The sequence below is a fragment of the Diplotaxodon limnothrissa genome, linkage group LG3, assembly GCF_057381915.1.
Source record: "Diplotaxodon limnothrissa isolate DT_005_m linkage group LG3, D_limnothrissa_male_GT1.1, whole genome shotgun sequence".
NCBI lineage: Eukaryota > Metazoa > Chordata > Actinopteri > Cichliformes > Cichlidae > Diplotaxodon > Diplotaxodon limnothrissa.
In genome coordinates this window covers 50758105-50890364 of record NC_140598.1, presented here as the reverse complement: position 1 = coordinate 50890364, position 132260 = coordinate 50758105, and the positions used below count along the sequence as shown (strand labels likewise).

At 40.9% G+C, this 132260-nt stretch overlaps 16 protein-coding genes and 1 long non-coding RNA gene across 18 annotated transcripts in view; 10 read left to right on the top strand and 7 right to left on the bottom strand.

Annotated features, from left to right (window-relative positions):
* The first annotated feature begins 3164 nt into the window (after positions 1-3164).
* Positions 3165-9589, top strand: LOC146636492 (uncharacterized protein C17orf114). The gene is made up of 3 exons (XM_085350849.1): positions 3165-3311; positions 8254-8349; positions 8437-9589. The coding sequence occupies exons 2-3, from the start codon at positions 8265-8267 to the stop codon at positions 8607-8609; spliced, it is 258 nt and encodes an 85-aa protein (XP_085206975.1). The 5' UTR covers positions 3165-3311; positions 8254-8264; the 3' UTR covers positions 8610-9589.
* Positions 9590-10567: 978 nt separating this feature from the next.
* On the bottom strand, positions 10568-15769 carry mettl3 (methyltransferase like 3). Its single transcript, XM_085350848.1, has 11 exons — positions 15580-15769; positions 14234-14424; positions 13677-14141; positions 13389-13564; positions 12505-12718; positions 12203-12390; positions 11392-11430; positions 11201-11309; positions 10970-11035; positions 10775-10887; positions 10568-10693 (listed from the first exon to the last, which is right to left on the bottom strand). Exons 1-11 carry the CDS (start codon positions 15680-15682, stop codon positions 10573-10575), a joined length of 1785 nt encoding a protein of 594 aa, XP_085206974.1. The 5' UTR covers positions 15683-15769; the 3' UTR covers positions 10568-10572.
* A 367-nt stretch (positions 15770-16136) lies between these two features.
* On the top strand, positions 16137-24248 carry ttc5 (tetratricopeptide repeat domain 5). The gene is made up of 9 exons (XM_085350847.1): positions 16137-16288; positions 18047-18179; positions 18277-18488; positions 22183-22333; positions 22426-22517; positions 22638-22841; positions 23474-23688; positions 23803-23947; positions 24034-24248. The coding sequence occupies exons 1-9, from the start codon at positions 16226-16228 to the stop codon at positions 24151-24153; spliced, it is 1335 nt and encodes a 444-aa protein (XP_085206973.1). The 5' UTR covers positions 16137-16225; the 3' UTR covers positions 24154-24248.
* Positions 24249-25688: 1440 nt separating this feature from the next.
* ccnb1ip1 (cyclin B1 interacting protein 1) lies at positions 25689-29449 on the bottom strand. The gene is made up of 4 exons (XM_085350846.1): positions 29153-29449; positions 28584-28730; positions 28220-28406; positions 25689-25855 (listed from the first exon to the last, which is right to left on the bottom strand). Exons 1-4 carry the CDS (start codon positions 29447-29449, stop codon positions 25689-25691), a joined length of 798 nt encoding a protein of 265 aa, XP_085206972.1.
* A 3578-nt stretch (positions 29450-33027) lies between these two features.
* LOC146636488 (uncharacterized) lies at positions 33028-38367 on the top strand. Its single transcript, XM_085350844.1, has 3 exons — positions 33028-33103; positions 34762-38063; positions 38155-38367. Exons 1-3 carry the CDS (start codon positions 33028-33030, stop codon positions 38365-38367), a joined length of 3591 nt encoding a protein of 1196 aa, XP_085206970.1.
* Positions 38368-43815: 5448 nt separating this feature from the next.
* Positions 43816-53303, top strand: slc7a7 (solute carrier family 7 member 7). Its single transcript, XM_085350845.1, has 9 exons — positions 43816-44308; positions 46865-46990; positions 47254-47398; positions 51395-51518; positions 51602-51705; positions 51800-51896; positions 51996-52145; positions 52782-52965; positions 53071-53303. The coding sequence occupies exons 1-9, from the start codon at positions 43816-43818 to the stop codon at positions 53142-53144; spliced, it is 1497 nt and encodes a 498-aa protein (XP_085206971.1). The 3' UTR covers positions 53145-53303.
* A 468-nt stretch (positions 53304-53771) lies between these two features.
* Positions 53772-59774, bottom strand: oxa1l (OXA1L mitochondrial inner membrane protein). 2 transcript variants are annotated; one of them, XM_085350843.1, is made up of 11 exons: positions 59663-59774; positions 58471-58664; positions 57869-57964; positions 57501-57777; positions 57199-57342; positions 57017-57102; positions 56291-56455; positions 56085-56189; positions 55836-55998; positions 55626-55706; positions 53772-53999 (listed from the first exon to the last, which is right to left on the bottom strand). In XM_085350843.1, the coding sequence occupies exons 1-11, from the start codon at positions 59727-59729 to the stop codon at positions 53875-53877; spliced, it is 1503 nt and encodes a 500-aa protein (XP_085206969.1). In that variant the 5' UTR covers positions 59730-59774; the 3' UTR covers positions 53772-53874. The 2 variants fall into 2 exon arrangements, with proteins under 2 accessions (XP_085206969.1, XP_085206968.1); XM_085350842.1 differs by having other exon boundaries at positions 58471-58605.
* Positions 59775-64816: 5042 nt separating this feature from the next.
* LOC146636485 (uncharacterized) lies at positions 64817-66699 on the bottom strand. Its single transcript, XM_085350841.1, has one exon. It carries the CDS (start codon positions 66377-66379, stop codon positions 64817-64819), a length of 1563 nt encoding a protein of 520 aa, XP_085206967.1. The 5' UTR covers positions 66380-66699.
* Positions 66700-72163: 5464 nt separating this feature from the next.
* LOC146636484 (uncharacterized) lies at positions 72164-72828 on the top strand. Its single transcript, XM_085350840.1, has 2 exons — positions 72164-72296; positions 72695-72828. The coding sequence occupies exons 1-2, from the start codon at positions 72164-72166 to the stop codon at positions 72826-72828; spliced, it is 267 nt and encodes an 88-aa protein (XP_085206966.1).
* Positions 72829-75220: 2392 nt separating this feature from the next.
* Positions 75221-76777, bottom strand: LOC146636483 (uncharacterized). The gene is made up of 4 exons (XM_085350839.1): positions 76621-76777; positions 76428-76528; positions 75768-75920; positions 75221-75682 (listed from the first exon to the last, which is right to left on the bottom strand). The coding sequence occupies exons 1-4, from the start codon at positions 76775-76777 to the stop codon at positions 75221-75223; spliced, it is 873 nt and encodes a 290-aa protein (XP_085206965.1).
* A 7913-nt stretch (positions 76778-84690) lies between these two features.
* Positions 84691-90910, top strand: LOC146636482 (ubiquitin carboxyl-terminal hydrolase 47). Its single transcript, XM_085350838.1, has 11 exons — positions 84691-84763; positions 85338-85440; positions 87959-88071; positions 88170-88240; positions 88311-88436; positions 89176-89271; positions 89359-89487; positions 89974-90102; positions 90212-90249; positions 90547-90578; positions 90663-90910. The coding sequence occupies exons 1-11, from the start codon at positions 84691-84693 to the stop codon at positions 90908-90910; spliced, it is 1158 nt and encodes a 385-aa protein (XP_085206964.1).
* Positions 90911-95483: 4573 nt separating this feature from the next.
* Positions 95484-98952, top strand: LOC146636481 (E3 ubiquitin-protein ligase DDB_G0292642-like). Its single transcript, XM_085350837.1, has 5 exons — positions 95484-95503; positions 95845-95939; positions 96103-96203; positions 98239-98394; positions 98497-98952. The coding sequence occupies exons 1-5, from the start codon at positions 95484-95486 to the stop codon at positions 98950-98952; spliced, it is 828 nt and encodes a 275-aa protein (XP_085206963.1).
* Positions 98953-103773: 4821 nt separating this feature from the next.
* LOC146636480 (E3 ubiquitin-protein ligase DDB_G0292642-like) lies at positions 103774-108500 on the top strand. Its single transcript, XM_085350836.1, has 4 exons — positions 103774-103864; positions 104055-104155; positions 107807-107962; positions 108045-108500. The coding sequence occupies exons 1-4, from the start codon at positions 103774-103776 to the stop codon at positions 108498-108500; spliced, it is 804 nt and encodes a 267-aa protein (XP_085206962.1).
* Positions 108501-111615: 3115 nt separating this feature from the next.
* LOC146636479 (uncharacterized) lies at positions 111616-114385 on the top strand. Its single transcript, XM_085350835.1, has 5 exons — positions 111616-111653; positions 112539-112633; positions 112749-112849; positions 113704-113859; positions 113930-114385. The coding sequence occupies exons 1-5, from the start codon at positions 111616-111618 to the stop codon at positions 114383-114385; spliced, it is 846 nt and encodes a 281-aa protein (XP_085206961.1).
* A 1315-nt stretch (positions 114386-115700) lies between these two features.
* LOC146636478 (uncharacterized) lies at positions 115701-116418 on the bottom strand. Its single transcript, XR_014905478.1, has 2 exons — positions 116314-116418; positions 115701-115890 (listed from the first exon to the last, which is right to left on the bottom strand). It is a non-coding gene; the product is annotated as an uncharacterized LOC146636478 (long non-coding RNA).
* A 7369-nt stretch (positions 116419-123787) lies between these two features.
* LOC146636477 (uncharacterized) lies at positions 123788-125673 on the top strand. The gene is made up of 5 exons (XM_085350834.1): positions 123788-123940; positions 124224-124315; positions 124500-124600; positions 124996-125151; positions 125248-125673. Exons 1-5 carry the CDS (start codon positions 123792-123794, stop codon positions 125671-125673), a joined length of 924 nt encoding a protein of 307 aa, XP_085206960.1. The 5' UTR covers positions 123788-123791.
* Positions 125674-130495: 4822 nt separating this feature from the next.
* The window catches only part of LOC146636476 (uncharacterized), a 2067-nt gene continuing 302 nt past the window's right edge, over positions 130496-132260 (bottom strand). The window contains exons 2-5 of the mRNA XM_085350833.1: positions 131750-131955; positions 131419-131510; positions 130976-131120; positions 130496-130750 (exon numbers count right to left, since the gene is read on the bottom strand). Of these exons, the coding sequence (XP_085206959.1) occupies positions 130620-130750; positions 130976-131120; positions 131419-131510; positions 131750-131861 (480 nt within the window). The 5' untranslated portion in view covers positions 131862-131955 and the 3' untranslated portion in view covers positions 130496-130619. The remainder of the gene's footprint in view (positions 130751-130975; positions 131121-131418; positions 131511-131749; positions 131956-132260) is intronic.

Genomic DNA, 132260 nt, shown 5'->3' with positions numbered 1-132260 from the left:
GGGGCAAAAAAAAAAGGATAAAAAAAAACAGGACATAACTGTATAATTCAAGCAAGCATGAATGTTTTTCTTATATTTTCACTCAACTAGAGAAAATACTGAATGACACTCATTGTTTTCCAGTAACAACAGCTTTATGTTTGCCTACTGGTGGTGGTCAGAGGGCCCGGTGGCGCCTGTGTCCGGCAGCCTCGCCTCTGTCAGTGCGCCCCAGGGCAGCTGTGGCTACAATGTAGCTTGCCATCGCCAGTGTGTGAATGTGTGTGTGAATGGGTGAATGACTGAATGTAGTGTAAAGCGCTTTGGGGTCCTATGGACTAGAAAAGCGCTATACAAATGCAGGCCATTTACCATTTACCGACACTAGGGGTGCAAAATTAGGTTGACCAATGACACTTCTTTCTGTGAATAAGCTTCTTGTCAGTCATATGGTGAGGCATAATCTTATTTATCCTTCTTTTTGACTCTAAGGAGATCACCATTTACAAAATCAACATCCTGTTGTATACAGTAACACTTGAAATGACCCATTTAGCCCAGGAAAAAGGTTGCGCATCAAGAGAGCTGAAGTGCTGTTTTCCATAGTCGCCTGCACAACAGGATGCATCTCTGCAGCGTGAGGACTTTCCCCTTTGCTGATTAGAAGGCTTTTACGCACACTTCTGTCGCCGCCCTTTCCATTCAAGTCCTCCTTTCAGCCACTGGTTGTGTCAATAGTACGACAGTGCTTCGTCTTGCTCCTCAGGTAACCCCCCCCTCTCAGCTGACAGGGCCTGATATCATAAATGTACTTGAGGCCAGTGGGACAGTGGGTGTGGTTTAGCTCCTGACATCTGAAGCTGCTCGTGGACTCACAGGAAGCGACACACTGTTGTCTCGTAATCATATTCAGGCCACCAGCAGACTGGCAGGGACACTTGTCACCTTACAAGGATAGGAAAGAGTGTGTGAACGCACAGAGGTGACATTGCAGAGGGATCACTTCGGTGCAAGTTTAGAATCTGCTGAACAAAAAAAGAAAATGGAGTTTTTAAGCTATTAAAATGTCATTAACTCCACTAAGAACAGCAAATCAGAGCAAATACTTGCCTGGCTGATACATCTGTTTAAGCATGTCTGATTTAACATGATAGTTCTGGTCTGCTGACCTGCTGTTAATCATTCACAGGGCAGATTTAAAATTAGAGAGAATGTCCCACTGAGGCACGTCTGTCCTTCACCCACATCCACAGGTGTAAATCTGTAAGCGTGAGTGTGCAGCTGCCATTAAGACCACAATGCAGACTTTAACTCATGGAGACAGACTGTTAAAGAGCAGCTTCACTGTCAGCCCAAAATACAGATTTGGCTCATTTAAGTCTTCAATCCATTCCAGGTGTTTTTGACAATCAGTGCTCTAAAATAAGAGTAAGAAGACAATTGGAAAGTGTTGAAAACACTCAGATACTCAGAATCAATCAGCAAACGTCACCCACTTAACCATTAGAAACCTCTGGTGCTTTGAGCTCAATGTAGCAGATGATGTTAAGGTTGAAGTCCCACTAAGGTGACTGGTTTTATAAACCCTAAAGGTTTATATGAAAATAGAAATGCTCTTCAAAATAACTGCATGATTTCCAGTAAAAAACAACGTAATTTATAGTCCTCTAATGAACTATTAAGGCATTGTACTGAACAAAGTTGAATTATGTGTAATTCCTCATTCACAGTGGAAGAACAAGTTTTAGAAAGCATGCCTCTTGTTTCACTAACTACTTCCTGGGTGATTTCTGGGCAGCGGGCTCAGACTCACTCTAAGAACTCATCTGGGTAAATTTCCAAATCACTGCAGCCAGAGTACTGCCTTTGATAAGCCTTAAATAGAAGCCAGGAAAAAAAGCATGTAGCGAGATTCACGCTGTCCATTTGTTCCTACCTGATATACAGCTGGTCATTCTTGTTCAGGAGTGACAACAAAACTGTTTGCAAAGTTATATAAAAATCATTTTTAGCTGCTTGTGCTGGCACAGACTTTAAATGTGTGCAACAAAATCTGAGCTGGCTGCAACTGTTTCCACGTGACTCATTTGGACTGGTGACGAGGTATAAACATCTGGCCAAGCCTTTATTCCCTGAAATCACTATTTACCTGTATCTAAAGGGCAAAATCCACGGTCTTTATTACTGTGCAGACTCTCGGGAAGACCTTAACAATATATATTGTGAATGTTTTGGGGGCATGAACAAAGAGACGTGATTCCTGCCATTAGATTATAGATTGTAGAAGGTACAGAAAGAAAAACCGACTGTAGGCGTGTGAAAAATGAGCCAATAGCAAAATGTGTTCTGAAGCTGAAGCTGACGTTTTGTTTTGGCATAAATAATCAGTTTCATCTTGAGTAGGAAACTAAGTGTGACTTAAGGTGAATCAATTTTTTTATGGTTTGCAATGATTTTAAGCCTTCTGGAGCCAGGTACCCCTTACACAAGGACCCCGACATAAGTGATTTCTCACTATCTGTTGGAAATTTTAGTTTTTCAATGATAACGCTGGTGCAAGCGATCGACATCATTTGTTGGCAATGTAAATATGCACAGAAGTCAACTAACAGTCCAGGACTTTTAGGATCCCCAGCCCCAATCAGAGAACCATAAATCTCATGCCTTGTTTACAGACCTAATATTAAAGGAAATGTCATTTTGTGCAACAACATGGGTTGGCTACAGTATGGTGATGGTAACAAAACATAACCGTACAAAATATAAATAAAGAAAGAAAAGCGGTGATGCTCTCTCTATGGATCAGTATAGAATAAATAGAAAAACCTGACTCCCGGATGTCAAACGATATCAAGGATCACATCATGATCATAGTTTGAGAGAGTCAAAATCATCTTAACTCACTTGTCATTTTGCACCTGTTATTTCGTTTTTCCTACACAAGCGGCTATTTATGCTTTATCCACATCAACACGTGCAGATGGAGGCACAACAAGCAGGAAGCACTGCACAAGCCTACAGTACGTGCATTAAGGAGGGGTTAGCCGGGAGGGAGAGTGTACAGGAGGAACGCACAAGAAAGGAGGGAGGGTGAGAGAAAGCAGGCGTGTCCATTCAGCATGCTCCGGGGATTAGCTATTTAAAGTGCGGCGACTGCGCGCCACTGAAACCATTCCACGGTGCCAATAAGGACGCGGATCTCAGGACGTGCAGGACGAGGCAGCGCAGCAAGGACACAGAGTGAAGCACATTTTAATGAGGGGACGCAGATAAAGAGTGAATAGACGCGTAGACAGCGAGAAGAAAATCAGCAGTATCCAGTATTTCATCGGGTAAGTAATCAAACTAACCCTCAATTCAACCATGACTGAAAGGTTGTATCAAGTTGTATTGTAAAAACTTGCTTGAGTGCATCTCGGTTTTTTTTTTTTAATGTTCTGTTAAAGCTTCACGTAGGTCATGATTTATTGTTCGAATAAATAGATAACCTCGTATGTGATCTTCTCTTATCAAACAGCTTAAGTGTGAGAAGAGGAGGTGTGTGTTTGTGGGAGGGTGCCTGATTATGACACTGTCTGGCAACGCATGGAAGACACTATTACTGACAACAGCCTGCCACACTCGATTATTTACGCGTGAATAAGTCACCGATTCTTCTTCTTATCTTTCTTCTGCGTTAATTAGCAGCAAGATTTATGGTCCAATAATGCGATTTATAAGCATGTTTAACCTCATGCTACCAACTTTAACACATTTCAATAGCCTAGACAAGGAGGAAACGCCACCGCCCCTTTCGCACAGCTTAAAGTTGTTCAAGGAGACAGAGACACGAGTGATGCGCGCAGTGCTCCAGATGAAAGCTCAGATTAGCCCGTCTGGCGTAGTCCGAGCATTTCATTCAAACTTCCACCTGTACGCGCGCACAGGACTCCACCTCACACACTCTGTACCTGTAGCATAGGCACAAGGAGATTTAACAATCCGGTTAGGGAACTTCTTTAAATAACAAGTTCAGGCATGGGAAAGCGTTAAGTGTCGTGAAAGTTGTTTATGATTCATAAAAAGCATAAACCAGTAATGAAAAGACGTTTCTCGTTGTACAAGTGCTAGCATGTAAGAGGAAGATTGTTTACAACACTGGATTTCTTACAAATTTCAACTTAACTTAGAGTACCAAGTTATTATCTTTATTTTTTTTGTTATTTTCTTAGAAGTTTGAGTTACTAAGTCCAAAAAATTGAGATAACAATCCAACATTTTGGCTATTTTATTTATTTATTTATTTATTTATTTATTTATTGTAGTGGCAAAAATAAACAGCCATAAAACATGTTAGAGGAAATTAAAAACAGAAATCATCAAAGATTTCTTTTTTCTTTTTTGTAAGAAAAAACCTCTTATTTGAAATATAGTTCAACAGTTACATAAATGTTACATCAAAAAGAGGACTTGTTTCATAAAGGTGCAGCATCAGCGTCTCATAGACACTGAAATAAAACATGTTGAGTTATTAGCTGGCTAGCATGTTGACGTGACATGAGATTTTCCATCTATTTGGTGTAATCATGCAAGTTAATTTTATGAAAAATATATTTTGCAGTGTTTAAGAATTAGTTCAAATATGACATTTAGATCGAGTACTAGGCCCACTGCACTTTTCAACAGGAGCCGCTCGGGCATAGAAACCCATGAAGCTCCCAGCTGATAGTTTAGTGCTGATGTTAATGCCAGAGAAAGTTTTGGAAGTTTATTGACCCCACTTTGTAACTTTACGTGGTTTGACACTCCCTGGCTGAGTTGCTGTGGCTCTAAAATGCTTCCACTTTGCAAAAACACAACATATGTTTTTAAATGTGGAATATCTAGAATGGAAGAAATTTCACAAATTGATATTTTATAGTGGTAACACCCATGCTCAAATCCATCTGGATGAGATTAATTTGAGCATCTTTACATTCCTTTGTTTGATTTATGAGCAGCTGAATAGCTGACAGATTTCTGTGGAGTTAAAAACAACTTGTCTCGTGAATACAGAGAGAAGTAGAGGTTTAAAATGAGCGGGCCTATCACTGCCTGATCCGTCTTTTCTTTGAATATTCAAGGGAAGGTGTTCTAAAAGCTGTTTTATCCTCCATCTCTGATGAATATGAATAAAAGCTGACTGCATGCTGCTACGAATGCACACAGAGACATCTGCAGGTAGACGTGCACAGGGTGTGCGTCATCCAGTCTGGAAAGTCTGTATGGAGCTTTGTGGCAGGCAGACTGGCCTTTTTAACTTTTATTTTTATTTTTTTTAAATAAAACTCCTGGGACTGACTGGAAAAGGTCAGGCCCAGTCCCAGCTGAGTGGAAGTGTGGGAAGATCGTTATCATGTTCCTGCATGAAAATGTGCTTTGAAGAGTGCAGACAGAGAGGATCGGTGGCATTTGTGGAGGGTACAAAATATATGAAGGGATCAGATTTAATTTAGCTTCATAATTATTCTGTTATGTTTCGTCAACGACACACACTCACACGCACATGCACAGACATGTGCTTTAAATGATGTGACACAATACTGGCATAGATTGTGAGCCAGAAGCCGCTCGCTAATGTTTCTCGGAGGGATTGCGCAACCTTCAGCTTCACCAGCAAAGCGGCGCTAATTGAACAAGTAAAACTGCATTATTTAGGAGCGGCATGTTAACCACATAAGCTGCCTGCAGGCTGAACTCTCCGCTGTGACAAACAGGCATGGGATCCTAACAGTCACAAACCCTTTCCCCACTTTTCCTCATCACTCCTATCCTCCTTTTGTGACTGTAAGCCTTTTTTTTAAAAATAATTTATGATGATGTTTTTCTTAGTCGCCTTCCTTTTCTGCTCTTTCTCATCCCATCCTCAGCCTTCTTTATTTTGTCCTTTTCCTTAAGTGCTTTTCCTCTTGCCCCCTCCCTTCTTTGTGTGTGTGTCTGTGTGTGCCATCTGAGGTTGTTTTTCTTTTTCATGCTCCCAGGCCTACTGTGTGCTGCCAGACCCCCACAGCCAACCAAGATCTGTGCCCAAAATTCCTCACTACTGACCAGCCCTTCATATTGTGTGCGCATTTGTGTGTGTGTATGAAACTGGTTCAAACTCTGTACTGTCCCTGTTCCCGTGCTATACTGTGATTTCCCAGAACCTCTAAATTGACCTAAACATAATGGAGTCACTGTGCGTGTAGATGGCATAAGGTTTCAGAGCCACACCTGACTGAAATGCAGATGGGAGGAGTATCGGATAGTTGGAAATAGAGGAGGAAAAAACGCTTGTACTGTGAGAATTTGTCAAGAAACAGGGTGGCTGTGAAATTAGTGTCAGAGTTTCACACTTAGTGGACACATACCTCCCCCATTGGCTTGTCTGTGACGGGGTGTAGCAGCTCTGAGACCGTGGGTATGTGCGAGCTGTCACGTCTGCCTCACTGAGTCAGGCAGCACGACCAGTCAGCAGTAAATAGTTGTCGGGGCGGGGGTTTTGGGGGGTTGTATATTTACCCAGGATTGCCTTTCTTTATGTTGCAATCACAGTTTACAGTTTGCGATCAGATATCTAAACGTGCCTCTGGGATGAATAAACGGTGAATTATCAAACTAAAAGAGGTTTCCCCATCAGAGTGACGAGGTTTACTTCAGACAGAGGTGGGAGGATTAGGATCAAACCTGCTCTGATCATAAATATTGTGACTAACTGGCTGAAGGTTTAATTCCAATAAAAAAAAAACACACCCAAATGCAAATAAGGAGCTGATTATTACTGTATCCCTTTAAACGAATTGTGGGGTTGGGCACTCATGTCATAATGAGGATGTCAATGTACACTTTAAGCCCTGCATGACTGTTTAAAAAGGTGTACATCATATAAGAGATATCATATATAACCATATTTAATGAAAAAAAAGCTCAGCATTTAAAAAATAATATTGATAAATTCAGCTTTTCATCTTTAGCCAACCATGACAAAACAATTATACTGCAGGTCTCTGGACACTGAAGTCTGAAGCTCCCTGTCCATCCATCATCGATCCTACAAAGACATCACACCCGGAGAAAATCGTGCCTGCTTTGTGTCACATCTTGCATCCTTTTTGCTTCACTTTGTGGGTTTTTGTGTGCAAATATTTGCAGTTGTGCAACCCTTAAACATCAATTTTTTCCCTTCTTCTGCTTTTGTCAATTTGTAAAGACCCCAAAGGGAAGTAAAACATCTACCAGTGCAGATGCCAGTTATTCATTCCATACTTCACTGTTGCCCTTCAATTGTACCTCAAAAGAATTACTGTAATCATTACTGATAGGAAATCTTGCTAAGTGGTTAGATGGTATTATTCCTTTATGTATTTTATCTGAAAGTGCAGTAAATATCTCCTCAGTTTCCAGTTTGTCTGGTAACAGTTAAATGTGAACATTTATTAGACTGGCATGTGAGGAATGAGCGCTTGCACTTCTCTGCACAGCTACAATAGAAACTGTCAACGTCCATCAGCTCCTTCTGCTCTATTTCACCTGACCTATTTCTTAACCTGATTAGCCTAAAATAAATACCTTTTTTCTTTCTAAGCAGCTACAGCTCTGTGCCGTCACGTGACCCTTTATCTCCCCGCTGCAGAAAGGCGGACAGTCCGCAGGGAAATCATGAATTTGACAGACATGTCTGGGTCGAGCTCTGCAGATAGGTCGAGGTTGAGCAGCTGTTTTTTTTTTTTTTTTTTTAAAGTTTGATTTTTGCTCTTCAATATCAGTTAAAACAACAGATTTAGAGGCAAATTTGAGAAACTGAAGTTTTTGCTGATATGAGATATGAGGCTGTCAGCTGTGACGTGCCTACATCAGACGACCTCTGTGTAAAATGTCTTTGCTTGTCAAAAGAGAGCTTATCATTCGCCCTGGCTGCTGTAGTGCACTGACGTCCTGTTCCAGGATTAGACGGCGTGGAGGGTGGTGGTGATGGAGTGGTAAATAGTGACTGAGTGGTTGGTTGCTGGGCCGCCGTGCCATTCGGTGATACTGTCAGCTTACATTAAGCGGTCGCGCTGGTGAAGCGCAGCATCATAATTCCATTAAACGGTGACCTGGTGAGGAGGGCTGCTGTGGCTGTGATGAGGCGGCTTAAGTGCGAGCTGTGGAAGAAGTGTTGTCACGATGGTTTAACTCGGCTTACTTCATATTTGAGAGAAAGCTCGTGGAAGATTTGCGTACTTTCCAATCAGCTCACTTATATTTATGTCTTTCTTCACTTCTTTCTCTCCTCAGGCATCTCTATCATGGGTGTGAAGATGTTACAGTGCTTTCCCTTCTACAGACGCTGCAAAGAGCGCTGCAAGAGCAGGCAGTGCCCGCCCCCTCCAGGTGAGCACCACCTCCTGTATATTCCAACTGTATGAGAAAATCAAATGCAGAACAAACCGCTTGACTCTCTATCTGCCACCCATACAGTGCCTGTGGAGGAGATGAAGCCACGTCTGTCCTCTACGACATCCTGGGGCAGTGACAGCGAAGGAACAGGAAGCATCAATCGGGGTTCCCAGATCTATTTCTCCACCAAGGCCCGGCTTTCTTTCAGACACCAGCTGGACAGCAACATCAATGCAGTGGATGCCACCTACTGAGGAAGACCCAGGGCTTCATAGGACTTGAATGGACTCAGTTTTCCATCGCCGGTTTATGCTTGGAGCCCGATAGTAGAGCAAACACATTTTGACGCCACCTTTAAATGGGAATGGCGGTAGAGTTGCGGAACCACAGTTTGTCTTTTAACTGCTTGTTCCTCGCTGCTCGCACACAACTGCTAATGATTCGTCAGATTCAAAGGACAGAGGGAAAAGGACTGGGATGAGACGGCGCTCAGAAGTCAGACGAGTAGATCCGCTGCCCAATCGGGCATACTGATGAGGGCGAGGACAATGTAGAGAGTTGTTTACAGCGTTCACTACCAATAAGTGCATTACTTTGTCTTCTGTTTGGAAGGTGTTTTTTTTTTTTTACTGTTTCTTTTATATTTCTTTTTTTTTTTTGACTACCTTTGTAGAAAAAGATCAATTTGCTGATTAGATCATGGCTGGAGTTAATTAAGGCTGTTTCACAAAGCAAGAGGAGGAAGATAGCATTGAGTGTGATGAAGTGTGTGACTATCTAAACCTCATCATTAAGTCATCATCGTGAAGTAACTTTCTAATCCTGCTCTGTGACACAGAACCCTGCTAGTTTAAAGTGAGATAATAAAACAGAAAATGGTTTGCTGTTTTATAAAAGACATTAACTGTAAAAACATGAGGTGGGACTGTGTGCAACATCTGCTGACCAGGTCTGAGCCTGTTTAACAGCAGTGTTGTTAATAGTTAATATTCATCTGTGAGATCTACGGTGGCCCTGATACTTCAGAAAGGCTTGCTGAAATCCAGTTGTGTTGTGCACCACAGGGCAACCGTATGAAATAAGCCGAGCTACACAGCAGCTTATTTCTGATAGGTATTTTGTTAGTCTTGCTTGATTCTGATCAATATTTTTAATTAGAAAAAAAGACGCTCTGGCTGTGTTTTTAAATTGCACGTTTTTTTGTTTTTTTTTTTTGTAAGAAAACCTTTCTGTATTTGCCCAAATTGAAAAACTATGACTGTTAAATGCTGATCAAAAAAAAAAAAAGACTAATGATCACTTGTTCAAATCCAGAGTATGTCAAAAATATCTTCATTCTAAACTAAGCAAATATAAAATAAGTTGTAACAAAATGTCTCCGGTGTGTTTTTTTTTTGGGCTGGGGGATATATTGCTTGACAATGTTGTGAAGACACAAGGATACCAAATATTGGCATTTTCTAAAAACTAAATTCAAATACTCCAGGAATGCTACAAACAAGAGGGCTCCTCTCGTGCACGACCATCTGCAAAAAACATCACCCAAGAAAACTCGCGGTTCAACACTGGACACTGACCTTAACAAAGCTGCTTCCTAACTCAGAATAAGCTCAGGCACATGAGCTCAACTCGACTGGCTGCCTATTGTTTGTTTTCTGGTTATATTACTATGGAACAGGAAGTTTACTGAGTGCAAGTCTAATAGTTAAATGTGAATTTCTGTTTGTGTAGACAGCAGCAGATGTGATTTTTGATGATTTATCACAGTTAATTGGAGTGTTATCAGAAACAAATTGCAAATAACTTCCAACTTGTGGACTGATATCAGACGTGCTCGCTCTTATAGCAACATTTATGGCAGGTTTTAGTGACGGTCTGCTTGACAGTCTCATTTTGCAGGAAAAAAAATAAAGTGAGATAACTTTATGTTACTGGATGAAACAGATGACAAACTTTTAGCTTTGAGGACACAATTTGTTGTTGAAAAAATGTGATAAGTTGCATGTTTTATCGCAAAATACTAAAAATAGCAATAATATGGTATCGTGTGGAGGCCCGGCGATGCGATCATTATGGATAATGTGCAGAGAAGCCGTGAAAAGTACACAGGCAAGATGGAGACGGGGCATCTAGTGGACAATATTTATTAAAAAAATGTTTACAGGTATAAAAAAAATAAAACAGTTTGAAAACAAACTTCTTCAGAGTTGTGAGCAGTTATGATGACTGGATGTTTTTGGGTTTGGAGATGACGCCGTCTGGATAACGTTTCTTAAACCGAGCCACGACCTCGGGATCCAACAGATGAATGCCGTCCAGCTGGTTCCCGAGAGTTATCCTGGACAGGAAATGACACAGACATTGTGAGGTGTGTAGAGCAGCTCGCTGGTCTCTAAATTAAAGCATGATGGTATGTTACCAGTTAGGCTGGACATTGTGGGGTCGACCAAAGAGCTCAATCTTCCTGGTGCCGGGTGAGAGTCTCTCTATCATGCCGTAGATCTCGTCTGGCTTGTGACTCGTGGAGCGGACCTGAGAGCGCACAGACATGACTCAGGCTGAAGGAATTATGGGTAATGACACCACGTATAACAGAGGATTTACAGCTGTTTACCTCTGCCACGATGACATCACAGTCCAAACCCCTGTTGAACCCCTGCGGGTTTCCTTTTACACCAACCTGAAGGCAAACACGTTTAGAATGAGACAACACAGGTTCAGCTATTTCAGCTACTGGACGGTTAAGAACGACAAAAGCAAAAAGTTGCTGAAGGTTAAATTCCTCGAGCCCGAACCCCAACGGGACCGTCCTCACAGTATAACACTGAGATTGGTTCAAACCTACCAGGCAGTGCTCCTTCCCGTGGTTCAGCCAATGACCCGTCCTGCCGGTGCGGATGATTCTCTGGAGCTGGTTGGTTTTCACCCAAATGATTTCATCCACACGCTCATAACTGAGAGAGGAGAATAAAGGCTGAATGATTAAAAAATAAGGGGAAAAATATGACACGATGTTGACAGAAAGGCAAAACTTACCCCCAAAGGCTGAGGCACTCTCTGCCCAGCTCCATAGCCCTGAAACAGGAAGAGAACGTTGAGTCTGAATACCATTTCTAAGAATAATGTTTAGGATTGGGGGAAATATCAGTTGTCAGACATGTAGTTACCTTCTTTGGGTAAATAATTAACCTGAATAGCAGCACAAAGTAGTGCCAGCTTCCTGTCGTGCTGAAGCTGAGTGAAGAGCTGTACGCAAACACTGACCGGGCTTCTCATCATTTATGACGAGTGAATGTAAAACTGTAGAGATCTGGCACCGTGCGGCCGATGTCATATTAACGAGAACAGAGAAGCATTGTGCAAGTTCCCTGTTCGATAGATTTATTTGCTAAGCCAATGCAAACTAAGCCACCAGGTTTTCCCCATCACCGCCACATGTTAATGTTGGGCATATGTGCACTGCTCACTTAAACACCTTGTTCCCAGCTAAAAGTCTACTTCTTTAGAGCCTTGCTGAATGACGACATGCCCCATTTCTTTACCCAGTCTTTCATTCTGTCAATGACTGTCTGTTGCCCAAGCTTCTATCTATCTATCGATCTATTTATCTAATCTAGACTTTAAAACGTTTATATTAAATTGTAGTGAACTAGGTGAAGTCTCATCTTAAGGGAAAGCGTTTCATAGGAAAAAAAGCAGCCATTATTCTCTAGAAGTTTAACTTAAACAGGCTGAGGGGCGTTAATTTGTAGATCAAATGAAACATTCAGCTATGAGTTAAATGTTGACATAAAGTGGTCAGCTGTCCTGCTAACTGAGCCAGATTTCTGGACTTCTTTTTAGTTACCTGCCAGTGACCCAGAGGAAGAGGAAGCCGTCATCCTGCAGGATGGGGATGTTCAGTTTTCTCATCTCGTCATCAGTCAGAGTACCGTAGGGCAGCTCCATGTGGATGTCCCAGGGAGGGTCAGCCATCACTACGGCGAACTTACCCAGGATGGACACGTCCAGGTAGCGGATATCACAGCAGATCCACTGAGTACCAAAGCACATAAATCACACTATTTTACGATTTTAAAAGACATTATGACACACGAATGCGTCCAGTCTCATAGGCTTCTTTTAAATCATCCCCATCCTCCTCCTCACCTGTGAAGGGAAGAGTTTGCCCACATTGCTGTCGGCGTCCCCTGCGTGGAGACCAAGCTCTGTGGTCCCCGCCTGGGGCCCCAGCAGGTTCCCCTCGGTCTCCGGGGGGCTGTCGATCTCATAGTGGACGTACTTACAGGTGTCCATGTGGAAACAGGTGTTGAGGAAGGAGCAGTCGCCGAGGCTCTCGTCTGTGTGCTTGTTGATGATGCGACTGTATGACAAAACATAAAGTTAACATCACAAAGTAAAAAAAAATTGACACCTAAATTGCATTTAGGTGTCAGACCTTGTGAAGCAAATACAGACCGAAAGTGTAACTTGGTGCATGGCTGGTTAATGCAAGGTTTAAGCTGTTAAATGCTCACATGAACATAATAGTGGGCACATGAACATAATAGTGGGCACTATTATGTTCATGTGAACACTATTATGTTCACATGAACATAATAGTGGCTTTTTATGTAGGACAGTTTTCCAAACTTTATGTATTAGAAAACTTAAAATGATGCAAAATAAAACTTCTGGTGCAGCACATTAGACACATGTATGAGCAGGACACTCTCAAAACGTGGTGTGTCTCATATTTATATCAAACAGTATTTAGCATAATCACAGTGCCACCTGGAGGCCAAAGAGAGTATTACTCAAACACTTATGGATGTTTGCTATACTTGAAAAACAAAGCAATTAATGGGTAAATGTACTTAGCAGGTCAGCTAGAATTTCCCATATTTATGATACGCTCTTTTCTAGCTGTAGCACAGCAGCCTGTATTCTCGTGATTTGGACAATCCAGGACTGTCAGGGAAATAAACTTTCAGTCTTGTTAGTTACAGTTACTTGTCTGTAACAGTGTCAGACTTTGTGAAGCAAATACAGACCGAAAGTGTAACTTGGTGCATGGCTGAGGCGTGTCTCCAGCGCGAACACATTCTTCTTTGGTCCCGTGATCGCAGAACTCTTGGACCTGAGCTCGGCCGCGGGATCTGAACTTTTCCACGATGGACTGCTCCTTGGCTGTGCTGGCGTTCAGCAGCTCCAGAATCTCTCGGCTTAACTGGATGCGAAAGAGAGTCACGTGATAACTGCAGCAGTAACGAAACGCCGATTTTTAATCAGTTACAAAAGAAACAAAAACAGCAACAACAACAATAAAAACTCTCTGTTACCTTCTTGCTCTGCTGCTCCTTGGTGGACTGTTGGTTCAGGAGGCTTTCGATCTCCATGTCCAAATGAGACGACTGGCTTTTACTGCTCCTGCCCTTCTTCTCCGTCCCGCTCCCTGACGCCGAAGGCCCCGGCTCTGAGGAGGAGGCTGGCGTCAGCGATGTGGTTGACGAGTGAGGAGGAGAAGCAGAGCTCTGAAGCAAGGGCGAGAAGCCTGCAGCCCTTTTGCTGTGCATTTGGTCTTCTGCTTTTCTCTTGACTCCAGTTCTCTGGGCTCCAGCTACAGATCCAATCATAGCCCAAAGTTTTGTGTGGTCCACAGCTATGACCACCGTGGGGGTTGATGTGGAGGAGGAAGTTGTAGAAGAAGAAGGAGCCGAGGTGGGCTCTCGGACCTCGATGAGCTCCTGAGCAGAGAATTTAAGCAGCAGGCTCTGGATGCAGCCGTGACTAACGGCTGTTTCTGACTGTGACGAGAAGCAAACAAAACAGAGATGTCAAAAATAAACCCACATCACTGAGTTCAAGGATAACACGAGCACCGGAGACAAAAACTCACACTGTTGAGTTCATTTGTGATGGAAAGGGAGTCTGTTGGCAGTGTGAGACTCAGATCAGACAGATATCCCAGCAGCCTCTTCTCCAGTTCAGGGTCTGGTGGTTTTTCTGTTTCCTCCTGCGAGGTGGACGGAGCTGCTGGGGCAGGGCTGTCACTCCTGACTGTGGTACCGTCTGTGCTGCCACCACCATCTGAGGGGACAACAAAGGATGAAGCATCAAGTTCAGAGAAAATTGTCAATATTTCCCATTTTAAATTCCTGAAACGTTTCATAACTTTCAGATAAAAAGGTTAAGTAATTATAAAAATAGTTGTTTAATTTAATGGTACAAGAATCATCCTTTGTTGTTGTTTGTTACTCCTTTTTGTTTTGAGGAATTAGGGAAATCTTCATAGTGAAACAGCAGAACTGCTTTAAAGTTTTTCAGCTTATATCAATTACTGCCATCGGTAAATGTCCAGCGCTTGTACTGTTGATATACACTGCTACATCCCCAGCATGGCATCAAAGCAAATGAGCTTAGGCAGCTTTATAGCAAATTACTACAACTGCTGGATACTCTGAGCTAAATTTACTGGTTATCTGTAACAGAATACCTGACTGATCAATAATATAGATAGTAATGTCTTTGTTGCATCACATTTAGCAAGAATGAACACAGTATTTTGTTAGTGTCCAACAACAACCGAGTAAAACCCCACCTTCATTTGATAAAACTCAGGTCCCCTTTTGCCAGCGAAGGCAAATTCGCTCAATTAAATCAGCTACTAAATGAATGGACTGGAGCGCATTTCTGTGCTTTTCAAGATTTACCGAACACTTCAATCACATCTAAACACAATCATTTTATCCTATACACGTTAAGCGCTTCGAATCCGATTTAAAACCCCCAATTAACTTAATACACCATCAAAGCAAAAGACAAGAGACAAGAGTGCAGACAGGATGGAGAGGCTGGCGTGTGTGCAGTGAACTAACTTTGATCTCAGCTGAGAGGGGACCCACTGATGTTTATTTACATCTTGCCACACCGTCAGTGACACCAGTGATATGGTTGAAAGGTGTAGTTCAGACATAGTAATAACTATATTACGTTCTTTAATTAAACCAATCACAGAATTAAACCCCCCCCCCCTTCTTTCCTTGTTTCTAGTAAGCTTTTCTAATTGTAATTTGGCGCTTAGAGCACCAGAGGGAAACGATATCGCCATAACACGGCAGCTTACACAGTCTAGATGGAGCGCTGCAGACCTGAGTTAAGATACGTAAAGTTAAATATATGGGGGGAACTACCCCTTTGGTATCAATACCAGCGTTAGCTTGGCACTGCCCGGCCTGAACCTACCGGCGGACATCTGAGCCGGGTCTTTCCGCCGTCGCTGCAGCCTCTCCCGCAGAGAGTCCAGCTGCTTCTTGTGCGCCTGGATGTTGCTCCATGTGTCCGACATGACGAGCTGGACTCAGCTGCAGGAAAAACACCAATACTGGCCTCACCGAGCACCGAGTGTCCGGGAAACTAAACAAAAGTTGAATCCAGTCCACCCTTGGAGGGAAGCGGGTACGGTGCAACACAAAAACGTGTGTCGGGTAGCACACGGGTTGATTGGGATTAAACGTTCCGCTTTCGTAGTGATTTGTCGTGGTTTTAGGATTGAGGGTATATGATGTAAAATATAATACATATATATCTCAGTCTACGAAAGTGGCATGTTGGTAGCTAAATCAGTCATCACGTTAAACTTCATCTGTTAATTTTCCAGGCGGATTCGTTTTCAGTACGGACTACTTCAATTTCCGGCGTCGCCGAAATTAAAAGCCCGTTTCCTCTGTGCTGAAACAGACTACACTCGCGATGCTTCCTTAAAGTAATTACCTTTCTGTGGCAGCAGACATACCGTATAGACTAATATCTAATAGTTATTAAGTAACTTGGCGCATTTTGTTCCAGCTCGCTGTCAGATTTTGCTGCTGTTCCATGGTCTAACGCAAAGATGGCGGAAGAGGAGAAGAGTGGTGAGGCTGTGGAAAACAAAGACGAGCTGCAGATTATGAAGGTAACTCTTCTCAGCGGAATCACACATTTATTCAAATGCTCCGACTGTCTCCAGCCTTTGTGCCCGGCTAGCTTCCCGTGAGGACGGTGTCATGTGTTGCTTCCTTGGAGTCTCCAGAAACAACAGCTGGCTGCAGCTGTCACGCCGAAGAACAGATTTTTTTTGTAGTAGCTTTAAGGTTTTCTGCTATGTCAGGTGCAGGAGTGCCACACTTACCCTTCTGTAGCTAGATTGGCCACAGATGTTTCACACCACAGCTTTAAACCACCAGATAACGGGCTGATATTCGCGCTTTGCTTTGATCTGTGCGCTTCTTGCTGAGTCACCACATTGTCAGGGTGCCTCTGGTTTAGTGCACCAAGGATGAGGAGTGCAGCTGTACTGATTTGTTCTCTGCAGGCCCTTCGATGGTTCGTGCCTTATAATGTTACAAAAACGAACTATTTCAATACCAATATTTCACTCTGGGAGTACTGTGTAGCAGACGTTCACTTAGGAGCGAAGTATGGTTAACTTAGAAAACGAGAAAAAACTAACAGTGAACATGCAGTAACACAATACCGCACAAAAGTCTTGTACTAATATTTTCAGTGGTCTTGAGCAATAGTTTTCCAGGTTTTATGGAGGTCTTTTGATATTGGCTCCTTTTTCACCCCTTTCCAGTCCAGATCTTATACCTGACCATTTTCATAGGAATGCTTTTGTTTGTTTGTTTAAATGACTCCAAAGTGAAATGTGAATCATCCAAGCCTGAAAATGCTGTCATGTCTACACATAACAAACATGTTGACAAAGAACCAATTTTTAATTGTATCTTTAGGGACTTTTTTTATCAGCAGCTTGTCACAAAAATGCATAATTTCTTCCAACTTCTTTAGTCGTATCTATGGAAAACGCGAAAGATAACAGCTTGACAGACAGAAAACGGTATTTTTGCACAAATGGGCGATTCCCAAAGAGGTATTAGCGTAAAACTATGCTATATCTCATGCATGGTGTGCAGTGTGTCCTTAAGAAAAATAAGGAAACTGAACAAGTGGTGGACGTATAGTAGATGGAACAGTAACTGAAAGTCATGTACTTAAGAAATAGGAAAAATGCGGTATGCCCACATACGTAACAACTGGACTGAAAATCAGTGGCAAAAGGTCTGATGGAGTGATGAACCCAAATTTTACATATGACAGTGTTTTTTGGTCCAAATCATTGTTAGTATGTACTGATGAGAGCCAGTGATGTTGACGATCTTATCAAAATTAGTGAAATTCTGAACACTGATAATACCGTCATATTTTGATCCATGTGGAAAAAGTCTGATGGGCAGTGGCTCCATTGTTTTTCTTCAGGGGTTTAGGATCATCTTCACAGAGAACAGAACAAAAGGCAGCCAGCATCCAAAGAAGAGCTTTGAATGTCATTAAAGAAGCCACAAGAACTATTCCCAAAGACTCCTTTTTTTTGCCTTTGTATACTGTATTTCCATATATGTTTATTAATTTTAATAAATCGCTGTACACCTGTTTTCTAACGTGGTGTAAAGAAATCTGCAGTGGCTACAGACTTTTGCACAGAACATTCGCAAGTGTAGTATAAACTGTTAGTACTAGTTAAATTATTAGTTACTCGGGTAGTTTCACTCCTCAGCAGTATTTGTTGATGTGTTGTTGTGTCTCAGTGTTGTACTACAGGCAGATGTGGTTAAGAGAAATGTGTTTTTGATCTATTTTTATGTCTGTTTCTTGTCTTCTCTCCCGACAGGAGCTGGTGGATGAGCTGTATAAGTTCAGAGATTGTTATTTTGAGACTCACAGTGTGGAGGATGCAGGACGGAAACACAGCGACGTAGCAGAGGAGATGGCACAAACGCTGAAGAAGCTGGAGGAAAAAGAAGGTAAGGGTCTCTTTAAATTTAAAAAAAAAAAAAAAAAAAAAAGTGAGTTAATTTGCAGGCTTTCATTCACAACTGCTCCGTTTACAACTTCCAACAGACGCCTTTAAACACAAAGCCGAGTTCTTGCTGCAAAAGGGACGATGTCTGAACGTGGCTCCAGACTTCAGTGCTGCAGCAGAGGAGTGTCTGTCCCGCGCGGTGAAGCTGCAGCCTGGCCTGGTGGAGGGCTGGAACACGTTAGGGGAGCAGTACTGGAAAAAAGGAGACCTGATCGGTGCCAAAAACTGCTTCACTGGTGCCTTACAGCAGGTAATGATGGAGAAAGGAAGGTTTGTCCTCTTTGGTTTATTGTCTTCTCACATTCCATACCTGCAAACACTCCTGCTTTTACCAGGTTACTCCATTTTTTTTTTTTTCCCCCACAATTTATCCCAGGAATCTCTTGTAATTCAAACTTTATTATGAATAATTGTTATACACATATTAATACATTTTCAGTTTATGTGATATGACCCAAGTTTCCAGTTACTGGTGAAACAATCTCCACATTTCTAATCATTGAACCCAAACCAGGAAACACAAAATCCACTTCAAATTGGTTTGTGTGCAGCTGATCTCTGCTCAGGCAGACAGATCTGTTAGATTATTATATTATATTAGCTCATTATCTCCATAGTTGTTGGTCTGACGCTTTAATCGCAACCATAGTTAGTTATCTGAACAATCTGTTCAGCTCTTTGGACGTGTGTGATGGGTAGTTGTTGACTTTGGTAAAGCTGGAAAGTTTTCAGACTCGTCCATTCACACCACAAGAATCAGTAATACAAAAAAAGACCTTTATATACTTTAGTAAGCAAAGAAAATATTCAATAACTTCACTTTTGTGTTCTGTTTAATCAGAATCAGAATCAGAATCAGAATACTTTATTGATCCCTGGGGGAAATTATTTTTTGTTACAGTGCTCCATTTTAAACCAACATTAAGACAAGACAGACAATACGCTAACTAAGAATAGTACAATATATACATATATATACATACATACATACATAAGTCACTTATAAATAAATAGTTGGAAAAGAAACATGTGTAGCTGTAGCAGCAAACAGTGTGTTAAGTGGATGCGTTGTACAGGGAGATGGCCACAGGCAGGAATGATTTCCTGTGTCGTTCAGTGGTGCATCATGGGTAATCTCAGTCTCTCACTGAACGTGCTCCTGTGACTGACCAACATGTCATGGAGTGGGTGGGAGGTGTTATCCAACATTGTCTTTATCTTGGACAGCATCCGCCTCTCCGACACCACCTTGAGGGAGTCCAGCTCCATCCCCACAACATTGCTGGCCTTACGGATCAGTTTATTAAGTCTGTTGGCATCTGCGACCCTCAGCCTGCTCCCCCAGCATGCAACAGCATAGAGGATCGCACTGGCCACCACAGACTCATAGAAAATCCTCAGCATTTTCTGGCAGATGTTGAAGGACCTCAGTCGCCTCAAAAAATAGAGACGACTCTGGCCCTTCCTGTAAAGTGCTGTGGTGTTTTTAGCCCAGTCCAGTTTATTGTCAATGTGTACTCCAAGGTATTTATAGTCCTCCACAATGTCAACACTGACCCCCTGGATTGAAACAGGGGTCAAGTGTTTCCTGGTCTTCCTGAAGTCCACGATCAGTTCCTTGGTCTTTGCCACGTTGAGCTGCAGATGATTCTGCTCACACCACGTGACAAAGGAGTCGACCACAGCCCAGTACTCTGTCTCATCATCCCTGCTGATGCATCCAACCACCGCAGAGTCATCAGAAAACTTCTGAAGATGGTGGTGTTGAAAGCACTGGAAAAGTCAAAAAACATGACCCTCACAGTGCTCGCCGGCTGGTCCAGATGGGTGTAGACACGATTGAGCAGGTAGATGATGGCGTCCTCTGTTCCGAGACGAGGCTGATAAGCGAACTGAAGGGGATCCAGATGTGGTCTTACTATGGGTCGCAGCTGGTCCAGGATGAGCCTTTCCAGGGTCTTCATGATGTGGGAGGTCAGTGCCACGGGCCTGTAATCCTGGGGGCCACTGGGACGTGGCGTCTTTGGTACAGGGACGAGGCATGATGTCTTCCACATCACCGGGACCCTCTGCAGACTCAGACTCAGCATAAACAGTTTATGAAAGACTCCACACAGCTGGGGGGCACAGGCCTTGAGGACAAGGGGACTCACTCCGTCTGGTCCAGCAGACTTGCCTGAGTGAAGTCTCCTCATTTGCATCTCAACCTGGTATTGAGTGAAGGTGATGGGTGGGGGAGGGGTGTCAGGAATCTCACAGGAGGCAACATGTGAAGAGAGAGGCTGGCACAGTGGTGTGGCTCTGGATTCCAGGCTGACTGCAGGTGAGGTTGTGGGGGTGGGAGCAGACACTGTGGTGTCGAATCTATTGAAAAACAGATTCAACTCGTCGGCTCTATTCTCACCTCCCTATATAATACTGTATAAAAACATAATGCTGTTTGCTAAAAACATGTAGCCATATTGTCAAAAACAAATCTACCACATTTTTAAAATGCCAAACTGTCGTTCAGTTCAGTTTTATTTATATAGTGCCAAATCACTCAAGGCGCTTTATATTAAAGACCCTGCAATAATACAGAGAAAACTCCCAGTCAGACGCTCCCCCTTTGAGCAAGCACTTGGTGACTGAAGGAAACTGTTTCCAGGGCCTAATCCGTGGATCGACTTCCTTCGAGGCGTGGACGTCTATCAGCAGAGAATGTCCCTTAGTCTGTAACACAGTCAAATATATTCTCAAGCAATATTCAAGCATGCCATTCAGCGTGTTAGTACGAGCTCGGGAGCAGCTTGGGAGAACAAGAAAACAGAGACTGCTTCAGATTGTCTTCCCAAATTGACTCAACTTTATTCACAAGTACAACAGTTTATATAGAGGGTAAAATTCATGAGACAGCAGATTTATCAGTTTAAACCAGTACAGACCAAGATAAGGCAGCGTCTTCCTGCCCTTGGGTGAAGAAGCATCCTTTGTGTAGTTTATTAGTTCAGCTACAATTGTGATTATCTCAGCGACATATTTTCAAGGCACAAAACAAAGAGTTCTTACATTAGTGAAATCTGAAACAAACCATTTGGCCTTCAACAGGCGTCTAAAAGATTAAGAAACTAATGTAGCTGAGGGAGTGATCTCTGTGGTATTTCAACCTTGTACCAGCCTGTGATTCTCACACATCAATTCTTGGGTCAAAGAGAAAAATAACTAAAACAAAGGGGCCTTATTGAATGACAGAGTTTTCCTGTATAATGTCACTATAAAACAATATCCAGTAAATGCTACCATGGTACTAAAATACCTGACAGTGGGAAGAAAAAAACTCCCTTTTAACAGGAAGAAACCCCTGGCAGGTCCAGACTGAGGCAGGAGCAGCCATCTGCTGTGACCTGTGGGGGATGAGGGGAGGGAAACTGGATAAAAGTGACACAGTGGAAGAGAGCCAGAGATTAATAATGAAAATTGACTGATACAATAGTGGTGTATAAGCACATTGTGAGTGAAAAGCAGGGATTGAAGAAGAAATGCTCAGTGAATCATGGGAAGTTTAAGCCTAAGCTTATTTCAGCATAACTAAGGGATTGTTCAGGGTCACCTGATCCAGCTATGCTTAACTATAAGCTAATAAACAACAAGTAAGCCAGCAGTCTGTGAGCAAAGAGCTCTAACGGGGCGATGCTGTACTATGAGGTCTTTAAGACGAGAGCCTGATTATTCAAGACTTTGTTTGTGAGGAGCAGGATTTTTAATTCAATTCTGGATAAAACAGACAGCCAATGTGGGAGAAATATGCCTGCTTTCCCAATCCCTATCAGTACTTCCACTGAAGTATTCTGCAACAACATCTGGTGAATTTAAAAGCTATTTCTGAGCATTAATCCAGATAACCTCTCCTATCCTTTCTGTTAGGATTCATTCATGTTAGTATGTTTTGTTTTCCACCTCTGTAGAGCAAGAACAAAGTGTCTCTTCGTAACTTGTCCATGGTGCTGAGGCAGCTGCCCGCGGCTGACAACGACGCTCACGGCAAGCAGGTGCTGGAAAGCGTGGACATGGCCCGGCAGGCCGTGCAGCTGGACGTGAAGGATGGGACGTCCTGGTGTGAGTAGAGTGAAGACAGACTGTGCTGTTTGTTAGAGATGCTAAAGACTGTTGGGGCATTAATTCATGTCGTTCTGCCTTTGTTTTTACAGATATCCTGGGAAATGCCTACGTGTCGCTGTTTTTCACTTGTGGACAGAATCCCCAGCTATCTCAACAAGCTCTAAGTGCCTACACACAATCTGTGAGTACAGACTTAAACGGATACACACCAGAGGGAATACCGATAAATAATAAAATGAATACCGTAAATAAATAATCAACATGCGCATCTGTATTTTATTCCCGTTTTCCTCCTGTGTAGGAGACGGTGGATCGAGCTGCCTCTTGTTACCCAGAGCTGCATTTCAACAGATCCACACTGTTCCAGTACGAGGAGATGTACGGGTCTGCGCTCGCCGGCTACAGTCGAGCCGCCGAGCTCGACCCCGGCTGGAAGGAGCCACCAGAGAGAGAGAAGCAGCTGCTGGAATATTTGGAGAAAGTGACCGAACTCCTACAGAACAAGGTAGGAGACTCTTTACAAAAGTACCGGCATACTGTTTATGTCCTGTTACAAAAACGTACAGAAAAGAAGTCGGTGAAAATCATGCTGTGATTTGGTCGTGCTAAGAGTCTCCAAGGTGGTTTATCAGCCACCACCAGATTTAATATTATCAATGACTAAGTATGCTCTGACATGCTGATGCTGTAAAATACTCGGTAATACTCCAAAATGTTAATGATTGACATGTAATCAGTGGCAGCAAAGCGATATCTGTCTAGAGTAAAAGGGTAATCTAAATGATGTAGCTCTCTACTCCTGACACAAAATAATGGCTACAGAAATCATGTCATTGAGTCAAGTATGGATTTAAAAAAAGAAAAGAAGAGTAGAGTTAACTGAAGTGGTTAAACGTAATTCAAGTATTTTAAGATCACATAATTTCTTTAATGTCATCTTTGTATTACACACGTTGTCTTTATTGTTAGTCGTAGTTATGTGTATGAGTAGCACATGACCTTTGAGCCTGTTTGCTTCCACTGTTATAAATGCTTATCAGAGTGACATACAAGTCAGTTTTTTACCACATGATGGCAGCAAAGAGCACATTTGACTCTAGTTTTTCCCTTAAGCTTCAGTCTGCCTTGTGTGTTCAGGGGAAGGTGAAAGCCCGCCGGTTACGGACGATGCTGTCGAACCTCAACACGTCTGCTTTGGGCCCCTGCTCGTCTCCTCAGTTTCGCTCCCCGGCAGGCCGTGTGGGCAGCCTGGAACCCCGGACACTTTCCTCCCTGACACATGGCCACAATGCTGGGGTGGCCGCTCTGGGGAAGGTGGTGTTCAGCCTGGCCTCTGAGGGTCGCATGGCCTTGTAAGAGAATCTTATTTAACAGTAATGGTCCTTTAATGCACGTGCAGCTTGACTCTGGCTGTAAAAGTGAAGTAATGTAAAATCTTACAATCTTCTTTTTTATTTTTCCTCCAGTACGTTTGGCATGGTGGACAGTGAGGAGACTTGTATAGTGGTGATGGTTTACAACACAGCAGATAGCTGGGGCGTCCTAATAGGAGATTCTGTAGTCATTCCTGAACCTCAAGTTAAACGACACAGTATAACCCATAAAGATAAGGTAAGTGTTGCATTAATGAATGCTGTTTACAATCAACGCAATAATGTCTGACTGAGTATGTGACCTTCTCCTGTCCTCTCTACCAGTCACTTGATTTTAGAAGTATACGAGTGGACTCTCCTCTGCTGCTCATCGTCAACGGCAAGAAGCAAAACGTTAAAAGTCAGATCGCTGCCTCCGTCAGCTACAAGCCTCAGAGCGAGTGAAGCAGACTGAAAGCCCAAGGACCAAGCTTTCTCGTTTTCTCTCTTTGCTGGATTTTGAAGCATTTGTAGCAGTTTTATGCAGATCTGTAAATAGGACACCGTGTTACATTTCTTTGTATTTATAAACCTTTTTTATACTCTGTGGGTGTGGGGCCGAACGTGGGTTATCTGTAAAGGAAAGAACCTGTGACGTGACAGTTGTGACCTCAGTTTAAAAAAAAAAAAAAAAGTGTTTTAAGTGTATTTTTTTTTTTTTTCTTGTATGTTAAAACTAAAGTTCTCAAAAACAAGACATTTTGAGTTGTCCCATAAGTAGTACTTTTTTTTTTTTTGTTTTTTTTTTGTTAAAAGTAGTAATGTAACAAAGCCCTTGGTGAAACTGATGCAACTGAATTAAATTCAGCTGTCATTATGATTTTTAACTTTTTTTTTTTTTTTTAAATTTAAAGTTGTGACATGGCCTGATGATCAACTTTCAGCATGCTGTCTATCCACTGTAACTCATGTCTCCACAAACCAGTTTTTATGGCCTGGCTTGCACTGCTTTGGTTTTGCAGTGAAAAACTCATTCACATCACATCTTGGATCCCAATAAAGAACTGATCACAGCTCAGGTTTAAGGCTTCCTGCTTTGTATAACAGGATGCATACAGTGATGTGAAAATGAAGGTTTTCTACAGGACTACACGATTATGCAGTGACCCAGTCAAAGTCCAGACCTCAATGAACTGAAGCATGGCTATAAAGAAGAGTGGGCCAAAATTCCTCTACTACAACAGGAAAGGCTGATAAAGTCATACAGGAAATGATTACTTCAGATTATTGCTATTAAATTTCCACAGCACTGCATGAAGTGTTTCCAGAAGCAAATCTTTTGTAGCATTATGTAAATTAATAGATACATTTAAATGGTCATGCTGCATGTAGTGGAAAACAGCAGAATCTGATAAACCTGAAAAATCCCATAAAATCTTTGTTCCAAAATAAAGTTTTAAAAATCTCTTCCCCTAAAGTTTTTCTTCTCCCTCATCTCTGATGTTATGAAACTTTGAGGATCCAGTGGTGTTGTGCCTCTTTCTCTAATAAATCCTCCGACTGGCCACCTATACTGTTTCTTAATGATTATTGCAAATCATCAATATTCATTATGTGAATCTGATGACACAGAAATGTGAAATGATCCATTTGTACTTTCTCTTTTAAAGCTTTACAACTCTTCATTACTTTATAATCCTATATTTAAATACAGAAATGAGGAAAAAGTGATTGCACCTGAAAGCTTTTTGTTAAGCGACAGATAAGTGTTAGGTGTAAGACATAACTCTGTGAAAATATGCTTGAGATTTTTATTATTTACTTAGGAATAACATGTAACAAAATATAAAATGAAATCCCACATTTGTTAATACTGTTAAATACATATTTATGGTTTGAACAGGAAATAAACAGTGCACAAAATAAGAGCAAACGTCTCCTGCTAAAGTGAGTACAGCAGAACAGAGGAGAGTAACATGGATAACTGCAGACTGCTGCTCTCAGTGCCTCCTGATGAAGGGCCGGCATTTATCCCTGCCAGGGGAGCTGAACTGGAAGAAGGTCTTTCCTCCATCAGCCTCCAGGACGGACAAGAATCGACTGTCCCCTTCAGGGCCGAGGGACAGGAACGGAGGGCTCCTCTGAGGAGCCGCATGCCGAGCCACCCCTGAGTGACACACAGGAGGTTGATGGATGTCTTTCATTGTTATTCTCACTAAAAATTCCCTTACATAGACATTCAGCTCATTACTCCTGCTGTTCTTTCCTGATGACAAAGTCTTTTTGATAAAAGCCCTGTCTTCTTTCGTTGCCATTAAGCATTATTCTTTTACCCTGATTCCTTCCTCTTCTCATTCATCAACGTGAGCACAATGTGAAAGCTGATTTTATGAAAGCAGAGTCCTTATTTATCTTTGTTTTCTGAACATAAGTGATATTTTACTATGGACTTTAGTAGTTTTTCTGCCAAAAAGCAAACAGCTTTAGTTAAGTGCAGGTAATAGAGGCCATAATGACATCTTCACATTGTTTGTGTACTCAGCCAACAACAAAAACTTACTGCTTCTTACCTAACAACATTTACTAATAATGCCTTTAACATTTAGGCATCATTAGTAAATGTTGTTAGGTAACACTTTTAAAAGGCATATATTATATATATTATTATATCATTATTGTAACTGTCCCTGAGACAGTTAAAATAATGTTGGTTATTTCATGTTTCTGTGATAGATTCATGCTTAATTTAGTTCATTTATTTACAAGATAAGATGATAAAAGTGTAACATTAATTAAAAAAATATGTGATTACAAAATATGGGTTTGTTAAATATGTAAAGTGCTGTAAAGTTTGTATGAGGCAAAGTTTGTAATTGTCACATGACCAGAGTTTGGTTGAGAGCACAACCATGGCATTGTGTAGCTAGCATGGATACATGGCTACAGATGCATCTACAGCCTCAGCGTTAATGTTATTCTGCATGTGGTCCAAGAGGCGCACACGGTATGGTTTCATGTATATTGTTTGTATAATGTTGCATACGTGTTCTACACTGGTAATGAGAGGACATTTTTGTGATATCCATTATTGTGCATTTTTCTGTTCTGCTTGCACAAGACTGTTTATGGACACTGATATGAGAGACTGATAAGCTCAAAACATTTATGTTGTAAACTTTGTGTTTCTTCAGTTTTCACGGTGTCTGAAGACAATAAGAGTGAGAGAGAGAGAGAAATAAATTTCCGAAGACATCAGTATGATGCGTGGCCATTCTTTGTTGGACCCCTGTAGTTATGTATTGTATCATATATTATTAGCCTCGTGAAAAACTGACCTTTGATTGCACAGACCACTACTGTGCAATGATGTGTTTTAACTTGTTATGGTCAAAGTCTGTAAAATCAAGTTAAAACTGAGGGTTATCTTCCAATTTACACACAGTTTAACACTTCAGCAAGGGTTTGGAGATGGATATACAAAGCTACTGCAGTGTTTCCGAACCAGAGTGAGAAACACATCAAGAAATTCAAAGAGAGCCACACAGAGCAAGCCTGGCAGAGATAGGAAACAAAATGTTTAATATAAGTCTCTGGAAAGAAAACTGGTACGAGATGTGGCTAAAGACCTCAGAACAACTCTGAAGACACAAGGGAATGACTTTGCTAAGTCTGGAAATTGAATTTGTTAGTTTAGTTTAGTGCCTGCACAGGAACGGACTGCAAGGTTGCAGACCAAGAAAAACTGAATTTTTGCAGAAGAGACACTTTCAAGACAGAATGAAGTGAGGACAACCTGGAGAATAATTATGGAGACTGGAGGCACTTTCTTTAGCCACAGAGATGCTGCTTATGTTTGGAGAAAGCAGGGAGAGGCATATAACCCAAAGAACACGGTCTACACAATGAAATACGGTTTAGGAAGCATTATGCTTTATGCACGCTTTAGTACGTCCGGAACTGGGAATCTCATCAATGTGGTAGGAATCATGAAGAAAGGACACGTGACGATTCTGAAAGAAAACCTGAAGCAATCAGCAGCAAAACTGGATCTGTATCGCCGATTTGTCTTACAACACGACAACGACCCAAAACATAGTTTGCTCCTGGTCAAGAACGACCCCCAGATAACCAAAGTGAACGTCACTGACTTGCCTGCGCAAAGCATAAGACCAAGGTTCATGCCAGAAGACCAGCAAATCTGGAGAGGTTTTTGAGATGTACCAAAGAAGAATGGGCTGGGACAGCTCAGGACACGTGTGCGAGACTTAATAAAACTAGCACGGTTGGAAAAGCTGTGTTAAAAATTCCCTGCCCTTGGTTAATACTGATAGGGGGGCTAAAATTCTGTCATTTGTGATTAAGTATAAATGCTGCTGTTCATATTTGAAAACAATATTATGGTTTGACCTTTAAAAGTGAAAATAACTAGTCATGTCTGTGTCCATTATCATAAACTAGTTGCCAAGCCTTCATCTCTGTCCAACAATGCACCTTTAAAAACTACAAATGAACAACAATGTGCAGACATTACCGGCATTATTATCAGCGTTGTAGTCTTGATGTCCCATTTGTTGCTCTGTATGTCTTTCTCCAGCACCCACCACCATGCTACGCATCCTCAGAGAGTCGTACAGCCCCTGTAGTTTCTGGTACTGCCGGTTTCTCTGCATCAGCTTCTCAGACACCTCGCTGTAATTCCTCTTGTACTCGTCCATCATCTGGCCATCAGGATACAGAGAAATCTAGTTTTACTCTATGTATGTCTTCAAGATTCACAGTTAAGACGACCACGTGCTCCTTGTAATTTTACATCTTAGCCTTTGAAGCTATTTTACACCAGGTTACAAGTTTAGTGTATTAATGTCTTGTGTGGTGATGAGAGTTGTGTCATTTACTTTCTTCAGGGAGGCGATTTCTCCTTTCAAGGCGGTAAGCTCCAGTTCTCTGCTCTGGTTCTGCTGAGTAAGCACCTTCTCCATCTGCTTCAGCTGTGATTCGGCCCGTGACAGACTGTACTCTTGATAGATACGCTCTTGATGCACCTGCACACACCAACACTTACACGCTACACAAGATCTGACTGACATAAACGGACCATCAGGGTTTATATACGAGGAAGTACACGGCCAGCTGAGCACCTCGGAATCAGCTGATTGTTTACCAACTCACCTTTTTCATCATTTTAATTCTTTAAATAAACAGAATCTCAAATTTAGCATTTAGCATGAGTTAAAAAATAATTAAAAAAGGGGAGGGATCACAGCTAGAAAATTATCCTGGTTTCAAGCGTAGATAAAAAGAGACAACTTACATTCTGTAACTTGTTTTGATCAGATGGGCATGGCATCATTACATATGCTAATGCTACTTTACGAATAAAAAATTAGATTTTTCTGGGATGATGTGGGAGCTTCTCTCACACTTGTCTGCTTTTGTATTGATTGTTCACATGGAGATACTTGACCTGATAGCTCCAGAAGGCCAGAGCACGGGAACTGATGTCCAGCACTATGTCTGGTCGCAGACCTGTCAGCACCATCGCTTTATACTCCTCAGAGGGCGACAGCTCCATCCTCACAATGTCCAGCTTTCCAGACAGTGCAGACGAGCATGCAGGGCAGATGACTGGAGAACAGCTGAACTTCTCAGATCCGTGCTGATCACAGAAAACATGTGAGCACGCTGTGACCCAAGCGAAGGCGCTCAGCTTAGCGCGACACTTTGGGAAATTACACAGGAGGGTGTCATCGCAGATGGACATGCCTTTGTAAAGGACAGTAAAAAGTCATTCAGAGAAAAAAACTACAAAGCAAAAACATGATGTCCAAAGACTAACAATCAAATTTCCATAACACAAGGCCCAATGCGATGCAGGAGTAATTTGGTCTTTGTTTGAACTATTTTAATCACAATCAGACATTATTTTAGAGGTCTACATTTTACTTTAATCTGAAACCTTTGTATTAAAAACAAGGTGGACAATAGTTTTTATTAATACAGCTGCAGCTGGCCTTAACCTACAACATTTTGGTAATTTATAGGAGCTTATTTATTACATGTTTAAATAATTTTGTTCACATATTCCCACAAATTGTTTTTATCAAGTTTTTTGTAGGTACATATTTCATGTACCTACAAAATGTTCATCAAAAGCTAAGCTACAGTAACTGTATGGGGGCTAAAATAACTCTATAGATCCCACGTTGGATAAATGTACTTTTTACAATGGAATAAAGCAAAGGTTATTATTTGTAAACACTGAAACCCTTTTTTATTTAATTTGTAGTGGCTTATAATATATATTTATGAAAAAATAAAACTGTTAAAATACAGTTTTGTTGTATAAAACGTAAAAGCTCCGCTACCCAAAATTGAGCAGCATTATCGACATTAGATGCTAGCACTAGAAGGTTAGCTAGTGAAAGCCTGAGGCACTCTGCACTTGCTAATAACAAGCTCGTTAAAGTGTCATTTCAACCTTTTTTTTCCTTTAGCAGACTATTAAAAAATATATACTTTCGACATTATACACACGGACCTTAACACAACCCTAAAACACTGGTAAAATGGCTAATTTCAAAGACCAAAACCTACCGTTAACTCTTTACTCTGAAGATGACCCCGCAAGTGACATCACTGCTGAAATCTGATTGGCTGATACAGCTCAAGCTCTACCAATCACGATGGCAAAACCTTTAGAATAATTCACAAAGTTAGGGCCAAACTTTTAATGTAAATCTCAAGCAAGATTTGTGTTATTATTATTATTATTATTATTATTATTATTATTATTATTATTATTATTATTACATAAATCCAGTGAAGCCCTACAAACTGTGGTGTGGAAAAATAAACAACAAAATAAATAAAAATTAGGCCTACATGACCACTGGTAGCTACCACACTAAGCTACAGTAAGTTCAATTCTGAATTTGCAGAAGAAGAGGATGACCCCACTCTACTTTCCGGATTCAAATTGTGTGCAGCAAGAATGTTGGAAGTGCCATCTACTTTGCTGTTGTGTGCTTGGAAGGCAGCATCAGTCCCAGAGATGGCAGCAGGATATACAAACTGATTCAGAAGGCAGGAACCATCGTTGGCAACAGGTGGTCACTGAATAAACTGCTCTCCATAGTGGCAAACCCATCTCACCCACTCCACTCCACAGTAGTGAGCTAGCAAAACTCATTCTCTCTCAGACTTGCTCAATCCGCCTGCCGTAAAGAACACTTCAAAGAATTCCTACCTCATTCCTGCCATTCTCTGTAAAACTGTACAAAAAACTGTAGAAAAACTCTTCTTTCTGAGACAGGTGAGCACACCTGTCAGGCATAAGATTCCACACACATAATACATATTATGTATTATACCGTCTTGCAGGTGTCTCTATGTAATAAAGCAGTAATGGAAATAAATATAATATTTCAGTTACTGTACTTCACTGTCTAACGTTATGAAGCCACATAGCACATATATTGGCAAAAACGTATATGTTGTCTTTTTGAATTCATGTTTTTTTTTTGTAGCTGCTTTTGCTGGCACAAGTATTTATGTTTCCAGGCTTCCTTACAAAAGGGACATAAATAAAACAACAACAACAATGATAATGAGAATGTGATCTGGATATCAGTGAGGGAACCATTAATGCCAGAGATGATATATTATGTGCCATCTGTTGCTATCCTGGATTTCAGGAAGGACCATGCTTGTTTCAGCATAATAATAATAATAATAATAATAATAATAATAATAATAATAATAATAATAATAATAATGGTTTTACATGTTATAGTGTCCTAACTTTTCTTTCTTTCTTTCTTTTTCTTTCTTTTCGAAATAGTGCCGTATTTCAAAGTGACGTGAAAAAGCTTGACTAAAGTCCATCATTGTGAGCTTAAACTGTTAAACTCTGAATGGCAGGCATTTCCTCAAAATCAAATACTGCCCATTTTCCCTACACAGCCTCTGAGCGGCCAGTCTATATGCTTTATGTGAGACACCTACTTAAATATGGCCCCCTTCCTCCTCCGCCACCACTTTTTTTCTCCCCCTCTCCTGCTTTTATCCATTTCTCCACGTGGTACAGGAGTAAAGGCAGGGGGTGAAAGAGGGGCATTGTGTTGTGCAGCAGCGGGTCCGGGGGTTCATAGTGAGAGAGGGGAGATGCTCACTCAACTGTGTCCAGCACGCCATTGTCAAAGATTCCCATCTATTCTCTGCCTTTTAAATAGAGCTCCAGTGTAAGATGCTTTTTTTTGGGTGGTGGTGGTGCTGGGGGTGGGTATTATGCGCTCGGTGATAACACACACGAATTACATGCATGCATGTGGAATGGATGTGTGGCCCCACTTGCAAACATTAGCCGCTCGCTGCACTGTTGTTGATAATTGGCCCCGAGGAAATCAAAGGCTACATCTCGCCTTCTCAGCTCAATGCTGGGAAGGCAGATTTTTGACTCACGCTGACGGAAACCACCTGCCAGCTTGACTTCATTATTATGACTAGGATCAAAGTATAGGTGCAGAGCGCACAGGATGATCGAGGCATGGCACCTGATTGCTAAGTTACCTGTTGGATTAGTTTTACGCGTGTTACTGCATCTTAATCAGAGCCATCATCGTCTCTCTCTCTCTCTCTCTCTCTCTCGCACTCACTCTCTTGCTATAATGATTGAAACATTTATCTCGAACAAAAAGGCCACATCTTACGCCCGTTTTAATTTGTTTTTTAGACATCCAACGGGCTTTGACGCCATTGTCGGTTTTTTATTGAAAGTTTATGGCTGCAGCGTGACAGTGTTAAGAAAAATAAAGCTGGGGGGGGGCGAGATAGAGAGAAAAGGAGAACCGGGGAGGCTGTGTGTTGCACGCCATTCAAATGCAAATATCATAGAACAAGGAGTGGTTCTGTGTGCGTGTGTGTATATAGTGTGTATGTGTGACTGTGTGTGCGCTCCCTGTATGTGCATGCAGTGGGGCAGCAGTGGGAGAGGAGGGGCGCAAATTGGACAAGTTTTTTTGGGGGGTAGAAGAGACTTTAGAAAACAGCCACACACACGGCAAGCTTCATGTGACACGGTGCAGCCCGGCGGATTTCCAAACATCACTTTTTCTTTTTGGAACTTTGTTCCATGAAAGACCCGCTCTTTCAAAACTCCCCCTTTCTTCTTCTTCTTCTTCTTCTTCTTCTTCTTCTTCTTTTTCTTTTTTCTTTTTTAAAGCCAAGGACTTGCAGCTTCTTAAATTTGGATGCTCTCGGAAGCTCGTCCAAGTGCGCAAGAAAAAAAAACTGCCATTGAACCGACGGATGCCCCCCTCTCCGTCTGACTCGCCGTGAATCATGTCACGCCGGAAACAGAAGAGACCCCAGCATCTCGTTAACGCGGATCCAGGGGGCCCGAGGCTGCAGTCGCACGGTGAGAAAACATGTTTACGAGTGTTCGTGCGCTTTTTATTTTTGGATTTTTGTGTTTCTTTCTTTCTTTTTGTTAAATCAAAGCGGCATAAGATTGTTATAAACAACATTGCTCACAGGCTACTGGCTGCTTGTGAAATTCACTATAAGAACTTAAATCTTTAAATTCATTTACCAACGCAAAAGTTAGCATTTAAGTCATGAGCGGGTTTTCTTTGATTTCTTTTCTCGAACTTTTGCAAGTTCATGTTTGCATTTGCATTCCGACAAATGCACCTGATTTAACTGACTGAAAAAAAGTCTCACCTCACAATTCTGCTTACTAGTTTAGTGCAATAGATCCCACTTATAAATGAGACCTGGGGCACTTTGGACGGGGCCAATAAACTTGCTCTTGTGGGTAGGATTAACTAACATACATCTGTGGCCATTTTCGTGTGCTGTTCATCCTCTTGGAGACCAACAGGCTGCTCAGCGCTGACTGCTGGAGGGCTTTGATTAGTATGGAGCACTCTCTTACTTCTTCACAATAAGGTGCAATAGGGTGGGGGCGGGGGGCAGTGTTTTTTTTGGGGGGTAAAGATTAATCTTCCACCCTTTCTGTTCTGATCTTCTTTTGCTCTTCATCCATGCTTTTCTTCCTTATGTGCCCCTCTCCCCCTCATTTTTCCACCTTTCTTAATACAGCCCCCCTCCCCTTTCTTTGCTCCTTCTTTCTCACCCTTTAGCCCTATTGACTGTATACTCCTAACACAGGCGGGGGGATTGAAAACATTTCAGAGAATATGGAGGTTTTTGTCACATTATTAGTGGGATATAGCTTCTGATGCATGCACCAGCTCCCCTGGGGCAAACTCTCACAATTAATAGTGGAAGTTTTAGTTTGAGGCTTATCTGCTTGCAGGTTTGCAGGGAAGGAGTTTCGCTTGAGGTACAGTCTTTCATTCCATCACTGTCTCTCCAGGAGGGAGTAGTTAGTTTGTCTCTCCATTGTTGTTACCCTCCCCCTCATTTCTTTTTCTTTTTTACTCTTTCTCACTCCGTGCTCAAGATTTCTGAAAGAATTTGACCCCTGAGTGCCAGAGGTCAGATTAGTTGACCAATCAGAGTGTGTGGACAGTGCCCAGAACCCTTAGCTTGGCCTGACCCCTGACCTCCACTGTGACGTAAGGCGGGGGAGGGTGAATAGGGAGATGAAAGACGTAACCGCTGTAGGGAGTGGGTTAAGAGGGGCTATGGGTTGTCTTGGTGATGCCCATTGTCCTCTAAAATGTGTTGCTATAGCAGCAAGGTGGTCTGTGAGCTTTTTTTTTTGTATGTGTGTGCACAAGATGTTTGAGGAGTTTTACTCTGGAGAGCACAGATTGAGACAAGATATCACAAAGACTCGTGGACGGTTGAGTTTCTTGTTTATTTGCATGTTCAAGGCCACTTTCCAGCAGGAATTTCTTTTGATGTTGTAACTGTATCTTTTGGTATGCACACAGAATTTTTTAAAACTAAATTCATAAACAATAATGGAGGCAAAGGAAAAAACAGAGTTCAGATAAATTCACAAAGCTGTATATTTGGGTTGATATCGGAGCTTTGTCAAATAAACATGCAGGTTTAAAAAAAAAAAAAACCCTCATCATTCTTCTTTTTCTTCTAAATCCTCAGATGACCATCTGGGCTTAAAGTCACCATCCACATCTCTCGGCTCAGAAGTGACCTCATCAGGATCCTCCTCCTCCTCATCCCCCACATCTCTTCAAGACTGCCAGCCGCCTCTGGCCCCTCGCCCATCCCCTGGAGGGCTCCACGCGCCCTCCTTACCCAGCGAGAGCTCACCTCCTCCCCACTGGCCCAGCCACATCGCCCCATTCACAACATCTCTTCCCAACACCCACTCCTCCCTCTCCCCGGACTTCCCTCACCCGTCGCTGTCTTCCCAAACTCACTCACCTCCCCCCCTGGGTCAGACCTCTGGTTCCCACAGCCAAGGGAACTCTCACTCCACCATGACCTCCCCGCAGACTGGAAGTTCAGCCACCACCACTACCTCCACCTCCTCTTCCTCCTCCTCTTCTCAATGTGTTCCACCTCACCGTGAAAGCTCAAGTCCAGGTCAACAGCAGGCCACCAGCTCACCAGGGGAGCAGGGACAGAGCCAGGTCCCTCCCACACTGGCGGTGCTCTTAGAGGAGCTGAGGGTTTTACAACAGCGCCAAATCCACCAGATGCAGATAACAGAAGAGATCTGCAGGCACGTTCTGAGGCTTGGAGGAGCTGTCTTTGGCCAGGACAACAATGCACAAGCCAGCGGAACGGAAAGCAACCTGAAACCTAACGGAGCAGCATCTTCATCCCCAACGCATCCTTCCACTGCCACTCCAGTCACCACAGCCTCGTCACTTTTGACTGGCCTTCCATCAGCTCTCTTCCCCCAACCGGCTGTCTCCAAGTCAGGCGCTTCACACAACAACAGCAGCAGAGCTGCATCTTCCTCTACCTCGTCCTCATTATTATCTTCTTCTTCCTCATCTCTTTCATCCACTATTAGCTCCTCTGTTGCCTCCCTACACCCCTTGTCCCTGTCGCTGGGCCTGCCACCGCGCTACCTCCATGAAAAATCGTCTAACACCTCTTCATTCGCTCACAGTAATGGCGTCAGCTTCCCAACTCCTTCACTTCCTCCCACCAGCCATCCCCAGGACCTCCAGTCCAGCTCCTCTCTTACCTCTGCCTCCTCATCAGGACGCCCTCAGCACATCTGCCGCTTTTGTGGGAAGGTGCTGAGCAGCGACTCGTCCCTGCAGATCCACCTGAGGTCCCACACAGGGGAAAGGCCCTACCAGTGTCCAGTCTGCCTGAGCCGTTTTACAACCAGGGGGAACCTTAAAGCTCATTTCCTGCGACACAGAGAGCAGAACCCAGAGCTGTCGCTCTCCCTGCTGCCTCCAGCGCTGTCAGAGCAAACGCAGGGCGGATCGGCCACAGGGAGCATCCAGAGGAGGCGCAAACGGCGAGCTGATGATGATGAAACATTTAACGCGGTGAAAGGAAGCGTTCCCGGCATCACAGAGAGCATGGCTTTAGGATTCCTGTCCAGTGGCTCGGCTCGGGCCTCGCCTTCCTCCCTACCTCTGCCCCCCTCTGTGGACATGGCTCTGCTGTCCACAGCTCATTCGCTGCTACAGCTGAACAGAGCTTCAGCGGCAGCCGCTGCAAGCGCATCCAGCAGTGTGCTCCCGTCTTCCTCTTCGTCATCTTCGTCCTCTGTGGGCAGCCAGTTTAAAGGAGCAAAGCAGCAGCGCTTTGACGAAAACACTCCTCCTCACTCGAGCCTCCATTCAGCCTCGCCGTACTCCCAGCTGGCTCACCTGCCTAAGATTCTCTTCCCTGGAGGTACCTCCCCTCACCACCTCGCGCTTCTCCGACCACCGGGACACCCATCCACCTCCCACCTCACTTCGCCTCATCAGCTACCTTTCCCTTTCCCACCTTTCCCCAAACCATCTGCCTCCTCCCCCTCCTCATCCTCTCCCACTACCTCTACCTCTGATACATCCAAGTTGCAGCGGCTGGTACAGAAGCTTGAAAAGCAGCCTCACCCAGGTGTCTCCTCCTCTTCTTCTGCCTCTTCGCCCTCCACCTCCTCACACACCACTACTGAAGCCAACGGAGACACCCATGGCCACGACCTGACCACCACCTCCAGTGCCTACCGCAGGGAAATGTTGGCGGCTCTTGGACTGAGTCCTAGTGCTAATGCTGCAGGATCAGAGACAAGCCAGGGTTCGGGCGCTACTAGAACTACCCCATCTCTCCCCGCCGTCCAGGCTGCTAATCAGTGTGGTGTGTGTTTGCGTGTTCTTAGCTGCCCCAGAGCTCTTCGCTTGCACCAGGCCACACATTTGGGAGAGCGCCCGTTCCCTTGTAAGCTTTGTGGTCGTTCCTTCTCAACAAAGGGCAGCCTTAGGGCCCACCTGGCCACTCACCGTGCGAGGCCGCCCAATAGCCGTGCCCTGAACTCCTGCCCGCTGTGCCCACGCAAGTTCACCAATGCCCTGGTTCTTCAGCACCACATCCGCTTGCACCTCGGAGGACAGATTCCGCCCGATGAAGATGTTCCCCCCGAAGATGCTGCAGAAATGGACAGTGGCGTCTTTGATGCTGGTGAGAATGACTCCATTAGCTCCCAATCTAAAACACAGCTCCTTCCTTTGGCCTTAACAACAGGCACCAAGTCTCAAATTGATGCTCTAAGCTCAGGGTCCACTTTTAAGCAATCTGCAGCTAATGACACCACATCTGTGAAGACAGAGGAATCAGAGCGCTCCACGTCCAGTGTTAGCCCACCTCTGACCCATAACCTCACTTCAGCAGGGCCAGAGGACAGCATCCCAGCTGACAGTAGCCTGGTGAATGGCTCCATGTCCTCTGAGGAGGAGACCCACACTGACCTGGGCAGCCCTTTCAAAGCACCCCCAGCTTTGGCAAATGGAGATTCAGAGGGTGACGACGTCCCCCTTTCTCTCTGCATTTCAAAGCCTGGTGCAGAAAATGATCTGCCACACAGAGGCGTTAATCATGATGAAGAGTCCTCGACAGATAAACCCACAATAACTCCTGATAGTAACCCCACTGCAAATCCCGTACCTTCACTCCCCCCTCCCGTCAGCCCCACAGCTATCCCAGAAGCAGATGGGGCCTGTGGCAGTGCACCACATGAGTCACAGGAACGAGATGCTGCCCACAGTAAAGGGAAAAGTGAAACACTCAGAGAGTCTTTGTCTGGGTTGGACACAGAGCTGGAGAAGGACACTCCAGAAAAGCCTTCTGCGGATGCTGAGCCCTCGGTCCCAGCAGCATCAGCACCAACACCAGCACCAACACCACACACACAGCCTCATCGCCCAGAGAAACCCTACAGCTGCTCCCACTGTGGAAAGGCTTACGCTAGCCGGAGCGGACTTAAGGTGAGAGAAGAGATAATAGATAGTGTGATGTAAAAGTTTTTAATTTGAGATTTTGTATCTGTAAATAAATATCATTGTGTCCTGTCAACAGGGTCATATGAAGACCCACCCCGGCGTGCTGACCAGTACCCCCTCCAAGGCTCAAACCAATGACAATGACTTTGCGGAGGATCGTAAAAACGCCGCACAGCAGGATGAAAAGCAGGGATTGCTTAAATCCCCCGAGAAAGGCGACAGCACAGATCCTCTGCCGAACAGCGTCGGCTGTGACGCGGCAGACGAGGCTATGGACACCACCGCGTAGAAAGTTAGTGCTGTTGAATGTCAGTTTTTAAGGGTCCTGACAAGGGAATGTATTTTTCTTTTACTTAATAGAACGAGATTTGTTTCCTAGCGTAATAATAATTCAAATTCATATTTACCTTTTTGTTAGGCAGATAGGTCTGCTGTAGTTTATACTGTAGTATGATTCCAGTGATTTTGTGAATGTAGTGTTTTAGCTATGTATTTTTCTATTTTGGAGACCACGGTGAGGCCTTATTTACACACTTCACAGCATTACCATGAGCTGAATTACTTGTTCTTTTTTGTTATCGTGGTGCTTGTTCAGCACAGACTCTATGATAGCTGATTTTTGTGGTTTTTTTGTTTGTTTTTTTTAAAAAGAAGAGTGTCCAGAATTTTACAAAATGAAGTCAATACCAAAACAGGCCAGATTAGGAATGGCCAGAGTTTGTAAATACAGCTGCGGTTACATTTTAAGACTTCTTATTGTTTCCTACTTTGTTCCTTTTTTTTTTTAATGTGATGCTGCTGAATGCATGTGCCGAGCTACACTGTGAGCTGCACTTTGCCTTGTGCTGCCGAAAAACCTGCTGAAATGATTGAATCCGTGATGCTGTTTGGTCGTAATGCTGCCGGTGACTGTGTGAGTCCCGTACTTAAAACTGTAAGCTACCCCGGCCCTCACAGGGCCCTGTTTGCGTTGTTGTATTGATGGTTGCTGTTATCTGCATTGTGAAACCCGCAACAAGTATGAGCCCCGTCCGTTATAACCGCCCTCCCGCCTCCTCCTTCATCCTCCCTTCTCTCTCAGAGCACTTGAGGGTGTCCTGCTCCTGCACCAACTGTCTGCACTCACTGCATTCCTGCTTTAGCTCAGTTTAGCTTTTTGTATGCTTTGCTCCCCCCTTTGTAAACCCTTTTTTCTTTTTTTTTGTAGCAAAGACAAAAATATGTTCCCATGAGATGTATAAAAGATAAATAAAACAAAAGGCAATGTGAAGAGGAGACCTGTTTGTTGCTCGTCTGGTGGGTTTCGTTTTGTGTGTGTGTGTGTGTGTGTGTGTGTGTGTTGGGGGGGGGGGCATTTTTTTGTCTGGGTTGGGTTTAATCCCGTGTCTCTGTGAAGTCATCTATCTGTTTAAGTATTCTGCTTGCATGACTCTTATTCTGTGTGCACACTGTTGGTCAGTTTTCTCTTGTTTGTTCCAGTTTCTCTGTGTGTCTGGATTGGAGGAGGAGGAGGAGGAAGGTGGGGTCCTTTGTCTGAGACTCTGGGCTAGCTGTCTCCAGATTCTGCTTTTTCTTTTCTTTTTCTTTTTTTGCTCTCGGTGTCTTTTAATATGTTTCAGTTCCCCTGCGCTGTTCATGTGTGTGTGAGTGTGTGTGAAAAGGATAATCGGAGCCTGTATGAGTGTGATTGAGGGTGCAGCTGTAGAGGCTGCCACCTCCCTCCCTATACCCCCCCCTCTCCTGCCTTTCGCTCCCCTTCTCTGTGTCATACTCTCTTTCATACTCACTCCTTTTTTCTTTTAAATTTTCTCTTTCATTTCGCTCCCTCACTCTTTTTGCTCCACCCGTCACCCCTACACTCCCCCGTGTAATGAGCTGACACACAGGAAGCTCTAATCCTCACACAATGCCGGCCCTCGTCCCCCCTCGCACAGTGACTGGGAGCGGGACAGGGGGCAACAGGGACCAACCTGGTCCAGCTGTCCCCAAAATGGCCGCCTTTAATCCCTCTAGTTTTTTTTTTTTTTGCCTGCAGGGGCTCCCTGAAACCATGACAACTGGTAACCAATGAAAAGAATGCCCAGGGCAGGGAGCGGGACAAAGGGGGAGAAAGGAGCCATGTGTGAGAAGTTTGTCCACATGCGTTCATGAGTGACAACGGATGTGTCTCAATCAAAAAAAAAAAAAAAGACAAAAAGAGAGAGAGCGGGAGCGAGAGACAGAAAAGAAGCCATTTAGATAGAAGTGAATATAAAATCCAACAGGTGTGATGCTGGATGTGTTTACAGGCTTTAATCACGCCTCATCACACTCATCAGTGAGCTTTAATCAACCCTCTGTGGGCATCAATCATCTCCAGGGAAAAAGGACAAAAGTTTCTCAAGGGGTCAAAGGTCAGCGTTTAAACCTGTTTAGCCTTGGAGCAATGAGGAATTAGCATCGTTTTAAAAGACAAAGAAACTGATTACTTCACAGTCGCCAGTAATTAATTTGATCTGATTAATTAAAGCTGCCATTCAAGCGAAACATCCTCGAATAAATCCTTAAAAAAAGGCTTATGATTAATTAGTGATTTGATTTTTGAATCGGGACAATAATAGCTGTAAAAATGTGCAACATGAGTCACGTATTTTTAACTTTTTAAATCATTTTTTTGTTCCCCAGGTTGTATTAGTGGGGCAGGAGTTTTGTTTGTTTTGTCTCTTTTTCGCTCAAAATGTTCTCGTTACGCTCTGTAAGTATTCGCCGATGGCCACATCAGACATTTCCTCACAAACAGAGCCGCACAGTTTTACATCATAACTGTGACCGACACACAGGAACAAAGATGAAGTATTTGGATCTTCTGTGAGTTCATTTTGAGCATCTGGTGATTTGATTGTTGAGGCTGATTCTTAATTAACAGTTGTCTGCAGGGACCTGGCTCTTACATCTCCAGGTTAAGTGTTTGCCTGTTAATTAGACATAACAGAGATCAGAAAACGGGTCAGACAAAAGACAAAATGGAAAAAACAAAAATGCATTATGAAAATAAAAACACAAAATTTATGTTGTTTTTGCTTTATACATTTGTTTTTATGTTCAATGCAAACCCTTTTACTTTAGAGACTTTATTTCTTGTAACTGACCTGTAGCAGCCTACCTGTAGTACCTTCACAGCCCACCAGGCGGACCCAACGCACACTTTGGGGAGAATCAAGAGTAAGCAAACAAAGCAAACAACAAAGAAAGAAAGATCAAAATGACCTACTGGTTTTTCTACTTTTCCATAATATCTGCATTATTGAAGGTTCACGTGCGCTTGATGTTTTTTCTCTCGGATCTTTCTCTTTTAAATCATCTTCATTTCAGTCAGAATCAAACCGAGATCACTAGAAACTGATAATTTATCACCATTCAGTTTATTTCATATCCACAAGAGGGCGCAATAGCTTGTGTTTGGTCATCCATCAAACAGCAGAAACACAGAAACGTATGAATTACTTGTTGCTATCAGCAACACTGACGCGACTCTTAATTAAATGTGCATTTAAGCCTCACACAGACACGCATCAGCTAAGTTACGCTATTTCCCTCAGTTTTATAAACCAGTATAACTGTTTTATTACAATATTGCCTGTGTTATAAACAACAACACTGTAATGGGATGTACTTAAAGTGAAGGAGAAAACGCAGGCTAGTCTTACATGAGTGGATAATTACGACCATTGTTCGGATGAGCCTTAAAGTGAACATTTCTAACAGCATTATATCATCAAATTGTCTCCAGATGCATTTGCATAATAGTAATCGTGGAAAAACCCTCAGTCCTCCTTTTATTTCCACTGTCACACTGATCAGAGAAGAGCAGGTAAGCTGCAGATAACACCTGTGTGATGGGCGAGATAATTGAATCACACACCCGTAGGAAAACAATGCTGAGGTGAACTAAAGCCCTCCCACTCTCGCCTTGAACTCGTTTCCTTGGTCGATTAAAAGCGTCGTTGGGAACCAGAAGTGCACAACACCTCAAACGCATCAGCCGAGGAAGGTCGGAGCAAAGCAGAACAAGAGGAAACCGAGCAGCAGCACAGCAGAGAGAGAAGAGGAAGGCGCATGAAGTGGTTTATTTACGACTGTGACGGGGAGGCAGGACAATGAAATAACAGAACAGAGAGTGGATTTTGAAATAATACAGTATTTGCGATCAGACTGTGCTGCAGTGATTTAGAGGACCCCAAGAGGAGCAGAGAGGAGCTGAGGAGCCTCTGGAGAGGGTGAGTGTGTCCCCCCCCCCCCAAACTGCTGCTTGTGTTTCATAATGATTTAAGTAGAAGTGTTAATTCAGGAGAGTTGTTTTATCATGCCTGGCTGCTTTTACGAGTGAGTAATCTGAGATCTTTTACATGAAGAAATAACTAATTAGAAACCCTCTGATGTGTTTCAGATGTTTCCACAGCTGCCTTGAAAACATAATGATACTTTTTATTATCGCTGCTTCATTAATCTGAACTGTTACTTGTGTCCCGTTGCGTAAACAACAGGACTTCCTGTATCCAGGATGTGACCTTAAGTAGCTCAAAAAGAAGCCTACTTATCAGCAGCTTTTGAACTTTGCACTTTCTGTCTGCAAGAGCTTCGCCTCTGAGCTTCTCCGGCATGCTTCACGTCCAATCTGCTGTCCTCCTTCTTTGCAGTGACTCCTTCATCAAGACACGTGCTGCTGCTCCTACTGCTGCTGTTGCCACGAGGTATCTGAACTTCACAGCCTCTCTTACATTCTCCTCACAAAAGCTTCATGCTTCTGTGAGTCTGTGTCTGTGTGTGTTCATATCAGGCTTTCCATGCTTGAGTCTCTCCTGTATCTGAGTTCCTTATTACTTACGAGCTGTATCCAGTTTACGATCTTTGGATCGATATCTTGCATTTATGCTTCTCCGTGTACCTCTACACCTGACGTATACTTATTTATATGCGCTGACTTTATGAAAGAGCCAGAAGCCTGAATGATCAAAGTGTAAATACTGTAAATAACTACACTTTAAATTGGCATTAATGTAGTGAAAACACTGTCATTCAAAACAACACTAGCAGTTCATGATATGTAAAGAGATTGTGTAAAGCCAGATTATTGAACCTGCTGCCTAACGTGTCTGCATCATCATCAAATTGCACACATGCTGACGATAATGAACTTTGGAAAACATGTGACCTGTGGCCGCTGTGCTGACACTGAAACTCTGCATATGCCGGCGTAGGTGGATCTGGGAGTCTAAGTGTGAGTCTTAGTCAGTGATTCTTTCTCTGCTTGTGGTTACCAGCGAGAAGCCGGTGTCTGAGGCACGCAACGTGTTTGCTCCCCTCCCCGTCTCTCTGTAAATACACTCAACCTTAAAAGGCCATTTGGTGTGCGGCCTAATGGCCCTCCAATCCCAAAATCCCGCTCTCGAATCCAACCGTGTCCACACTCGTTGTGCGTTGTCTTTTCTGCATGTTTGTTCTGACATTAGTGCCTCTGGCATGCGAGTGTGTTTTTGTGTGATCGGATCGGGACAACGCGAGTATTTGCTGTGTGTCTGAGTTGTGACAACATCGCTGATATGACCCCTGCGTGTTGCCTTCACAGATGGCGGGAGATAAACGAAGATAGCTCGAGGAGGAATTTTCCAATCTTCATCACACAGCAAGGCCAAACAAACCCTCTTATTTTGTGACTGTTTTCCTTTTTAAAATAAATTAAAACCACCAAACTCGAACAATGGCTTCTCACAGCCTCATCCCGACAGAAGAGCCGTCCAACGGCGGCCCCCCGTCAGAGAAGTCAGATGACTCGCAGGAGTCCATGAAGCTCAAGAAGGAGATCTCCCTCGTGAACGGAGTATGCTTGATCGTGGGGAACATGATCGGCTCGGGGATCTTCGTCTCGCCCAAGGGCGTCCTCATCCACAGCGCTTCTTATGGTCTTTCCCTGGTGGTGTGGACCATCGGCGGGATCTTCTCCGTGTTCGGCGCCCTGTGCTACGCCGAACTGGGGACCACCATCACCAAGTCCGGGGCCTCCTACGCCTACATCCTGGAGGCCTTCGGGGGTTTCATGGCCTTCATCCGCTTGTGGACTTCGCTGCTGATCATCGAGCCCACCAGCCAGGCCGTTATTGCCATCACGTTCTCCAACTACATGGTGCAGCCCATCTTCCCCACCTGCATAGCCCCGTACCTGGCCAACAGGCTGCTGGCTGCTGCTTGCATATGTAAGTACACATCTGGAGACTGAAGATGAGTCAGTGCGTGAGTGCGTGAGTGATATCCAGTGTCAATAATGCCTAATAATCTGTGTTACAGCCGTGGTTTCACATCTATGACAGATCACGTGAGCTGCAGAGACTAGAGAAGTGAAAAATGGTGGCAGTCGGTTAGAGTCAGCAGGTCTACAGCAGAAACACTCACTAACATCTGATTAAAGAGGAACCGATCCACCCTAAAATCATCCATTTGGTAGATTAAGTGGGAGGAAAAGCCACTTTTTACTCAATCTCAGAGCAGTGGCTTTGGAAAACCTGGTATGGGCTCATCACACAAGGACATGAATCACAGCTTTTCCTTTTTCTTCCTGTAAATGTAGAAAGATCAAATCTACCACGAGATAAAGACTACGCAACTGCACACTGAGTCAAAGGTGCAGAGAGAACTTGTTAATATCTTCCAGATAAGCCCTGATAACAAATATATGTCCTCCTTTAAATCCATTGACCCACCTAAAAGGTGGGCGCGCAACACACACACACACACACACACACGCTTGAATGCGTGCACACACACACACACACACACACACACTTTTGTGCCACGCACCAGTAAGCAGAGGACGACAGAGAGGCTGGTAGCTATGAGGTAAAGTCCTCCCTGCAGGGGCACTCTGACCTGACAAGCCTCTCCTCTGATAGCTCAGCCAGCACATGAGTGAAGCGCTTAAACAGCACCACTTCCTTTTAAGTGAAGGCAGTGCAGTAAATGTAAGTGCAGCTGCTGTAATGAAGTCCCTCTGTTTCATATTCACCTTCACCCTATTTCACTCAAGACTAGAAAAGAAAGGTTTTAGACATGGCAGTGCCGAAACTGCTCTGACAAGACAACATGTAAGTTCTGTTTTATAAAAATTATGATAAAACACAAGAACAAACAGCTTGTAGTGCAATGAGGTCATGTGTAGACAGAGAACTGGGATGGGGGTGAATGAGGTCCTGGGTTTGAATCCACCGGCCACCCGGGGCCTTTCTGTGTGGAGTTTGCATGTACCTGTGTGGGGTACAGCATGCTTCCTCCCGTAACCCAAAGATTAGTTTAATTAAACTAACAGACCACATGTACAGATGTGAGTGTGAGCGGTTCCCCGTTTCAGGGCGTACTCCACGGCAGCCGAGGTAGGAGCCATCGTGACCTTGAACTGATTAGCAGAATAAGATAGACAGTTGTGATTTCAGTACCTTAACATGACAGATAAAAACATTCAGATTATAATAAGTGAAAGTTTACATCCTGTGTAATAATTTACTATCGAATGATTTGAGTTGGACTGAGTATTTAAAAGTCTGGTTGGGTCAAAGTGTTTTGCAGTGGAAGAATTTTGACTGATTATCTCAGATGTCGTGTAACTGTATAACTTTATTAATATGCGCGGGCCATGCTTCTATAAAACGTCCAAATTTTGAGTAATTAGGTCATTGTGTGTGCAGTTTTTATCTATTCTTGTCTCTGTGATGTCAAAGTGAGAGGAGACATCTTTAATATGGTCATTTCAGATACATTCAGCTCAGTCCACATCCACGTACTGTTCAAACGTTTTGTTTGTGAGGGGCGGTTATCAGAAGCACGTGAACTCAGGTGTAAAGTCCGCCCAACCCGTACTCAAGGTCATCGTCTGCTAACAGCTACGCAGTCTTCAGCATCTCTGTATCACTGGCCTGCCTGTCTCTCACACCTGATCTCAAACCTCCACCTCTGGGTGGCACAGCCTCCTCCTCCATCACTCATCCTTGATCGCCTCCATCTGAGGCATTGTGCTCTGCTGTGTTTGAACAGGCATCCTGTTATTACCCTCTAGCTGTCAGTGTGGTGGAAGATGATGCATTCCTGTTTTGGTCTGAACTACAGCAATTAATTTACATTCATTAATAAAAAGATTCGCTTTCGCAAAACTGAGTATTACACGCTATCAATGGAGATAGTAATTTTTACGATGTCCCGTGAACTAGGCGGTCCCTTACTGATAAGGTGCCAGAGTCAGAGAGCGTGCGTGAGAGAGATAAGTGACAGAGAGGAGCAGAAAAACATGTTTTCCAACACCATTAATGCTGATCAAGGTGAAGGAGGGCAATAAGGAAGAATGCAGCAGGGACCACTTTACTTATCAGGACCAGAGGCTGTAGGTCAATAAGTGCCAATCGTGACAAATCTCCAACCTCAGGCCGAAACATACAAGCTCATCAGAACAGATCGGTGCTTGTTTAATTATTTCTTCTTTCAAGCTTTTAAACTTGGTCTCACTTCCATGACCGTACATGTGTGTATTTCAGTATGTGTGTGTTATGTGCTGCACTCAGCTGTTTCCTTGTCTGACAAACAACTATCCGGTCTGCTTGAGTCAGCAGCAGTGCTTCCTTAAATCAGCCGCTCTCTCACATGGAAACACGCTGGCACAGACACAAACACACAAACACACACAGTTTAAAGAGCAAATGTCTGTTGCTGTGCGAGTCTGTGTTTGAATGATACGTGTGTGTTCATGTGTTTCGCTCCCTCGCCTTCAGGTTTGCTGACCTTTGTCAACTGCGCTTATGTCAAGTGGGGAACCCGAGTCCAGGACTTCTTCACCTACGCCAAAGTTATTGCTCTCATCGCCGTCATCATCACCGGCCTGGTGAAGATCGGACAAGGTGCTCAAACACATCAGCAACTCACACACATTTTTTCTTTTTCTCGTTTTTCTTTTTCTTCTTCTTTCGTCTTTTACCCTGTCTCTGTCACATCAACACTCTGCATGTCCTCCTTCACTAAATCCATAAAAAAATTATCTGCTGTTATAACTAATATAAAACTGTTAAAGAACAATCAGATAAGATTGTTATGTGGAGGGTAGGAGTTTAATTAGGTTAACTACATGACGCTCACACAGTGCCATGCTGTCACTTCCTTCTAGGTCACACCCAGAACTTCGAGGGGCTATTTGATGGCTCATCTCGAGATCCAGGAGCCATCGCTCTGGCTCTGTATTCGGCTCTGTTCTCCTACTCTGGATGGGACACCCTCAACTTTGTCACAGAGGAGATCAAGAACCCAGAGAGGTGAGTTAATACGCATGATGTCACATGAACCATTTGCCACTATGAGCATTAAATCATCCCATCATATGGGAATTAAATTACTTTGGTTTCAAATGTATAATTCCATTCCTAGACACCGGAGTATGGAAGCTCATTTCTGCCAATGAAAAATTTTTTTGTCATGCATAAGTCAAAATTTCAAGTTATTATCTCAAAAGTTGGACTTTGGACTCAAATTTCTGAATAAGCTGAAAATTTTATATAACATGAATTTTTGACTCACGGATGATAGAAAACATTTTCAGTGATGGTAATGGGCTTTTTAGACTTGAGACATTAACAAACAGGTTCAAATGTGACAGGTTTTTCTCTTTACACCCAATGGCCTTTTTGACAGAACCCCAAAGTGGTTTGTGTCACTTTGTCCCAAAGATATAGCCGTTAATGACCAGCAGGGGGCGACTCATGTGTTTTTGCAAAGAAGAGAAAACTACACTTTTGGCTTCGCTGCTCTGTTACCTTCAGAGGTGTGGACTCGAGTCACATGACTTGGACTCGAGTCAGACTCGAGTCATTAATTTTATGACTTTAGACTTGACTTGAAAAAATGTTCTAAGACTTGTGACTTGACTTGGACTTTTACACCAATGACTTGGGACTTGAATTGGACTTGAACCGGTTTACTTGAAAAGACTTGATATTTCACCCCAAATATAAAATTTAACATGCATATTATATAGAGATTGAAAATGTGACGTCATTCACGGGTAGAACCGCAAAGGATTCTGGGAACTCGTGGCAAGCGGTACTAGCGCACGCAGGCTTTCAATTGAAATCAGTTACACAGCGATAAAAAGAAACACAAAAATGTCAAGAAGCTGTTGTATTATTAACTGCAATAGCCGGTCGCATGACAGCCACGGGAAGCCGACGGGTAAAGAGATCGGTTGTTATCGGATTACGTCGTTGAAGAGAAATTGTTCGAGCCATGTTTCCGAAGTAACAAAGACGCGACGGGTGGCCTGGATTGCAGCCATTCTAAGACCAAATATAACGTCCCAGAACACTCCAGCTCACAGGTTAGTCTGCTCCAAGCATTTACACAAAGGTCAGTCTGCTGTTGTAGTTAATACGTCATTTTTCTTAACATAATTGGTGATATAGGTTACAAGCAAGTCTGGCGCTGAACAGAAATTGTCGCGCTATGCTCCTTTGTTTATTGTTCATAAATAGTGAATTGTCCTGACACAATATTGTGTTTCGCTTCTGTTATTATGGTACATTGACAAAAACATATACTTTTATTCACAGGATAAAACAGTTGTTTTGTATCACTAATTGCCCAGTACGATTACAGTATTATTGTCACTGCTACATTTCTGTGATGCTACCAGAAATTATTTCCACTGCTAATTAATTACCGTTGAGCTCAAAGGTTATATTAATAAACGGTTAACGAATGTGTATTTATGACGACGATTTGTGAGACTGGTAAACTTATGATACGTACGATGGTCGTTTGTTCTACACGGTGCATTTCAAGGTCCTGCACCCATCCGTCGGTAAACTGTACCTGGGCTTGTTGCAGTGACCTGAAGTTACTAAACTTCATGAGTGTATGCACTCACTCCAAGAACCGTATGATTATAAATATGCATATAAATATGCTAAGATGAGATAGCTGACTTCATCTAACTAGCAAATGTTTTCCAGGCTACGTTGGTGATGCAGTTTTTTAAAAAAAAAGATATTTAAAAAAAAAAATCATTTATTTATGTATGATATTTTTGTCATGCGATTTTAAAGCCAGTCCTACAACCGCATCCAAGAATAACATGCAGCTTATCTCAGAACCGTCGGTGAAAATTATCCTTGGAGCTAGGTTTAATTGAGCTGCATTTTAAAGAGGTGCAATTGTGGCGCCCTGAGTATTTTGAGCATTAAGAACAAGTCTCAGATGTGTTCCTTATGTGTTCGTGCCCACCCCCCATCATCATTTTTTGCTATTTGTTGTGACAATAGTTTGCATCATAACACAGAGCGAAAAGCTCATTTGCTCCCACCTGATGTGATGTTAGGGCGATATTTAGTTTCGCCAGTAGGTGGCAGTGGCGGCTCAGCCAAACGGGTAACTGGCAAAATAATCCTTCACAAAAGTAACGCAGGCCAGTTATTACAATGGAAGCCGCCAGTAACACTGAATTGTTTTGCTGTGTTTCAGGTGAGAGCAATATACGAGAACTACATACATTTATGTAAAGTTGATACTTATTTAACATGTTTGGAGTGTAATTCTTGTTTATATGGTGTTTAATGTGAGCGAATAAGGGAGTTGTTTCACGTTATCTGTGGGTAAGGCTAGTAACATTTGTGCGTTAGCTAAGTCATGTTAGCCTCCTGCATTAATCTCTGTAACCGTGTTGTCCCATCAGTAAGGTGAAAGGAAACTATTAGCTGGTTTCAGTTAAAGTTATAGGAAATAGACCAGCCAGTACATGTTATGTTGTCTATTGTTACTGGTCATTTTCTCTGTGTGTTAAGGGCTGATTAATACATGGCCATTACACGTATGACACAAAAGTAACGCAGGCCAGTTATTACAATGGAAGCCGCCAGTAACACTGAATTGTTTTGCTGTGTTTCAGCGCAATAAATCTTCATGTGCACCTGAATGAACCCTGTCGTCCTTCAGTGTGTAACACAATTTCACAATTTGTGTATATTTTCTAAGTTCACTATTTTGTCATGTGTTGAGAAAAACACAGATTTAAAAATTACATGGTCTTAGAGATAGGGTGAGAGGTTCGGCCATCCGGGAGGGGCTCAGAGTAGAGCAGCTGCTGCTCCACATCGAAAGGAGCCAGCTGAGGTGGTTCGGGCATCTGACAAGGATGCCCCCTGGGCACCTCCTGGGTGAGGTGTTCCAGGCATGTCCCACCGGGAGGAGGCCCCGGGGCAGACCCAGGACACGCTGGAGAGATTATATCTCTCGGCTGGCCTGGGAACGCCTTGGTATTCCCCCGGATAAGCTGGAGGAGGTGGCTGGGGAGAGGGAGGTCTGGGCCTCTTTGCTTAGGCTGCTGCCCCCGCGACCCGGCCCCGGACAAAGCGGATGAAAATGGATGGATGGATGGTCTAATATTTACATTTAGCATAACTGCAACATGCTTTTTTTCGGGTTTTTTTTTTAAAGACTCGAAAGGACTTGAAATTCAAAATTTCAGACTTGTGACTTTACTCGGACTTTTACACCAGTGACTTGAGACTCGACTCTGACTTGCCTGACATTACTTGAGACTTGACTTGAGACTTGAGGATAAAGACTTGAGACTTACTTGAGACTTGCAAAACAATGACTTGGTCCCACCTCTGGTTACCTTATTATAAATATTTAACTCATGAGTTAATGCTTTTAATGGCTAGTTTAAGTCTTATCCAAAAATTAACATCTTTATTTTATAAACTGTGTCCTCCCTTTAGAGCCAAATGGCCAGAATAGCAGACTAGCTTACACTTAATTTTACATTTGCAGCTATTATAGTCACAATTACGTCTTTAAACATACAACAAGCAGTCTATGAGCAGTCTACTTTTCCTGAAGCATCTGGATAAAGTTCAGAGTTAAGGCTATAAAACTGAAATGATCAGTGCATGACAAAAAGTAGCGGTAGCTTGGACTTCTACGGCCTCCTCTCGTCTGAGTACAAAACAAAACACAGAGGTGAAAAGCAAAGGGAGGGAAAATGGGAGGAGAGGCTCTGAAGTATTCTCGTGTGTGTGTTTCAGGCTTATTCTTTGATTCACACAGCCAAACGCTGATCAGCAAGGCCACACATGTGATTAGATCAAAAGCCTTTCTCAGAGTTCACAGACAGAATAAGTGACAAACACCCGCTCCTTATCACTTAATATCCTCTTGACTCAGAGACTTCAGACAAAACTCTGGATCTTTTCTCTCTATAAGAATCTCTCTGATCTCTTTTGCTGCCCTCTGCTGTTTCTCTCTCTAAACTACAGAAACCTGCCTCTGGCCATCGCTATTTCCATGCCCATCGTGACTGTGATCTATATTCTCACCAACGTGGCCTACTACACTATCCTCCCAATTCCTGCAATCTTAGACAGTGATGCTGTGGCTGTGGTAAGTTCCTCCGATCCACACTGAATGATGTAGGCTTGACATGTACGAGGTGTAGCTTTTGTTGAAGAGTTTTCCCTCTGCAGACATTTGCAGATCAGGTGTTTGGTGTGATGAACTGGACCATTCCTCTGGCTGTGGCTCTGTCCTGCTTTGGAGGACTCAATGCCTCCATCCTTGCTGCCTCCAGGTATCTCTATCGTTCTTTAGGCTACTTTGCGAGGTCATTAAAACCAGTCAAAATAAACCAATCCTCATCTTCGCTTTATTTTGTGTCTCGAAAGGCTGTTCTTCGTGGGCTCCAGAGAAGGCCACCTGCCCGACTTCTTGTGCATGATCCACGTCAACCGCTACACTCCCGTCCCCGCCCTGCTCTTCAACGTCAGTTGTTTTTTTCTTTGTTGTCTAATTGTTTCAATTTAGTGCCATGCTTTTTTGGCCCTCACCCTTACTCACCATGAGTCCCGTACTTTCCTGCAGGGCGTCATGGCTCTCATATACCTGTGTGTAGAAGATGTCTTCAGGCTGATCAACTACTACAGCTTCAGCTACTGGTTCTTCGTTGGTTTGTCCATCCTGGGCCAACTATATCTGCGATGGAAGCAGCCGGACAGAAAGAGGCCTTTAAAGGTATTTAAATGAAATGTTTCAGATGTATGTGCAGTGTTACCTGTAAACAGACAATAGTAGACTGATGCTGCTGCTGAGATAGAAAAGTGAAGCCAGTGTGAAAATATAAAATCTCCACTTTTTATTGCAAAATCTTTACTGCAGCTCAGGAAATAACCGCCGGAGTGAAACAATCAGGAAAATAACTCCTGAACACATTTAATTTTTGAACTGCACACATGCTCAGACTGGTCACTGTGTACTCACAGGCTGTATAACAAAAAGGAGGCAGCCTTCAGGTTAGAAAAGCATCTAATTCTAATAAAGTTCTAATTCTTCAACCTGCATTCTTTCTACTGGCCAGCAGGGGGTGACTCCATTGGTTGGGCTGATTATAATGATTCCTCTCTCTCAATTTATGACCTACGTAAACTCTTTCGTGATGGGTCTACGACCTTTATCGCTTGGTTTAAGTCCTATTAAAAACAACATGTGCATTTTGTAATTGATGACCCTGTATTGAGTACAGCAGTCGATAAACTGGAAAAGGCTTTAAGATCCAGCATGTTTCACTTAATCACGTTGGCGAAAAGAATTTTTGAGGCAGTAATTCATCCCATCGTCTCACCCGGCTCTCTCTCTCTTTTCCTTCCACAGCTCAGTTTGTTCTACCCCATTGTTTTCTGCATCCTCACCATCTTCCTGGTGGTGGTGCCTCTGTACAGTGACACCATCAACTCCCTGATCGGCATCGGCATCGCCCTGTCGGGAGTGCCCGTCTACTTCCTCTGCTGCTACACCCCGGCTCACAAAAGACCGCTGTGGCTGCGAAGGTTCATCGGTAAGATTGGGAAGAATCCAGATGTTTTTCTGCATTATTCTGATCATCAAAGTGTAAATGCTTGACCTAAATCCTGCGTTCTAACCTCCTTCATGTCTCTTTTAGCCAAATGTGGCATGGGGATTCAGAAAGTGTGCTTCTCTGTCCTGACCGAGATGGACATCGACAAACTCGAGTAGAGACGCTCGTTTTAACGCCCTGCTGGCGGCCGGTGACGCACAAACAACAGACTCTCAGCTCAGCCTGGATCTTTGCCAGCCGCCGCTGTTGCGAGACCGCAGTGGACCAAACATTTGGGCTTAAAGCGGGATCCAGTTCTCAGACCCGTCAGCCACCACCCTGTGATGATGTTAAAGAATGTGTTAATGATGCTGCTCATAGGCGGCACTTCCCTGAAGCCAAGCGTGACTTCGGACTGTATTTAATTATGTCAACACAAGTAGTTTGTTTGAAATGATCTAAATGCAAAACCTTTTTTGATTTCACTTGAAGGTGGCCGGTTGTTGTTGAAATCGGTCCAGCAGGCTGCATCTTTGGAACCGAGAGCGCTGCTGATCGTGTTTTTATCATCATTTGCTCACAGAAACAGAACAGATGAGACTGACTCCACGCTCACTCAGGTGGATGAACATTCATGAAGTTTTATAATGTCAGAGACTACTGAAGGGCTATTTTTAAACAAGTGTGAAACAGCTTGAAAAAGTTGAGCTGCAAACATGTATTTATAATAAAATTACTCGTTGACAACATGAAGACAGCCGTTTGTTTTGTTGAAATAAGCAGACATACAATAAGGTTGTGTTGAGGCAGTTTACATTTTTATTAGAACACATATTCATACCCCTAACTCTTCTATCCATAAATATGTACACAATTCATCATTACTGCCACGCTGACAGCTGGTTGGATTTATCCAATAGTGTCCTTCCATGGTCTCGTCTTGCTTCCAGCAGACTTGTCTTTAGCTGATGCTGCTGCTGCAATGGGAGGTTTCTGCTCTAGAGGATTGTGGGTAAAAGTCTGTCTCAGTGGACCTGCAGGGAGAAATGAAATGAGACAACTCTTAGATAAACCACGGTGGCATCAAGTGATAAAAGTCCGGCAGCAGAACAGCAACAAATCAAACAGCTCCACCGAGTGTTTAGGAGGTGTAAAGACAAACACGTGTGGAGTCTCCCCCTACCTGTGACCTAGAAATTAATCTCAGTAGCCATCATGAGGAATGTTTCAATTCCTAAAATATATCTGGAAGATAGAGGTGGTTTGCAGGAACAGCCATAAACACGGACACACAGGTGTATCCTGTCCTTAGAGTGTTTTTAATCTTGGTGTGTGCAAGAGACAGGATGCTACAATGATGATCAACTGCCTGATCAACCTCTGTCCTTCTCACCTGTGCGTGGTGAATAAAAATAGTTCCCGTGCACTGCTGTCATTGTGACTCCTGACATTTAAGTTGTCATGAACACTTAAGTTCACCTGGACACTCCCCCCACATTAAATAAAGCACTACATTGTTGCCTTCTTCATGTCTCTTCATCGCCTCCTCCAGTCATATCTCTGATGAAAGGAAGTAAGATGTAAGGAGAGGAGATGAGGAAAGGAACTGAGGATGCACAGAGAAATGAGACGAGGTGCAAACATGTGAAATGTCTGCTGTGAAATATAAGCTCCAAACATCTAGAAATCAGAAAACGGTTGCTAAAAAGCCTTTTTTTCACAACAAGCTAAACTTTGATATTTAGAATATAAAATGTCCATATTAGTATTTTTATATATATATATATATATATTAACATTACTTGAAATATCACTTTCCTGCTAAATTTACAACCATCCAGCAGTAAGTCTGATCAGGTTTCACACTCAAGAATCTGTATTTATCTCTTTAAACGCTAATTTATTTAACACTACTGATTACAAGAGTTTAAAAAAAAAAGTTAATTTTTATACTTCCCAATCCTTTATTAAAACCTGTCGTTTTTAAGGATCTTAAATCTTTCTTTTAAGCTTTTAAAATGCAGTAAATTCCTTATAAAGCAGGTAGTACTGAAGTAGCCACTGAATAACTGCCCGGATAAATCCCACAGAAATAAATTGTATATGTCGCACTGTTCGGTAGGTTAAGGGCACATGCTCTTGGCTGTCTGTGTGTGCATCAAAGGTCAAAGCCATTTTTAAAATTTTTTTTTTTTTAAACAGCTTTTAAATAATAACACATGTTCTTCCACAACTACAATGGGGCTACTTAGGAACAAATACACACAACAATCAGCTCTAACCCTGCAGCTTTTCAGCACATGAATCCGTTCTCCACCTGCTCCATAACAGAACAGGGACTACAGCAGACAGGCCGACCGCCTGACAGGGTAGCTGACTGACAGGAAGGATCAGGAAGCGGGTCAGCAGTGAATAAACCTTCAAAATAAAAGCGAGTGAATTCTACTCCGATAAATTGACTGTGTCTGGTGTCAGTCTGTAAGGTGGAGGGCAAGACGACAAATGTACTTGGGTCAGAGTTTATATAAATGAGCAACCATTTCAAATAAAGTTTTTTTCTCCCTCCCTCTAAATAAAGTGAGTCATTTTTCTGCAAGGAGGAAAAAACCCCTGACAGAGACCAAAAGGTCTCTGTGGATGAGCTGAAGACTGGGACTGACCTTTGGCAGCGAGGTCCAGATGATTTTTTATTCTTCGCTCACGCTCTTCCAGCTGGTGGGCCAGCTGAGCGTTCTTCCAACCTGCAGACCAAACCAGTTCCAACACAGACAAACACAAAAACAATCAGAGTGGAAACAAAGTGCTACAAACTACAACTAGATTTATAGTCCTACTCTGTTTATCGACAGATTTATGCTCACAACACCAACCCTTTTTCATGCTTTCGATCAATCCGTCGCTCTGTGGCAGAGCGGAGGCCGGGTGCTTGATCCTTTCAGGGATCTTCAACTTTTTTCTGATTAAGGGGTGTCTGAGCAGAGCCACTTGGCACAGAGAGAAGCAGTTTGAGGTCAGCCAGTAGGTAAAGACTGCCTGAAGTTTGTACGAAGAAAAATAAAGATGTTTCAGCGATGTTTTTTATGAGAACAATAACAGATGTGAGCGAAAGAGTCACTAACCGTGGGGAAGTTGATGGTGAGAGGGAAGATGACTAAAGGCATGATCCTGAACACCGTCTTCATGGCTCGCAGGTTGGGGTTGTCAATCCCAGACTCTGCACCCAGCTGAGGAAAAAAAGATGGTGATGAAGTGGGTCAGTAATTTTTTACCATCACTCTCTTTTTGTTGCCGTGTTTCTTTTGGGAAATAAGAGATCTGAGTTCACCTCCAGGATGAAAAACATCGTTCCAGTGACGGCCAAAGGCAGAATATAAAAAGGATCTGATGCCGTCAGGTCTGCAAACCACAGCATGCCTCCTGTCTGCATGCTGGGCACGGGCAGATAGGCCATCTTTCTCAGGGCGATGAAGAAGGAGATGAAGACGGGTGTCTGAGGGTTGTGGGCAGATGAGTGAGGCCAGAGAGAAAAATGGGAAAAACAAAGCTCCAGCAAAAACAATCTCAAACACGTTGAAGCAACAAAGCAAAGTCAATGATAATAACTAGCATATCTGCAAAGGTACACATACATTCATCACTAATTTAACAGCCATGAATAGTTTCTCTGTTTTATGATGATGAATCCATGAAGCTGCTCCCCTGCACCAAACACACGCCTTTATTTTGAAGGAAGGGACATATATTTGACATATGGCTGTGTTTGTGATGTCTAAATAAAACCCTTTCAACAAAACCCGCCATGGCAAAAAGCTAGACACCAAAATCTTACTTACAAACTGCATTTTTAGTGTTTCTGTGTTACAGTCAAGATGAACTAAAAAGAACTTCTTGTTAATCATAAATGCACCTAAAAATCTAAATTCCACCTTTGCTTACACTGTAATAGCTGGGAGCTCCACATAAGCAAGTACTAAGCTGAAGTGTAAAATTTGTTTAATTAGTCTGCCTGAAACATTCATGCCAATAACACAGAAAGCTGAGAATAACTGACCTGCACCAAAGGGATCAGGAAGCCACGAAGAGGATTCACATCATGTTTCTTCTGGAACAGGTTCAGGTCAGAGTACGCTTTGGAAACTGTGACAGAACCAGAGACAGCAGCAGCAGCTCAGGATCAGCTGAATGTCTAAAGAGTGAGTATAAGGCCATGAAGAAAGAGGAGAGAACATTTACATTCAAACTTGTTTCCGCTCTGCTTGGCCTCATTCATCCTGTTGGTCAGTTTGGTCATCTCGGGCAGCACGTTGTTCAGCTTCGCCGCCTCTCGCTGGCCCTTCACTATGACGGGAAACACAGCCAAGCGAGCCAACACGGTCGCTGGAGGAAGGAAAGCAGAGGATGAGAATAGACGCAGGAAATCAAAAACAAGGCGCTTCTTAAAGAAAACTTGAGGAAAATATAAACCCAGCCTGTGTTTGGGTGGCCTAAAGTGACGCACTGATACTGACAGAGAAGAAGTGTTAAAGCATGCTTACCCACAACAATGGCTCCCCACCAGGGCAAACCCAGATCCATGTGAATGAACTCTAACATATTCTGGACCAGCCCCACTGGTGTGTGACCAGCTAGTCCAAGCTCTGCTAAACGAGGCTCTCCAGCAACGGCCTGCAGGACCTCCACTGCAGTCGGTGCCACATCAGCGACCTGCTCAGAGACCGGCTGTGTTAAAACAGGAGCAGGGTCAGCAGACACGAGAGGAAGAACAGAGCTCTCTGCTGCTGGTAACACACTGGAAACTGTCCCACCTAGGATCTAAAATGATTAAAAATGACAAAAGCACCAAATGATTGAAGTGATCACGTAGCTGAGGGATGTGGAAGATTTACTTTGGATGCAGACTCACCTGCTCAGTGACAGGCTGTGTGACAGACTCCAGGACTGGAGGACTGTTTAAAGTTTCTGTTACTGGAACTGCAATGGATCCACCATCAGGCGGGATCTGTGAATGTCAAGATAAACTCTACACATCAGTTAAGTAGAAATGTAATAGTGTAACCTCACAGGAGTTCAATTTGTTTAATTTCAGTGTTTCTATAAACTGGATCCAGTTGTTAAGATTACATCAACTTGTAATGTGTTACTGGATCCTACGCGACTCATTTCACTCTACAGTCCACCTGTGGCTGTGATAGAGGATTTAAATCCTACAGGCCACTCCCAATCCTGTTACATGAAGAGGCTAAAACATTTGACACACTTTAGTTTGACACACGACAAACACAAACCTTTCCAGGTCTTCAGGCTGGCCACTGCACTCCAGTAAAAACTCACAGACACTTTTTTTAAACCAACATTTAAATAATACCGTGACTACTATCAGTTTACACCAGTAAGTGAGGAGGCTCAAGAAAACAGTATAAGTCAGATTAACTTTAATGTGTGAAAAAGGTTAAAGAATGGCATAGATCTAACTGTAGTGACTACATAACCTGTGTGGCGACCCACCTGTGAGCTGTTGTGTCTGATGGCCACGGCATTCACCCAGAGGAACTTGTCATGGTGTCTGCGGCCCAGCAGAGCCCTGGTGGCAGGGCTGCGGCACTCAAACACTGTGTGGAGATGTGACCTCTGGATTAACCGCTGTGTGGACAGAAGGAGGACAAAGACCTGTCGGTCTGATACACTAACTGCAGAATAACCTTTTTTTTTTTTTTTTTTTTTTTTTTTTTAAATAAAGACAAGAAGCAACAGGAAAGTAAAAAAATAAAGCTTGTATAATTAATGATTATATTTCAAATTGAATCCTTAGAATAATTTACTAAGCTACAAGTCTCCTGCTTCTGAACCAGTTCAGTAACAGAAAACAATATAAGATGTTAATGTTTTACAGCTGCGTCTTTTCTACATTGTGTAATAACTAAAACCAGCGCACTGAATGAACAATGGGCTGTGAGGGTGACTTGCATTGAAAACGCTACGTACAGATAAACAGAATCAACCTTTTGGGATTTACTTACCTGTATGATTGGGCATGCATCAAGACTTTACTGCAGTAAAGTGCTGCTTGAATTAAACAATGTGACTTATATAACTCTTTGGCCACATAAACTAATGCAATGTGATCCTTTTTAAATATGATCGTCAATCTTTGCATTTGTTTAACAATTACTATAATACATCCTTAATAGATACATTGACGTTTGGGAAAACATTACATGTAGTTCAAGTTAAACCTATACTGACCTCTAGAGGTTTGCAGGTGACTCCTGCAGGACATGGGTTATTAAACTTTGGCATAGTTTAAATGAGGTTAATCTATTTTCATAAAAACTCATTATTATACATCGGAGAGAAAAGCTGTAATGGTTCTTTATAAACTGGTAGACTGTGCAGTCACACTGATGTAGCATTACGGATTTTCAATAACATCAAACAAACTCCTACTAATTCCGTATTTCAGTGTTTTTAGCTGACCTGTCCGCGCTTTCTGGTTTAAATCCAGCTGGTTTTACAGTTACCCTGAACAGCAGAGAGTCCTGTCTTTCTTGTCTTTGCTGGAGAGCCTGTTACTGTCAAAGTCACACAGGAGGCATGATGCTAGCCGGCGAGCTAGTTAGCCGTGGAGAAAAAGCTATTTGTATCTTTGCTTCGGAAGCACAGACAAAGTACCGAACATGAAACTGTGAAGAAGACCTACGTGGCTCCAGATGTCTGAGAGAGGATGGCCGCCTCGGCTTGGTTTGCCTGTCTGTCTTAGAAAACATCTTGTTAAGCAGACCGGAGTCAAACCGCTCCTGACGGCAGCCATGTTGACATGACAGACAACCTGCTACGGAAAGCGCAAATAGTCAATTTCAATTTCAACAAGTTGCGCACATATATAAAAACACGATGTTGGTTATTTCTACCAAGGAAGTTTGTTTATTTGCATAATTACATTAAAAAAAAAAGTCACTGCCTGAAAATCATAGCAAATTTACCAAGTGGTTTTGGTTTGGTCCACTTTGGAGTCCAGGATCCAGGATTATTTGGAAAGATGACCTTTTAACCTTTTAAAAACTGAGACTCAAAGATACAAAAAACAATCAATAAACAAGCCTAAGTCACATATAATCACAGTCTGGAGTGTTACAGCAATGGGTGAGACATGTTTTCACTTTGTGTTACTGATGGTCACGTTATTACTAAAGGTTGTTTAACATTTGAAATGGTCTGTGTGCTTTCTGTGGTTCCTTTACCCAGTTTAAATATTACATTAAAAATGTAATGGAGACTTTCATGCAAGAAATTGTCTGTCTCGTCTTTTACACCTCTATTTCTTGTTTAAACCATACTGAACAATCTAGATGAAGAAACGTGAAGATGAAGGATTTTCATATCAAGGAAACTGAAACACGAATGAAAATCACTTAGTGTTATTCCCATAAAGCAGAAAGTTGCTCTTTCATCGTAAAAATCGCATGACATAAAATGTAAGGTAATAAATATAATGAAACAATGATGAACAAATGAAACAAGTGACAATAACCAAAAACCAAAACAAACAATTAAAATCCTCAAACTTTATATGTAAATAACTTTCATTTTTAAGTTGATACCAGGTGGCACAATTGACTCCGTTTTAATGTACAGTTAATCATCAACACTTTAGACACTTTAAATAAAACCAAAACAAAACAAAATAAACATCCCTCAAAATATTCCTTGGAAACTGTGTCTCTGTGTCTCTTAAAATGATATTTAATGTTAATGTTAATGTCAGTAAGTGTGAACACTTCTATAAAAGCAAAAGCTCTGTCAGTTTGCTGGTCTGGAGTTTTCAGGCATGTGTTAACGCAATGCCTACACTGTAAAAAAAATTGTATTATAAAAGTATTTTACAGTTTATTTTACAGTTTTGTACCGTTCTTCTAGAACATAATTAAATTCACATAAATAGACTGTGATTTTACATTTCAAATGTAAATTAACGTAAAATCACTGTAAATGTAATAAAACATCATTTTCTTGTTTTTTAAATGTATCTGTCTGTACATATGCATATTTAGATTGTTAAAATACATTCACAAATGCATCACAATTTCACAAATATTTGTCCGTTATTTGAAAGATTGAACTGTTAAATTCAAATGTAATGCTATGGAAAAATATATATAAAATGATTTTTATAAACTTTTTCTTTTTACATCAAATAATAATAATAATTATTGTTATTTAGGGCGATCGTGGCTCAAGAGTTGGCAGTTCGCCTTGAAGGTTGCCGGTTCGAGCCCCAGCTCGGACACTCTCGGTCGTTGTGTCCTTGGGCAAGACATTTCACCTACGACCTACTGGTGATGGCCAGAGGGGAATTATAAAGTGGAATTGTAAAGCACTTTAAGGGTCTCAAAAAGCGCTATATGAATGCAATCCATTATTATTTAAACCAACTGTTAACTGTATATTTCTGTACATTTAAATATTATTATTCATATTGCTGCATTCATTGACCTTGTTTATAGGTAATTTCATTTTCATTATTTAATCACGTTAAATTGTTCCTAATTCAATGTTTAAAAGCACTTGAAAAAGGCAGAATCCCATGTAAAATTATGGCAACAAACTGTATTGTCATTACTGAAAATAACTGTATTTTCATGAGAAAGTTATTTTCTGGTATTTTCTGGTAGTATTTTGGTGCCCCAGCTGCCAGAATATTACGTTTTTTTAGGATTTTCTTTTTTACGGTGTAGGAGGAAAGACATGAGCTGTGATCTTAAAAAAGCAATTGTTTCTGCCCATCGGTCTGGGAACGGCATATCCAAAAATTTGAGGTCCATATAAACTTCCAAGAACTACGTCTCTAAAGGCCTCAGTTAGCATGTAAAATGTTAATTTGATGACAGTAAAATTAGAAAATGAATGAAGAAGTTTGGCTTGTTTATCAGAATCAGAATCAGAATACTTTATCAATCCTGAAGGAAATTAGGGTTACAGCAGGCAGCACGCTAATGGCGCATGCGCACTTACAAAGGAACCTTCTGACCAACTTTACACAAACATCACATTGGGGAGACATGTCAGAAAGGTAGTCTGATAGGAAAAAAAACAATGAAAATACAAAACATGAGGTAAGAGGAGGAGAAAAAAAACTCCACTCAGACTGAGCTCCTAGTGGGAGAACAGTTTGATAACAGAAAAAACACCTCAGCACAAAAGCACATGACTATCAATACACCATAGAAACACAAGACAAGCAACAGGGGCGGGTAAAGGGTAAGAGAGAGCCGGTGTAGACAGCGCATCCGGTTCTGCAGCATGTCTGCGCTGGTCCAGTCGACTGCCATCTTCCCAGGTAAGGCACAAGCATCGAAGGTGTTTGGAAAGGGAGGGAGGATCAGTGTGTGCATATCAGTGTATGTGTGTGTTTGTGCGTGTCCATAGTTTAGCTGAGACAGTGTCCTTCGCCCCGCCAGGCTAAGTAAACAGTCTTCCAGCCAACCCAGGTGGCCTTGCATGGAATGGGGGGAACAGTCTAAACACAGTTGTTATCAGGGTGTTTTGTTCAGCTCCAGCCTTGAGGCCGCAGCTGGCGCTGAAGGGGTCTCCGCATGAAGTGATGATGGTTTTTACTTTAGTGCGAACAGCTCATATGAATTTCAAAGCTGTTCTAACAGTCCAACACTGGTCTCTCAATCTCCCGTTGGAGAGCCGCGAGCTTTCTATGGTGTTATCCAAACTTACGTTCCGTGATGTTGTCGTTCTTTTTGCTCAAAGAGCAGGTTCTGAGAACTCACGACCGCAGTGCACTTGCCCAAGATGTGATCGAATTTGCGCTCAAAGGTGTTATTCGAGCTAGCCCCTCCAGATGTAATCCAGTTTTTCACTCAGAGGTCTTGTTCTGAGTATTCACGGCAGCCGTGCGTTCTCCAAGATCTTCTCCGTGCTGCACTCAATGAGCCCATTTTGAGAAACTCACGCCTCGTCCCATCATTTCAATCCCAGCGGGCAGCCTTGTGGGGGTTTGAACAGCCGGTTCCACTTCCTTAATTCTTCGGTAAGCCAGGGCCAAGCCTGCTCCGATCAGCAAGAACCCTGTTACCATGGTTCCGAATAGGTAGATATCTTCAGCACTCAGGCTCACCCGAGCCCAGACTTCTCGTTGAGAAGGGGTGTCAATTGCATTCAGAGACCAGTTGATCAAATCCATAATTCCTCTTTTAGGTTTTAGAGAACAGACTGTGAGAGAGTGTTCCAGGGAAAAGTAAGTAAAAACACAAGACAAGACAAGGACATAAGAAGCTAAGCAGGGAAGATAAGGGCAGGAGAGGAGAAAGTGCGACCGCCTTCGCTGAGAGCCTAATCTGGCCTCATGTTTAGAGGGGCTTTCAGGGGAAACTCGTGTCTCTTTAAGAAGAACCTGGCAGCACGGCATATGTTTGTAAAGTTGTATCTGAACAAGTCTTCTGGAACAACAACCTTTCAACAGGTGAGACAAAAGTGCAAATGTTTGACTGTAACACACAGCTCCATGTTTCAAGAAAGTGTAACACAGCATCTCAGCACAAACACCTCATAACATAAGTTCCAAAGGTAGTGCAATAAAAACACATATTTTCAAAATAAAGCAATAAATCTGTGAGCAGCACTGATAACCTAAATAAAACAATTCAGCCTTCCATTATTGCAACTGGTGGAAAGCAACAGCAAGTAAAAAAAAAAAAAAAGTTAATGTTTACGTATAATTCCCAAAACTTATCTCAACCAAAAACTGGCGCATGACCAGGTCCAAAACAGACTTGATGCCAGAGATATGACTCAGAAATCTGCTGATGACCTGGCTTCATTATTAAACCAATAAACCATTGAAGTATACAGCATCCATATCCTAATCACACTGTTGGGGGAAAACTCTGTAAAAGACCCAGGAGAAATAAAGACACAATGAGACAAAGTTACTTTCTTTATCAAACGTGTACACGGGTGAGCTGCTAAGAACAACTCACACCATGCACAGTGGCTTGGTAATTTTTATAGGAAAGACAGTGAGAACAGGATAAGAAAATACAAAACAAATAAAATAAACAACTCCAAATGTGGCGCTAGTCTCGTCAGCAGAGAGCTGGGAGAAGGCTGTGAGAGATAAAACAATCTAAAACAATATGTCCCAAAACAGTATGTCTTTGCTGAGAAAGTCTAAAAAGATAATTCTAAACTAATCTAACCATAGGCAAAGGGCAGACAAAAGGCATCTTTGTACATTTAAAAGAAGGTAAAGAAACATAGAATCATTTTTCCTGTAACATTCCCCCCTGTTTAACTTATTTTAAATGTATACAACAATTGTCTATGAAAATCATTTATTAAGTATGTTAGGCAATTTTTAATTTCCAAAATCTTCAAAATGTCATCATAGCAGAAATGGCAGTCATTTGGTCTAAAGAATAAAACAAAATAAAAAGAAAAACATAGTAAATGAAAATCATAGTAAATGAAATAACAAGTGGAATAAACAAGAAAAAATAATAAAACTAAAACTACAAAAAATAAAAGGATGAAAACTAAAATGAAAACTTCAAAAAATACAAGGATGAAAACCTTATATTTAAAATGATGCAAACCTTAAATTGAAAACTTTATATGTAAAATAATGAAAACTTCATATTTAAAATGAAAACTTTATGTTTAAAACTGAAGACTTCAAAAAATAATAGCATGAAAACTTTATATTTAAAATGAAAAACTTTATGTTTAAAAGTCAAGACTTAAAAAAAAAAATAAAAGCATGAAAACTTGCATAACCTACTAATGTTTTAATCAGTGCATGATCACTTGACAAGTCATTTTTAATCACCACGTCATTTATTAGCAGCTAGTACAAGTTCTCTTCTAACAGAATTGCAACGGGATGTTGTTCTTCTTGAGGCACGGCAATATAAGCAGTCATTGTAGTTGTTATCATCTTTGAAATCATTACTCTTAGGCATGGCAACACACACAACACTAATATGAGCAGTGCTATCATGATGAGACCTAGAAGGAAAAATGGCTTTGCTACAGCAGCCAGCCATGAACCGCTGAACAGCCAGTCAAGCCAGCCTTGTGCTGTAGCTGCTCCAGGTGTGTGGTCAGTGACATATTTTTGCAGAGCGGTCAAATTCTGCAAAGCTTCATAAATGTCTCCTCCAGTTTCGTATCCATCAGGGATAAAAGTGCAACATGTTTCCCCGATCAGCTTGCAAACTCCTCCTTGTGATGCTGTTAGCAGGTCTAGTGTCAGTCTGTTCTGCAGCACCATCGTTCTGATGGCCTGCTGTTCACCTGCTAAGGCGGTTCCCAGGGTCTTAGTTAAGTTGATGTGTCGTAGCAGAGCATATCGGTTGATTTCCACGTGATCCCGCACCTCGGCAACTCCAATGCCGGGGATCAAGCTCTGTAAGAATTTCACTCCTCCTCCCCAGATGCGAAACTCTCCCGGCACTCCAGTGTCCACGGTAATGCCGAAAGAATTGGGGGAGGCGATGTCCACTTCACGCCTCTGCCGGCTGCTTGGGTGATGTGCAACACTTTGCATGAAGAAAACGTGATCTGATAATTCCACCAGGGCGCACAGACCTCCCCAACCTTCAGGGAGTGACAGATAAGCCTTGTTGCCACATAGGAAGTACCAGTCAGCCAAAACTCTGGTTCCTCTGCTGCTGGGTGCCGTCCGTGCACATCCTGTCTGGTACTGAGTCTTTGTTTGTAGTGGCATTCGGTAGCTGTAGTCAGAGCGACAGTTTAGGCCCATCAGCGTCGTGTTACTGGCACAGGTGGCGTTGATTGAACAGGCCATACACTTCCTCTCGTTCCTTGGTGGGCAGAAAGTGTATATGGACTTACATAGGTGAGTAGGCAGCTCCCCCACTGCCCGCGAGCCATTGTTCATCACACATACTGGCAGTTGTGATGCGTTCAGTTTGTTCAGTAGAATTACATCAGGCAGTGGGTCTGAGACTTGGGGCCAGGTCAGTAGGTAGGTCTGTCCGGAACAGTTCACATTTGTGAGTGATGATGACCTCCAGGTTGCTTTTGCTGGGATGCTGTAGTTGGCTTTGGACCAAAGAGTACCGTAGCCTGGATGTGTTGCCAGGCCCAACAGACACCAACTGCGATCTTCAGGTATGCTGTACGGCCACAGGCCAGACGTCTGTGAGGATAGGGGCATATGGGTACATGCATAGCAGTCAGTTTTGTTATTCAAGTGAGCTGTAGTGTTCATACACTGCCACCAGAAGTTAGTGGCGTATCCATGGGGAAACTTGGTGTACTTTCCTTTGTCATACAGTGTCTGCCTTTTCTCCATATAGCGTGACTTGTTGTCCCTCATGGAAGCAAAGGTGAGGAGCCCGGCCATGGTCAGGGCCGCTGCAGTTGATAAGAGCCACCACCTCATGACGACGGAACACACCCTCCTGTCGCGAGTAGACCCCCCGGCCAGGAAAGCTGACCCCTCCACCGGGCGAGATCACAACAAGTAGGCAAGCCTGCCGTCAGCTGTGTTTAGATGGCTTCACTGACTCGCCTGCAGTGACTCTGATGGACCCAGGATGGTCGTTCCGCAATTTTGCAAGCGGTCGGTGTAGTGAGGAGGACTTGGTATGGCCCCTCCCACCTGGGTGTGCTCCAGTTTCTCCTTTGGAGCACCTTGATCAGAACCCAGTCACCGGGCTTTAGTCTGCAAGACACTGGAGAAACATCATCAGGTTGTTGATTATGTACAACGATCTCTTTGTTTTCTAACAGCTTAGACATCCACTCTGCTAATGTGTTTTCTCTGATTGCTTTGTCTATTGGTTGACTGGTAATAGGCAGTGGAAACGGCCTGCCATGAATGATTTCAAATGGAGTTAGTTTATGGGAGCCTTGTGTTAAGCGCATCCACATTTTCACTAAACCCAAACATTCAGGCCACGGCCTTCCTGTTTCTGCCATGCATTTCCTGAGCCTTTGTTTTATAGTGCCGTTAGTTCTCTCTACAAGGCCTGCGCTCTGAGGGTGATAAGCACAGTGGTGTTTTATGCTGAAACCGAGTGCTTCAGAGACCTTAGTGATGACATCATTTACAAAATGAGTGCCGTTGTCTAACCGTATCAAAGCTGGGATGCCATATGTGGGTATGAAGTGATTGCACAGGCACTTTGCTACTGAAATTGCATCTGCCTTTTTCACTGGATAGATTTCTGGCCACTTTGAGAACACGTCTATAACCACTAGTGCGTATTTTGACCCTTGACATTCGCTTAGTTCAATAAAATCCATATGAATTGTGTGAAAAGGATGAGGCGGAGTTGGAAAACGGCCTCTTCTTGGTCGCAGGTTACCCTGAGCATTATATTTTTGACACGTCATGCATGTTCTGACAAATTGTTTTGCTGAGGTTTCAAAATTTACAGTGTAGAATTTACAGTGTAGAAATGAGAGTTGACAATACTGGTCAGTCCCCCCGTTGACAAATGCGTACAGCCATGAGTCACTAATGCCGCCATTTTGTGGAGGAATTTTGGCAACACTGGCTTGCCATAACACATCATTAAGTCGTTTGTCAGAACTGCACCGTGTTTTAGCCATTTTGCCTGCTCTGCTGTGCTTGCTGTTTTTGTTCATTTTTCAACACATCCAGTGGAATCTGATGTGTGTTTACTGCCATCAATGTGATGTTTGCCTTTTGTGCCGCCTATTTTGCTGCTCTGTCAGCAAAATTGTTGCCTGTAGTAATGAAAGAGCCATCAGTTTTGTGTGCTGCACATTTACACAATGCGAGTTGTTGTGGTAAATTTATTACAGTCAGCAGGCGTTGTAAGAGGCTTGCATGCTGGACTGGTTTACCGGTTGATGTAATCATTCCTCTGTTTTGCCAGAGCTTTGCGAAATGATGCACAGCAGAGAAAACATACTGGCTGTCTGTATGTATGTTTATTAGTTTGTCTTTGTGTATTTAGCTTTCGCGTATCACAGCTATCAGCTCAGCGCTCTGTGCAGAACATGAAGAAGAAAATGGTTTTGCTTCCATTATTTTACTATCTGTGGTTACTGCGTAACCTACACAATTTCGGCCTGTGCTGTAAAGTCAAATGCTGTTCTCCTAGCTTCCACACTTGCTGATCATAAGGTGGATCTGGGCCTGGAGTTTGTTTAAATCTCAGAATGTTGTGATACTCGGTCGGTTTCTGGCACTCAGGTGTAATACCAGAAAAGAATGGCATGACTGCTATCTTAAGTTTTGTCAGAGCGTCTCTACCTAGCAAATTTACTGGACACGACGGGTCATATATGCATTTAATAAAGCACCTGCGGCCACTTGCTGTGTGTACTAGTTCTAAAAGGGCAGTTAATTGTTGTACAGTTGTGTGGCCTGAAGCTGACTTTACAACTAATTTGTCCTCTACTCCTACAATCTCGTGGGAAGTGACCTTCCTCTCCATGGTTCTAGCAGGCGTTGTCTCTATGTTATCTGCTGTTTCTGCATGGCTGTCTGCAGCCTTGGTGTTTGTGACTTTGCTCGCCTCTCTGTTCCTGATAGCCACCTGTGGATTAGTGTTTTAGTCTATTGTCAACAGTCAGCCTTATTTTGAAGTTACAGAAAGCTTCTTCTTTTTTGTTCGTCTTGGTTTGGGAGAATAGATGCAACACTACATTTTCACTTAAGGCAGTTTTGAATAATTTCTAGTTTTTCAAACAATTCATGGATCTCACACATTTCAAACTTTCAAGTTACGGTTGTTTCCCATTTATACATATATATATTTAACTTTGCATTGCTCACAGCTCATAGCTCACAGCTCTAAACCTAGGCATTTTTCAATCATATGCCTAATCACTATGTGTCACTGTGATTCTCAAGTATTGTCACAAGTTCGTTTAAATTCGTTTCCAAAACCAACAAAATAATCAAACAAAAACAAAAAACATAAACGTGTCAGGACACAAAAGAAAAAAGAAAAATGCTGCCACCCGAACAAGGCAGAAGTCTGCATATGTTGGCTTGTAATAGCATGCAGCTTGTAACATGGTAGACTAATGTGCCTGTGTTAATTCAGCTCCATATTATTGTGTGAAGTTGCACTGGGTTGGGAGTGGTTTTGTGTGTGTCACATTTTTGGTGAGCCAATGGCTGGAATGAGGTTGGACTAATTAGAGGCAGGTGTACTTGATTGCACTGATACACTGGTCTACTTATAGCCCACACTACAACCACTGCTGTTTTGTTTTGTCTCTCTGTGCAGGTATGTAATGTGATGAAATCAGATATGATTGGGATGGATTGGTTTTGCGCTATGAATTTTATATTAAGTGTGTCGTTTTGTCTCTTGATATATTTTTTGTCAATAAATTATCTTTTAGAATTTTATTGACTGACATCTTTTTGCCCACGACTGAGACGGTTGGTCAGACCTAGAGTCTTTCTTTGGGTGTGTTACAGCAGCTTCTGCTCTAAAAGAAACAAATAAATAAAAAGAAAAGAAAATGTGGAACATGCTCATCAGCTTAGCAGTGTCTACATATTTAATTCAGGTTCTCAATCCTGTAGTTTTAGCTGTTGTCTACAGGGTTTTGCTTATTGGTTGTTATTATAGGTGTGCTCTATATCTCAGCAATGTGTCAGTCTAGGATGATAGGTTTCAAGCTGGTCAAGTGCCTCTATGCACTTCATTAGTTTAGTTATTCTCCGTATTGTCTTCATCTCACATGTCATTACACTGAGTTTCAGCAAACCTTAAGCTTGATGCAGACTACTGCTTAACAATTATTCACCACACATAACAGATTAAGGTGCCTCTTCATATTAATATTGTCATTGTTAATATTATCCTCTTTGTCTTATATGACAGCAATAGCATATTATAATATTTTAGCAGTGTGTACCACTATAGTACTACTGAGCCAATTTGATAGTTAGGATCATCTTATTCAGCAAACAGATAATTTTGAATTCATCCAATCAGCGGTCACATTTGTTCTCTCTGTTGCATGGCGGACCAGGCAGTTCTATTATAATATATTATTTATATTTTATTTTGTATCCATCAAGGGCTTCAGATGACCTGCAGAATCATCCTTTTCCCAGGGTGGAGACAGTTACCTTTTCACACACTGTCCTTGGCTGAACAGTGACACAGCCTTAATATACCTTATTTATTTTATTAAAATATTTTCGTGTGAATTATTTGCTTTATATTCATTTTATACATGCTGGGCATGGTCATCATGCCAACTGTGTTTCATTGTTAATATCACTTTACAGGTTGTTGTCCTTGCTATTATTAATGTCAAATACTCTAAAGATAATTTCTACTGTAATTTTCCCTTTGTTCATCTTTATTTCGTACTTTTTATATTTATATCTACTCAGTGGGGTCTGTTTTCAACCCTTTTAAACTACTTCAAACTACTGTGATCTCTAGTTTTCACTTAATAAGGGATTATTAAGTTCTTCCTGATATGGGTGGTGCTGCAGATGCGGCTGCAGGAGTGAGTGATGGTTTACTAAAAGGATTGTGGGAACTGCACAGTGTCTCGTCTTCTGGTTTTACTAAACTGGCAGTTGAGTTCTGTTCTTCTGACTGTTTATATTTTGTTTTCTTAAATCTCTCAGTTTACAGACACTGTTTTTGTCCGGCGTCTGGACTTTTCTTTTCTCACCACTGCTCGTCAGCAGGAGTGAGTTTTAATTTCACTTGCGTGATTACCCATCTTATTTATGTATTTACTTATTTTTGTTTAAGTAATATATACACAATACAGCTGCTATCACCTTCGCTGGTATTAGAGACGAGAGTGGTTGCTCACACGCCCTTCTACTTTCGGACTATTTCCAAAAGCGGTGTGAACTTTACGAGACGGAACTCGACCGTTCTCTCAACTCACCAGCACGTCAGTGAATAGCAGTAAAAGAAAAACACAGTAGGAGCAGCTCAGTCTCTTATTGGACCGTGAAAATTCAGCTTGCTCCATTAATTAAAACAATACACACACACACACACACACATTCACATTCACAGCTTCGACGCGCGCGACCGGAACCCTTATAATAAGGGGAGCTCCCAGAGCTACTTACTCCCTAGACCCAGTCTAGACCCAGCTGGGGGAGCTACCCAGAGCTCCAAAGCTACCAGTCGACGAGCTTCCAAAGCTTCCAGTCGACGAGCTACGCTACCAGTCGACGAGCTCCCAGAGCTACCAGTCGACGAGCTACTTCCGCTATTTTAAATTCCCTGAATTCAAAATGCGCTTTTACGCAAGATTGTGTCAGTGTGTCTGTATCTACCTGGTCGGTGTCGCCGGGTCTGGTCCACCTCGATCGGGTCCCACCACCGTGGGTCGCTTTCTAAGACGTTGGCCAAGACCCGAATTTAACGCTCTTGGTCTTTTTCCACACACCTGGTGTGTGGGCTGTCGACAGGCGAACAACGTGGACTGGTCACGGAGATGGGACACGATGGAGGTGATCCGGCTGTCGAAGGACCAAGAAATGTTGGGGGAAAACTCTGTAAAAGACCCAGGAGAAATAAAGACACAATGAGACAAAGTTACTTTCTTTATCAAACGTGTACACGGGTGAGCTGCTAAGAACAACTCACACCATGCACAGTGGCTTGGTAATTTTTATAGGAAAGACAGTGAGAACAGGATAAGAAAATACAAAACAAATAAAATAAACAACTCCAAATGTGGCGCTAGTCTCGTCAGCAGAGAGCTGGGAGAAGGCTGTGAGAGATAAAACAATCTAAAACAATATGTCCCAAAACAGTATGTCTTTGCTGAGAAAGTCTAAAAAGATAATTCTAAACTAATCTAACCATAGGCAAAGGGCAGACAAAAGGCATCTTTGTACATTTAAAAGAAGGTAAAGAAACATAGAATCATTTTTCCTGTAACACACACATTAGAAACTGTGCTTGTGTTGCTTTTTCTACTGGCTGACGAAAAACATAAAATATTTTTTCACATTTATTTGGGAGTTGGGAACACCTTGCTTGCTGACCCACATCTTGCCCATAGTTAGAACTGAATCGTCACTTACAGTGTGCCGAAGCACTCCACAGGAGGAAGTTGTTTACCTGAATACCCAAATGGGCGGCGACTGCTGGGATTTTGTCTCTCGGACAAGATAGTTGAAGTTAAAAGCCTTGATAAAAGTCTTATTGAAGTGGAGACAGATCCAGCTCTTAGTGCTAAAATGTCCGTCCAGCTGAAAGTAAACGGACCGAGGGGAGAGGAGAAGATAGTCGATATTTGTGACAATATGGACCAGATGAAGGCCCTCACTGTGATGGAGCTGAAAAGCAAAATCGCCAAAGCGCTGGTGATAAGTAAGCATGACTTTTCTTATCGTCTGCTTTTACATTTTTATAGAAATGCAAATGTCATACTTTTATTGAACAGCAGATTCTGTTTACAGAACTCTCTATTTAAATGCAGTGCAAGTGCAGTGTCTATTTATGTTGTCTTCAGCCAATCAGACAACACACACAATAACCACAAACATGACTTTTAGTGGTCTACAGCAGATATAATGATTTAATAATGAAAATTGTCTTCTAAGCGGAAACTTTCTTTGAAAAAATACAAATCAAATCATCTTTTGCTAGTATCACTAACTCATCAGATCACATACATTAAATAATCCAAATATTAGCTTTGCTGATCTACTCTAAAAGGCTTGAAGCAAGCCCAGCTCTTTAAAGCTCTTCTCTCTGCTTCTGCTCAGTTGGTGAAATGCGGGTGGTGTTCAGGACGAAGCCGCTGGAGGACAAAGCCCTGCTGGTGTCTTATGGGATTAAGCACATGTCCGTCATCCACACACTGCTGATGCTGCCTGGTGGAGGAGATCGACCCGCATGAAGGAACACGACAGACTCTGCACTGACAAAATCATTTATTGTGAAGTCTTTATTGTGATCTCATATGCACTCACATGATCATATTATTGTTATGTACTTACTGCTGTCCCTTTTTTCATCTTTATTTTTCATATAATAAAATACATCATGTTTGTAGCACACTGCATAATGCGTTTCATATCTTATTTTTGAGACACTTTAAGAAATCAGATGTTTAGCTGGACTTTTGCTAGAGAGATCATTTTCTTAAAACTCTTCCATGTTTTTTGTGCTATCTTGTTTCTTTAAACTCCAGATTACAACAGAGGAATCTGAATGTTACAGTATTTACAGAAACAGATCGCTGCTAAAAGCAAACAGTTACTGGGTGACTTCAAAACATAAAAGGCAGAAACCAATGCCTGAGCCAAGATAAGAATGTGATCTGAAAGACAGCTCTACTGAGGCAATACTTATAATCAGTGTTCGGCAAGTTACTTTGAAAAAGTAATTATAGTCACTAGTTACTTCTTCAAAAAAGTAACTGAGTTACAATATTCTAAAAGTAATTAATTACTTGAAAAGTAACAATTGCATTACTGTAAAAAAAAAAACAAAAACGTTTAACCCTCTGGGGTCCAGGGTATAATTGGCCATTTTTAACTACTTTTGATTTTCCACATTTTACCTTTAAAAACTATTTACTTTGCCTTGTTTGGTATCATCCTTTTCAGCACAACCTCACGTGTCTGAATTTACAGTTATGTTTTCATTTTGACATACTGTATTAACACAATTGATCTAACATCAGACAAAAAACATGAAATCAGAGTAGAAAAAGTGATATTTTTTACTGTAACAACCACAAACATGTTTAATGAATCATATTTCATAACTTTAAATGCAAATATAAATTGTCAATTTTAAAATCTTATGCACAAGTTTCGCAAACACAAAGTTATTTGCACCCATTTACCTTTTACCCTTTTTTTAAAATAACCATTTCAAACTATTTACAGAATAATCAGCTGTTCTTTATTCAATAAGATGCCACAAATTATTTGTGTCACTCCAAAAACATAACTTCTGTCCACTATAAAGGAGAACATCACAGCCTGATACCTGCAGGTCTGACAGCAGCAGGTGTATCACTCCTGTTTCTACCTGGAGACAGCAGTCGCCTCATTGTTCTGACACACAACACAAAACTAACCACAACACTACACACTAACTACACAAGACAACACATGAACTACACACTCCATCCATCCATCCATTCGCTTCCGCTTATCCATTTTCAGGGTCGCTGGAGCCTGTCCCAGCTGTCATAGGGCGAGAGGCGGGGTACACCCTGGACAGGTTGCCAGTCTGTCGCAGGGCAACTACACACTCCAAACACGTTAAACGTCACAAATCTCTCACATCTCAAAACTCGCTTTCTGTCTTTTTCTGTTCTCTCTCTCTTGCCGTCACTCCTAACTTCCCCTGTTTTTGTTTTTTGTTTTATTTTTCTCTCACAAGCAGAGAGTGCTTACTAGCGCTGTCCTTAGACAGTAAACGTGACAAAACTATTGAGGAAAAAACGCCGCGTATATGTTTATCATGACTCTGGTTTTACGTGGCCTATCAACACAATTTAAAAGCTGGTTTATATCACCTTGTTGCTTTGTCTTTAAGTGGTCATGTGCTCGGCTTACCTATACAGCAGCACTCATGCGATTGTTTTGCACAGCTGCTTAAAGCTGTAGCTTCCAGATTACTTACAGCTACTTCCTTGCAACTGATATAAGATGCATTTTCTTGTTAGTAACTGTAACGGCGTTGTAACGATAGGAATAGTAATTAGTTAGATTACTCTGATGCAGACTGGTAGAAAACCAGCTGTCAAAGAGCAATCAAAATGTACATAAAATGAATTTTCATCCACATGTTTTAGGACAATTTTTTTCTTTTAAAAAGACGCACGATTTATTTATTATTGTTAAAGTTTACTGCAGTTAACAATCTTGTTTGACACGTGAGGAGAAAAGGGGATTCCTAGGGTACAAGGAAAATTTAAAAACTGAGAAATTATCCAAAAAGTTATTTTAAAAGTCTATAAAGGTGTGGTGCACAGCTACATTCTTCAGATTTCTGGTGTAGAATTTTTTTCCATTAAATATTAGAAAGTGAATTCTGTATTAGAAAATGAAGAAATTCTTTCAAATAATAGAAGTAAAACACTTTATTTTAGAATGCTAATATATTAATTTGATGATAACTGGTCTTAATCTGACTTATTGCTGTATTTGAGACACAGAAAGTCACTGCATTAGACTGTGGTAACTGTAGCTTAGTGGAAAATTTCAAATCAGGCTTTACGAGCTGATAGTTTTTCTATGTGAATCACATAATAACAACATTTCTGTAACAATCTAGTAATCATCCCACTGACACACTGGTATAGAAGTCTGTCTAGGGGCTACACCACTGGAACAAGGTTTGTAATATTCACTCGTCTCCAAACATTCCTCTTTCATTTTGAGGCAAACAAAGCAGAACTGCACCTTACAACGTGTACAGAAGATGTTTTTACACCCAGTTGTGTTATGTTCCACTAGGAAGCCACATGTGGGACAGGCACGGATAGAGGGACAGCCAGTGATGCCCTCCACATTCTGGAAGGTGATATCTGGACATTTTCTCAGAGTTTCTAAGGACTTATTGTTACAGCCATGATTTTCACATCGGTTTGAACGTGGGGACGGACCTTTCCATTCCCTCAAACACTGCCAACAGAACGTAAAGGTCCGATTTAGATCAGCTGTGCACACTGTACATTCAGTACACAGATTACTAAAGTCAGTTCTCAGCACTGAAGACTTGCAGCCAGGACACTGTTAATAAAAAACGATTATTTATTTAATGCTCAAGATTTGGACAAATATGGCGCAGAAATGCAGACTATGTAAATAAACTTACTGATTTAACATCAAAAACATCCTTAGAGTTGCTGAACATTTTCTTTTCAAAGTACTCGATTTCTTCCGGGGTTAGAAGAGCCATTTTACAAACCTCCTCAAAGGACCACTCAGTATGACATTCAGTTTGGCCGCACACAAACCTGCTCTCGCCCTGAAACACAATATACAAAAATATATATCAATCAGTGAAAGGAAAACATGTGGAACAAATAGCAACTGCTCACAATAGTATATAGATCCATTAACTGAGCCACAGTCCAGTCTCATGCCTATTAGATTCCATTCCTACCATACTAATGTGAATGCTTTATTTATTTATTTTTGGATTCTGAAGTAGCAATCCAGAAAGAAAGCTTGAGAACTACCAGACTAAGAAAACCCCCATTAATTAATTCCTGCGCTGATGACCCATTACTTAAACTCCTATAAAACTTATATAGTGCGTTTCTGCTCTATCTGGTAAAACAACATACAAACGTTCTTGACATCATGAGAGTTGTCAGTTCTGCCTTATAGTCCTGTAATGTTGAATTGGTGCCTTATTTTGTGACTGCAAGTCAGTAGTTATGCAACTGAGTGCATAGTAATATACACTCAGTTCAAAAATCACTGTTAATTTATTTGGGGTTTGTGAGTAGATGAACGTGTAATATCCTACCTGATTCAATAAGCTAAGACACCAGTTGGTGAGAGACATGGGAGTGACAGCATGGCCGCAAGACATCAGCGCTCTCAGAGACTTGAAGTCCTCATACAAGACTATGAGTGACAAATGAAATATCTTATTACTGTTATACACTCAACATTATCTGTAGCCCAGTAAAGGTAGAATTCATAGTCTGAAGACTTACAGTCCAACTCATCATCTCCATCCACAAATGTAAGTGTAGAGTCGGATGGGTCATAGCACTTCTCCTCCTCATACGTCATACTGCTTCTGGAGTCTTGAGAGGGAGTTCTGCTCCTCTGATGAGAAGTCTTTTTCTTTTTAGACAGTTTTGAGCCCATCCTGACTCAGCGCTGCCTTCAGATCATCTACAAAAAAACAAACAGAGATCTCGCTAAAAGGTTTTTCTCTCATTTCATCCACTTTTATTTTTGGACTTCACTCCATCAGGGACTGTTAGTATACCAGATATTCTACATGCATTCACATATGATTAACATGTATTTATTCCATGTTTTATTCTCTCACTACAGGGATAGCTCAGTAGGTAGAGTGGTGGCCCCATGATCGGAAGGTCGGGGTTTCGATTCCCCTGAACAGCTACCCTGACGTACTTCTGAGCAAGGTACCGTCCCTACACACTGCTCCAATGGCTGCCCACTGCTTCACTGAGTGAATGGGTTAAACGCAGAGAGGAATTTCCCCACGGGGATCAATAAAGTATATTTTCTTTCTTTCCTTTATGCTGGGTGTTTTGTCTAATAGGGGAGAGCGGGGTAAGTTGTCACACTTTTCACACTGACTAACTTTTACTGAGCACCATACATCACAACGTAATAAATGTTTCACCAAATAAAAGAAGGAAGTCTCGGGCACATATGATGTATTCATTACATTTTCATATCTTATCTCATTACGGAGTTGTAGACTGTTGAATGGAGAATGTGCACTTGTGACAATTTGCCCCATCGGCAGGTAAGTTGTCACACTAGATTATCTTAAAATAAGAACACAAATACTTAATTGTGATTATTGATTTTAATTGTTAAATTCAAACCAAAACTGGAAATTTGAACAATTATGCCAAGAGAATTTGGAAAAAAACAATTATTTCAATCCAATACACATTTTAATCAAAACATTAAGTAGAAAGAAAACTTTAGTTTGAACTTTAAACTCAAATGTTCTCTGGCTTGCACATAAATCCATCATAACTGAATGGAATGCTGCAAATAACTTGCTTTACTTAACATGTTAATCCTTTGAACAAAACAGATGCCCTATTTCTGATTAATCAGACTCAACTTCAGAGTCACAATTCTGGCACACATAAATTGCCTGGCCTGAGGTGCAAGCATCATGGGCCCATTTGTTGCATTTTACGCATTTTACCCAGGTCTCTTTTGGACGACTGTTTGAAAATGGCTCCACACAGACAAGGCAGAAGCACTCTTCATCATCTGATGATGACTCTTGAATTATTTTTCTTCTTTTAGCTGCGTTGTTCTTCATAGGTCCAGATGTTTTCCCCCCTCGCGTCCCTCTCTTTTGAAACAGCTTTTTGCTAGATTCAGCCTTATTCTTTTCTTTTTCTAGTTGCTGCTTCACTGGCGTGTCGGTTAGAATTGCTGATTTGCGTCGTTTTCTTCCTTTGCTGTTTGGTTTTCGGCGGCCAGCTTTTGGATATGGCCGGATGTCCTCTGGAGTTGGTAGTCTGCTGTCAGTAATTGCAGTGCTGGGTAAGGGTGAGCTCGTGATAGAGATGGTGCTGGAGCTTGGCAGTTCAGAGTTGGTGCTGGGGCCTGGCAGGGCAGGGTCCGGAATAGGGCGATCTGTGACGTAGGATGGTGCAAACTCGGCTTCCAGAAATACATTTCTGTTGTAAGGTTGAATCCCAGCCACCCTAAAACCAGCCTGAATGTTCAATGGGGTTGCAGCCAGAGGATATGCAATTGCCACAATCCCAGGAATGTCATAAATAGACATTGTCTTCCCAGGGTTGTTCCTCATCCAGGCATCACACGTGCTGTTGATGTGCCTCTTTAGTGGCCCGTAGACAGACCTGTCTAATGGTTGGAGCCGATGTGAGCAGTGGGGTGGGAATGACAGCATGATTATGCCATTTTCTTTGGCATAATTGAGTCCATCAATGGACAGATGAGACTCGTGGTTGTCCAAAAGGAGTAAACAGGGCTTCTCCTTTGAACACTTTGTATGTTCATTGAAATGTTGCAGGAAGTCAACAAAGTGTGTGTCTTTCATCCATCCAGAGGAATTTGCCCCTCCTTTGCTGCCGGGTGGCCCGTTGATCAGGAAATGGTTACGGAAGTGGACACGCGGGAAAATAAAGTATGGAGGTAAACTATTCCCTATGGCTGAGACAGCACAGGCCAGTGTGACAAGGGTTCCCCTTTCAGCAGAGGTCAATGACCCTACTTGTTTGAATCCACGTCTGGCCAACACTTTGTCTGGTTTATGTACAGTGGTGACCCCAGTTTCATCAACATTCCAAATGTCTCCTGGTCCAAACTCATATTTGCATAACACTTTCTCCAAGTTGTCAAAGAAAGCATTGACATTCTCTCTGTTGAAGCTACTTGCCCTGGCAAGGCTAGTTGCTTCTGGCTTTCTCAGTGACAATGTTGTATGCCGCTTTAAAAAGCCTGTAAACCACTCATTGCTGGCCTTTTCTTTTTCTGCCCACAAAGGCACAAACTTCAGTTCGTGTGCCACAGCAAACTGGTAGGCAAGCTTTCTGACCTCACTTGGTGACAGACCAAAATAAATGTCAGCTGACCTAGTAATATACTCAACAAGCTGCTTTTCCAAATCAGGGGAAAAAATCTTCCTTGGCGTTGTATAACCAACCATTGTTGTTGGCATGGCTGTCTGACTTTCAATTTCTTCTCTGGTAATCTTTTGACAATACCGAGTTAGAGTACGGTAATTTATGTCAAAATCCTTTGCTGTACTTCTGATTGATTTGTTCTGCATCTTTACCTGCCTGACTGCCTTTAACATAATGTCAGGTGGTGTTCTGCCACGCTCTGTCTTTCGTTGATAATTTCGAACCATCTTACTTTCTTCCTTCCTTCCTTAATTCCTGCCTCTCCTTCCTTTCTTCAAAAACCTTATTGCAAATACAAATGAATTACAATATCACAATTTTTTGGAGCATTTATTTGTATTGGGGCAAGTCGTCACATGTGACGACTTGCCCCAAAGTTAATGAGACAACTTGCCCCAAACTGACATTTATGCTAATTTTGGCTAAATGTCAGGGTTAGCTCAACATAGCACATCAGCTGAAGTATCAAAAGACACGTTAATGTCTCCTCTATTTTGTGTAAAAAAATAATTTGTAACATCTATACCTAACAAAGTTGTACTGAAGAAAATTTAAAGTGATTTATTTTTCCTTTTAGGTCAAAAAAATAAAAAAGATGTGCTCACCTCAGATTAGAGCAGTCTTGACCACATGTGAACAGGAGGTTGACTATAGAAGAAGAAGTCACACAAAGTGGCTATTTCATTTTTGAGATAGAGCCTCTAGTGTTGGAGTTATGAACAGTGTGACAACTTACCCGTGTGACAACTTACCCCGCTCTCCCCTACTACGCGTACAAGTAGACATTACACAGTAAAGACAAAAGGTGCTCATGCACCACTATGTGTGTCTTGGTGCGCACGGATTAGAGTCTATAGCATTAGAGTTTATTGATAATACTGCCATAAGAGAGCGTGGAAAAAGTCAAGCCTGACGCATGGATTCCAAGAGTTGCGACAATATATCGCTGCTCAAATTCCGATTAGATCAAAGTAGCTAATCTATGTTACTCACTTTGACGCGGAATAATCTTCGTCATCTTTCGACCTCTTGACTTGCTTTGGAAATAGCTCCCAAATGAAAGTTATCCCGATGCGCAGACGGATCTTTAAAGCGAAAACCCTGAACTTTGATTCAGACGAAACAACTAAATGGTCAATAGTAGGGGAGAGCGGGGTAAGTTGTCACACTGTTCATAACTCCAACACTAGAGGCTCTATCTCAAAAATGAAATTGCCACTTTGTGTGACTTCTTCTTCTATAGTCAACCTCCTGTTCACATGTGGTCAAGACTGCTCTAATCTGAGGTGAGCACATCTTTTTTATTTTTTTGACCTAAAAGGAAAAATAAATCACTTTAAATTTTCTTCAGTACAACTTTGTTAGGTATAGATGTTACAAATTATTATTTTACACAAAATAGAGGAGACATTAACGTGTCTTTTGATACTTCAGCTGATGTGCTATGTTGAGCTAACCCTGACATTTAGCCAAAATTAGCATAAATGTCAGTTTGGGGCAAGTTGTCTCATTAACTTTGGGGCAAGTCGTCACATGTGACGACTTGCCCCAATACAAATAAATGCTCCAAAAAATTGTGATATTGTAATTCATTTGTATTTGCAATAAGGTTTTTGAAGAAAGGAAGGAGAGGCAGGAATTAAGGAAGGAAGGAAGAAAGTAAGATGGTTCGAAATTATCAACGAAAGACAGAGCGTGGCAGAACACCACCTGACATTATGTTAAAGGCAGTCAGGCAGGTAAAGATGCAGAACAAATCAATCAGAAGTACAGCAAAGGATTTTGACATAAATTACCGTACTCTAACTCGGTATTGTCAAAAGATTACCAGAGAAGAAATTGAAAGTCAGACAGCCATGCCAACAACAATGGTTGGTTATACAACGCCAAGGAAGATTTTTTCCCCTGATTTGGAAAAGCAGCTTGTTGAGTATATTACTAGGTCAGCGGACATTTATTTTGGTCTGTCACCAAGTGAGGTCAGAAAGCTTGCCTACCAGTTTGCTGTGGCACACGAACTGAAGTTTGTGCCTTTGTGGGCAGAAAAAGAAAAGGCCAGCAATGAGTGGTTTACAGGCTTTTTAAAGCGGCATACAACATTGTCACTGAGAAAGCCAGAAGCAACTAGCCTTGCCAGGGCAAGTAGCTTCAACAGAGAGAATGTCAATGCTTTCTTTGACAACTTAGAGAAAGTGTTATGCAAATATGAGTTTGGACCAGGAGACATTTGGAATGTTGATGAAACTGGGGTCACCACTGTACATAAACCAGACAAAGTGTTGGCCAGACGTGGATTCAAACAAGTAGGGTCATTGACCTCTGCTGAAAGGGGAACCCTTGTCACACTGGCCTGTGCTGTCTCAGCCATAGGGAATAGTTTACCTCCATACTTTATTTTCCCGCGTGTCCACTTCCGTAATCATTTCCTGATCAACGGGCCACCCGGCAGCAAAGGAGGGGCAAATTCCTCTGGATGGATGAAAGACACACACTTTGTTGACTTCCTGCAACATTTCAATGAACATACAAAGTGTTCAAAGGAGAAGCCCTGTTTACTCCTTTTGGACAACCACGAGTCTCATCTGTCCATTGATGGACTCAATTATGCCAAAGAAAATGGCATAATCATGCTGTCATTCCCACCCCACTGCTCACATCGGCTCCAACCATTAGACAGGTCTGTCTACGGGCCACTAAAGAGGCACATCAACAGCACGTGTGATGCCTGGATGAGGAACAACCCTGGGAAGACAATGTCTATTTATGACATTCCTGGGATTGTGGCAATTGCATATCCTCTGGCTGCAACCCCATTGAACATTCAGGCTGGTTTTAGGGTGGCTGGGATTCAACCTTACAACAGAAATGTATTTCTGGAAGCCGAGTTTGCACCATCCTACGTCACAGATCGCCCTATTCCGGACCCTGCCCTGCCAGGCCCCAGCACCAACTCTGAACTGCCAAGCTCCAGCACCATCTCTATCACGAGCTCACCCTTACCCAGCACTGCAATTACTGACAGCAGACTACCAACTCCAGAGGACATCCGGCCATATCCAAAAGCTGGCCGCCGAAAACCAAACAGCAAAGGAAGAAAACGACGCAAATCAGCAATTCTAACCGACACGCCAGTGAAGCAGCAACTAGAAAAAGAAAAGAATAAGGCTGAATCTAGCAAAAAGCTGTTTCAAAAGAGAGGGACGCGAGGGGGGAAAACATCTGGACCTATGAAGAACAACGCAGCTAAAAGAAGAAAAATAATTCAAGAGTCATCATCAGATGATGAAGAGTGCTTCTGCCTTGTCTGTGTGGAGCCATTTTCAAACAGTCGTCCAAAAGAGACCTGGGTAAAATGCGTAAAATGCAACAAATGGGCCCATGATGCTTGCACCTCAGGCCAGGCAATTTATGTGTGCCAGAATTGTGACTCTGAAGTTGAGTCTGATTAATCAGAAATAGGGCATCTGTTTTGTTCAAAGGATTAACATGTTAAGTAAAGCAAGTTATTTGCAGCATTCCATTCAGTTATGATGGATTTATGTGCAAGCCAGAGAACATTTGAGTTTAAAGTTCAAACTAAAGTTTTCTTTCTACTTAATGTTTTGATTAAAATGTGTATTGGATTGAAATAATTGTTTTTTTCCAAATTCTCTTGGCATAATTGTTCAAATTTCCAGTTTTGGTTTGAATTTAACAATTAAAATCAATAATCACAATTAAGTATTTGTGTTCTTATTTTAAGATAATCTAGTGTGACAACTTACCTGCCGATGGGGCAAATTGTCACAAGTGCACATTCTCCATTCAACAGTCTACAACTCCGTAATGAGATAAGATATGAAAATGTAATGAATACATCATATGTGCCCGAGACTTCCTTCTTTTATTTGGTGAAACATTTATTACGTTGTGATGTATGGTGCTCAGTAAAAGTTAGTCAGTGTGAAAAGTGTGACAACTTACCCCGCTCTCCCCTACCCAACACTCCCATTATTTAATACAAAACATGAAAACGGAGGTAATTACCAGTAAGAGAGGAACTGCCAAAATCCAACGATGTCAGAATTCCCAAAATTGTCAAATATACTCGCAAGGAAATTCTTGTCTACCACAAGACACAACCGCAATAATCGTCTTTCCATCATCTGTTAGAACAAAGCACATCAAACAAAAACATTCACGTGTACCTGACGAGTAAAGTTTAAACATGAAGACTTGCCAAATAGAGATGGAGACGGTGACCTTTTCTTTTTTTTTCAAAGAAGAACAGAAGTCGAAGCTGCCCGCAGGTCGAACCCGCGACGTTGTTTTCTTGGTCATGTGGTCGCGGTATGACGCGTAGTGATCCAGCTAGAGACTCTCTCTACCACACAACAAATAGGGATCATTTTAATTTAACAGAGAAAACAAATCCATGGGTGTTTGTTGTTTGACGTTACATTTTATCACCAAATTTTCGTGAACAAACAGTCAAAGAGGCTCCACTCCAATCCCATAGATTTACCTCAGCCTGTTTTTTTTCCTTTCCTTTTCTTTCTCTCTCTCTTTTTTAAATAATACACTAAATAACACTAATCCATTCGCGTCTGCCTGCAAATGATGTCTTCTTTCACTTGCGTGTGTGGACACACAAAGTTCACCACTCTGCCCTCCTCCCAATGTCGGAAAAAACAACCTTTCATGGGTGCCAGATCGGTCCAAGTGAATTAAATTTCCTCATGAGACCGCGACAACGAGGCTCGTAAAGAGCTCCGCATGTTGTTGTTATGATGAAAATACAAAAATGGGATACACAATCTATACTGATTATGTAATAATAATAATAATAGTTGTAAACTCGAAAAATTTCGTCTCATCTAAACATAAAAAGGAGGAGGAACTCAGTCCATTTGATGGAAAGCTGGAAATGTAAAAACTGACGAGCTGCATTCAAAATCACAATGTTATAAAAAGTCTCTTCCAGTTTTAAAAATTCAAACAGTGTCTGCCAATATTTTATGACCACTTGGACTTTTGCATGGAGACTCTCCAGTGCATCATGTGCCCTCTGGGCGGATTTCAAGCTGACACGAATGAGTAGGCTGCTCCCCTGTGCCTGCGTGCGCAACAATCCCATTGGCGCGCGCAGTATAGAATCTCGACTTTCTTCTCATTAACATATAAAATAATCATTGTATGGAACCTGTTCTTAAATAGAAAGTTCAATCTGAACTTGCAGCAAACAGCGACATCGGCGGATCTATTTTTAAACCAAGAAAAGAAGGTGAGCCGATAGTTCAAAGTCGAAACTATTCCTGGGTGAAAATATGGAATATGAGATGGTGCAACAAAGAGCTGGATATTTTTAACAAATAAACTCAGATTTAAAAAAAAGCAAAACAATTGATCCTCAAGGAGAGATTCAAGATGATCAGCTCCAGGAAACGGAACCTGGAAGAAGTGAATACAGAAGAGACGAAAAAACTAAGAGAGGATGCAGGTGAGTTAAAGTCTTTTATACTGAACACTTGCTGTACAAAAAATAAATAAATAAAACTAAAGTACCGCATACACAGGATTTATAAAGCTGATTTATAAAGCTGTAACTGTCACAGAAAAGAAACATCTTTAAACCATGTGGCCCAGGCTACAATATACATTCAGAGACCACTTTATTAGGCACACCTGTTCAACTATTCTATAAGACGTCTAATATCCAGTCACATGGCACCAACCCACTGCATGTAGACATGGTCAAGATGACCTGCTGACGTCCACGATGAACATCAAAACCAGGAAGAAAAATAGTTTAAGTGACTTTGAATCGTTGATGCTTTGAAATATTTCAGAAACTGCTGATCTACTGGAATTTTCCCACACAATCTCACGTCACATAAGAGTTTTCATAAATAGATACAAGAAACCTATTGGTCTGTCAAAAACTGTCAAATTAATTCCTTATATATATGCTTTAAATATGCATCATTTTTGTGGCTGAGGTCTTTAAATTTTTTGTAATCTTTTCTACAGTCATTTATAAAAAAAATGCTATTTTTTTTCTTTCCCCCCCAAAGTAATCCAGCAGAAGAAATTTCATGGCCTGAAAAATCAAGGAGCCACATGTTATCTCAACAGCATAATGCAAGTTTTCTTCATGACACCTGAGATTCATGACAGGTGGGAGATTTTAGATTGCTTACATTTCACATCTGATGCTAATTAGAAACAAATAAACAAACAAATATACCCCTCTTCTGTGGAACCAGCTTCCAGTTTGGATTCAGGAGACAGACACAATCTCTTCTTTTAAGATTAGGCTTAAAACTTTCTTTTATGTCATAGCTTGTAGTTAGGACTGGATCAGGTGATCCTCAATCCTCCTTTATTTATTATTTTATTTCCCACTGTCGCCAAGTGCTTGCTCACATAGCAACAATCGAATTGAACTGAAAGTGAACAAAATTGAAGCGTTTATGCCACTGAGAATTATTTTGATTCATCAGGCCCTGAGTTTTATAAGCTCAGATATGTTATTACAAGATTTCTGGTCATGTTAAACTTTCTTCATATTTAGAAAATGTCACACAGAATAAATATTCTTTGGTTTGAGAATTATTTTTAGGAATCATATTACTCTCAACAGGGCTCTAGACTAACTTTTTGCCATGGGCGTACCGGTACGCCTAACTTAAAAAAGTTAGGCGTACCGGCACAAAAGTTAGGCGCACACAAATTTTATAATAATTTATATAATATAATGTGTTTTTCTGGATACACTGTGCTTTTTCAGCATTCAAAGATTGATGACACCGTGTCAGAGCACTGGCTATGAATTTCAGAAGGATCAGGCCTTAACTTAACAGAAAAGTTAGCAATAGTTCTTTTCCTATTACAGCTACATCCACTTCTGTCGTGCCTAGGCTGCTCACTAGGGCTGGGTATCATCACTGATTTCTATCATCCATTCGATTCCGGTTTTCAGAGTCCCGATTCGATTCAACTTAGCCTCAGACAGTCAGAAATATTATAATTCTGATCATTTATCAGTACTGACTTCATCAGAATTGCGAACATCACAGCAGATGCCTTTGTGTGAAAGTAACTGAGAGACAAAACCTGCAGCTCAGAATCAGCGCAAAAAGACGTAATTACAGCGCGGACCGGACGCAAAGTTCCGACAGCGTGTCCGTCTGCGGGCCGTCGGGTGAGAAAGCCGAGAAAGACAAAGCTGATTCTGATGCGGTCTGCTCTGTGTTTACGTCCTTGTGTGGAATCCTGCTCTCGTTTGCTGTTTGGTTGTTGTTGAAATGGTTTTGTGAGCTTTAATCTGAGAATCTGGCGTTTCTGGCAAAACACAGTTATATTTAAAAGTCGATTCAGGATTTAATGAATTCATATCGCTTTATTCAAGCTACTCACCTCCCACTTCCACCTGCACTTTCAACTGGACCACGGCCAATCAGAGAGGTCCCGCCCCTTACTATCTCTGATTGGTTTAGTCCACGATAGGGGCATAATGTGTGTCTGTTGTTGACCACAGGGAAGGTTGCAGGTTTTTTTTTTTTTTTTTTTTTTTTTTTTTTTTTTTTTTTTTTTTGCTACCCGAACAGTTGGTCGCACAGGTGCAACCAAATATATTTTTTAGTCGCACCACTGAAAAAATTGGTCGCACTCTAGAGCCCTGCTCAACCAGCTGCTATACTGAAAGAAAACAAGAGACGTGAAAAAAAAAGTTTCATCTAGTGGTGAATCGGTTCTTCTATCTTTCCCCACCTGCACTCCACCTCGTTCAAATACACTTATTTGAAGTGAGGTGGAGTGCAGACTATGGTCCTCCTCCATTCTTAGAGAAAAGTAAGCAGTTATTATCTGCCATGTGATTGAAGTGGAGCTTGTGCAAAACCATTGGTTCATCAGGTTATTGTAGTCACAATGTGATTATGATGGGGGCAAATGCATGGTTAATCAAATGTATGATCAGTCCCCTGCTGTGGGTTGTTGACTGTTCATTCATCACATAACTGGTATGAAAGCTTCATCTTCATCTACATTATTTTACGAATAGTTCGCAAAGCAGCAAACTTTCTGAACTCAAAACAGTGACTCTCAGTCATTACTTGGTTTTCTTTCATAAAAAGGAGTAAAAAAATAACTTTAAGTAAAAAAAAACAAACATCCAAAAAGCTTTTGTTTACTTCGCTTATCAACTTTTGAGCCTAGAGTGCAACTTTTGTTCTGATAGTTCTTTATGACAGTCTGGTGTGTTGTGCTGCTATCAGCAAATGTAAACCTGATCTTCTGACCCCAGTCACAAATAAGGAGTTGACTCTAGAGGTCTTACAGAGTTAGATTTCGTTTGTTTTCAAACTTGTAGTCTTCAGTCCCCATGAATGCAACTCTTGGTTTAATAGAGGCAGTTTTTTTTATTTTTTATTTTTTTAGGATATGCATTTTACCCCCTAATATCTTTAAAGAAAAATGTAAATTTAGGAAGCCCCTTGAGTTATTAATTGGGTGTCAAATCAGTCAAAGTGTTTCATTTAGAATTATTTTGTCAGAAAGGAAAGAAATCAAATGACTGAATAACATTGTTCTTGGTCACAAGCCTGTATTTGAAATTAGATAAAATAATAACAACATGGTGAATGGACCATAAAAAGTCAATATTAACTAAGAAATATCTGTTTTCCTGAAGGTTGGATCCAGAATCACAGAAAATAGACCAAGAGCTGAGAAACATCTTTGAACGTCTGAAGAAAGGAACGTGTGGAACAGAAAAGATAACAAAAACTTTGGAGATCCATAATGGTGAGATGACCAGTTGGTAAAACATAAACATCAAATGTAAACTCAAAGAAAAGGTCACATAGTGGCTGTGATGAATAACATTTACATGCAATTTTCAGTTTCTCAGCAGCGTGATGCTGCTGACTGCCTGGATCTGATTTTATGTAAGGTCAGCCCCCGTGTCTCTGAGGTGAGAATCATACCCTTCAAATAACATTGAGAAACCAGAATGTTTTCTAACTGATATTTCTGTGTTAAAGCTTTTTGAGGGTCAGCTGACGTACACAACAAAATGCTCCAAAGGCCACGTCATCAATGAAGAGACAAATCCTTTCTGGACTCTTCCACTGTCACTGAGAGACAACCCTGATGAAACATACAGCATGGTAAGCAGCAGCCATGGCTCAGACTGCACCTCTGGTCATGCTGGTTTTGAGTTAATGAAGAGATAATTCTGTCATTGGTACAGAAAAGATGTTTATTCTAACATACACTGTGGTGTAATCTGGATACATCATCAGTGATGTTCTCGGGCTCATCAGGTGTTTCAGGTCTTAATATCAGACACCTTCTCCTCGGTGACCCAGTCATGGGGATCAGGCCCTGACTTGTGTCCAGGTAGCATGCTCTACTGCATAACACCTTTCTTCAACTAGAGCTATTGGGAATCATTCACTTGACAGCTTTCCTCCTTCACAGTCTACAGATCCCCAAGAGCACTAGGACTACTCAGTGTATATACTGACTTGCAAAGCCCCCAACACGTGGCGTGTTGGGGGCTTTGCAAGTCACCCATGGGTTCACTGGGTGCTTTCAACCCTTGCCTCCAGAAATTGGCTACAAAGTATTTTGTCCACTTTCTTTCCTGGGCTTCCTCCACTCAGTCCTCCTGTGGGACCATCAACTCCAGCAGTGTGACTTGCTTAGACTCCTCAGACTCCCAGGACCATGTCAGGCCTGAGTATGGGGGTTACAATGAGCACGCTTAGTGTGCATGAAAGCTTTTCAGTTGTGTATGTAAAAGTGTTTTACTAGTTGGTTTCTGTAACCAACTCTTTCTTTAAGAGCTTGATTTCTGCCCCCCCCCCCCTTTTTTTTTAAATTGCAACATGTGTGTTTGTGCAGGAAGGAGGATTTGAAAAGATTTTCCAAACCAAGTCATACAGTGGAGACAACATGGTGTACTGTGGAGAGTGTGAGAAGAAAACAGAAGCAACCAGTGTGAGTTTCTTAGTTTTTATTTTATTTTAAAGCAGAGCCTGTTAGTCAAACTCTGCTGTGTGTAATCATCTCTCTTGTGGTTTTTAGAAATGTGAGATGGTGAAGTTTCCTCACATCTTGATTTTACTCCTGAAGAGATTTGACTTTGACTACTACACCATGTCAGATTTCAAGTCCGGCTGCTGTGTCGCTGTGCCATCTGAAATGACAACAAACGTAAGGAGAAGTCACTCTGAAACCTGCTCTTATGTTTTTGTTTCTATAAACTTAGAACAAAACTAAGGAAATATGTGTTTGGTCAATTGCTTCTTTGTTGTAACTGGCAATTAATCTTATATCTGTTGGAAAACCCGTTTATTTCTCCTTTAAATGCTCCCACATTTGTAAGGAAATGCGTTTGTAGGGTGAGCAGCAGTTACACCCATGAAAAACCTGCCAGATCTTCTCTGTCAATGCCAAACAGTTTACTCTGCTGATGACTCTTGCTTGGTGCTGTTTATTAGTTTGGGTGAAGGAAAGCTGAAGAAATAAGAAAGGTCCATGCTCACAGGTGCTGAGAATCTGGTACCTGGGGTACCAAAAGCTGAGATTTATTACCATGAAGCATTGTTAGGGCAAAGAAATAATCAGTCAAACACAGATTTCCTTACTTTTTGCGGTAATTTTATATGTTCTTATGTCTGACTGCGTGCTCTGTTGTAGGGCAAAAAGTACAAAGTGTATGGGATAGTGAATCACATGGGCAGTCTGAGAGGTGGACATTACACAGCCACTGTGCTGTTCAGGGAGGACCACACCTGGTATGACTGTGATGACTGTAATGTGACAAAGGTGACTGATTAAATAGAACTGAAATATGGGTCATATTTAAAACCTACAGAAAGTGTTACAACTGCAGGGCTCATTTTAATGTTAATCTTGTTTTTGTTGGTGTGTGCAGGCTGAAGAACAGCTGTTTGCAAAAACCAAGACATACAAGTAAGTTTAATTTTGTTTAACAAGTCTGACACAGCAGACAGTTTACATCTAGAGCTGTTTGTGAGCTTTATTTACTAAACCTTCACAAAATGATTTTTTTCCCCCAGTGGTTTTGCGATCGAGTGTTTTGTGTGTTTTCGTTTTATTCTTTGATTATTGTTATTTTCTCAGGCAGTTATTTTTACCACTTGTTGGGGCACTTTAATGTCTTTAATAAGCATGTATGACTGATGGATTACTGAACATTGTTGAATTTCCTTCTTGCTCTGTGTGAACTTCAAAATGATGGTTCGACAGTTCCAGGTCTGCATATCTGGTGATGTACAGAGGTAAGATCACAAAACTACTGAACATCAAGAAATCGTTCAAGAAGTTCATTCAACACTGACAAATAATTACTGTCTTTTGTGAAGCCTCGGAGAGCGAGCCAGAGGAATTGAAAGAACAACAGAGGACCAGGAGAAGAGTGGGGGAAAAGGATGAACCAAAGAAAAGAAGAATGCATGAATACATAAAGAAATCTGGAGAAAAGAACATCCACGACGATGCCCTGCAACCTGGCAAGAGTTCAGAGATAAAGAGGAATACTTTTTTGATCACTGGTTTTTTGGCCTTAATTGTAATACTTGCAATGATACTCACAGCTCTAAGCAGAAACTGATGGAGAGGAAGAAAGTCACCAGAGTTTATGGTTTTGAACATTTCAGCTTGTAACAGAACCAGTTTTGTCAAGGGTGCAATGAAAATGTTATAATTGCCTTTCACAGATAACTATGGTCGATGTTATGAACGCAACTTTGTAGAAGCCATTTAAATAATTGTAAAATCAGTTGTTTGAAGTGTGCAGCTCAAAGAAGTTGCTGTGGTGATGATGATGATGATGATGTGGATGAATTTTAATCACAACAGAAAAAATTCAGGCATCAAAATTGTATTTTTCACATTGTCACTGTAAATTCTGACGCACAAACACAGCCATGACATGCAATACCAAGATTTCATTAGCAATAAACGATTAAATAATAACTGTTGTAATCATAAAGTTTTCCCCAAAATTATAAAAAATGATTTTCCAAATAAATAAAGGGTCCCACTCCACAGTGAGTGATAGTGACAGAACAATATCATATATTTGTTTGACGTGCAATTTACAGTTCACCCAGAAGGAGGCAGTGATCCAATAATGTAACTAGAATGGTTATGGATATGTAATCTCTCATTATTAATATTTAGCAACTTATATATTTACTTATATATTTCTGGCTTTAATATTACATAATAGAAACTGTAAAAGTAAGTTTATTACCTACTGTTGTTGCCTGAAACCACAAAGACCATCAGCTGTAAGAGCGGTATGTTGACATAGCCTATAGGCTACTTATAAACACTGACAACCTTTCAATTGATATTCTGCACATTGTCATCCAGTTTCTGAATCCTGCAGACAATATTAATTGCAGTGTCCTGCCTTAATTTTTAGAGCTCACCATCCAAGCCAAGCGTCCAACAGTCCAAAAGCAAAGTGTAGCTGAGCGTCATAGTAGAGACTGAGCTGCTGCTGTCAGATGTTCTCTCATCATCAAAATCTCTTGTGAAAGGTAGCTTGTATTTTCATCTTTAGCCACCTTCAGCCACCAGGTGGGCCTTCTTCATATTTACTTTCTAATAGTTTACTCTGTATATCAGGTGTGTAAATTAAAGCAATTAAAGGTGCTGCTAGTTAGAGACATTGTGGAATTTGTTGTGCATGTGGACTACTCAGATTTAATTTGTAAGGCACTTATACAGTTGCTGACTAATATACAAAATGTCTATGTTGTACACATTTAATGTTATTCCTTATCACTTTCTGATCAGAAACACACGACACCATGTTTTCAGCCTCACTGTGATGGACTAAGTCCTCCTGATCTACAATCACTGCTGCATCAAGTGCTTCTTTTCAGTCCACACTAACAACATACACTAATCTACATATTCACTGTGAACATGTAGATTAGTGAATGTTGTAAAAAGAAACAAACAAAACAAAAATTTGAGTATAGCTTCCCATATAACTTTTTCATTTTCCCACCGAATAACTGAAACTATTCATGTTTTTAATACGATTTTACTCCCCCACCTTCCCTCTCCCTTTTTAAAAGCAGCTGAGATGCAACGTGATACATGATATAGGCAACAATCATTAAAATCAGAAAGCCTAAACATGCACTGTTTACCAGAAATCTCACATATGCTCTCTAACCCTGTGTTAGTTACTATATATGTCTAAAAACATATCTTTACTAATTGTAATGTTCATTTTATAATACATGGACAAAGTCCCAAAAGATTTGGATCATTTGACTAAACTGGAAAATCACATGCCTTTCTCCAGTTTAACAACGTTGGATGGAATGGTATCAAGAGAATATAATTTTGTATTTGTGGCTGTTCCTGAGTTTTTTCATTGCAAACATTATCCTGCATCATACATAAATCAGCTACTCTAAAAGATTTTAAAAAAGCTGGAAAAATAAACAAATGACTTCAATACAACTTTCTTGGGAATACTTATTTACACACTAATTAATCATTATTTACAATCTTTGATACTTAGTACTGAACTCTAAATAGGTTTGATAAAAGTCTTAAAATGTAAAGGAAGACCCAAAGATGACACAGTTCAGTCCCAGCTGGCAAAGATGATGCATTTTGTCCTTTGGTGTATCATATTTCAGTCCTGCTGTGCATCGATGATGATATCTGTCAGCCTCCGTGGACCTTCGCCACCATCTGCACCACAGACGAGGGTTTGATCCCATACTCCGACAGAGATGCAGAGTCATCGTCCAGCGGCTTTCCTGAGACAATCAGCCGGAATTCAGCCACAAGATATCCTACACACACAAGACAGGAGAGAGAGAACCTCACTAAATATTTAAACATGTCACAAATAATTATATCATGTCCCTGAACACCACTGAAGATTGTTATTTTTAAAAGTCACTCAGACAGCACATGACTGTGGCCACTGCTCAACTTAAACTAAACTAAGTGTGAAGAATATTTAATTCAACTATAATAAAATAATAACTGGAAACAAAACAAAACCTGAGTGTGCTCTCACAGTTTGTGCTACTAACTGACATACAACAACAGTAAACACGTACAAATGTGTGCATGGGACTGTGCTCATCTATTAACACAACCTGAGATGTCCACTTGAATGTGTGTTTGAAGTTGTTCTGTTTTATTACTGTGCTTCTTGATTCTTGCACCACACAAATACCTCGCATGACAATAAAACAAACTGAAACTGATACTGAACATAATGTAAGCAAAACTAAATCAAAAGATTTTTTAACAATAAAAATTAAGCACATTAAGGTCATTTAAAAGATGAATAAAATAAACCAGGACATTTGAATGTAGGCTTATAACAGAGTCTGCCTCATTTGCTTGTCTTACTTTTTATCAGATTTCTACATAATCACATGAGACACAGATTAAACACAGATCTGTTTTGAGTTGTTGGGCTTACCTTTCTTGGGAAACAGTTGCGCTGCTTTCATCTTCAAGTCTTTCACGGTCTTCTGCTGCTTTTTGGAGTGGTTTAATTTGATAATCCCCAGCTCACCTGCGGGTGAGCGAACAGACACGCTGTACTTGCACATTATGTTTGTCTGGATCGTGTGTGAGGCTGAGGAGCTCCTTTGGGTTCTGTTAAAGTCAGATAAGGTGAGTGTATTAGTCACTGAGATGGGCTGTCTCTAAATAGTTGTTCAGCTGACGACTCTGTCAGACAAACATGAAAACACACTTCAAGAATTTTAGGGAAGTTCCTGAGTTCTAATTTAGTTTCACTATCATCTCCACACAGAGATCACATGATTTATTTTAACACAACAAACTGTTTACACTGTCACACTCAGTGGATACTAACACTAGTATCCATATTTATCAATACTTAAACGGCATCAAACACTTTATCTTATGTACTTTATCAGTTTTCTATTCTGGTCAAAATGTGCTTCATTGTTTGATTGCAGTACAGCAGAGCTCCAGAGGTGAAGATAGAAGTCAGCAGCAGCCCAAGTGTCACCTGGCAGTTTATTGCTCTCTGCCAGGTGATTGGCTGAAGAGCTGTGAAAAGGTAGTGGGTGTGTGGGGTGAAGTGAGCGCTCTTCTGTGGAAAAAACCCAGAGGCAATTAATTCACTCAGGTGCGAGTGGGTATACTGTCGTGTGACCACGAATTTTAATAGAAGAATTGATCAAGCCCTAGATCGACTGCGCGCAGGGAAACTGATCAATATTCTGTGCTGTCTCTGCTGTCCTTTTTTCGTTCTTTTGATTGATTTGTGATTTTGTTTTGGTTAGTCCGTCCAGCCGTAAAGGCGATTATTGATTGAGAGTAAGTTGTGTAAGGGCGGACTAACCTCCCTTTTTGTTTTTTTGTTTAATTGTTTGTGCCACTTCCCTTTATCTCCCAGATCGCAGGCCATGCATAGCACTGATTCCCAGCTGCGCTGAGACCCGAATTGTTTGCAGTGTGTGTCGCTAAGCGGGGTGTGACGGGTTGCAGTGTTGTTATTTTCGCACAGTTTGTGTGGTAAGTCTCATGTGCAGCTGGGATATCAGCACGATGTGTTGTAAGTCCTGTCTGGAAATGACTGGGAATTTGTATGTCTAACTCATGTAATAAAGAAATGATCAATTTATTTCTTTGCCCCGTTTACTCATCCCTTGTCCTCTGTTACAAATAGAATATTTGTATAAAGTGAAGTAAATTAGAGGGGAAGAGAAGGAGAGAGAGAGCTGTATACAGACATCAAACATACCAACTAATTAGATTGCTTTTGAAGGTTTAGGTTAAACTGAGATTTGCAAAAGTGAAAAAAGATTAAATATTTTTGTAAGCATCATATTTCTTTAGTATTTAGTGCAATGCACTGTATGCATGACATACCCCCAAAGGTTTGATCCTGGAGTCGTCCCTAGAAAAAGTCTATAACTATAACTTTGCTAAACATAAACAAAAAACAAATAAAAGAAAACAACAACAAAAACAACTTTCCCCCTCTTTTAAAGAATATTATGCGTTATATGTGTTATACTTCAATCTTCAGGGACGGTTTCCTCCTTATCATTGCTCACTGATAAAGGTCAAGCTCCATGTTCACGTCACTCGGAGTCATTAGTTGTTACGCTCATAACAGCGTCAGACGTTTTTTGGTTGCATCTAGAGCGAGGATGGCGGGTCTGCTGCACAGGTAACACTCAGCGTGGTTCACTCACTGATGTGTGTGTGTGCTACATTTACTCGTCTGTTTTCACAGGTAAAGATGTGATCGGACTTTTTGTTATGTTTGGAAACTGCGCACCGGAGAGCGCGCGCTGTGCCCGATCATTCAGTGTCACAGTCTGACATCACAGTGATACTGAAACATGAAGCCGCTGATTAAAAACTTTGAATGTGAAGAAGAAACGGGAACTGTTGATCGAAGATCCCGCAACACTGCAGCGCGCACGCTGTTCTGACTCCAAGCCGGATTTTGCGCTTTTACGTGAAACCGGAAGTGTTCATTCAGATCTGTTTGTTGTTGTTTCGCAGTGTGACACTCCCAAGAGTGCCGACAAAACACGAAAAGTGTTACGACCCTCATGACCCAACAGTTAAATTTGTCGATAAGGAGGATGATTTGGACTGTAAGTATCACGTGAGCACTTTTCACGGCGATGTCAAACAGACAGAATTTAATGGAGAAACAGTAAAAAAGAAAACAATCAAATGCATAAACCAATGTAAGAACAGACATCAGCATATATTTCTGTGTAACACTGATTTTTGCTTCTGTGTGATTGTTCTCAGTTTTGTGTGAAGACTTCAAATCTCGCAGAGCTCAGATGTCCTGTGGTCACGCTGTGACCCCGACCTCTCTCACCAACTGGTGTCGCAAGTTGTTGGACCAGGTAGGCCACTAAAGGTTGTCTTTGTTAAAATAAACAGTATGTAGCAACAAAAACGAGTGATGGGGAAAAAGAGAGAAACAAACGATGATTACTAGGATGGTGGTGTGGTGATTGGGAGTGAAAAGCTTTACAATTACAAGGAAAATCCAGCAACGGAACCCAGGGAATGACAGCTATATATCTGGTTCAAACATATGGTAATTATCAAGGAGGCGCTCAGGTCTGCTATACTTTAGACAGAGACACGGCTAAGGTCATTTGACAGGTATTTAAAACAAACCAATTGCACATATACCATTAATCACTTCAGGGCTGCAGCTCACCAGTGAGCAAATGGACTGCCAGAAGAAGACCAGAGAATCACCAATCCACAGGTGCATCTCACCTCTAATTAACACTTAAATTAAAGTTTAGCTCAAACCAGGGCTGTCTACACCGGCTCTTGCTTACCCTTACCCATCCCCGTTGCTTGTCTTGTTCACACCTTGTTCCAAATTATTATGCAAATGATATTTTTCTCTGTTTTTCCTAAATAGTTGATTCAAATGACAGTCGGCATATTTTTCCAAGTCATCGACCAATAGAGTATAATTCAAATGTCACTGAACAAAACTCTCAATGAAAACAGTACGTTTTTCAAAAATAAAAAACTTAAAATGCACTGTTCCAAATTATTACGCACACAGAGTTTCAAAAGATTTTATAGGTTGTAGAGAATTGAAAATGGTCATTTGTTGAATTTGCAGCAGTAGTAGATCAATTTCACAGACATCAAAAGCTATTTCAATCAAAAACATCTTAACAGGTCAAGTTACATATTAACATATGAACCCTTGTGCATTTTCTGCTGGGGTGTTTTTTCTGTTCTCAAACTGTTCTCCCATTAGGAGCTCAGTCTGAGTGGAGGTTTCTTTCTCCTCCTCTCACCTCATGTAGTGTATTTTCATTGTTTTTTTTCCCCCTATCAGCCTACCTCTCTGACATGTCTTCCCAATGTGATGTTTGTGTAAAGTTTGGTCAGAGGGTTCCTTTGTAAGTGCGCATGCGCCATTAGTGTGCTACCTGCTGCAACCTATAATTTCCTTTGGGATTATTAAAGTATTTCTGATTCTGATAAATAACCACGGAACATGGAAGTATATCCCACCAGCAAAGCCACCCACTGACCTCCACTTTAAGCCTTCAGCTTCTGAATAAAATAAAACAAAAAAGTTGTTTATAGATCCAAAACATGAAGACAATCAAACTCACCCTCATGGTAGTAACAAACTGGTCATCTGCAGCTATAAAAAGGTCCTTCCAGTGGTGTAAAAAACATTAGTATATTACAAACCAAAGGCTTTTCTTTTTAATCTTATTGGTGTGGCCTTTCACAACAGTCCCAGTTTCTTATGTGGCTCCTTGGGAAAATTAATTGTCCACCTCTGGGATCAGGTTTTACCGTAGCTGCTCTGGTGATTAACTGACTTTTTAAATAATGCTCTGCTAAACAACTTTATATCCACATTGTCCACGGCAAAGTTAAAGTATTTTGAGAAGTCATGTCCTTCTTTTGCACCTCAGGAGTTTTGGACTTATAAAACAGTATTTAAAGTTAGATTAGTAACCAGTGAATGTACAAGCCTGTATGGAAACACTGGGACTGTAGATTCTGGCTTACTGCTCTTACTGCCTTATTTGGCTTTTTTGAGACTCCAGTGCAGCTTTAATTACACCTGTGCTTTTATAGCTGTGACCTTTGAATGTTTTCTGTGTGAAGAGCCTTTGCACAGATGACTTTAAGACAGAATTAAGCAACAAAAATCACTACAGTGTTTCAACAAACAATGGCATATTTAGCAATGCATTTCTGACGGATGAGGAAATATTTTGATTATGATTTGTTTCATTAGGTGTTGAGCAACCTTTCTCCACAATATAGAGTTTAATATTTTAATATTTTAAGCTTAACTGGAAAAAAAGAGGAAAAAAATATTTCATCAACTTGTTTGGAACAAGTCTGATAATTCTCCCATCTCTCATTATCTCAATAAAGGGTGAAAGCAGATTTGTGTGTGGCGGGTCTGGTTGCAGTGCTGAGTGGACTTTTTCAGAGGTTTGGAAAATGGCTCTTCTGACCCCTCAAGAAACGGAGCATTTTCGAAACAAATTGGCTGTCAATGCTGCCTTGCAGACGCTTATTACCAAATCGGTAAGTATCTCATTAGAATAGTATAATGTCATGAAAATAGAAATGTATTTCTTGTAAGATTTAGTTCTTATTAAATATTGTAACTCTCTTGTCTCCATGTAGTGTCCTGTATGCAGATCCACTTTGATGAGAGAGAATGGATCAGATTTGAATGTCCTCTGTAAAGTGTGCACAGCAGTAAAAGGACGACCGTTTGAATTCTGCTGGCAGTGTTTGAGGGAGTGGAAGGGTCCACGGCCTCGGAAAGACCGCTGTGAAAATGATGGCTGCTGTAACCACTCACTAAAAACACTAAAAACCTGCCCAGATATCAGCTTTGATTCAGTTGAGGGAGTCAACGGGTGTCCCTCTGTACGTGCCTGTCCCACCTGTGGGTTACTGTTGGAGCACAACAAGAGGCATTGTAAATCTCTTGTTTGTCCTCGATGTAAGGTGAAGTTCTGTTTTGTGTGCCTGAAGATCTTCACTAAATGTATGAAAACAAGTGGCCCTTATGCAGCATGCTCCAGTGGTGTAGCCCCCAGACAGACATCGATACCTGTATGGAAAAAGAAATAATTAAAAAGACACAAAGCTCCCAAGTTTCACTTTTAATGCCTTTTCTGTAAATAATATACCATGATGTTTTTTGTTTTTTTTACATGACCTGTGGTTTTAGTCACTTGTTATAATTCTCTATTGTGTTGGAACAGTTATCAGATATAATCAATGTTGGCTTATATTGATGAGAAATTTGCTACCAAATGTGATCTTTACAGCTGTATTATGTCTGAATCATAACGACAATAAACCTGAAAAATGTCGTTCATTCATAAATTTGAAAACAAGTTAATCATACATTCTGTGATAAACGCATTCTTTGCCTCAATATTTAGTTATTTTACATTATCCTGTCATTGTCTGTTGCATCTTTAGCATCAGCATCTTTGGCATTAGGATCTTCTAAATTGTTCTAAATTTTATACATTTAATTACAGGTTGTAAAGCTAAAATACAGATTAGAATAAATGCATTAACAAAATAAATAGCACAATAACTGACAGATAAAAATAACTAACTTATTAGAGAAGAATATTAAAAAAAGATAAAAATGAATGTAAACGTGGTGCGCTTTGAAACACATTGAATAATTCATTGGCTACATTTTAAAATAACACTTTAAATACATTAACTATTCTAATTTTACAACAATTAAAGTTTATCTGACTCGGATCTCTGGACCTGTTCACTTTCATCCACCAGGTGGCACTTTGTTTACTCTGTACATGAGGTCTGTGAATTAGAGGGGTGTGTCCAGTTAGACACAAATGTTTTTAACCTTCCTGTTGTGTTCTGGTCAAAGACTCCCACCGGAATGTATCCACACTGCACCATGAAGGCTGCATGGTGTTTAAAAGCATTTGTGTGTAACTGGAAGCACCTCCCAGTGCTCTAATTCATGTGCAGAGTACACAAAGCTCCACTTGGTGGCTGAAGGTGAACAGGTCCAGAGATCGGAGGCAGATAAACTTCGACTATCCAAATTTTACAATACTTAATATATTCAAAGTGTTTTTTTTTAATGTAGGGAATGAATTATTCAGTGTGTTTCAAAGTGCACCACGCTTTCATTCATTTTTATCTTTCTTTATATTCTTCTGTAACAAGTTATTTATTTTTATCTGTCAGTTGTCAGAGGAGGGTTTGATCCCATATTCAGGCAGAAATGCAGATTAATCGTCCAGCGGCTTCCCCACGACAATCAGCTGGGCCCTGTTTCAGGAAGCCGGTTTGGAAAACTCAGAGTGAAAAACGACACTCACGGTTGAGTAACCCCGAACTGTCCAACTCGGAATATTCGGTTTCAGAAAGGCTGATAACAATTAGTTCAATCAACGCGGAGTTGCTTTAACCCCAAGTGAAGCGCGCGGACGAGGATACATAAAGCCCTGATAAGCGGAGCACAGATCAAGCGAGTCACCATGGAGACGGAGGGAAAGAAGGCACGGTCAATGTATTTCACAGCGCTTGAGGCCGAAATTCTGATGGCAGCATATGCCGATAACATGCAAATTCCGCGGAAAAAAGTAACACAGCCACAGCTGCAAAAGCATGCATGGCAAAACATAGCCGACAGAGTCAATGCGTGAGTGTTAATTTAAACATTGATCGAGGGATTTCCACCCATTTAACACGTTATTTTATCATATGTTATTTTATTTGTTATTTTATACATTTTATTTTGTGATGTGATGTGAGCGCAGGTGCAACCCAACAGGCCCCAAACGTGCCTGGCAGCAAGTAAAAATGAAATATAAAAATATAGTCCAAACAGGTAAGGTGTAATTGTATTATGAGCCATAGTGCTTGGTCTGTTTGTCCCATGTAAATCAATTGCAGTTAGAGGCTACATTAATTTTCTTTCTGTAAGCACTTATTGAAATTATCTGAGCACATTACAAGTACATATTTGCTTACTCTGTATGCTCAAATGTGACCCGTTATAGCCAACAGAAAAAAAGCGGAGGCCCGAAAAACAGGTGGGGGTCCTCCACCACTCACAGAGGCTGAGCAGTTGGCCCTCAGCCAAAACAGTGGGCGCCCTGTGGCCGAAGGCATCTCTGCGGGGACATCCTCTGAGTCAATAACCCCGCAAGACACAAGTGCCTACATATGGGGTAAATTCAAAATAATACATGATGTGCATACATCCTTTCTTCACAGTCACCTTTGCAGTGCTACTCATTCATTTGATAAACTCTTTACCATAATGGATTATTTTGTAGTGAAGTTATTTTCCGACTGATTTTGCCTTCCCTCAGTCTTGGTTGTCTTTGAGAGCATAATGACAATGAAGTGTAAGGTGCTTGGTATGTTTGTTAATTGCCATTTGGTCCCTTGTAAGTTATAAGTGACCTGTATAAACCTCATATTCTATCAGTTGATGGTGGTGGTGTACTGCATCTGGTGCAGCCTCCTGTTGAGCCAGACCAACATGCAGTTGTGAGTAATACTCCACAGATTATATGAGTTTACAGTAGAACAGCAATGTTGTCTATTTCTTTACTACAGGAAAATAATGAAGAAACATTGACAGCTGTTACAGAGGAGGAAGCAACAGAGACACTTTATGAGGTTTACATCTTTTAATACTTTGTGTACAGGAAATACAGGCGACCAATAAAGCCAGTTGAACAAAAAATCTGTTTATTCTTCTTTCAACATGTTGAGGTGATGGGTCAAAAGAAATGATTGTGACATATGGTGTCTCTGACTGCGCTTCCATCTTGTATGTCCGTGCGAGGGTCAGGATGTTCATGGTTTGGATCACTGCTGATGTTTGGTTCAGAAGGACAGTGTTCTCCTCTAATTGTGGCAATGTTGTGAAGAATCACACATGCCACAATAATGTCACATGCCCTTTCTGGGGTGACCCTGAGTCTTTGCAGGCACTGGAACCGGGCCTTAAGCATTCCGATAGTCATTTCAATTCTGGCTCTTGTCCTGCAATTAGCCAGATTATATCGCTGCTGTGGGCCCGGTTCAGGGTCAGGGTAAGGGGTAAGCAAATAGGGTAAACATGGATACCCCCTATCACCAAGCAAGTAGCCAGTGAACTCTCCTAAGACAGAAGGGTACACTTCAGTTCAAATGTCCCTGGAGCAATTGGTCTTTATATATTTTAAAGTATTCTCAACTCACCATGTCCAAATTTTGTGCTCAGTGTACATTCACGGAATATTTGTGAGTCATGGACAGAGCCTGGCCACTTGGCTTCCACATTTGTGATAATGTTGGCAGCATCACATATGATCTTCACAGTGCAGAGAACACATATTAGCATCCATTACTATAATGAAATAATTTGTTAGTTTGACATGCTACAGGGAACTATGTACCTGTACATTAATGCTGTGGAAAGACTTCCTGTTCACATAGTCTCCTTCATTTACTGAAGGAGCAATGATTGGAATGTGAGTGCCATCTGTACAGCCAATCACGCCTGGGAACCCTGAAAATAAATGTACAATTTAAGTAGTAGTCCAAGTATCACCACATCATACATTAAGTTTTGTTCATCCTGATACCTGCAATTTTGTGGCATCCCTCTTTGATAAATCTTGTGGGTCTATGACCAGGGAACACCACAAACGAGTACAGGAGACGTTTCAGTGCAACTGTAACATTCCTGACTGCCCGACAGACGGTAGCCTTGGAAACGTGCTCAGCGTCACCAATATTATACAGAAAGCTCCCGTTTGCAAAAAACCGAAGTGCAATACAAATAATATGCAATGAACTGAGAGCATGTCCGCGATGTGTCACATGCGTAATATATGGCCTGAGGATGTTATCCAAATAAATTATAGATTGTGCTGAGAAACGGTAACGTTCGCACAGAAAATCATCAGGAAATGATAAAATGTCCAAACACGCTCTGATCACTCTCTCCCGGCGGAGAGCTCTGCGGAGAATTTGGGCTTCACGATCTACTGGCTCTTCAAGGAAGGGACACGCCATGTCTGACACTTCCTACTGTCAGGTTTCCGACAAAGGGGCGGAGACAGTCAGGGTTAGTTGTAGTAAACCTGCTAGGGGGCAGGTTAGCTTCACGGAGTGTGTCGTCATAGTGACTCACTCAGGCTGCAGCTGAACTCGCTTTGTGAAACCGAAAACCCAGAGTTTTCGTTAACTCAGGGTATACTTACTCAGTTTTTCCACTAAACCGGCTTCCTGAAACAGGGCCCTGGACTTCAGCCAGAAGATATCTTACACACACAACACGGGAGAGAGAGAACCTCACTAAATATATAAACGTGTCACAAATAATTATATCATGTTCCCCAACCACCACTGAAGATTATGTTTAAGATGCACATGACTTTGGCCACTGCTTAAAACTAAGTGTGAAAAACATTTATTTCATCTGCTTCATAAACCAGCAGCCCACAACAAAGGCTTAATAAGACAAACAAACCAAAACATGCTCCAGGACCGTCAGGCAAGTTCCTAATTTAATTTACTTTCACTATCACTTTCTTACAAGAAAACACTCCTCCGACCTTTGAGTTAGCAGTTGCTCAGTTCGCCACTGCGCCCAACCTCTTTAGGCTGTATCCAGAGCGTCCGGCAGAAAGATCGACGTTGGCGGCATTCACGTGTCCGGAGGTAACACAGCTTCGTTCAGTCAGTGATGTGTGTTGCACTTGGTCGGATATGCAATGGTGTGAGTTCACTGGTAACGACTCTTATGATCGCACTTTTTGTTATTGTTGGAAACACTGGAGAGTTCACTCTCTCCGTCTGACACACACACACACACACACACACACACACACACACACACACACACACACAACTAAAGTGCACATTCTGGTTTGTTTATCATTTCGCAGACTGATGGCCTCAAATATGACAACGAAACAGGAGAAGTGTTATGATCCGAATGACCCAACACTTAAGTTTGTTGATAGAGAGGATGATTTGGATTGTAAGTAACACTTGGGCACTTTTCAAACTGGTGTCCGTGACGTTAAATTATATTTTAGAAATAATAAAATAAAATCATTTTAAGCCTTTGTATTACTATTGACATTGTGCAATGTAAAAATAAAACGGATATTAGCGTTTATTCCTGCATAACACATTTTCTTTTAAATGGTGTGTTTGCTTGTTCTCAGTCTTGTGTGAAGGCTTCAAATCTCTCAGAGCTCAGATGTCCTGTGGTCACGCTGTGACCCCGACCTCTCTCACCAACTGGTGTCGCAGGTTGTTGGAGCAGGTAGGCCACTGAAGGTTGGCTTTGTTAAAATAAATACATTTTAAAAAAAACTGCATAAATAAAAATATACCTAAATAAATAAGAAACAGAAGTAATCAGGCATCGTGGCAGTATCCTGATTTTGGGATAAATCAGATAATAAATGAATAATTTGGGCCTTAATTATAGAAGTTAATGGTTTTAATGCTACCACCCACAACTATTTTAAGCACACGTTTGTGATAAACACACATGTGAATAAATGCAGAAAACATATTAAATCACTTAAATAAAGAGATCCAAAGCGCACTTAAATAAATACCATTTTACTGGAATGATTATTGTCATATAGGTGAGAAAGACTAACTGAAGTCAACAGAGGGAGTGGTGCACTTAACTTATCTCGATAGAAACCCCCTCTGCTTTCAAGGAACAAATAAAGTGGGACAGAAATGTTCAGCTCTGATTTCTGTCTGCGTTGTTGTCGCTTGTAGCATTTATGTAATGTAACTCTTGCTTTAGTTAAGTGAAAGTTTCATAAACGGGAGTTTCTCAATATGTAACGCAAATGCTGCAGACGCATGACTCATCAGTGTGTACACAACATTTCAGTATATAATCATCTGAGATGATTTAGATAAAGAAATGTTTGGTCACTGCTGAACAGCTGCTCTTCCACACTTATTGTTTTCAAAGAACAGTTTAGTAAGCAGAACAGGACTATGATCTACATCTTTTGGTCATTTCAATCCTCCACCCATGCTCCATACATTTTTAATATGTACATATACTGATTAACACTGATGTGCTGTTGAATCAGCAACTGTGATACACAGCAAAAAATTACACATCCGAGAGCCTCATGGGCACGTTCTGGGTTTGAACCTGTGCTTTGCTACACAACATTACATCCACAATTTCAACAGCAATATGAAAGTTTTTTTGAGAAATCTCTTTACTCTTTTGCATGTCACAAGTTTTTGGGAATAACTACTTAAAACTAGACGATGAATGTCAGGTAAAAAGAAATGTCCTGGCAGTTTTCTGTTTTTATACAGACGTTCACAGACTTTCCTGTTTATATTACTATTACAACATTTGTGTTCATTAGAACAGGACGGATGGATGACCACAGCCCTCTTAGCACAGGGCTGATAGGACTTTTCTCTCATATATTAAAAAATGAAATTCACAGATTAAAACATTAAAATAAACATATATTAAAACAGAGTGTTATAACATAGGTGTTTCACAGACAGGTGGTCAAAATGCAAAAACAAGTTTCTAATATTCTAAATGAATCAAATGTTTGGCCTCAAAGAATACGTCTGTGTCTGTATTATGTCCAGTATTACAGTGCTACACCAGGCTCTGACACCAAAGAACACTTCATCTGCATTTGTGACACATCAGCGGTATCTGTCAGAACGTTATTTAAAGTGCTGGGTTGGGACAAACTTACAGATAAAACTGCATTTACTGTATTTGTTTTGCCTGCTCTTGCTTTTCAAAAACAATGAGGAGCAAAGTACAATTAGTAGTGCTTGTCTTGATGAAGATTTAATCTGTTTAAACTGTAAACAGCAGCTAATTCAATTCAATTCAATTCAATTCAATTTTATTTATATAGCGCCAAATCACAACATAAGTCGCCTCAAGGCGCTTCATAAGTGAATAAGGACCTGTATCCACAACTCCTCAACAGTAACAACACTTAAAGTGCAGTACCTGTAATACTGCAGGTATTACAGGCATGCTCTAATAATTCTAATAGAATACTATCATCAGCAATATTGAATGCTGCACTAAGGTCTAGCAGGAAGAGAACAGAGATGAGTTCACTGTCAGAGGCCATAAGAAGATAATTTGTAACCTTCACTAAAGCTGTTTCTGTGCTGTGATGAGCTCTGAAACCTGACTGAAACTCTTCAAATAAACCATTCCTCTGCAGATGATCTGTTAGCTGTTTGACAACTACTACTATTTTTTAGCTAAGACAGCTGGGCCAAGAGATGACTTTTTAAGTAACGGTTTAACTACTGCCAGCTTTACATAGCCGATTATTAGAGACAGGTTGACCATTTTTAAGATTGAAGCATTAATGGTAGGACTTTTAGGTGTCTTGTAGGAATGGGGTCTAAAAGACACATTGATGGTTTGGAGGAAATAATTACTGAAGTTAACTCAGAAATATTAATTGGAGAAAAAGACTAAATATATATCAATTGTTACTAAAAGTAGCTGTAGATAATGTTACATCTGCAACATTATTATGAGTATTTTTTTCTCTATTTGTTCAAATCTGTGAAGAAGTTCATGAAGTCACTACTAGTTAGTGTTAAAGGGATGGTTGGCTCAACAGAGCTCTGACTTGTTTTAGCCTGGCTACAGTGCTGATGAGAAACCTAGGGTTGTTCTCAATATGAATAGTGAGATGTTCTAGCTAGCAGAGTAATTTTTTGATAAAGCAGGCATTTCTCCAGGCAAAATGGGGATCTTCTTGATTTGTGATATGCCATTTCCGCTCGATATGCTTTGAGGTGCGTGTTTTAGAGTTACCGGTATACCAGGGAATCAGGTCCTTCTGATTTGATACTCTCTTTTTCACAGGAGCTACAGTATCCAGTCATATGTAGTGAAGAGGTAAAATTATTAACAAGACAATCGACCTCTGTTGGAGTAGCATTCATGTAGCTGCACTGCTCTGAGAAGCAGAAAGATGAAAGTCTTTTTTTTGCTGTTGTTATTAACTTTTAAACTAAAAATAAAACGAATAAAGCTACAATAGAACAGCACAGAAAAGCCCTTTATTATCATTGTACATGTACAACAAAATTATAGGTGCTCCACACCAACCGTGCAGGTATAAAATATAATTAGCAAGACAACAGGAAAAAATAACAAACAGGAGAATTATATGCAAACTAGAGGAATGTATACAAAAAAGAGAACGGCACACATTGAAAAACAAAGTGTAAAGACTTGGTCTTTGTTTAACACTTTACAAAGTTTAATACTGAGCAAACTGAGGTGGAAAATGACTTGAAAACAAATTAAAATTGAATGGATTTGTATACCCTTCCATTGAAATCCAGCAAGAAATAACAGAGTATTACACAGCATTCAGTTGTAATATGAGCAGTTTATTATTAAAGTAACACACGTTCCTTGAAAAACTAAAACAAATCATAACATGAAACTCACCTCGTTTCTGTGGAGAGGTTGAACAGGGTTTTTCTTCATGTTCTCAGACCAGCTGGATCATCACCAGCTTGCATCTTCATACATCTTTCCTTCAGTGAAGTCTTTACCTTTGTTGCCATTCATCTGTGTTGGAAAACCAAAGTGTTGGTTCTAGCTTATGAGTCACTGTTGATCTCAAATAATCTCTAAGCAGCTGAATGTTAAAGAAAGACACACATATTTCTCCTTATCATAGGCTAAAAGCTTGATATAGACACAATGACTTGCATGTCAGCAGCATCCCCATAAGGCATATAAAGCCCTGCAACAAAAGTTAAAGCGAAGACATAGTTACATGGATAATGTATCTGCAAATATTAACTCAACATTTCTATGTGCTACAACATGGACATAATGGCACAATGATAAATCTGGTTTGTTTACAAAATGAGTCTAATAAATAATTTCTCGTTTACTATTTCAATAAAGGGTGAAAGCAGGTTTGTGTGTGGTGGGTCTGGTTGTAGTGCTGAGTGGACTTTTGCAGAGGTTTGTAAAATGGCTCTTCTGGACCCTCAAGAAACTAAGTATTTCCGAAGAACATTGACATTCAACGTCGCCAGGCAGACACTTGTTACCAGATTTGTAAGTATCTAATTAACATATTATATTGATTATAAAAATTTTGTTATGTATTAAATGTTGCCACTCTTTTGTCTCCATGTAGTGTCCTGTATGCAGATCCACTGTGGTGAGAGAGAATGGATCAGATTTGAATGTCCTCTGTAAAGTGTGCACAGCAGTAAAAGGACGACCGTTTGAATTCTGCTGGCAGTGTTTGAGGGAGTGGAAGGGTGCACGGCCTCGGACAGACCGCTGTGAAAACGATGGCTGCTGTAACGAATCACTAAAAACACTAAAAGAATGCCCAGATATCAGCTTTGATTCAGTTGAGGAAGTCCACGGGTGTCCCTCTGTCCGTGCCTGTCCCACCTGTGGGTTCCTGGTAGAGCACAGCAAGAGGCGCTGTAAATTTGTTGTTTGTCCTCGATGTAAGGTGAAATTCTGTTTTGTGTGCCTGAAGAGCTATACTAAATGTATTAAAACCAGTGACTACTTTGGAGCATGCTTCAGTCGTGTAGCTCCCAGACAGACATCGATACCTGTATGGCAGAAGAAATAATGAAAAAGACGCAAAGCTCAAGTGTGTGAGAGTGCCTTTCTGTAGTAATATACCATGTTGTTTCTTTTAATTATCTTTTGATAATTCTCTGTTCTGTTGGAACAGTTATCAGATATAATCAGTGTTGATTTTTCTTGATGAGAAATTTGCTACCACATGTGATCTTTACGGCTGCATTATGTCTGAATCATAACGACAATGAACCTGAAAAATGTTATTCAGTCATAAATTTGAAGTAAAGTTAATCATACATTCTGTGTGTACTCATCTTTTTCCTCAACATTTAGTTATTTTATGTTGTCTGCTGCTTCTTTAGCATTAGCTTCAGGATATTTAGCACTTATACTACTCAGGTCAGACTTTTCTTTCTTGTTTTGACTGCTTAGTTTTTTTTGTAAAATGTTTAAATAAATCAATGTTTAGTTTCTTGAAACCTTGTTATGCTAAATCAAAGTAGAAAAAAATGTTTTTGTATTTTCACCTTCAGCCACCAGATGGCACTGTTCACTCTGTACATGAGGCGTGTTAATTAGAGCACTCACAGGTGCGCCCAGTTAGAGACAAATCATTTTTAATACCATGCAGCCTGCATAGTAAGTGAACTATTGAGATAGGATTTTGGCAGGTAATCAACAGCTACTGCCTAATACACAACAAAATATTTATATAAATGTTACCATAGAATACATTTGTTATTTTTCTGCCTGCAAAATGCCTCTATAATAAACATACAGTGTTATTTATTGCTCACAGTAAGTAATACTGCATTTCATAAAAAGAACATCATGCCAACAGTTAAACGTGGTGGTAGCAGTGTAATGGTCTGGACTGCTTTGGTGCTTCAGGATGACCTGCTGCTGATGAATCCATGAATTCTGCTCTCTACGAGAAAATCCTAAATGAGAATGTCCAACCATCAGTTCATCCCATCCCATGAAGCTCACTTGTGTTATGCATCAGGACAATGAACTGACAGCAGCAGGTCCACCTCTGAGTAGATAAAAAAAAAATTAAGGTTTTGGAGTGTCCGAGTCAAAGTCTGGACTTAAATCAGATTGAGTTGCTCTAAGATGCATGACCCTAAACAGGATGCTAATGCTTGTAAACCCTGCAATGTAGCCAAAATTCCTCCACAGTGATGTAAAAGACTCACAAACGCTTGATTGCAGTTTTTGATGCAGTCCAGTTATCATGTTTATGGGGAATGAATTACTTTTTTTTGCAGGGTATATTTAGCTAAGCAAAGCAAGGCTACTCAACAAGAACCCAAGAATAAATATACAGAAATGAGCACAATGGGTTAAATTCAACAATCATTGCATTTATTTTTAAACAAGATGAAAGCAGAGCATTTATGAGAATCAGCTGGAAAGTCAAGATAACTAAATATTAACCAATGATTTCATCACTTTTTTTTAGGAACATTGATATTCATGGGGCTGCTGCGTAACCGTACATTTGTTGTCAGCTTTTGGTATTTCAACTACTAGTAAGTTACACAGGCTAGCAACGAAACAAAAAGAGAAATAAAAAAAAGAAATGTTATTATGCCCTATTTGTGCATCATTTACAACTTGTGATAATAAATTAGTGCTGAAGTCTATATAGGTATGATAAAAGTCTTAAAATCTAAAGGAGGATACAAAAGTGTAGAAGAGAACCAAAGATCAAAGATGATACAGTCCCAGCTAGCAAAGATGATGCATTGCGTCCTTTGGTGTATCACATTCCAGTCCTGAGGTGAATCTTTTGGGTGGAGTTAAGTTCATCGATGATGATATCTGTCAGCCTCCGTGGACCTTCGCCACCATCTGCACCACAGACGAGGGTTTGATCCCATACTCTGACAGAGATGCAGAGTCATCGTCCAGCGGCTTTCCTGAGACAATCAGCCGGAATTCAGCCATAAGATATCCTACACACACACAGGAGAGCGAGAACCTCACTAAATATTTAAACATGTCACAAATAATTATATCATGTCTCTGAACACCACTGAAGGTTGTTATTTTTAAGTTGCACTCAGACAGCACATGGCTGTGGCCACTGCTCAACTAAAACTAAACTTAGTGTGAAAAACATTTATTTCACCCGCTTTATAAACCAAAGTGTGCTCTCACAGTTTGTGCGACGAAAACACAATAACAGTGAGCTATCCAGTTGAATGTGTGTTTGAAGTTGTGTCGTATTATTGTGCTTCGTGATTTTTGCACGACACAAAAACCTCACATAACAACAAAACAAACTGAAACTGACACGGAACATAACGAACACCAAACTGAACCGAAAGAGTTTTGACAATAAACACTTGATACAGTTTAAAAAAGATATAAGATTCTTGAAATAAATGAGGACATTTGAATGAGTCTGTGTCATTTGTGTCACTTGATTTTCATTAGATTGCAACACGATCGCTCGACACATAGCTTCACTACTATTTCTTCTCTTTATAGTTTCTCTTTTGATATGTTTTGAGTTTTTGGGCTTACCTTTCTTTGGAAACAGTTGCGCTGCTTTCATCTTCAAGTCTTTCACGGTCTTCTGCTGCTTTTTGGAGTGATTTAATTTGATAACCCCCAACTCACCTGCAGGTGAGCGGACGGACAAGCTGTACTTGCACATTGTGTTTGTCTGGTGTGTGAGTCTGAAGAGCTCCTTCGGTTTCTGTTAAAGTCAGGTGAGTTCAGAGTGTATTAGTCACTGAGATGGGCTGTCTCTAAATAGTTGTTCACCTCATAACAAACGCTTTATCAGACAAACATACGAAAAGATCTCTTAGGAATCCAAATGTTAGCTAAGTTCTATATCTAATTTAGTTTCGCTATCATTTTCTTAGAGTTAAAAGAAATCACTTTCTTTCTTTATGATTAATTTTAACGTGATGTTGGGTTCACTTTGTTGGTTTGATAGTTTGTCGTCATTGTTGTTTATTCATAGGCCTGCTGTCTGTTCACCTTTTAATGTTTTATTAATAGCTTGCACATTAAACTGTATATAATAAACAAATCCGGCCACACGTTTGTGTTGACGTCACTCAGAGTCAGCTGTTACTAGGCTCATCGCGGCGCCACACGTCTGTTGACTGCACCGTGCGTGTCCCGCAGCAGGATCGACGATGGCCTTATTCACCTACCTGGCCGGTCTCCCGCACAGGTAACACTCAGCGTATTCACTCACTCATGCGCGTGTTACTTTTGGTTACATGTTCAATACTCTGATTTCACTGGTAACGACTTTTTGTCATGGTTAGAAAGTGCGGACCGGAGAGTTCGCTCTTTACTTCGATCATTTAGAGTCTGACGGTCTGACGTCACAGTGATCCTAAAACAAAAAGCCTGTGATTAAAAACATAGTACTGAAAGTTCAGAACTTACTGTTACCAGGGCTGGAGTGGTAATTTGGCACACAGGGAATTTCACAGGCAGGGCGATGGATCAGTTCAAGGGCCCCCGAAGAGTGAGCAGCCTATTCGTTCATTTTCATTATCGACACTGTGTCGTCCAATAAAATATCTTTACGCAACCGGGACCTCCCCTACCTTCCCTGCGCGCTCCGGCGCTCGAGTTTAGTGTGGAAAAAAGTTCTGAAAAGATGGAGCTGAGAAACTGAAACCGAAAAATAAAAAAGAACTAAAAATAGATGCACAAAATATGTCAAAAGAACAGAGATATTATCTGCAGGGGTGCTGTTGAGGAGGGAGAAATTAAAGAGCTGGAGAGACGTCATTAAGATCCAAGGATCTTACTAAAAGCCGAAGTGTGGCTTTAAATTATGATATGCGACATTTCAGTGTAATTGAGAAATAACCCAGCAACAACCAATCTGATTAAAACCTGCTTCAATATCTCAATGCCTTTTTTTGTAGTTTTTTTGGCCCATTCCCACTCCGAAATCACACACACACACACACACACACACACACACACACACACACACACACACACACACACACACACACACACACACAGCTCAAACTCGGAGGGGGGGGGGGGGGGTTGTCTCTTTGAAGTGACACTGTGCTCTGTTACTGTTTCGCAGACTGATGGCCTCAAATACTTTAACAAAACAGGAGAAGTGTTACAACCCTCTCGACCTGACATTTAAATTTGTCGATAGAGAGGATGATTTGGACTGTAAGTATTACTTGGGTGCAGCAATAATGAGAATAATTACAATAATAACGGTGAAAATCATTTTAACCAACGTCACAAAACATTTATTCTTGAATTTGTGTGTGATTGTTCTCAGTTTTGTGTGAAGGCTTCAAATCTCTCAGAGCTCAGATGTCCTGTGGTCACGCTGTGACCCCGACCTCTCTCACCAACTGGTGTCGCAGGTTGTTGGAGCAGGTAGGCCACTAAAGGTTGACTTTGTTAAAATAGATAAAATAAAGTCAGCATAAATAACAGTGTACCTAAATAAATAAAAGCAGAAGGCATCGGGCGTGGTACCAGGTTTCTGATTTTGGGATAAATTAGATATTAAATTAATCTTGATAATATTTTTAATCCTACCACAACATACAAGCACACACATGTGTAAGTGATGAAAATAATACCTGATCTATTATCACATCTTGTTTTAAACATAATACACAGCAAGCGCTCTTTACTTGGTCTGCAGACACATCACTCAACAGTGTGTACACAACATTTTAGGGCCTATAATCACCTCGTGTTCAATCAGCACCTGTGAAGCACTTCAAGAAATCACACATCTAAGAGACTGATAAACCGTGCTCTTCTAAACAACCTTACAGCCACTTTTGTTTCCTTATTCTTTTGCATCTCACAAGTCTTTGGAAACAAAAGTACCAAAAACTAGATGAGCACCTAATGAATGCTGTAAAAGCCTGTATCAAAAATATTAACCTGAAACCTGTTATTTTTATCATATACTTTAGATTTCAGTGCAATGACTTACACCTTGTCCAGCTGTGACATTTTCAGTGTTTTATCAAACCACTGCATATCTAGCAATGCAGGTATTAGCTACAAGAAAAATTTTGCTAATGATAAATATAATTTCTTTTATTAGCTAATAAGTTAATGAATTACAGAGCATGTCTTACCCACAATATGGTATTTATTGATTAATGTGAGTTTAACTGAAACAACAAAAATCCAGCTCATCAAATTGTTTTGTGTTTTGTTTCCAACATGTGAGTCTAATAATCCTTTTACGTCTCATTATTTCAATAAAGGGTGACAGCAGGTTTGTGTGTGGTGCGTTTGGTTGCAGTGCTGAGTGGACTTTGGCAGAGGTTTGTAAAATGGCTCTTCTGGACCCTCAAGAAACCGAGTACTTCAGAAAAACCCTGGAATTCAACGCTGCCAGGCAGATGCTTATCACCCGATTTGTAAGTGTCTCATTAACATATTATATTTACTGTAAATTTGTTATTATTGTTAAATGTCATTCTCTTGTAGTGTCCTGGATGCGGATCCGCTGTGACGAGAGAGAATGGATCAGATTTGAATGTCCTCTGTAAAGTGTGCACATCAGTAAAAGGACAGACCTTTGAATTCTGCTGGCAGTGTTTGAAGGAGTGGAAAGGTGCACGGCCTCGGAAAGACCGCTGTGGAAATCGTGGCTGCTGCAACCAGTCACTAAAGACGCTAAAAGAATGCCCAGATATAATCTTTGATTCAGTGAAGGGTGTCCATGGGTGTCCCTCTGTCCGTGCCTGTCCCACCTGTGGGTTGCTGTTGGAGCACAGCAAGAGGAATTGTAAATCTCTTGTTTGTCCTCGTTGCAAGGTGAAGTTCTGCTTTGTGTGCCTGAAGATCTTCACCGAATGCACCACAACAAGTGGCATTTCTGCACCTTGCTCTAGTGGTGTAGCTCCCAGACAGACATCGATACCTGTATGGCAGAAGAAATAATAGTAACAACACAAGGCCATCAAACTTCACTTTGTTTTGGTGTGAAAGTGCCTTGGAGTTGATGCACTTTAAACTATATCATAATTATATTAAAAAAAAATAACTTTTTGCTCCCACATTTACCTAGCAACTGCCAGAAACCAGTCAACAATTCCCAGAATTTCACTCTGACTGGAGATTGCCAGGTCACTGAACTTATACTAGGTCTGCATGGTTAAGCTACTTCCAGTATCCACTTGTCAACCAGTCAGGAAATAAACATGTTTCATAGAAACCTGTGGTTGGCATTTATCTGTAATAATATATCATGTAATATAATGCTAAAGAAATGTTGTAGTTTGTTGATGAGAAATTTCCTACCAGATGTGAACTTTACTTTGAGGTATTATGCCTGATTTGTAAAATCTCAAAAATACATTTTAAATGTGAAGTTAAACACGCATTCTTTCTTTTTGCAAAACCTTGTTGGGTTAAAACAAAAGTTAAGATGTAAAACATGCAGCTCATTTAAATAAATTGTCAAAATGTTGTCATTTATCATGTTGTGCTGGGTAGGTGATACCAGTTTTTGTTTTAATTAAAGAAATAATCTCTTTGGGTTTTTAAAAAAAATTATTTACAGTTTCAGTTTGTTTCAGTTTGATTCCAGTATTTGAATTATTTTATGGAGATTAAATGATTTTTAAACATTTTTTATTCACTTACATATAATTTCCAGTTGGTGGAAATTGGGCGAAAAGTCCTTAAATGTCTCAAATACAAATCACTGTACATGACGGGCCTTTATCATGAGTATCAGGCTTTTATGTATCATTTTACATAATGTACATGACAGTCTGACTCTGACTCTCTGACAGTCTGAAGTAATAGGCTACAAAGCAAATCAGAATTTTATTTCTTGCGTAACTTGCAACTAACTAATCTAAAAGTGCAATCCAGTCCATGACAAGTACAGTGGTATATGTTTGTTTTTATTTACATCACAAAAGCACAAATGATAAAAATCAGTACATGATTTACTTTCTTGAGGTTGTTCTGTGTGCCTTTACATTTTCTCATTTCTTGGTGGTTATCATGTGGCTAATAATATTGCCACATGATTGATTTATTATTTATAATCTTTGGCTCTGAGCACAGAAGCCCATGAGGTGGAGCATTTAATTTCCCCGGTGTGTGCACCCTTACATTTGTTATTGGTGTCCCACACAATTTATCAACAAAAATAAAAGAAAAAGAGAAAAAAGAAAAAAGTAGCTAATGAATTGTTTACACCCTGAAAAACAGCTCGAAATAACTGCACAGGTTTAACAGCGTACAAAAGCATTTTTGTCCTTGGTCTGTGTTAAACGGTTGGAGCTCGACGATGGAGCTCAGTCAGCCTCCGTGAACCTTGGTCACCATCTGCACAACAGAGTTGGGCTTGATTTTACAGTCTGACAACGACGCAGAGTCGTCATCCAGTGGGTTTCCTTCAACGACCAGACGGATTTCACCCAAATATTTCTCTACACATGGAACACAAGGAAAACAGAAAGTTACTCCGCAAGCCTTAGAATAAATAAACAGGCTACATGTCTCCGCATTAAAGGTTTTAACGCGGGCATTAAAATACTGGACTTATTTAAATGCCTCTGTTAAAGCCGCATCGCAGAGAACAGCAGTTCAGTTAGTAACACTTTCACTGTCTGTGCTTCCGGACAGTCTCCAGGTTATGGACCAGCTTCGTCAGTTTCACGTTTATAATGTTTCAACAACTGACAACTGAACTGATCGTAATTCTAAAAATAATTTTAAACATACAAATCATATTTTAAGATATTTGAATATTAAAAAATAGGCAGCATGATTTAAATGTATTGTTTTGTTGTGTAACAGATTGCTACAGTGTTTATTTTTATTTTTTCAAATCTTATTTTAGGTTCGCCTACCTGTGGGAAACGCTTTGAGCGCTTCCTTCCTCAGCTGGCCCACCGTCGGTTGTTGGACGGGCAGCTGTTTGGAGTACAGGCGGACTGTTTTCATCCCGCCTGAAGGCGAGACAACAGCGACATCATATCGACACATCGTGTGGGGGAAGCTGAGAGTTCCTTTCACTGTCTCCGTCTGAATGTTATGCGCAGTTACGCTAAATTTTTATACAGCGGACCCGGAAACATGCGTCTGAAATGGTTTGTTTCGCTTTAAGAAGGAAACAATAATGTAACCATGCCATTTATTTATTTGTTTATTTATGAGAATAAAATAATGTGGATGTTATTGACACTTAATCCAACTAAATCGGCCTACAACTAATCGATTACAGTGTGAGGGAGTAACAGAAATATAAGAGTGAAAGTTGTTGTTGTATTTGAATTGGACTCATATCGAGTTGACCGACTCTTTGGAATCACTGCACAGGTTAAGTCAATATTATCTCCTGTGAATCACAGTGACTTTAATCTAAAACACTGCATATGGTCTCCTTATGATTTACAAAGCAAACCTAAACCAAGAGCTTAGCGTTAGTCTTTAAATGAGTCTGCGGGTCACGTGTGGATATGAGTTACACAAGTAAACTGTTCTTTATCTTGTTCGTGTTAAACCATTTTATTAAAAAACAGTCTGTAAATCTGCTTTTTCTATCATAATCATAATATCGTTTCAGAATTATAAAACGGTAATTGCGCAGATGTTGCAGTTGCGCAGTTCTGCCGATAGTAGTGAAGCTATCAGATAAGTAATGGAGTGTCGGTGTGTCAGGGGAGTCTGGCGTTTCTCGTCTTTGATTTAGAAGAAATCACGTGATTATTCACCTTCACCGTGTGGTCAGCAGTTTTTCTGCCAATCGATCAGACATTCGCTTTGAAACAGCGGGCTTAGTGTCGGTTACAGGATTTTATTTATCCATATATCACGTCTGCACATCCTTTAATGTTGTATCTGTCGCTGCGTTTGGTAGCCTATAATAATCTTATTTCTAGGCATTTGAAGATATGATACTCCACTGCTTCAGTAAATAGACTCCAGCCCACACAAGTCTTCTCAGTTCACCGCTGTTCACGTTATTTCAACAACCGCTACTCGAGTCTCGCTGTGATAATGTCCACATCGTAAGTGGATCAGTCACAGCTCTGCTGCTCAGGTAAAGCACGATGTGGTCTAATAACTACATTGTTGATGTGCATATTAGATCGGACTGCCTGGTTATTGTTTTAATATTTTGGAGGATTGAGGTTTTCTAACGGTAGGAAACTGCGCACCAGCTTTTCATTCTTACATATGAATGTAACTGAACAAAATTTTTAAATTTTTAATTTATTATTGTTTAATCTTTCTTTTTGTCCCTGGTCATGCTGTTACCCATGTGTTTCTCATTAAGGTTGGACAGGCCAGGGCACACCTAAAACCCATTTACAGTCATGCATGTCAGTGGACTCTGGAAGGAAGCCAGATTTTTGAGTAGCATAGGGAGAACATACAAACTCCAGACTGGTGGATTAAAACCACGGATCTCTATATATGAGGCATCGTACTAACATTCTTGCAATGCAGTTCTGAAACATGCAAATAAATATTCAGTTTCATTAGATGATACGTTAAGAAATGATACAGAATTCTGCTGGAATTATCTGAGGGAAGCATCCACGACCTCAGAAAGACCTCTTTGCTGCAGTCAGTCTCTAAAAGTACTGCCTTTGAGTCTGTGAGTCCATGTCCCTCCATCCATGCCTTACTCACCTGTGGCTTAGTGTTGGGACACAGCCAGACACATTGCAAATCTCTCTGTTTGTCCTCAATGTAAGGTGAAGTTTTGTTTTGTGTGCCTGAAGACTGAATGCGTGACAACAAGTCAAATATCTGCACAATGCTCCAGTGTGTGGGCCGCCAAACAGACCTCTATACCTGTTAGGCAGAAGAAATGATGGAAAAAGACAACAGCCTGCTGGAGCTTTGTTTTCTTTGCGTGTAACGTAATTTCCCATACTGTGTTTCATGTCCTTCTCTGGTTATAACATGAGGTCAGATTTGGCATATGTAATCATTATTGGCTTTGTTGGTGAGATATTTTGCTGTCACATGTGATTTTTTTGCCTATACTGCTTTTAGTTTAAGTCACAAGGACCATAACAAGTCTGAAACTTTTCATTTATTCATAAATCTGAAATATGGTTGAACCTGCATATACTTTATGTATGCATTCCTTCATTTCAGTTTAATTTCAGTTTAATGAGATAGTATATTTTACTTAGTTTCAGTTATTTAAAGCCATAATTAAAGCCTTGTTTTTCCAGCATGAATAGGTTGCGGATAAAATTCCCCACAGATCCACCTTTATCCTAAATGCTGGTTAAGTGGCACAAAGAGGAACATTTGCTGCATTGTTTTCAGCAGAAGGGTATTACAGAAAATATGCAATAAGATTTAAATATGCAACCGAAGATGACGTGTAAACCAGAAAATTAAAATAACTTTCAAACATATAAATAATGCTCATCATAATGCCTGCTAGCTCAGTTTCGAGTTGAATCACTTTATCAGGCATGATGCTGTCATTGAGATGAAAACTGGAAACTACCTAATACACCCGCACCAATGTGTGTTATGTAACCAGAACAATGTTTGGTTTGGTTTTTTTGCTGTTTCACATCCTGGTTGTCTTGCCAAATGATAGGTATGAGTGGATTCATCAGTAATCTTATTATCATATCATTTTTTTTATCCAGTTTGATACACATTCATAACACCACAATGGCAAAAGTAACACAATAACCATTTCAATCTCTCCAAACAAGACAATAAATCCAGTTGATAAGCCAGCCCAGTGAAGCTGATTGGTAGATCGGGTACTTTCCACAACTTTGGCTACATGGTGCAAGGTTCCAAAAGTAGAGTGATAAAACCCATAAATGCACAAAATAAGATATTAAACCTGGACTCGCTGCAGAACTAACACTGATTACATAAAATAAAATGTACAAAATAATCCTGGCTGCTAATCTGCAGTTGCATGAGTTTTCGTAGCTGGTGGAGAGAAACCGAAAGTGATAACAAATAAATAAAAAACAATCTAGGGCATTTCCTGGTGTGTGCAGACAACAGCTTCTGTGTTTACTGCTCATTCTAAACCTGAGAAGGATACGAGGTGAATGGTGATAATTCAGAGAAAACTGAAAGGACAGCTGAAAGAGAGGGACTGAGAATCTGCTACAGCAGAGAGAAGGGTTGTTTTGGGACTGCAGTGAGGAAAGAGAGTCACAGAATGACAAAGCTGAGTGCGGCACGAGCTGAGTAATGAAAAAGGATTCAATGTAGATGCTGCAATCAAGGAAACAAAGGCAACAAATGTCAGGGTGCCGCGAGGGGAAAACCCAAGCCATATTGAGAAGTGTGTTGAAGACAACAGAATCAAAACAACAGCAAAGTGGCAAAAATATATATTTGTGCAGGTAAAAAATGGCTTTACTATGATATGAGGTCTGCCCAGTTAAAGACAGATCAACATGTTTAAGATCCTCCCACAGATTTCATTTATGTTCACATCAGAGGACCGTGAGGCCTCAAAAGCTTCATTTTATGCACTGTAGGTAATAGTGGAAATTTATGTCTGCTTTGGTTTGAACCACCAGCCTTCTGATTAGTTGATGAACTGCTATACTGCATAAGCCACCAGCAGAAACTGGTGTGGTAATAATATTGCCTAACAGCAACTGCAATCTAAAGGCAGCACCCAACAGTCCAAAAGGAAACTGTGGCTGGGTGTCATGGCAGAGACTGATGAGGAAGCGGTCCTGAGCTGTAGCTGGATGCTGTTCCGATCCCAAGCAGACTGAATATACCCCACGGTTTGCATTTTCACCTTTAGCTACCAGCCAGCTCTTCTTCATATTACTCTGTATATCAGGTATGTGAATTAGAGCAGTGATAGGTGGTGCCTATTAGAAACAAACAGATTTTTAATGCCTGCGTGTAGCAGTGTGGAATCTGTAGTATACATGGACTATTGAGATTAGTTTTCAGAACACAGACTGTAAAAAAAGAAAAAATCTTTTATTATTGAATAAGATGGAAAAATATCTCAAATGATATACATTCATAGTTATTTTTGATATACCAACAAATAGCAAGTTACACAGCTTAGCAGGGAAATAAACACAAGCACAAAATGACACAAAATACATTATTACATCCTAATTATTCATCATTTACAGCTCATCATAATTAATTAGTGCTGAACTCTAAGCAGGTATGGGAAAAGTCTTGAAAGAGCCAAAGATGATGGATTTTGTCCTTTGGTGTCTCATATTTCAGTCCTGCTGTGAGTCTTGTGGATGCAGTTGAGTGCATCAGTGATGATCAGCCACCGTGGACCTTCGCCACCATCTGCACCACAGACGAGGGTTTGATCCCATATTCAGACAGAGATGCAGATTCATCATCCAGCGGTTTCCCTGCGACAACCAGCCGGACTTCACCCAGAAGATATCCTACACACACAACGCAGGAGAGAGACGAACCTCACTAAGTATATAAAGATGTTACAAATAATTATATCATGTTCCCTGAACACGACTGAAGGTTGTTATTTTTAAGTTGCACTCAGACAGCACATGATTGTGGCCACTGCTCAACTAAAACTAAACTAAGTGTGAAAAACATTTAATTCAACTGTAAAAAACAAAACCTCAACAACACAGTTTGTGCGACTTACTGAAACAGCAACACAGTACACAGGAAACGTGTTTGTAATTGTGGTCATATCTGTTAACACAGCCTGTCTGAGCTGGCTTGAGCTCACATGTTTACTCAGACTGAGATGTCCACTTGAATGTGTGGTTGAAGTTGGTGTGTTGCATTATTGTGCTACACAAATACCTCACATAACAATGACGCCAAACTAAATCGTTCTTAACTATATTATTATTACCAATAAAATTAAACACTTCATGTAGTTTTTTTTTAAAATATATAATTTAAAAGATTCATAAAATAGGCAAAAACATTTGAATGTAGGCTTACAACAGAGCCATGTGATCACTCAAGAAGTAATTTTTCTCTTTGATCTGTTTTGGGGTTTAGGCTTACCTTTCTTGGGAAACAGCTTCAGCGCTCCTTTCTTCAGGTCACTGACCGTCTTCCGCTGCTTCTTGGAGGGGTTTAACTTAAGAATCCTCATCTCCCCTGCAGGTGAGAGAACAGACAAGCTAAACTTGCACATTTTGTTTGTCTGGATTGTGTGTGAGCGGTACGAGCTGCTTCAGGTTATGTTAAAGTCAGAATGGGCGTGGGCTGAATTTATAATTGAGATGGCTTTTTCCTTTTAGGTGGGTTGTCCCAAATAGCTGTTCACAAAGACTAGCAGCAGCAGCTTATATGAGCCTACAATGGTGACTTTATCAAAAAGCCACACCAACAGATGCATTTGGACTGTTAGGGAAGTTCCACATCTAATTTAGTTTCACTATCGTTTTAAATCGAGTTATAAGAAATCGCATGGTTTACTTTTGCCACACATTATGTTTACACTGTAGGGTGGATAGTTTACATCAGCTAAACGGACAGAAAAGTATTTATTTTTGTCCCCCTTCCCTGTTAATGCCCTACCTGGCCCCCTGGCATAACTTTGCTAGACCCGCCCCTGCACAGTTACCAGCTGTCAGCTACTTAGAAAAGGATCCTGGTGTTATTTGTCTCCCAGAAATAGTTCATAACTTCAACTCATTCATGTCACCTAAAAGGTAAACCTGTTTGTCCATCACCTGTTCAGCTCTGATGATTCAGTAAGGGACATCTCCTGGTTTCATCTTCATGTTTCCTCTCACCAGATAACCAAACCAACATCATGACCAGCAGCTTTACAGCTGTGGCTCCAGCAAACATCAGCTGGTCCTAGAAAGTAATATTAAATAAATTATAACAACAACTGATCAAGCTTAAACATGCTGTTGTTGTTCAGCGTGAAATCTGCTGGTTTCCTCTTTCTGGTGCAAAGTGGGCGATAAACAAACAAGAGAGAAAAGCCGATCAGCTGATCATTGATCAGTTTCATGATTGAAGTAGCAACAGAAGAGGGAGGGGAGAGGATAAGCGAAGAAGAGGCAGCTGTGCAGTATAAAATCACAGAATAACTCCAGCTTTGTCTTTTTTTTCTATTCTAGCTGAAGTACGGGACAAATCGTGTTCCTTTTCACCTCAATACCATGTTATTCTGTTTGTCTGTGACAAGACTGCTTTTAGAGCCATTGCCCAAGCAAGGAGGAAGGTGCATATTGTGTGCATATTTAAAGACAAGATCCAGAAAGCTATTCTTAAAGGTTTATTATGGCAATGAGGTGAATGGATGGATGTGTGATTTTGTCTAGACATTCAAATAAGAACACACAATAACAATTAAGGATCAAACCAAATCACAGTGCTATCATGCTACTGAAAGGATTCAGTAGATCACTGAACCTACTGAATCTACACTAATGCATCCAACATCTTAGCATTTCCATTTCTTTAAATTTATGGCTCTGGTGTAACACAACCAGGGGGAGGGAAGATCTATTTACATTGCATGGCAACCAGATATAAGGTTAAACAGAGTCATCTTTGTTTACCTTCTCTGGTGAGGAGGTAAAAGCCTACCAGGCCAAAGTGGAATTATAAAGACTCCTGGGTATTTCCAACAGCTGGTGCTGGTGTAAGGAAGTTGGATTCCTGCCTGTGGCCATCTCCCTGTACACCTCATCCACCTAACACACTGCATACTGTAATAGCCACACCCTTTTTGCACATACTCTTATTTCTTTCTTTGTTATTCAGATATTTATCAGTAAGTGACTTATATGTATGTATATATAGCATATATTGTGCTATTTCTTACTTCCTGTATTGTCTGCACGCTCGTGCAGTAAAGAGAGTGTATGTTGTAACACAAGACACAAAAAGAGAGCTGATTAAGTTGTCTAACTAACTCATCTACACCAGGCATGCTGTAGGATATGTAGCAGCACTGAGGAGGTGGTTTGACTCGATTAAAAAATAAATCAAAAAAGGTATGTCGACTTTTTTCATTTTTCATTTTCAACTATTTCGAGTTCAATCTCGAAACTTAGAATTAGTTCTCAAAATAATTAAAAAAAATTTTTCAATAAAATCAGGACTCGTCGTAAAAACCAGCAGGCAAGGCTAAACTCGAATTTTACCAACGACAGAGGTGCGGCCCTGAAAACAAACACACACACACACACACACACACACACACACACACACACACACACACACACACACACACACACACACACACAGTGGGAGAGAGAAAGAGATGGGAGGGAGGGAGGAGTATCGCTGCTCATATTCACCGCAGAACAACACGATTCTTAGTCGACCGCTGGATATACTCCCGTGAACAGATAGTGCGCAGTGACAGTAAAAGCCAAGCCAGATGTTCAACCGGACCACACCTTTGTGTTCACCTCACCAAGATTCGGGTGTTGCTCCGTTCATCAACGTGCCAGATGTCTATTACATGTATCCAGTGTGTCCCGCAGACAGAGCGCCGATGTACTTGCCCCCGCCTTTGCTGCTGCACAGGTAACAACTCAGGTTACATCTGCTGCTCCGATTTCACTGCTAACGATTTTTATGCTCTGACTTTGCGTTACGGTTGTAAACTGCACAATGCGATAATTCAGTGTCACAGTCTGACATCACAGTGATGCTGAAACACGAAGCCGCTGATCAAAAACTTTATGTTAAGAAGAAACGCGAGCTGTGTGCAAGTATCAAAAACTGCGCAACACTGCAGCTCACACACTCTCTTTTTTGAAGTGAAACCGGAAGTGTTCATTCTGATCTGTTTGTTGTTGTTTCGCAGTGTGACGCCCCCAAGCGTGCCAACAACACAGAAGTGTTACAACCCTCATGACAAAACACTTAAATTTGTCGATGGAGAGGATGATTTGGACTGTAAGTGTCACGTGGGCACTTTTCAAAGTGACATCGAACAGATTCACATTTGATATAGAATTCATGACATTAATTAAATACAATAATTTTACCTGTGCTCACATTAGTCTAGGTTAAACAAAATCGGCATTAGCATTTATTCGCGTGTGACACAGACTTTTTGCTTGTGTGTGATTGTTCTCAGTTTTGTATGAAGGCTTCAAATCTCTCAGAGCTCAGATGTCCTGTGGTCACGCTGTGACCCCGACCTCTCTCACCAACTGGTGTCGCAGGTTGTTGAACCAGGTAGGTGACTAAGGGTCAGCTTCATTAAAATAAAAAAATAACAGACAACATCAGACACAGTGGCAGAATTCAGATTTTAAACAGGGCAGAATAGTTTTGCCTGTGTCTTGAAATTACAGAAGTTAATGTTTTTAATGCTACACGCACGTGAATAAATCAAGAAAACAACGCCCAATATATCATCATTATTAGTATTATTTTCCTGTGGATTGGATTGGAACGATACTATTTCATTTGTTGATAATATGCAGTAACCCTCACACAACATAGTGTTTATAGTTTTATTAATCAAAGATTAACCTAAAGATATTAACTGCAATTCCTGAGATTGTTCTCTCGTTTGTTTTCAACCCCTGAACTGTATAAATAACGCACCTTTCTATATTTCAATAAAGGGTGAAAGCAGGTTTGTGTGTGGTGCGTCTGGTTGTAACGTCGAGTGGACTTTTGCAGAGGTTTGTAAAATGGCTCTGCTGACGCCTCAAGAAAATGCATATTTTAGAAGAACCATGGCGTTCAATGCTGCCAGGCAGACACATACGACTAAGATGGTAAGTGATTCATTAACATATATATTTCATGTAAATGGAGAATTGTTAGACATTTCATCATGTATTACATATTGTCCCACCTCTGTCTCCATGTAGTGTCCTGGCTGCAGATCCACTGTGACGAGAGAGAATGAATCAGATTTGAATGTCCTCTGTAAAGTGTGCACATCAGTAAAAGGACGGCCGTTTGAATTCTGCTGGCAGTGTTTGAGGGAGTGGAAGGGTGCACAGCCTCGGAAGGACCGCTGTGGAAATCGTGGCTGCTGCAACCAGTCATTAGAGACACTAAATAAATGCCCAACTATCACCTTTGGTTCAGTGAAGGAGTGTCCCTCTGTTCGTGCCTGTCCCACCTGTGGGTTACTGTTGGAGCACAGCAAGAAGTATTGTAAATCGGTTCACTGCCCTCGATGCAATGTGTCATTTTGTTTTGTATGTCTGAAGAGCTCCAGTACATGTTTGATAACCAGGTGTATTCTTGCCCCCAGACAGACCTCTATACCTGTCTGGCAGAAGAAATAATGGGAAAGACACGAGGCTGTTAAGTTTCACTTTCTTTAAATTACGAGTGTCGTTTTTAAATCAATGTACCATGCTGTGTTTTTTAATTCTCTGCTTTAAATGTCATCGCATTAAAAATTAAAAAAAAAAAATATGGTAGTGAGAAATGTATTACCAAATATGATCTTTGCAGCTGTGTCATGTCTGAACTGTAATGATAAATCTGATAAATGCCATTCATTCATAAACTTAGAATAAAGTTAAACATTCTGTGTGCACATCCTGTCCTCTGGTTACTTACATATATAACACATGTCGTCTCCTTATCACACATTTTGTTTGATTTAACATCACGTTTGCAAACTACGTGATATTAAATCTGTTTAGAACAAATGTTTTGTGTAGGAAAATCTTGTTTTGTTTAATCAGTGTCAATGCTCTTATTTCCTCTAAACTGTTTCGAGCAAATGTGTCTTTTAATAAAACTTTGTTATGTTTAATTAAAGTCATTGTGTAAAACATTCAGCATATTTAAGTTAATTGTTTCATTTTCGAAATTAAAAATAAAAATGTGTCTCTGAGGAAGAAAAGCTTGCAACACCATATTTAATACAAGCCTGTAGATTTTTTTTCTGCCTTTTTGTTCCTTAGTGTATAGAAAATGAACACTGTCATGTAAAATGTGATTCTTTACTATACATTGTTAAAAACAATATGGTCCAAATGAAATGTTGATTTGAAAGTTAAATTAATACAGTGACTGAGTTAAAATGCAGATTTTTAATTATTATTATTGTTAGGTTAGTCATACAGTCTCAGCAAGAGAAGGCTTCGTCACTTTGTGCTGTTGAGTTGGGGAATGCAGGAAAACCTGTTTTCATTCTGTTCTTCATTTAGACAATATAAAATATTTAACTCTTAATCTGATTAAAGTTTAGCTGTTTGAAGGTTAACTTAAATTTCAAGTTTCAGTGTGAATCCAGGGATATCAGTATATTTTTTACTCTTTTTAAATTATGTAAAATCATTGTTAACGTATTCACATGTAAGTCACAGCATGTATTGCACTGAGGTAAACATTTTACAGAAGAATTTCTATCTCTATTTAACATCCAAGCTCTGATATGTAATGTTCCAAGGAGCAAAGGTGTCTCGCTTTTTCCCCAGACATAAAGGTTTACTAGGCTAAATAAAAGAAAAAGAAAAACATCAGTCATCTTTGCTTCCAGAGTCCCACTGCTCTACTCTCGCAATGGTTGTCCACACCTGCTTCAACCTCTCCCTGACATAGGTGGTGCTACTTTTTGCACCAGGTTTGCTGATCTTGATCTTTGGAAAATAGCCCGAGCCCTTTAGACTTATTGCCAGGTTGCCAACCCGAGCTTTTGATCTCAGACATCCGTGATAAAGGCCTATGAGTCCGTGATACGCATATCAGTTAACCATTGTAAACTTATGTGTTTGTGTTCCCAGCATGAGGTCCTTTACCGCTAAGGAATGGATCAGCTCCAGAATGATCTACATTTGAAGCAAGTTGTTTCCCTAAGTGAGTTTAAATAAATGCTTAAAATTTTAAATCGGCAAAGATCGGCATGCAAATGTTTTAATGGATAAATTATCTGACTACTATGTGAAAATGATTTGGGACTTTTTTCTTTCTATTTCTATGTGGATGATCACTCATCTATCATAATTTGTAAAATTTTATGTATTTTAGTGTTGTTGTAAATGAGATTTTGAATCTGAATGGGGTTTTTTCCTGGTTGAATTAATCAGGAAAAAAAAATTGTATTTTATTTTTTAAAAAGGAACGTGTTCTGGCTAAAATTCCCCACGTGTTCTCCTTTCCCCCTCAATGCTGGTTAAGTGATACTCTGCATTGCTTTGGTTTCCAGAAGAAGAAAAAAAGTTATATTAGAAAATACACAAAAAGATTTAAATATGGAACCCAAGACGAACTGTAAACAAAACAGTTAAACTTAAGCTGAAACATGTAAATGATGCTCATCATAACACCTCAATTTCAAACACAATCGTTTAGCTGAAAACTGTAAACGACCTAACAACTAAAAATTGCCCGTATCAGCGTTTGTAATGTAGCCAGAACAATGTTTGGTTTGTTTTTTTTGCTTCTTTACATCCTGGTTGTTGTGCCAAATGATGGTTATGAGTGGACTCATCAGTCCCAGTTTACAAACATTCAAATTAAATAATTTTAACATCCATTTTGATGCACATTCAGAACATTGCAGTAGCAAAAGGAACGCAATAATTCCCCCAAACTCACCAAATAAAATAATAAATCCAGGTCATAATGCGTCACAGCGTCACTGGTCAGATCAGCTTTGACTGCAAAGTGCAAGTTTACAAAATATATAGTGATAAAACCCATAAATCATCAAATAAATAAATAAACCTGGACTCTCAGCAGCACTAACACTTTTATTATATAAATTCAAATCATATAAGTGCTGATCTGCAGTCGTATGACTTCTTGTAACTGGTGGAGAGAAACTGAAAGTAGCAAAAACAAAATAAACAAAACAGTTTTGGGGACGTTCCCTGGTGTGTGCAGAGGTCAGTGTCTGTGTTTACTGCTCAAACCTGAGAAGGATAACAGGTGGCAGCCAAACAAACAGAGTACAGATAATTCTGGGAAAACTGAACCTTTAAATTTGTCTTATTATGTGGTTTCACTATGGCTTAAAGTTTAGCATCTTGTTGCTTGCTGGGCAAGATCTTCTAAATTCACATAAGCTAAATGTGAAGAAGCTGGGGTGAGAATCAGCACCTCCAAGTCTGAGGCCATGGTTCTCAGCTGGAAATGGGTGGAGTGCACATTAGCACCACTAGTCAGGGTTGAGCTGCTATGTTGGGTGGAGGACTTTAAGTGATGGGGGAGCGGAGCAAGAGATTGACAGGCAGTTTAGTGCTTTACTGGTTTGGTGTGGTGAAGAAAGCTGAGCGTAAAAGTAAAGCTGGTGATTTACATGTTGATGTATGTTCTTCCCCTCACCCGTGGTCACGAGCTGTGGGACGTGACTGTGAGAATTAGACTGTGGATACAAGCAGCAGAGTTTTTTTGTGAAGGATGAGGGCTCAGCTCTTGAGATAGAGAGGTATTATTTTTGTTGTTATACTCTTTCTTTAGAAATATTATCATCATTTTCTTAGACTCATTCAATAATAAATGATGGGAATTCCACTCGTTTTTTAGGGCTGGAATGAAGGCTATCAAGTAAACATGACAGTGGTTTTTGGAGAGCCAGGGGAAATCCTGTGTTTAAAGTAGTTTCACTATCACTTTCTCTTCAGACATTTAAAATAAATAACATGAGTTAATGTTAAATAATATTGTGTAAAAGCTGAGGAGCATTACATGGTTTATCCACACGTAACCAATGTCGCACCTTGTAATATTTTACTGAGTATTAAAGACTTGTATGTGTAAATCTAAAACATAACAAGTCAGCAAAACCTCATTTGATATGAGCCTGTGGATTTTCCTTCCTTCCTGCAACATTTTGCTGAGATCCCATATTGACAAATGAAAATGATCGTGTAAAATGAAATATTTTATAATACTTTTTTTTTTATAAAGTGGTCCAATTGTGCCAATTGATGGGTCTGTCTAACACAACCCCTCGCTGGAACGAGACAATTCTATTACAACAGCAAAAGCAAGACGCAATTTACCAGAGCTCTTTGTGTTACTCGTGCACGAGGGAGAGAACTGGACGAGCGTCGTTCCATCGTTTGACACCAGTGCTCTCGTCTGCTCCCTCGTAACACTGCTCTTTATTGAGGTTACATGAATATGCATAGGTTCATTAACATATGACGCATTACACAGATATACATGTGAACAAAGAGTACCTTGTCTGTGTGCCGTGTAGGTATGTGTGTGTGTGTGTGTGGTCAAGATGTGATCCTGTGAACGACTCCCCAAAATCTGCTGGCCTGGAAGTCCAGCAATTCATCTAAACAAAAGGCACTTATACTAAAACAGATACAGAGTAGGTGTCCTCCTATAGTATAAATCAGTAAGAGAAGGTATGACCTCTCTCATGACCTTAAGATGTGTGTGCATGCCAGAACACTCTGGAAAGCACACAGAGTCCCTACAGACTACCGGTACTACGGATTGAACCTCTGTTATTATGCAATCGATTATAAAACTCTAAGCATATATGAGTAAAAATTTCCAAGCATAAATGACAATCAACAATATAAACCTTACACCAATGCTGATTTAGAAGTATTTACAGGAACAGCTAAAGTTGTACAATAATCAAGTTAAAGTGGAATCAAAAAGTTTAAATAAATATGAAACACGTGAACATCACGATGCTTTTTGGCTCAGTTTAGATTAAAATTGTTAAACCTGATTTCAAAATTATTTCAAATGTTGTCATTGACTTAAAAACGGTAAACTACTCAACGTGCAGACATCAGTGGTATGTGAGCAGAACAATGACATTTGGTAATGTGTATTTATTCATGCACATTACAAATAGCAAATATAAAATCAGTCTTTTTTCAGTATGTACTTTTTGGAGGTTGCTCTATATACAGTTACATTTATTCTGATTTCTTCCTGTAATGATAATAATCTGAGGCTCCTTAATTATTGTTTGTATCCTTTGTTTCAGATATGGGATGTGTGTAACGTCAGTGAGAGGAGAAATTCCTAATATACTCAGGCACACAGCTCTGACTGTGAGAACAGAAGCCCCAGAAACTTGTTTGGAAAAAAAATGCACCCCAATTAATCATTATTTACTCCATATGATATTGAATTAGTGCTGAGTATAGGTATGACAAGAGGCGTAAAATGCAAAGAAAGCGCAAAGGAGAAATAGACGCCAAGCTTCAATTAGAATTATGCGTTTTGTTCTTTATGTGTATTTATAGTTCAGTGAATCCTGTAACTTTGATGTAATCAGATGAATTCATGATGGACTCCTTCATCCTCCGTGAACCATAATCACCATCTGCACAACTGAGCCGGTTTTGATTCCGTATTTTGTCACTGGTGCAGAGTCGTCGTCCAGTGGCGTGCCATCAACGTGCAGCTTGAAATCCTTCTCAGCGCATCCTAAACACACATGACACAGAAAGAGATGACTAGACTAAATATAGCTACAAATATGTCATAAATAATTATATTACGTTTCCTGCATTATTCATAACATAACATAACTTCATAACATTTTATAGATTTTTTAGTGAAATTTTTTTAAGACATTTGAATATAGAGTCATTAAGCACTGGTAATTACAATTTTAACGTATTTAATTTTTGTTTTTTTTAGGTTACTAACCTTTCTCGTTGACCATTTTCTTCACTTTCTGTTTGAAAATGCTCACAATCATTACTTGCAGCTGTATGGCGCGCAGGAGCATCAGGCATCTCTGACCATTAGCCATGATAATGAAGATTTCACACATTGTTTTGGCTACCACCATCTGAAGGTTATGAGAGGTGAGGGTTAGTACTTTGGTTAAACAGCACTTAACACATATCATAAAACAGAAAACAAATATTTTAGAAACCTTTTCAGTGAGTCCTCTAAGTGCAACCATTTTGAAATGGAGTGAGGAAACTCAGTTCATGTTTTTATACCAAAATATTAATAAGGAAATACGTGAATTATAATTTATTCCATGTAGTATTAAATTAGTGTTGATCACAGGTGTGACAGGAGCTGTAAAATGTAAAGAAAGCTAAAATAACGATGGACCCTCCATCATAAACGTTTCTCACCATCTGCACAGCTGAACCGGGCTTGATTCCACATTTGGACAGTGGTGCAGAGTCGTGGTCATGTGACTTTCCTCCATGATTCTTCGTATATCCTAAACACATATAACACAGGACAGAGGGGACTTTACTTTGCAGCCTTTAGACTAAATATAGCTCCACACATATCATAGATAACTGTACCATGTTCCCTGCATTAGACTGAGCAGAGGTTATTGTTGAAAGTAAAATTGTCCAGTTTAAAAAGATTAAAAAATGTTTTAAAACACTGGACACAGATTAACTGAGTATTGATAATTTCATTTTTATGTATTTATTTTCAGATTTTATTTACCTTGGTTGACGCGCGTTTTCAACACCTGGTTGAGCTCACGCAGGGTCGCATCTGGCAGCTGGTTCATGTGCAGGTTCACCTCCCACCTCTGGCTCACAACGGCAGCAGACATCGCTTTGTTTAGGAAGTGAGGCTGCGATCTTTTCAGGTTCTCAGTCTGAAGGTTATGCGAGGTGACGGTGTGGTCACGATGTTTATAACTTCGCCTGAGGGGCGGGGATTGCCCGTTAGTTGTTTCGGTTTAACCAGGAAATAACAATGAACAAAAACATATGAACAAGGTATTGATCTCGTTATCTGTGAGAATACTGTTTGTATTAATAACACGCCTTTAAAATTGTGAAAGCGTTTTTGCGTCTTTTTTGTGTTGCTTTGCACGCAAACAGTTTCTAAGTTAATAACAAATACAATAAACAACAATCAACCACTAAAAACATTTTCTGTTGAGGAACGCAAACAAATGATTTAATTTGACGCCTTTTAAAATAATAAAGCAAGGTGTGAATATTTT

Coding starts and splice junctions, on each gene's coding strand:
- LOC146636482 (XM_085350838.1), top strand. CDS start 84,691: ATGATCAGCTCCAGGAAACGGAACCTGGAAGAAGTGAATACAGAAGAG. Junction 88,241..88,310: donor TCAGCCCCCGTGTCTCTGAG/GTGAGAATCATA, acceptor TCTGTGTTAAAG/CTTTTTGAGGGTCAGCTGAC. Junction 89,272..89,358: donor AGAAAACAGAAGCAACCAGT/GTGAGTTTCTTA, acceptor TGTGGTTTTTAG/AAATGTGAGATGGTGAAGTT.
- ttc5 (XM_085350847.1), top strand. CDS start 16,226: ATGGCGGAAGAGGAGAAGAGTGGTGAGGCTGTGGAAAACAAAGACGAG. Junction 23,689..23,802: donor TCTGAGGGTCGCATGGCCTT/GTAAGAGAATCT, acceptor TTTTTCCTCCAG/TACGTTTGGCATGGTGGACA. Junction 23,948..24,033: donor GTATAACCCATAAAGATAAG/GTAAGTGTTGCA, acceptor CCTCTCTACCAG/TCACTTGATTTTAGAAGTAT.
- oxa1l (XM_085350843.1), bottom strand. CDS start 59,729: ATGTTTTCTAAGACAGACAGGCAAACCAAGCCGAGGCGGCCATCCTCT. Junction 57,778..57,868: donor CACAGCCTGTCACTGAGCAG/GTGAGTCTGCAT, acceptor TAATCATTTTAG/ATCCTAGGTGGGACAGTTTC. Junction 57,103..57,198: donor GAGCGGAAACAAGTTTGAAT/GTAAATGTTCTC, acceptor GTTCTGTCACAG/TTTCCAAAGCGTACTCTGAC.
- ccnb1ip1 (XM_085350846.1), bottom strand. CDS start 29,449: ATGTCCATCTGCGATGACACCCTCCTGTGTAATTTCCCAAAGTGTCGC. Junction 28,731..29,152: donor TGGCCTTCTGGAGCTATCAG/GTCAAGTATCTC, acceptor TGGTGTGTGCAG/GTGCATCAAGAGCGTATCTA. Junction 25,856..28,219: donor CAACGCTGATAATAATGCCG/GTAATGTCTGCA, acceptor TGTGTCACTCAG/GGGTGGCTCGGCATGCGGCT.
- slc7a7 (XM_085350845.1), top strand. CDS start 43,816: ATGGCTTCTCACAGCCTCATCCCGACAGAAGAGCCGTCCAACGGCGGC. Junction 47,399..51,394: donor GAGATCAAGAACCCAGAGAG/GTGAGTTAATAC, acceptor TCTAAACTACAG/AAACCTGCCTCTGGCCATCG. Junction 51,897..51,995: donor TCCCCGCCCTGCTCTTCAAC/GTCAGTTGTTTT, acceptor ACTTTCCTGCAG/GGCGTCATGGCTCTCATATA.
- LOC146636481 (XM_085350837.1), top strand. CDS start 95,484: ATGGCGGGTCTGCTGCACAG. Junction 95,940..96,102: donor TAAGGAGGATGATTTGGACT/GTAAGTATCACG, acceptor GATTGTTCTCAG/TTTTGTGTGAAGACTTCAAA. Junction 96,204..98,238: donor GTCGCAAGTTGTTGGACCAG/GTAGGCCACTAA, acceptor ATCTCAATAAAG/GGTGAAAGCAGATTTGTGTG.
- LOC146636477 (XM_085350834.1), top strand. CDS start 123,792: ATGTTCAACCGGACCACACCTTTGTGTTCACCTCACCAAGATTCGGGT. Junction 124,316..124,499: donor TGGAGAGGATGATTTGGACT/GTAAGTGTCACG, acceptor GATTGTTCTCAG/TTTTGTATGAAGGCTTCAAA. Junction 124,601..124,995: donor GTCGCAGGTTGTTGAACCAG/GTAGGTGACTAA, acceptor ATTTCAATAAAG/GGTGAAAGCAGGTTTGTGTG.
- LOC146636484 (XM_085350840.1), top strand. CDS start 72,164: ATGTCCGTCCAGCTGAAAGTAAACGGACCGAGGGGAGAGGAGAAGATA. Junction 72,297..72,694: donor CGCCAAAGCGCTGGTGATAA/GTAAGCATGACT, acceptor GCTTCTGCTCAG/TTGGTGAAATGCGGGTGGTG.
- LOC146636488 (XM_085350844.1), top strand. CDS start 33,028: ATGTCACGCCGGAAACAGAAGAGACCCCAGCATCTCGTTAACGCGGAT. Junction 33,104..34,761: donor CCCGAGGCTGCAGTCGCACG/GTGAGAAAACAT, acceptor CTAAATCCTCAG/ATGACCATCTGGGCTTAAAG. Junction 38,064..38,154: donor CTAGCCGGAGCGGACTTAAG/GTGAGAGAAGAG, acceptor TCCTGTCAACAG/GGTCATATGAAGACCCACCC.
- LOC146636479 (XM_085350835.1), top strand. CDS start 111,616: ATGGCCTTATTCACCTACCTGGCCGGTCTCCCGCACAG. Junction 112,634..112,748: donor TAGAGAGGATGATTTGGACT/GTAAGTATTACT, acceptor GATTGTTCTCAG/TTTTGTGTGAAGGCTTCAAA. Junction 112,850..113,703: donor GTCGCAGGTTGTTGGAGCAG/GTAGGCCACTAA, acceptor ATTTCAATAAAG/GGTGACAGCAGGTTTGTGTG.
- LOC146636483 (XM_085350839.1), bottom strand. CDS start 76,777: ATGGGCTCAAAACTGTCTAAAAAGAAAAAGACTTCTCATCAGAGGAGC. Junction 75,921..76,427: donor GTCTTAGCTTATTGAATCAG/GTAGGATATTAC, acceptor ATTGTGTTTCAG/GGCGAGAGCAGGTTTGTGTG. Junction 75,683..75,767: donor ATGTTTTTGATGTTAAATCA/GTAAGTTTATTT, acceptor TTTTATTAACAG/TGTCCTGGCTGCAAGTCTTC.
- LOC146636480 (XM_085350836.1), top strand. CDS start 103,774: ATGGCCTCAAATATGACAACGAAACAGGAGAAGTGTTATGATCCGAAT. Junction 104,156..107,806: donor GTCGCAGGTTGTTGGAGCAG/GTAGGCCACTGA, acceptor ATTTCAATAAAG/GGTGAAAGCAGGTTTGTGTG. Junction 107,963..108,044: donor AGACACTTGTTACCAGATTT/GTAAGTATCTAA, acceptor GTCTCCATGTAG/TGTCCTGTATGCAGATCCAC.
- LOC146636492 (XM_085350849.1), top strand. CDS start 8,265: ATGGGTGTGAAGATGTTACAGTGCTTTCCCTTCTACAGACGCTGCAAA. Junction 8,350..8,436: donor GCAGTGCCCGCCCCCTCCAG/GTGAGCACCACC, acceptor CCACCCATACAG/TGCCTGTGGAGGAGATGAAG.
- LOC146636485 (XM_085350841.1), bottom strand. CDS start 66,379: ATGAGGTGGTGGCTCTTATCAACTGCAGCGGCCCTGACCATGGCCGGG.
- mettl3 (XM_085350848.1), bottom strand. CDS start 15,682: ATGTCGGACACATGGAGCAACATCCAGGCGCACAAGAAGCAGCTGGAC. Junction 14,425..15,579: donor CCCGGCTCAGATGTCCGCCG/GTAGGTTCAGGC, acceptor TTGTCCCCTCAG/ATGGTGGTGGCAGCACAGAC. Junction 10,694..10,774: donor CACAATGTCCAGCCTAACTG/GTAACATACCAT, acceptor TTTCCTGTCCAG/GATAACTCTCGGGAACCAGC.